Source organism: Populus alba, chromosome 1 (genome assembly GCF_005239225.2).
Source record: "Populus alba chromosome 1, ASM523922v2, whole genome shotgun sequence".
Lineage (NCBI taxonomy): Eukaryota > Viridiplantae > Streptophyta > Magnoliopsida > Malpighiales > Salicaceae > Populus > Populus alba.
This window is the reverse complement of record NC_133284.1, coordinates 7,483,379-7,625,808: the sequence shown is the minus strand read 5'-3', so window position 1 is coordinate 7,625,808 and position 142,430 is coordinate 7,483,379. Positions and strand designations below refer to the sequence as shown.

Below are 142,430 nucleotides of genomic sequence, written 5' to 3'. Positions count from 1 at the left end.
AAAATCATCTTCAATATTAACCTCTTTTCCCTTAATAGGCTCCTCTATAGCGCAAGGCATGGCTGAAGCAGCTGAGGCTCTCCATTTTACATATCCTTCGCTCACACTTGGATCTCTCAAACCTTCTATTTCCACCAACACTAGATGCTTCCAATCTTGTTTGATGATCTCCAAAACTTCTTTTGCCATGGGATCTTTGAACAGACCAAAGAATTGAGCAATTCCCATAGTTCTGGGAACAAACTGTATGCCCCCGAATTGTCTTACCACTAAAGTCGGAGCATAACTCACATAACCCGTAATCCCCACCAATGGTACCCAATGCCTTTGTCCACAACTCATTAGGACCTTCGTTGTTGTTACCCATGGTGCTCTCCATTTAAAAATCGCTATTAGGTAATCCTTCCAATTTATCAACCCAACCCTGGTTGTCTAGATCTCCCCATTCTTCTTCTTCCACAATCTTTAGGGGTTTTTGAGTGAACCACCAAAAATTATTGAAAACAGGTTTCTTTGTTTCGATATGGCTCACCATCCAAATATACAACAGTTGCGTGCAGCATCTCATTGCTCCTTTTCCAGCTTTTCTACAATGGTTAAGTGTCAAAAATGTTTCGGCTAAGATAGCAACCACTGGATTGATCTGTGTGTTCTCATACTCCACATAAGCAGCGGCGGCCTCCAAGCTTACTAAACCAGTCTGACTTGGGAACAACACAAGGCCAAATATACCTAAGGCAATCAATCTCTCTTTTTCTACTTCTGACTCCTTTTCCAACTCTAGCATCCTCCATTTCAAACCGGTGCCATTCTTTTCCAGAAACTTTTCCAAGTTGGAGATTCTGAGCAGTTTTGACAGCTCAGGGATGATCTTGTCGGATCTCAAAGGAGAATAAATCCGATACAGGTCATTCAGAAACTCGGTCAACAAACCATATTCCTCAATCGTGGGGCACAAGTCCACGCTTCCAAAGGAGAAACATCGGTATTCTGGATCCCAAAAATGAACTAAGGCTCGCACAGCTGGGCTTAAAACTTCTACCTTTGCGATTTCCATCAAACGTCCGTATTTCCTAAAAAATGCATCTTTATCCACATTCTGAAAATGAGTCGTTAACTTGTTCACCTCATTCAATATGCAATTCAGGTTCTTGATTGGCGACATCTTCTTAGCATCGCTTCTAAGGCAGTCTCCTTCAATCAATTGTGACAGTTCAGAATTCTTTCCATACTCTATGGAAGGCTTGGTGATGGTCATTTCGTTCACAAATCCTGCAATTCAAAATGCATGGGGGTTAGTCTTGTTTCGATGCAAAAGATTTATATCGGAACATACACCCTAAGGATAGGTTCTAGTTCTTTTACGTGAGACATAGGGTAGGTTTATTACTAGGTCTCTAAAAGAGGGTCTCTTGCTGTTCCAGTGATCACCCTCGTAAAGGCGATATGGAGGTCCAGCAGATAGTGGGATGGCACGTGTACCAATCACTATCAGTCTAAACACTCAGCAAAGAGTTGGGGTTTACACAAACTTAAGCCTTGACTCAAGTCATAAGGCAAGCTGCTAGTCCCCCACTTAAACTTAGAGTTACATGTGTGTGCCCTCCAAAACATAATAATAATAATAAAGTGATGCATGACTATGGCATGTATTATAGAATGTAAAGATATATGCTAAAGCTTTTAAACAAAACATCATAAGAAACCAATAACATATAACATAAACAAACAAACAAAAACAAACAAATCAAGCTTAGTCCTAACATCCCCAGTGGAGTCGCCATTCTGTCACACCCCCGTACAAAAATTTATGAAGGCACGACATCGGCTGGCGATTTTCGTTGTGTTCTAAGGATTTGGTTCTTTGGAGTCGCCACCTAGTATTTGGTCACTAGGAACCCTAACTGGTCTTTCAGAAATTCTAAGGCAAGGGACTGGTTGCGTAAAGGGAAGGTACTAGCACCCCTAATACGCCCTACCTAAGGTAAGCTGCTTGGTGTTTGGTTTGCTCTATAGTCTATGGTGTTGGTGTTTTCTAATCCCGTCAACTCGTAAATCGCAAGGAAAAGAGAATAAAAGGAACGAAGAAAATTTCACAATTCCTAAAAAAATTACTTTTCACGGCTCGTAAACCGTGGAGAAAAAAAAAAATTTGAAATATCCTCGATTGCAGCCAAAGCTTCTTTCAAACATGTGCGTTGATTTATTACTCCCGATAATATTTTGGATGTTCGTCCTTTTAAGGATTTCTTCATCCAAACATTAGCGGTGAACAATAATCACAACTTCTCCTCCCAAAATAAGATTTTTATATTTTTTGGAATATTGGCCAATACCCTTTGGAGTTTTACAAACGGGTTGTAAAATCCACAAATGCAAAAAATGATTTTTGTGTTTAAGAAATCTATGCGAAAACACATTTTCAAAGCTTCCAATATATTTTTTTTTTTTTTAAAAAAAAAAAGAAGATTCAAAACATGCTAGTGTATTGGCCGTATGCATGAAAACAAAACATTTTTTTTTAAAACTCTTTTTTTTTTTTTATAACGAAAACAGGTGTTTTTTTAAATACTGAAATTATATCCCCATGTTATAAAAAAATCAATGTATATAAAACAACAATATATTTTTTTTTTACTTTTCAGAAAATTTTTTTTTTATTTTTTATATATTTTTTTAAAAAATATATATATATATACATCCACATGCATAATATAATAATATAACAAATATAATATAATATATTAATATACTAACTGGGCTGGGCCGGCCCAACTAAATGGGTCTGCCCCAGCCTGAAAGTCGTTGGGCCGAACTCGGCCCGAAAGGGATTGGGCCGAATTCGGCCCAAAAAAAAAAAAAACTACATGGGTCTGGGCCAACACCGGCCCAGACCGCCGGGTTGGGCCAGAATCCTTCTGGCCCGCCCCACATATCTCTGGGCCAGAAACCATCTGGCCCAGAGAAGAAAAAAAATTACAGCACGGGGGGAATTATTTTCCCCCCGCGCGCCTCCTGCATGCAGAACGATTCTGCATGCAGGAGGCCAACCGGACTCAGCTTCAGAAGAAAAAAAAAAATGCACGGGGAAAAGGATAGTGTACCTGGCGCAGTGGAGGCGACAGCTTACTGGTGGGGCTGCGGTGGAGGCGGTGGCAGCGGCTTAGCTCACGGTGGTTTCCAAGTAAACCGGCGGCGTCCTCCTGCTTTTTGCTTGGTTTTCTCTTCTAAATTTCCCCAGCTTCCAACTTTTCAATCTTCTCTTGTTTCTTTGGATTCTCGTTGGCTCTCTCTCTCCTCGGTTGGGTGTTTCTCTCTCTTCCTCTCTCTCTTCGTTTTTGTTTTCTTTCCGGTTCCCCCCTTTTTGTTTTGTTTTTTTTTTTTTTTTTTTTAATTCTGCTTCTTCTCTATTTATAGGCAATATCGGGGCATGCATGGGGGAACAAGGCGTGCTGGTCGGTCGGTCGGCAGGCGCCGCTGCCAAGGTGCTTCTCTCGGGTTCGGTGGCGCGGCGGGTGGTCGGCCATCGGCTTCGGCTTCGGGGGTCCCAAAGTGTGGGGCGTCGGGCCATGGCACGTGAGGAGAGAGGCGGGGACAAAAACCCCGGTTTTCCTCTCCTCTGCTACGCCTGCGGGGGGAAGAAGAAGAGAAACAGTGCCGTTCAAAACGGCACCGTTTGGTCTTTTTTTTTTTTTTTTTTTTTTTTTTTTTTTTTTAAAACGCATGAAACGGCGTCGTTTTGGAGAAAACGCGCCGTTTCAATTAAATTTGGCGCCAGAAATGCGCCAACGTCCACATCAGTCCCCCAATTATTTTTGTTCCTTTCAATTGCGTCCCTGACAGTTTCGGTCTTGTCCGCCAAGTTGGCCGCCTTTTCCACTTTGGTCCTTGGCCTCTAAATTATGCAATTTAGCCCTCAATTGATCAATAAACTTCCAATTTCTTCAATTAGGCCCCTCAATCAACTCCAAACAGCCCCCCTATCTTTGCGCCTTTTCCAAATTGGTCCCTGGTTTCGGATTTTCACAATTAAACCCCTAATTGGCCATTAAACTTCAATATTTATGCAATTAAGCCCCCTGATTTGACTTAATAAATTCCTAAAAATCATAATTTGGCCCCAGAACTTTAATTTCTTCAATTTTAAAGCCCAAATTGACTTAAAAAATCAATTTTCTTGCAATCAAATCCCCTATAAATCCAATAAAAAATCAATTAAACCCATAAACATCCAAATTTGGGCTTCTCTCCTCAAAAATTCAAAATTTTCTTCTCAATAGGGTTCTCATCCTTCAAGAATATTTTGTCAAAAATCCAATCTTTGTATCTTTATACTCCTTGACCAATTTTCTGACCATTTTCCGAGCGCTTCTGCCTCTTGTCATTTTTCTAACCTTCTTTGGCTATTTATTTTATTTTATTTTTTTACGGGGACCCAAAAATGGGTTACAACAGATATAATATTGTAATAACCTTTACCGACATAATTTTCCATCCATATATTCATTAATTACTAAAACCAACAAAAAACATTTAGTATATATATATATATCAAGGGAATGAAAAATAGTATTATAATAGAATTCAAAAAGTTAAATTATACCGTCATATCACAAGATAAAACAAATTATTATTATTATTATTATTTTCAAAAATCATAAAAGAAAGCATATTAATATTGCACACGTTGGATTCACCTTGTAAGTGCCATAACCATATTTTATTGGCTCTTTTTATCGAAATAATGACATTGTATGAATCAAATTTCACAACTCAGTGTTTAGAAAAGTAATTTTTTTATATGTTCTGGATCGTTTTGATGTGCTGATCTAAAAAGTTATTTTAAAAAGAATAAAAAACATCATTTTAATGTATTTTGGCACAAAAACACTTTGAAAAACAACTACAATTACACTCCCAAACAGACATTAAGTTAGTAGCATATTTAGAAAGCAGGCGTGTCAATTTGATCAATACAACCATTACCAGAATTTTAAGATTTATCAATGGAATTTTTTGTCAGTATCTATATTTATAATTTGTCAGTATAAAATTTATTGATGGGCTCACAGATAAAAATAATCCGTTGGAAAAACTCTTGTTGGTAATTTGTGGTTTGTCAGTGATAATTTTATAGATGGATTTACTAATAGAAAATTAAAGCGCTCTAATTTTTTTTTTTACCTGGTTCATTTCATCAATATTTCCATCGATGAATATAATATATCACCAACAAAATATCATATGTCATTCCATCGGGTGAAATTTTTTGCCCATTGGTATTTCTTAATTTTGATGAATTTGACATATAATCGTCAAACAGATCATCTATTTCAGTCGGTGAGTAGATAGTGATAGTGATATTTGCAGTAATTCATTTCCAACTATATAGAATATACCAATGGACGAAGTCTATCGGTAAACCCTGTTTAGTAATAATTAAAAAATATTTTTTTCAAAAAAAATATATTAACAAAAATAAAAATAAACTAAATTAATACAAACATCAAATATTTATTACAAATTTAAATATTTATATATTCAATATAATTAATCTAAAATAAAGGCGCTGAAGGAGGAGGAGGAGAAGGAGGAGGAGGAGACGAGTCTTTGTCGGGGCTGTTGGATGAATAAGAGGGATTATATGTACCACCCATCTGCGATTCATTTTTATTACCAATCGGTGGAGTTCAGCTATCTCAGCACTGAGTCGTTCATAATCAGCAGCAAAATGGGTCGTTCGGGCTTGAACTTATTAGTCTAAAATCACCTTAAAACTCTAAAGCTTGAGTGCTCGAACCCAATTAGGAGCATCCAATGGTTGAAATATTGTGGCCATTCGCAAGTCTTTGGTCATAGTGTTTGAGAGACCGTATATATAATATCTATTGAGTCTACCAGATGATAGCTCCCAACCACAAATCCGAATCGAGATTTGGATTGATTGAAGGATCGTCACCGTATCTCTCTTTCAACCGGGTGTTATATGTGTCTTGGAAAAAAAAAAATCAGAAAATCATACATTCATACAACAAATTTTTATGGAAAAAACCTTTAAAATAAGTAAACACCCAAATAAAATGTATATACCACAAAAATATGTAATAACAATTAAAATTTTAAAATTGAGTTCAAATAAACAATTTTGACAATTTTGCTTGCTAAAAGTGGAGAATTCTTAATAAAATTTAAATCATAATAGAAATGCAAACAAACTAAATGTTGGAACAATGAAATTTGTAGTGAGAGTTTGATTTGTGATAAAATAGAAGGGGTTGTGTTGTTTGATACAGAGAGAAATGAAGAAAGAAAAAGAAATAAGAAAGGGAAAGAGAAGGGTCGCTTGTCAGGTTATATGATTTGACAACTAGATTAATTTAGCTTAGGACATGCATTATATTGTTAACCAAAAATGAATATTAGTAAGTGTAGCTCAAAATCCAGCGATATCATTAAAGAGATAACTGTTGTATATTAAGTAAATTGAGAATTTAAAGCAATGATTACTAAACTCTTGCAGATCAATATATGATTAATTAAATGAAGAACTTACTTTAGCTTTAGCGAGCGCATGCAAATTTCATGTCCTTTTACAATGACAAGAAAGAGATTAAAAACATCAAAATGGTCCAATTAAATCCATTTTTTTTATATAAAAATAACCATATATGGTGGGTAAATCAATCTTAGGTGGCCCCCGTTAAACTAACTCATAATGAAGCTCTCAATGGCAAAATCTTTTGAGTTAATGGATACAATAATTGTATATTAGTCAACTGTGGGGTTTCCTAGCATTTGGTCAATGAATATGCTTCAAGAACACACTAATTACATCTCCCACTAACCCTAAAAACATAGTTGATAATTTTGCAAAACGTCTTCGGAATACAAAAACCGTGTTTACTTTTATTGCTTTACATAAAGATCACCAGGCACTCCTACGTTTGTTGCTCTGTTATTTTGACGAAAACAAGTAATTTTACAGTGTTTAGAAAGTAACTGATAGTATTATTAATAGCATTTTATTATTTACTTTTTAAACTTTTAATTTTTTTAAAAATAGATTCAATTCAAAAAAATAAAATTAAATGGAGATCATATTCTTGTTATTCTTGGTGGGTCATGAATTTCTTCTTTTTTTTTTTTTTTCTCTTTATATTTTTTTTAATGTAAGTTCAAGAAATAACGAATACAATGTTACTAGTTATTCCCTGAATTCATATGAAATTAATTTGCAGATTTGCGACAGCTCTTCAATGGCTGTAATTTTATTTTTTCTCAAAAAATAGAGGTCTCTTCAATTAGATTTTTCTTTCTTAAAAGCTGACGGTTGGATAATTACACAAGAAGAAAACTGAACATTACTAGATAATCTTATTGGAAAAAATAACTGACACACTGCACACACGAGAAATTTCTTTTTAAAATCTTCCATTAGATTGAATGAAAAAAAAAAATCCAATGTACATCTCGATTAACAATTTTATTATATCACAATTTAAGATAATAATAAAATATTATTTTAATATATTTTCAAATAAAAAATATTTTAAAACAACCTTTAACACAATCCTAAATATACTAATACTAAAAAAATAATATTGATTGTTCCTGGAAATAAATTCAGGAGACAAAAACCAACTGGTAGATAGGTGAGTTACTCGGGTTACATGTGTATTATTGTGAGCCTATCAGCTCCAACCAAGGCTCCTCTACATGGAATCGATCTTCATGTGTGTGTGTGTGTGTGTGTGTGTATTACACAAATAACATGCTCAAGATAAGCTTGGAGATTATGTCTTATTTGAGGACAGAGCCAAGAAAGCATCCAAGTGTATGCATAGATAGACGTGTCCAATCAAAACTCGAAGAGCCCAACCTAATCTTCACCAATCATAGATACGAATAATGCGTTTATTTTAAATCTAAAAGTTATTTTTACCTAAAAGAACATGAGCATGGTGCTAAAATGTTGACACAACGATATCCTATCCACATCAAGACAGAACATACATGCAATTATACAAACAAGTTTGGGATTTAAGGTCTGTGAGATGGGGTACGACTTTCTTACACGCTGTATACTATATATTTTCTACTACTTGTATTGCTTAATTAGCCTTTCCAAGCATTATTCCCCCCTCCATTTACTTACTTATTTATCCATTATTCAGCCATGAAATAATCTTTGAAAAACACCCAATTTCATCGATATATTTTTGAAGAGGTGATGAAAGATCTTAATTGGATGTATATATTTTCAAGCTCCCCGCCATGGGAGGGATCTGTGTTCATTAGATTCATGGGTCCAGCGCTGGCTGCCACAGGATCAATGAATTTGATTAAGCCAAGGTGGTTCTTTTTTAATGAAGTGCTGGAAAGCAGTAAACGGTCTTGCATTTCCAATTGTAGATGGTTGCCTGTTTCTTGACAGCATTTTCATAATTTCCTAACTAACTCATGTTGTCTCCAATATTATGATCTCAATGGACGTGATCATTAGGATTTGATATGATTGTTTTCACACAACCAAGATCAGTAAACCAATCTACAGGTGACGGCTGGCTGCTAAAGTCAATCCAGGTTACCTATGTGAAGAAATTTAATGAATTTTACCTTTCTCCCTGCTGAAATTGTATAAACTCTACTGCCATATTTGGATTTTTATATATAATTTACTCACGCGCACCAGCTAATTTTACCGTTTCAAGTTAAAAATTTATATTTTTAAATAAAATTATAAGATATAATTTATATTATTTTTTAATATATTTCTTAAATTAAAATTATTTAAACTTGAAACTTGCATAAATACATATTATACTGTGCTTAACTTTTATAAAATAAATAAAAATGAAGAAATTCGAACTCATGATTGTTTAATCATTAAGGTTCTGATACCATGTTGAAGAATTATCCCAATCTCAAAACTTAAATTTTAAATAAAGTTTTAAAATATAATTTATATTATTTTTATAGTAATATAATGATATTTATACCTTTTTGATATCATTTTGTTTTCAAAGTGCATTGATTTTAGTTGTTTTGTTCTAAAGATTGTGTTTGATTGATAATTGCTTTGTTTTGAAACTGAAACGTATATCTTTCTTGAAAGAAATTATTTTACTTTTGAATCAAATTACTACATCCTTTACTTCAAACCAAAAACTTTAAACCAAAAACGCAACGGCTTATTGCGATCTATAGAATATTTGTGTCCGAAATAAAAAATTCGTAAAAGCATTACTTATTATACTCTTACCTAAGATTTAAATTCTAATTATTAACGAGGAAGCGCATCATACAGAAAAATTAGATAGCTTCTCACTCGATCATAAAGATAATAGATGTATGGATTAGCTTGCTAATTATGATCATGGCTAGAGCATTGGAATTCGTTCTTCCAACAGTCCACCTCTTTACTGCTAGCTAATATGGCAGGGTTTGCTTTATCTGGAATAAGCTCCTTTTCTTTTCAGGATATATCACCGATCAATAATAATAATAATAAATATTAAAAAATTATCTCAATTTAAAAACTTAAAATTTATATTATTTAATACTTATTTTTATCAAATAAAATAAAAATAGTAAAATTTAAATTCATAACCGCTTGATTAACACGGTTTTAATATGATATTAAAAATCTATCTCAACTGAAAAGATTTAAATCGTGAGGTAAAACTTTAAAATATAGTTTATATAATTATTTATAATATATGAAGTTTAGCTTTTTAATTTAAAATTTTATAATTTAAAAGCCCCATATTTATAACCACCATTCCTTTTATCTTAGAGCAAAACATATCAAGCTCGTCGTCAAGATTTTGAAATGCAAATTTAGTCCAAAGTATAGCGAACCCAGAGGCTAGGTAGCCGTGACAAAGAGATATTAATTTAAAGAAGAGAAAAAACATAAAGTTCACAAGAACTAATTAATTGGTCTTAATTTGATGTCAAAAAAACATGGAATCACTTTATTACCCGACAGTGTTACTTTATAACCCATTGTTCAAATGTCTTGTATAATTTCAAGGCCATGTCTTAAACATCATTAATCTAAGTCCACTAACTCTCACCATCCAAGAATGCAATTGGATGATAGAACAATTGCTCTCCTCGGCATCCTTTGCAAGAACAAAAAAAAAAAAACAATTCACCTAGGCAGGTGAATTAGGTGAAGCAATTATTCTATCATGGAAGAATAAATCTACAACCCGCCGTTCAGAGACAACTCAAGTAGTGTTTTTTTGGTCAACAAAATGCAAGTATTGCATAATGGTGATGATGTCTAATAGGTATGGTACCTTGATGCATAGTCATTTAGTCAACCCATACAGGGACATCCTTTCTACCGTTGGAAGGGGAAAAAAGAGAATCTCTTTCGGTTGGTATAAAGAAAAGGAGAGGCGGCAACAAGAATTTCAATTTTTTAGAAACAATAAAAGGCATGAAATTCAAAGCAAAGAGGGTCCCCGACATGGAAGAAATGGTGCCTTTTCTTTTCCTTTTCCAAAACCCCTTTCACCGATGTATATAATTCCCATATAAATTAACTTCTAAATATTAACAATATTATCAAAACTGATATGTGAATATATAAATACTTTATTATCAAATTATAAAATGAGCAAACTGCTATAATTACTCGCCAAATCTATATATATATATAAAAAGAAGCTAGAATTATCTCCATCAAAAACAAAATACGTAAACAAGGTCTCTCCACAGAGGTGGGAACATGCAATCGCCATTTCAAGCAAATTTGTAAGCAATTTGACTGGCCCACCTAACAAAGCTGCAAGATCGAGGACTATACTAGGCTAGCTTTTTCTTTGTTAAGGAAAATAAAAGCCAGCTGAAGGATGCTTAAAGTCTCTGATGGAAACAAAATAGTATAATTACAGCACGTTATTATACAGCATGTCGTGAGGAAAAAAAAAACCCTATTCTATAGTGTATGATCATCGTGTAACATGAGTGAAAAACTTCTCAGAGCTACGAAATTTTCAAACTTCCTTTTTATGTGTTCATGTCGGGCTGCTAGTCCAACAAGCACTGCATGATATGAAACGAGAGGGTAATAGCTCTTATTAGGGTTTAGGATCTGTATCGAAAAGAACTATTGAGTTTCTTGATTGTAGGAATATTCTTAATTTTAACCTAACTCCAAAGCCAGTATCTTATTAAATCCATGCTAAGACATGGTCGAGTTTAATTAATTAATGATTTAATTAATCCAACCAAAGTCCTCCTTAACAATTTTTTTTTTAATTAATGTTAATGTCCAGAATAACTTGCGTGTACCTCAACTAATCCCACAGGTTTTGAAATTAATGACCATGTAAACCTCCAATAACCCTGTAGAAACTATAAAACTAGTGATTATTAAGGAATAAATTTAAGGTCTGACTAGTTGAATTATCCCATAGAATTCTTCCCTCACACCTCTTGCATGTTACATGTGCTAGATAATTAAGGGCAAGTGGCCAGTTCATAGTCTTTTTTCATTTTCTAGTGAAGTGGCGAGATTTCTTATAGAATCCAAATTAAACTTTATCTGTTCAGATCGATTAAAGGCAATCCATCAGCACTAAAATTAAAGAATCAGTGAAAAAATCTTACCTTTTAAGGACCACTCTTATATTTAAACTCTAATGATTAAAAGAGTATGTCTTCTAATTATTATACTAACACTTCATCGTTAAAATCTAACATTTACAAGAGTCATAACACCCATATGAATTGGTCAATGATAGTTGAAGCCTCGCTTTTTCTTGAAACCTTGCGAGAAATTGACAGGTTAAAATTAATTTAGAGGTCAAAACTAAGTTAATATTTACAACCCTATTAAAAATTTCAAATTTTCTTCACCTAAATTATGTCAAAATCATATGGTCTAGCTAGGACCTAGCTAGGTAAATTTAAGATCTAAATCTAGCTAGAGTGACATAAACGGCTGCATCTGTTCAAGAAAATGCTATGAGTAGGTTAACTATACGATTCCGTTTCTGTCAAGCTGTTCATAAACTAAGGTTTCGGAACATGGTATCAAGTGTTATAATGAGCTATAACTATGCTCCGGCGGTGCCCAACAACCTAGAAATTTCAACTGTTTGTCCATGCATTACAGTGATTTTACCGGTGAATATTCCTGTGGTGAGTTTTCACCGTTTTGTACCAAACCGGTTCATTATCCAAAACACTAATCCTCCTATGAATATTATTATGTCCCAAGACATATATTACTATTTATTATAATAATTTAAGTACTATTTTGACTCTTGTCATTTTATTTGTAGCCTTTGCTTCGGGATAACATATTAAAGGATTAGCTTAGGCTGATTTCCATTTTTTTTTATTTGTTTTGCTTTTTTATTTATAGTATCATTTTAATTTCATGTTCTAGGTTATGTGTTTGATTTGTTCACTTAGATTAATTGTTGGATTCGTTAAAGGCTTTTTTTTTATTATTATTTTATTTTGATAAGTTTTTAAAATTTATATTTTTAAATTAGCCTGTAATAAACTTCTTGAGGAGACTCGAATTCAATGATTTTATAAGTTGCAAGCTTTTTGAGATATGATCATATTTAGGATGTTTATTTGAATTTACTTGGTTTTTATAAATGTTTTCAATTTCATTACCTATTACTTTTTTTAATCTATCATTTTTTTATATTAAAAAGAAGATTATTCAGCCCGACGGACAAGCAACATATTTAGCGTGAACTAAAATGATTTATAACTGGATGTTGCAGTGCACTCTCGTATATTTAATAATATTGTAATATAATTGGTTTGATCAACATGAATCGGTACGTATACATAACAATTTCTCTTCTCTTGGTCAAATGATAGACAGACTTGGATTACTGAAACAGCTGCACATGATTAGTGTCATTGGGATTAATAAACTATAACACTATGAACTAGAGGTTGTGTGCTTTGGGTTGCCGTTCTCTATCTAGCTCTATAAATATTAAGCCGTGTGTGTGTGTGTGTGTCTATATATATATATATATAACTCGGAGACGAAGGAGGAGGTCATTCATTGTCATCCATACCGAGGTAACAAAAATTGAACATGGAGAAATATAAAATAGAAATGTTAGAAAAATGAAACAGACAGATAAAAAGTTATGTTGGCATGTTCTTGCCTTCTGTCTTCGAGGATAAGGATGATCATGACAGGCCTAGTATAATAATTGTTACTGCAAAATCAATTTCACATCTACAATAACATAGAATCATAGAGCCGATTCCATTGCCGGCACAAAATTACTAATAATAGAGCAGTCAACAGTGAATTGCTGTTGATGCAAATCTAATCAGTGATTCTTCACACTTTTCTCTCGAAATATAGTATGAGCGAGATGTGATCTTATTGCCCCTTTTCTTCTTATTAAAAGAAAGAAATAATAGTGAAGTATTGTCACCAAGATTTTCCCTTGATTGATTTGAATTGTAAGATTCTGCCTGGAGCTTGGCATGAACAAAATCACAGATATGATGTAATGACATTGACCTTGGAGATATATATATGTTATTAATAAAAGCACCTCCCTCTAGCAATTAATCCAAAGTCACAAGGCCATGTTTGTTGATCAATAATACGAATTAAGAATACTTTTCAAAAGCAGAAATTAAGCTTCATTGGTGGAATTGCTTTACCATCTGAGAAAATTGACATCTTCTTGATTTAGGTGATCTCATGGAGGGGATAAAGTCTTATGGGAGGATAACATCATTGGGACTGAGTACCTTGATGCTTAAGCAACTTAATCTTCTTTAGGTTCAATGACCATTATCCACTAATTAAAAGTGATTAGTGTGTGTGTTTATTCATTTTTAAATCGACACCATGTTATAATCTTGAACAAGGTTACGATACGATAAGATTCGCTCTCGCATGCCTTGTAGACCTCACTTTTTAACCCATTAATTGTCCATGAGTAGCATCATGACCACTTGTTTTTTTTTTTTTAATCCTGGTATCGAATAACACCAAGGTTTTTTATGAATTTTATTCAAGCCATTGCAGCTGTTTCAAGAGCTCTGTTATTTTCTACCTGCTCTGTTATTTTCTCCGTATAAATGGAAGCTTGTGGGTGTAAGTTGTGGGATAATCGACGAGGAAAAGAAAAGAAAAAAGTGGTATATGATTCGGATGGTGAAGGGGGACAATGTGGTGTCTCTTTAATCATTTCTTTTGGCCCTAAACCTACCTTTTTTGAATGGCACATATTTATGATCTTCTCTTTGGAGGTTGCAAAGCATGGGGGTTATTTTGATAAAGGGCATGGAGAGCTTTGACTTTGGTGGGAAGAAATTAATTTTTTCTACTGGCTTTAGTGGCAGTGGACTCACTCTCTTCCATATGGAGACTCCACAAGAGAGGCTCTCCACTATCTTTAACTCGTTGAAGCAAAGCATGTTGAATTGCGTTAGGAAATAGTTTCTTAACTAAGAACTGCTTTTCAGGTGAAGCAATCTATTGGGTTAGGAATCAGGATATCAAATAAGGCTTGTTGTATAATAAAAGGCATGTGTGAAGTGCACTTGAGACCATAAAAGCCTTTTTTAATCATTTATTTATTAGACATTGAAAAAAATAAAAATAAAAATAAAAAACTGTGCTGTACGTGAAAGGGGAAATGGACATCTCCTTTCAAGATCTTTAAAGAACAAGGGGGTCCCCATGGCCCCTTATTGCCATGCGTTTGTTGGTACAAAGAAACAAGCACGACCGCCATGAAAATCATGCTGTGGCCACAGCAGGAGGAGTGAGGAAATGACTAATGCCCACATCCTCAAAAAGGCTGTTTGATCTATTTCAGTGGTTTCTTCCATCACATCCCCACCTCTGTCCCCTCCCACCCCAAGAATCCCATGAATCCCATCATGAATTTTCAGCTCATCAAGACATGCAGCTCAAGAATGGCATGCATGTTCATTTATACTTCTACAGCATGCTTAAAACGCAAAACTCTTCCCCTTGTCCCCTTTCACACCAGAACTTGGACCCCAATTGGCTTACCCTGTACAAGCCAGCAGCTTTGAGCTAGTTCAGGACTTCCCTGGTTACTTGGCAGTTCTGTTGTGTTTTGTGTTCGCTTTCAGCCAAATGCTCTATACTTGTCTATATGTGGGCTTATAATCCAATAGAATCACATCTCGGATCAACGGTACGTGAAAAGATTCGTTGCGCCAGGAATCTCGGACAAATGACTTGTAAAATAAGTATTTTGGCTTGAAAACAAGAAGCAGGTAGAAGATTGGATTTCAAAATTGGGCTGATCAACATATCAATAAACAACAATCTCTAGGAAATACATATGACTCTTTTGACTGCTTTAGGTATAGATATTTCCAAGTTTGCATACAGGCTCCAAACCGGAGGGTAGGAAGACTAGCTTGTGGCAAAAAATATGATACAGTTTTACATTTTGAACCCAGCCTCAGCAAAAACGGCTGACACAAATCGGTGAAGTCCAGTTTGCCAACTGTGATTGCCTTCAATAGGCTGACACAAAGTCATAATCTCTGTTTCTTCTGTTTGGTTGCCTCTTCACCTGGTCTACAAACAAATGGATTAACGGGGAGATTAGCAGATGTATCAGAAATGACGAGCAGACAGTAGAGCATTATTCCTGCCATTGAGTTAATAACAACAAATTACAGCAAGGAACCAGCAATCAATCAGTTCACCAATTATTCGAACTGGTATCCAGAAAAGCCTTTTCACATATTCAACAAGCAGGAAACTAATCCTTGCCCAGGATGGATTTTGCAATCTAGAAACATTAAGTGACAATTACTAAATAGCTTGTATGGTCGTGGTTGGATATGTTTTCAAGGATGTCGAATTTGGTTGTAAAGGAAGCGATAACATGGCTGCAAAAACACCATAGTTTGCCAAAGAAATGCAAACTTCACTTCTAATTTTAACCTCAAATCAGCTGGAACCAATATCAGTTCACAAAGCAGAAATAAAAAACGAGAATAGCTCTCAGTGACTAAATAACTCCTCAAGCATTGTCTCTAAGCTAATGAGCAGAGTACCAAATTGAACCAGATGCTGATCAGTCATTAGATGTAGTTTTGGATGCAAGTTCTTGCCGTGGCAGGGAAAAAGGCATCAAGAAAGACAGAAAGAACATCAATACTTCAACAAATATCAGATACTACATCTAGAATGATAATATCTCGCACAAAATCATAAGTTGTTTTCTTTATGCATCACAAGCTTGCCAATGAAGGTAGGCAAATTAATTAATTAACAATAATTCTAGAATTATCAGTAAGGTCCAAACACCCATAAAAAATATATATCTTATCTTAACAGAAATTCATTAACAACTGCACTCTGAGATTCTTCATACCTTTCGGTTGGTCTCTTTCTTTCATCAATACCAATACAAGCCTTTAGCTCTTCCATGCTGGAATCTTCCCCAGGATTACCTTTTAATAGATTGCAACACTCAGGGAATACAACAAGCTTAGTCAAGCCTTGAACTTGTGATAAATCTTTGAACTTTCCTTTCAGATATTCCATCAAAAAGAGCCCTGGATATAGCTCAGAGAAAATACAAGACTTTCTTAGCCACTACAAGAGTTGAGAACTTCACAGAATTAATTCAATTCTACAAGGAAGCTACATTCAACAAGTGAAAGGATGCAGACATTCTGTTATAATATTCCGCATGTAAGGACATCTTTTATTGTTGGAGCTGCCAAAGAAGGATTCAAACAAATGATCAAGAGCATGCCACAATTACAGTTTCAGGATTTGAACTGTGCAGTTGCTTGGCAGCCTGAAAAATTTGTCACTGCTCCACACAATGACCATTTTTTATCATGCTCAATTACCCTTCATTCTTAATCATATCAAACACCTAAAATAAAGCAGAGAGATCAAATTTTTATAGGAATCTGGACATCATGTTTGCAGTCACAAACTTACAGAGACAAGCACTCTATGATCCTTAAAGGGCTAGAAGACTCAGTGGATTCTCAACTACAAGTCCACGATTTAGAGCATGCAGTAGAGGTCATATTTGGGTTTGGTATATCACTGCAAAATCAAATTCCGCATAAGATAATAATGTGGCTACCAAATTAATCTTACAATACTTTACTACAGTTCCAATGTCATTCACCATTAAGAACAAGTCAAAAAGAGTACAAACCCTAATATGAAGAATCCTGGAGACCAAATCAATCCAATTTCAACAAGGAGAGAAAAAAAGGACAGCCTAATACGAAACAAATACGAGCAATGCATGTATCACACACACGATTGAAATGCAACAATCACAAGAGGCATATATATATATATATATATATGTATATATATATATATATATATGACGAGGAACAGGCTCCGAATTAAAAGTTTCAACAGTTCACTCTAACTCCATATCTATTTACAATCGTTAAGAATTAAATGACAATTAAAGAGGGGGGGGGGGAACAGAAAAAGATACCAATGGCTCGAAGCGTGGGCAAATCGAAATTCTTGGCGAGTTCATCATGACCGAGTACTTTGGCGCGATGGAGAATTAGTGATTTTAACCTAATTAGCATATCCTTCAAACACAAATTAAAAAAATAAACTATTTAGTTCATCAAGAATCATAAGAAGAAGAAGAAGGAAATAGAAGAGAAAACTCATGTTTAACTTACAAGCTCAGATGCCGATAGGTTACAGAGCCAGCGTATGACTTCGGGACTGTTATTCCCCAAAATGTCTTGTCTGTTATCCATGTGAGAGAGAGCTTGAGAATCTTTAGCACCGTATGCAGCCGCAGGTGGAGGAGATGACGGTGGCGGTTGTGTTTTGAGGTTGCGAGAAAAACCTAATAAGCTGGGATGACAGGAAACGGTTACAGACTTGCAGTCCGTTAGATTAGAATTTGTTTTTTCTTTTCTTTTTGTTTTTTTTACCCAAGTGTCTAAAACATTAGGGATTCAATTGATAAAATCTTTTTCTTTAGGACTCAATCAAGAATCGATATATATAGCGTAGGTACTATATTGAGGTTTTTTTCTTTTTCCTTTACATTTAACTTCCACGTGTTCCTCTTTTGTCGGAGGATCTACAATAATGATATTTAACAAATACTTGCTAAATCATTGTATCACCTTTATAAAACATTATTTATTAAATAATATATATATATTTTTTATTATCCAATAACTCAATATTTTTTTATTAGTTTTTTTTTAATTTAATACTTCACTATTATGTTATTTTTAAAATTATTTTTCATATTTTTAAAATTATTGTTTTCCTATTAAATATTTATTGGTCTAACGAATTTAGTTTTTTTCTTCTTTCTATTTCAATTTTTAACATTAAATTTATTGAAAGTGAATATTCATAATTTTTTTAGATTTTCTTTTAATGAATTTATCCCTATTTTATAACCTATATCATGAGTTTAACATGTTAACCTTAGTTGAATAAGGGTTTTTTTTTTACCACCTTTTCTATTTAATTTTTTTTTTTTTTGATTTCATCATTTAATATTGGATTGATTGAAAATTAAAATTCATAAATTTTTTTATTTAAATCTTATGACCCAGGTCACAGGTTTGATAAATTGACCTAGGTTGATTAAGTTAATGTTTTTGTATCTCTTTTTTTAATTAAATATTGTTTTTATTCCACCCTTCAACAACTCAATCTTCTTCTTCTTATTTTATTTAGGTTTTTTTTCAATTTAGAATATCATTGTTTTAATATATATTTTATTTTATAAAAAACATTAAATTAATGTTGTTTTTAAATTAAAAAAAATCAAACTAGGCTTTTGTTGACCGAGTTCTGATTACACCCATCAGGTTGGCTAGGTAATACTAAATCAGCTCTCACCAAATAAACAATTACCATATTAACATGTAAAGCTTGGCTAGATTTAGAATGTGTTTAAGAGTATAATAATGTTTGCTTTTTCACTTGAAAATATATTAAAATAATATTTTTTTTTTTTTTTTTAATTAGTATATTAAAATGATCTGAAAACACCAAAAATAAATATATTAATTTGAAATAAAAAAAAAAATATATTTTTTAATTTTTTTCAAAAAATTCTTTAAAAAAACACAAAAATAAAGAGGACATTTAAATCACTATTGAAATGTTTTCCGTAGTTTTTTTAAACTCGACACGATGATCGACTTCGCTCAAGACCTAGATCACGGGTTTTGATTGAGTCACTCGGGTGGTCAACCTCAATTTTTTTTATAAATCAAAATGACGTCGTTTTAAAAAAAATAATCAATGAATTGCAAGTAGATTTTTAACCGGGTCAACTCATCAGGTCAATAAAGTTTTTAACTACTTTTTTTTTTTTTTTTTTAAAAAAATTAGTCTGGTTCCAACTTCGAGTCAATAAAATTTCAAATTGACCTCTCAGCCTGATCAGGTTTTGAAAATATAAAACTATGATTATTTTCCGGTAGAGCAGGCAATCAACTTGCTAGTTATATTATTATTAGTTTTGTATACGGCAGCAATCTAGTTAGCATGATTGCACACGAGGACCATGTGTGATCACAAATTGGAAATACTGAGGGTTGGCAATACCCAAAATTGTGGTACAATGGTCAATGTGATCAAAATCTGAAACTTAGAGAACCATATACATAGTTCGCCCAATCCAAGCATTTAGAATAAACGGATATACTAACGTCAATTTGTCATTGAGGTATCGAGAGGTGTGAACCTAGCTTACAAGGTAAATCTATGCATGAATTATAAATTTTTTTAAAAGAAGAACAAAAAGAAAACATTCTTCAGCCAACTTAAGAAAATAATGGACTGCTTGTCCATGATTTATAGAAAGGAGTGTTTGTCACAGACTTATAGATTGATATCCTCTTCAGGCTCAACCCTTCTTTGAATGACCGAATTCTTGCATCGACTCTTGCTGTAAATCCAACCTGAGTGCTCCTCTGCGAGTTTCGTTGTTCTCGCAGCCACATCTGATTTTCTGTAACATCTTTCTTGCAGTGTTTCATTTCTTGGATTATGTGATCGTCCATCGGATATAGCAGTCTTTGAAAGGCAATGTGTGTGAAGTATGGAAGCAATGCAACAACTATAACAAGAAATGTAGCAATCCAGTACTTAGGTGCTGATCCGATCGATTCTGTGATGATGTTGAATCCTCGTTGAGAGTAGTCGGGAGGGAGCGCGCCGAATGCGATGGCGAAAATGTACCATAACAGGATGCTGCCCCAGATGAAAAGATGTTGGATCCAAGTGAAGTGAGTGATGATGAGAGCAATTTGGCAGTTGACAGTCCATATTATACATGTGTACATAATGACACCAAAATGTGTGATGTCTGCTACATTTCCTTCTTGTCTGAATGCATCTGGAGAGAATATGTATATGTTTGCAAGGAAGACGACTGAGGCAGCAACTGTGCCATTCAGTATCCAACCAACAATGCGGCTCCAAGAAAAAATGATGTTCCTCTGCCCTTGTCTGTAAAGGGATGGAAACTGTTTCATTTGACAGAAAATGTAAATGCATTAGAAGTCTTCCTTCCCTCTTGTTTATAGGGAAATGCAGGTTCTCTTGCTTGAGCATTACCTGGAGGCATACATCTGACGAAACGTCCTGCTCAAAGACTCCAAGTGATATAACTGGCAATGATGTCAAAAGGACATTGAACATTACCATATACCAATCATCATATAAGGAATCTCCAGAGAAATTTGTGAATATTTCGTAGTAGAATAGGGTGAGGCCGAAAGCAATGTTCTTGTATACAAAGTATAGAACCTGTAGCAGGAGGATGGAAATTTGAGTCCCAAGGAAGAGATGCAGCCTTAACATGTAGATAGTAGATTAACATATGGTAGAAATGGAAACTCACCATCTTAGAGATTCTCTTGTAACACCAATGCCCATGGATTATCAGTAATCTCTCCAGAAATCGGAACTGAGGCAATGAGAAGTCACTAGCCATGACTGCCTGCAATCAATAACGGAGATATGAAACTTAATATTGGGCTTAAAATGACAAAAGAGGATGCGAGAAAGGTTTTCCTGCAATGAAGTGCGAGGCTTACTTGCATCCCTTCCATTCCACTGATTCCAACTCCAATATCAGCTTCTTGAATCATGCCAACATCATTTGCTCCATCCCCAATTGCCAAGGTTGTCTTACCAGTATACTCCTTCACCAATCGAGTAATCTGGATATGCCAATGTCTGTGAGCAACTAATATTTCGAAGATGCACGTCATTGAAGTTCATCGAAAGATGTTTAAGAAATCTGAAGGATTTCTTATTCGAACCAGTTGGAGGAACAATTAATAGAACTTGTTCAGTAAAAAGAAAAAATAAAACTAGAAACAAAGTGGACTTGAGTCAAATCTTGTTTGTAGTGCATCCGAACTGTGTCAATTCCACATACATCAGTGATCAGTGTATGCAAAAGATGCAAAACCTACCAAAGCTTTCTCTTTTGGAGATACTCGGCAGCATATAACAGAAGCACAATTAACAGCCAACTGCAAGAACTGGTCCCTCACATCAGATTTCAAAGCAATTTCAAGAGCTCTTCCATCCACTACCAAAGAAAAGGGTGAATATTTTTTGCTTTCTTGGCACATCACTTGGTATGAACTTTCAATCTGGTGCAAAATCTCCTCTTTCATAGCCTGAAAAAATAGGAGAATGCAATCTATTACTAGCTAAGAAAATCTGTAATTACCAATCAAATTCACAGTAAGAAAACAACAATCCATCATTAAGTGTATTTGGGGTTTGCGTAACCATTCTGTTATCTTTTCCACTAACTCATCAGTTTTCAGATGGTGCACTAATGACGTCACTCTTTGAAATTGTCACCTTCAGTTGGTTTTTGGACTCGGTTTCTTTGCTCAAACATACATGGAACTGTTTCATGTCCTGCCGAAGCAAGCTGCAAGAAAATCTGCAGAACAGAAGAGAAAACAGGAAGAAAAAAAAGCGCTTTAGTAAGGCAGTCCACATTTCTTTTCTTTTCCTATTGGGCTTGTATCTTTCAAGAAAAGTTCACAAATCACAAACCTTACCCGATGTTTATTGCAGTTTCCTTCTTGTCACCAGTGAGCAGCCATATTTTCATCCCTGCTTGAGCAAGTTTATCTATGCATTCTATAACCTGATGCCATAAGTCAAGAAAGATGCCTCAGTTCCATAAAACAGACTCTCTACTTTCAATCCCAAACATGCATGTACTCGCTCAGAAAGAGAGAGGCTAACCCCTTTCTGTAACTTGTCTTCAACAGCAGCAACTCCTAATAAAATTAGTTCTTTTTCTATCATTTCAGTTGCATGCTCCAGTAATTCTTCTCTTTCAGGACCTACTGTAGTCTTTGCCTGCATAAATATTGAGTTCCACTGTTCGTACTCAGCCAGCTCAAGTACTCGGTAAGCAAATGCTAGAGTCCGAAATCCATCTTCTGCATAATTTGAAAGGTGTGAGGTCGTTGCTTCTTGGTATGCCCCACCATTATCTGCAAGCCTATCGAAGATGATGCTGGAAAAAAAAATGTTGAAAAATGAGAACAGAATGACTGAAGTGGAATTCATTCACTGTTGTACAGACCTGGATTCAAATATTGGAATGAGTGAGTGGGCGACTTACCTATCTGCCCCTTTGCAGAGAAGATAGATTTTACCATCTTCATCTCTTACTATTACAGACATTCTTTTACGAGAACTACTGAACTCCAACAAATTCAACAGCTTGTACTCCCTGAACATAAACCACGACGTTAGCATAACGCTTTTTGACTAAGGGGGGGTGTTTGGGGGTGGGCATACCTCTTCACCTGCTTCCCGGAGGAAGGATCATGCTCTTTGAGGGTCATTAGGGATTGTGTCCGCTGGAAAAATTGGAATCCAAATTCTTGTGAAGCAATCAAAAAAGCAACTTCTTCTGGGGACTCTGCTTCATATTTAAGCTTATCAGTTTGGCCATCTTCAACGGGTATACCTGTGTGACATAGAGCCATGACTCTGAAGAACATTGTCATATCAAACAAGTCAGACCTGTAAATCCACTGGTTGTTCATTAACCTGTCATCCCTGAAGTTGAAACCCTTGATGACCTTGATAACTGATTCTTTCCTCACATCAGAGAGTCTTGAGTTTCTAGCATTCAAATTATCTGCATTTTCTTGACCCCTAAGAATAGCCTGTTGAGTGATAATATCAGCCACGGAAAACTCAGACATTTCAAGGCTCTGACTTGTTGTATCAGATTGGTCGATACTAGATCGATATGCATCAATGCCAGTATTCATTCGCTTTGAAGCAGCAATATCAACTTCATTTATGTTACCCCCATACGAAATTCCAGCAATCGAGCATTTCCTGAACTCCATCTGATTACAAGTCAAAGTTCCTGTTTTATCTGACAGAATGATTTCTACTTGACCAAGTTCTTCATTCAAATTTGAAGTTCGAGCCTGGACAGACTTACAGGTTGCCTCATCATACATTTTTTTATCCTTGTCAATGAACTTAGCTTGTAGAACCTTGACAATTTCAATGGAGACATACAGAGAAATGGGAATCAAGTAACCATACAATATTAGAGCCCTTATGAACTGAAGAAAACCTGATTTTAAAGGATTTGATGGATCGAAGAGTGGATCAGAATCTTCCAAACTAAGGTACCACCATTGACTCATATCAGATTTTATGACCACAGCAGACCCGATGGAAGTTATTAGTGAGATCAGAAGAAGCATAGAGAAAAGAAGGTAGATGACTTTATCCATCTTTTTCTCAAGCCTGCTTCGTTTAGATGGTGACATGGTGGAATTCCTTACTACTTTCGTATCATGCCCGCTAAAGATCACTGCTCCATAAACATAATCAGTGTTTCGAAGCTTTGAATCTCTTAAAAGTATTTGAGAAGGGCTCAAGGGGTATACTTTATTCTCAAACTCTAAATTCCCCACAAAGGTGTAAAGGCTTGGATTGGGATCCTCGCAACGGGTGGTGGCTTTGAATTCACTGAATTTTGCATCCTCATTCAAATCAAGTGTGACCTCTAAACATCTCTTGATTTTCAGATTCGTTTCTCCATCAAGGTTCATAGTCTCCACATAACAAACACCATCTTCATAGCTGGACGATAGCAAGAGAAGATCGCTCGAAAAGTATTCATCCTTGTTAACCTTAACAACATCTCCTACAGAAATCTCTCTCCATAATTTATCCACAAATAAGCCATTTCCTGCATGAGCCTTCACTGTTCGAGTGTTCACATTCAAGTCCTGCACAGAATTAATGGTAACATAACCATAGCAAGAAAATCCATCTAAATTTCACTTTAAAGTAAAAATATAATCAAATTCTGATATGTAAAGATGATGGAAAATAAAGTGAATAATTAATAATTAATGGGTGGTAAAAGTTTTCAAATGATATGAGGAGAAAAATCAGAATTCATGTTATGTTTTGCAAGAAGTTACCTGCAAAAACCTATACCAATCCTCAACAGCCTCTTTGAGCATGCTGATCCCCACCACAAATACCAACGGAGCAATCAAACTTACAGGTTTAACAGGAGCCAAAGAAGTGATGGACAACGCTGCTGTCAAAAGAAAATACAAATTGGCAACTCTGCGGAACTGCTCGAAAAGTGCTTTGGGTAGAAAAGTGACAGCAGTGTACTTTTTTGTGGATACCGAGTTGTTTGTGTACTTGTAAGGTTTTCTCTTGTGCACTTGAGGTTCATTGCAGAAAACCACCCGAGAAAATCCTGGCTGTCCGATGAGCTCCTGAGCAGAATCAGGATCGGATGTGTGTGGTCGAAAGCACGAAAATGAATACAGTTTGCTCCATCTTATCTTCCCCTTTGTTCTCCTAGATGATCCGTGCATCGTTCTCACCACACAAATTTCTGTTAATTCAGTATGATATTGAAAAACAAGGAAAAAAAAAAAACCTTCAACGATAAGAAATCGTAACTTGCTCTATCATTTCACCAAAACCAGAATTTTCAAGACGAACCCTGATGATTTTAATAGCTGAGTGAGTGTAGTTTGTCTTCATCTACCTCGGATAGAACTCAACATAAAACAGTGGGTGCCAAAAACAGCCCCCATCATTTTGGAAAGGTCAACCTTTTAAAATAATTCCTTTCTTTGTTTATTGAGATTCTTCATTTTCTCAATTCTCAACCTTTCACCATCACTAATCTTTTCTCAGAAAGAAAAAAACAATGCTATATTTGTACTTTCTTGGAGCATGCAGGCCTTTGACTGGGTGAAACTCACACATGCTTCAGAACTCTCTCATCTGAACATAACAAATGCCAACTTCTTTATGCACACCTTCGAAATTTCCAAAATGGATCAACACTAGGTGAAAATACCAAGAAAAACACATGGTTACTGCAAATTTAAGCTAGTCTCTTTATCAGAAATGATATGCTAGTTAATTTAATATCACTCTGCACTGCCTCTAGATCTGCGAGACAAATCTTGTAAACTTTCCTTCGAATCTGAGATATTAAATTAACGTACACATGTCTATGTTCATCTTATCATCCATCACCTACTAAAAAATTCATAAATCCCCACTTTTCATGGTTGCTGCATTATTAAACAAAACTTTAACATTGTAGTCAACGGCGCCGGAGGTAGAAGAATGACACAAATAGCATGTACTGCCACTATTGTTTGGGCTCTGATTACAATATGATACGTGAACATCAACCAGAAGATGTAGAAGAATCTGATGCAGAATTAAGAAAATCAGTAGAACAGATGGGGTTTTTAATGCAATTAGAATATAATTTGATAGCCGGCTACACTTGCCGGCTACGAAATGGATTCCATTCGGACTAAGATTAGAGAATAGAATAAACTTGGCTTCTATGCTCCCTTTCCTGGATATACAATGTTCAGCACGAGTATCTTGAACCGTCCCTTTTTTTGTCCTAATTTTTTTTGTTTGATCTCAAGGAAACTCCATATGCTTCAAGCATCATCCAACGTAATTACACAACAACCAGGTGCCTACCGCCAGACACAATAGTTTTCTCTAGTGAACCAAGCATTATACTATCTAGGAGCACAATGATACAGCTACACACAAGAATTTCATCCCATCAAAAGTGCATGTTTTTTTTTCAGAAACTTCAGACCTACCAATGCTGTGCTACTAACAGTATCTTTAATCTCAAATGATCTTCAACTGCTTTATGTCAGAAGTTGATACTAGTCGATAAGAACCAAAGTCTATGAACTTTATGCTTCTAATATGCTCATATGATCCTCAAGAGAAGCTTGTAACCAATCTCCTTCACAAAATGGCTGACCTCTAAATCAAAAGAATGGTTTTACTGCAGAGAACATTTCCATTCATATTGGATATTTATCAATTACATCAGAGCAAAGAAAAAATATAAGTAAATGTTCAAATTACCAAAAAAAAATATGCATTTTCATGTTTAATTTGACTTGCAATATCAAGTGCCTTATAATACATCACCAGCAAATTTCATCCCATGCCCTGCATTGTTGTATAGGTACTATTTTAGCTGCCCAAGATTCGATCTGAGATTGAAGGAAGGTACCGAGTCCAGACATTGCCATCACTGTATTTCGAGGCAGCACCACTGATGGATTCAATGCAACTAGTCTTGGGCCCATCGTAGTAGATAATCATGCTGTTGTTAACTTCAGATGATGTGATATCCTTGACCAACCAAGAAGAAGAAAGCTTGAGATATCTGTTGTAAAGTGCTAACGCAACTGCTAGATTTTTCTGATCAATCCTGCAAATAACACAAGACAGGAAAAAAGACAAGTGGAAAGAGATGAGCTATTCCATAAGAAAATATATGTTCTCCAGCAATCAGAATCTAATGAAACAGTATGAGGCCAGGTGATAACAAAGAGCGAAAAAACTACAGCATTTTGGTCCTGCCTAAATGGCCATGCTGCTTTCAAAATTGAAACTTAAGGGTGCATCAACACTCCATAGAATGTTAAAGCTAATCCTGAATTACTTTTGTATTGCTATTGTTCTACCCCAAACACTAGGCAAAATGATGAAATAATAACAAATCAATGAACATTCAATTTCCTGCTGTTAAAACACACTGCTCCAAAAATCAAGCCCATAGAATTATATTCCGAGTCACTAGTCTTATAAACAGACAATTGTCAACTGGTACCATGTCGGATTCCTAATTGAAGAAAAGAAAATCAGAAATAGAGGAGAATATGAAACCTTTCTCTCAAATTCAAAACTTTGCTCCACCATAAGACGGTCTCAACAATATCTTTGTCTAATTTCCTCGCATTAATCACAAGCACACTTAAGTCTGGCAAACAAGTATCCTTTGCATAAGGTGTCTCTGATACCCAAGGCTTTGAACCTGATCTCTGAATAGCATCCAACACATCTGAATTCACATAAGTTTTTAATCTCTGAGAGCAGTCTTCGGCACTTGCTATAGCATAATTGTTCAAGTCAACTCCAATGAGTTCTTCAACTCTAGCCTGCAATACAAGTAAAGGAACTTGATGACACTGCTCTTTCGGGAGAAACATCGACTGGAGAAATGGTCTTTTGCCACATATAGATATCATGAATTATCCTATGACCGAGAAAAGTATATACTTTGATGCCACTTGCCTAAGATAGTATTAAAACAAGTTCAGTTTTTTCTACAGCTTCATTTTTGCTTATTGCTAATTTCAAAAGAATTCCCCATTTCATCCAAAGATAAACAAAACAGGAAAAAACTACTATAAACACCAGCAATACAGAAAAAGAAAGGCGATTGTTAAACATAGAGAACTAACCTTCATAATTACATTCGCTGAAACGTATATGAATTTGCTCAAGAACTGGTGCACAGTTGGTATGATAAACGGTACTATTTCCTCGTAATTGGGTTCAGCATATTGTTCATCAGAAAAGGCAATCCTCACAATTTCTTTAACCTCTTCCTGCCTACATTATTTCATAACAACATCAATATAAACAAACAGATTACGTGCTCCCCAAAAGTATTATTTAATATGAAAACATAATAGTAATAGAGTTACCCGTGAATTTCAAGTTTTGAATGTGGAAACAAGACCTTCAACTTATAGAAAGGCACTTTGTCTTCATCCCCTCCAGGGATAAAAAAATGAAAAGAAACCAGTTCTGGACAGCTGGTCATCAACAACAAGAAATGAGAAATGAGAAAAAAGTTTAACAAAATAGAACAAGCTTTCTACAACAAATCCAAACTCCAACAACAAAGAATAACAAGCAATTGAATAAACCAATGAAAAGACAAAACAATAACTCTAATACACAATATCCAATTTAAATTACAGGTACAAAAAATAAACATGCAGAAGGATCTATCATCTAATGCTGAAGATTTGAAACCAAGTAGCTAGCTTTGATCCTTTTTTCAACAAAACTATACAAGGATGGGTTCAAACAAACCTTGAGCTAGACAGAGTTGAATTTGCCAGTACTGCAAGAACTCTAAGGTCTAAACAATCCATCCATGACACAACATGCACCATTCCATCATCTCCACCTCCATCGCCATTTCTTGCACCCAACTCTCTTAACTATAACCATAAAAACAGAACTATTAGCCACGAGTGTATACAATACAACATTAATCTTGACTACAAAAACACCATAAAGTTTCGAGCTTGAACAAAAAAAGTGCATAGAATGAACTTAACTGGAGAAGAAGGATTAGAATGGAGAGGAACCCAATTTCTGGAAGGGTCAAATGGGTCTCGAGAATGAGTGGCAGGTAGTAACTGAAGCAAACTAAGGAGTATAAACAGTCCAAAAGCTAGAAACTGCAATATGGGTCTTGGATTTGGAGCCGGAGCTAGACCCGGATTAAGGGGTCCGGCAATTATTGGGTTGTCTGGCGTTCGAGATGATCTTCTCTGAGTTGCAGAATATGCTGATGGTAAGTACGAGGAAGCCATCGACTCTTCTTTTTTTCTTTTGTCCTTGGTGTTCACTTGTAATATGCTTGGTGGCATGTACGAGGGAGGCATTTACTCCTTTTTTTTTGTTCCCTTGTTCTTGTCTGATGTGAGTGAGTTATCATGTAGTTATTTTCAAGGATGACGACTTGTCGTTTGAGGACTTCAGGAGAGATTGAAGAACCTGATTTGAATAATGACTCGGTTAAGTTATTGAACCAGTGGGTTACTGGTCAATGCCAAAGGCCATTGTGACATTTTATACATATATCTTACTACATGTAAAGTATAATAATAATAATAATAATAACAAAAGAATCAATGAAGTATAAAGTATCTTTTTTTTCAGGAGGAAGTATCAGGTTCAAGCTACACATTTTTTTTTTTTTTTTTTTTTTTAAGTTGGGTTTGGCCGTAAATTCTAGGTCCTTTACTTATCTAATCTTTAATGTTATGTGATGGAGTATTTTATCGGCTCAAAGCCCATTTTTCTTACAACGAGCGAGCCCTGGAAAAGATCCAGACATGGAAAAGATCCAGACGCTTTTATTAATTTATATGGCTCCAGGCATCTGGCGTAGAGCCATAATAGTATATTAACTAGTTATATGCCCCGCGCGATGCCGCGGGTCAATTATTTTTTGCATTTCAAAAATAGTCAGGATCTAAAAATGCTAGGTTTTTTTGCAAAATTTTACCCAAGAGTCTTAGGTTTGGTTGCAACGTCTAATCCAAGAGTAATATTTATAATATTAACAATAACATTAAACTTGGATTAACCCTTAGCATAAAAGTGTTTGGACTACAATACCAAACCCAATAGCATTGGACGCGGGTTTAACTGCAAGGCCGTGTCATAAAAATGTGATAATTAAATAGATTAGTTAAAAAAAAAACAAAAAAAAAAAACCAACAGGAAGAAAAAAACTAATGAAGAAAAAGAAAAAAAAATATGAATTAATTGGGTTAACCCTTCAAACCAGGTTAACCCGTCATACCTTGAATTCGCATCGTGAAAGTTTGATAATTAAAAATGAAAAAACAAATTAATGGGTTAACCCAGAATTAACCGGGCTAACTCGTTAAACCAGGTTAACCTGTCAAACCCGGAATCCGTGTCATGAAAGTTTGATAACTAAATAGAAAAAAATTTAACATCAACAATTTAAATTAAATGAAAAAAATTAATTTAAAATAAAAAAAAATGAGCACAAAAAATAAATTTCAGGTTAACTCGTCAAACCAAGTTAACTTGTTAAACCCTGGATCGGTGTCATGAATGTCTAGTAACTAAATAAAAAAAAAAGTGAACATTAACAAACTTAACTAAATGAAAAAAATTAATTAAAAAAGAAAAAATCAAAAACTAATCCGGGTTAACTTGTCAAACCATGTTAACCCGTTAAATTCAGAATTTGTATCATGTAAGTCTGATAACTAAATAAAAAAAAAAATTAACATTAACAAACTAAATTAAATAAAAAATTTATGAAAATAAAAATAAATAAAAAAATTAACGGGGTCAACCCATAATTAACTGGGTTCTCCCGTGAAACCAGGTTAACCCGTGAAACTCGGGATATATGTCATGAAAGTCTAATAACTAAATAGAAAGAAATTTAACATTAACAAACTAAACTAAACGAAAAAAAATTAATTAAAAAGAAAAAAAGAAAAAAAAGCAATTCTATTTTAACTTGTCAAACCAAGTTAACCCGTTAAATCCGGTAAAACGTATAATGAAAATCTGACAACTAAACAAAAAAAATTAAACATTAATAAACTAAATTAAACAAAAAATTTTGTTAAAAAAAAACAAAGGAAGTAGCAAAAAAAATCCCAAAAAACATAAAAAAAAAACAGCTAAAAAAACTAAGACAACTTAAAAAAAAAAAACGCCTAAGGAATCAGTGTTTTACTGTGGAAATGAAAAAATTAATTAAAAAGAAAAACCAGAAAAAAAATTCTAAGTTAACCCGTTAAATTTGGAATGCGTTTTATAAAAGTTTGAGATAGAAAAAAATTTAACATTAACAAAAAATTTTTAAAAAAATATCCATTAAAAATAACAAAGAAAAAATAAAGAAAAAGAAAAGCAAACAGTAAAAAAAAAAAAAAATCTAAATTAATTGGGTTAACCCTCAAACCAAGTTAACCCGCCAAACCTGAGATTCACGTCATGAAAGTTTAATAACTGCATATAAAAAAAAATTAACAGGTTAACCCATAATTAATTTGGTTAACTCATGAAACCAGGTTAACCTATAATTAATTTTTATAAAATAAATTAAACAAAAAAATTAATTAAAAAGAAAAATCAGAAAAAAATCTGGGTTAACCTGTTAAACACAGAATGCATGTTATAAAAGTTTGAGATATAAAAAATTTAACATTAACAAAAATTTTTTTTTAAAAAAACAAAGAAAAAATAAAGAAAAAGAAACTTAAAAAAAAAAAGGGACAGCTCAGAAAAAAAAAATGAAGAAAAAAAAACGTCAAAAAAAAAAAAAAAAAAAAAAGGTTGCTTTACAGGGACAGTGTTTTACTGTGGACTGCACAGTGCAGTCCACAGTAAAACACTGATCCCTTTTAGCTATATATCAATAGCATCTACTTCGCTGCGGTTCAGACCATAGTTATTAAATCCGGTCTGAGAATTGATCCGGTTAAAGGTCCTGGATTTTATGGGTCAACCTGAGTTAACTCGGATCAACCTGAAAAAATTAAAAAATATATATATTAAAGTTTGAATATTTATATGAAAAAATTACAAAAAAATTCATGTGAATATAAATTATAAATGTTATAAATAATAAAATTTAAAAAATATTTTAATTTTTTTATTTTATATTAAAAAATAATATGTTTATTTTTTTTAATTAAAAAGAAAAAAAAATTAAAAGCCGCCCCCTATCTCTACCAAAAAAAATTTCACAACCCTAAATTTTCTCTATCTCTACCAAAAATAAAAACAAGCCGCCCCCCCTGCTTGGGATTTTCTCTCCCAAAACCAGTAAAGTTTTCCTTTTCACTTGGCAAAGCAACTGCCACAGAGACCCAGCCACAACCTCCCTCGTCCCTCTCTCAATCATCCCCCTGCCTTGACCAAAACTAAAGAGCCCCTCCCTTTTTTTCCCAGCCACCTATTGGCCAAACCAAGAGACCCAGCTCTTCAATGGTGATTTGCTTGTTTTTGCATTATTCTTAAAGTTTTCCTTTTCACTTGGCAAAGCAACTGCCACAGAGACCCAGCCACAACCTCCCTCGTCCCTCTCTCAATCATCCCCCTGCCTTGACCAAAACTAAAGAGCCCCTCCCTTTTTTTCCCAGCCACCTATTGGCCAAACCAAGAGACCCAGCTCTTCAATGGTGATTTGCTTGCAAACATCAGCTCATTATAGAGAAGATGAAGAAAGAAGAAGAGAAGCCGAATCACAGAAACCACATTTAAAGAAGAACCGGGTCTCTCCCGGGTCGCCCGGGTCATGGGTCGACCCGCCGGTTCGCCCGGGTTTTTCCGGGTTGTTGCACCTGCCGGTCTTTTAACAAACCCGAACCGGTCCATCCACCGGGTCGACCGGATCCCGGGTGGCGGGCCGGCCCGGGTTTAATAACTATGGTTCAGACCAAGGTTGTTAAAATTGCGATTTAACTCATGCTAAATCGCTTGTAAAACTCGAAAATGGGTAAAATTGGATCAAAATCAAGTAAAATCGTTAAAATCATGTAAAATCGCCACCGATTTAACGATTTTGCCAGCAGGAATAAAAATGCCATATATCTGCCAGGTGTCGACTGCCTATTCGCTTTAACAAAGCAAATGCAATGTTTCTCTTCAGTCTTGGCATTTCAGTTCATCATGAACCAAAAAAATCCCTAACTTGAAATCCCAAAATTCTACCAGCCGTCCCTAAACTGAGGATTCCTCAGCGATTCAGTCTCTATCTCTTTGTCTCAGCTGTCCGCAATTCAAGTATTTCACGGTCACCGTCCACTGGTTTGCCATTGGCTCTGTAGATCTTGGCATCGCTGGTTTTTCTGATCCTTACCCCCACGCTGTACACAGATTCTTACACGACGAAGACAAACAATTTGCAACAACAACAAGATTCACCAAGCCACGAAGAGCAATTTGTTGAAGCAGAGTCGTCACAGTCATCACAAGGTTCAGGTATAATACCATGACCTCATTCTCTTCCTCTGTTAGATTTCCAACCACTTCGACCTCTTGATGTTAACACGGGAGAGAATAAAAACCTTGGCAGGAGCGGTGAGCAATGAAATGAATGGTCCCTTGCTAACCCTGTACAAGTATGCCCATAATGGAGACTGGGATGCCATAAAAATCTATCTTAGCCATTACCCAAATGCAAGAAGGGCCATGATTAAACCCTATGGTGGAACGGCCCTTCATGTAGCAGCTTTTTCTGGACATCTGAGAGTTGAGGAGGAGTCGGTGAAGTTGATGTCAGTAGAAGAATTGGAAATACAAGATAATCAAGGCAACACAGGTCTTTCTAGTGCTGCCTTTGTTGGAAAAAGAAAGATGGCAGAATGTTTGGTGAGAAAGAACAAACACTTGGTTACCTTTGTAAATGCACAAAAAAAGATCCCGCTGGTTCAGGCATGTATAAGCAACTGTAAGGATATGGCTCTTTATCTATACTCTGTTACTCCATTTGAATTTCTTTGTCAAGGCAATGGCCACCATGGATCTTATTTCCTACAATGTGCTATTGGTGCTCAAATGCTCGGTAAGAGGTTTTACCCCTTGATTACTTATCTTTGTTCTTTTCTCTTTTTTATTCATGCTCTGTTCGTAAGACTTCCCTTTCCTTATATTTCCCCTGGTAAATTATTATTCATTTCCTGTAATTTAATAAAACTAAATCTGTTTATGACTTAAAAAATTAATAAATTGAGAATGGTCAATGTTGGTTAATTTTTTTAATATATTTTAAAATTCCTTATGATTTTACGATACGTTTTTACGATACGAGTTTGGTTTGCATGTTTCGTGTCGCGATTTTAACAACCTTGGTTCAAACTACTACTTTTTTTAATTTAAAAATTATTAAAAGTATAAATTATTTTTAATTTATATGGCTCCAGGCATCTGGCGTAGAGCCAGTATATTAGCATCTACTTCGCTGCGGTTCAGACTACTGCTTTTTTAAAATTTAATCAATCGGTTCCGTCTTGAAATATATGGATTCTATTCCTTGTCTTACTCCAGTTTTTAATTAAATTATATAAAAATTAATTTAAAATAAATAAATTAATTTAATGGGTTTAAAAACAAGTTCGGGTAAAAGCATAATATAAATTTTTTTAAAAATAATAAATGTTTTAAAAAATATTGAGACGATGTCAGATTGGATCGACCTCGATCACCCTGCAATCTAAATCATGAACTTCAATAAGTTTGATAACTTTGTTGTTTTTGTAAATTATTTTTATTTTCCAACCAATTCAATATTAAAAAAGAGTTAAATAAAAAAAACAGTTATAAAAATTTGAAGGATAAAAAAAATATATCAGATTTGATGAATAAACCCGACAAACCAGTGAATCAGGTAACCCGGGTCAATATGTCAAACCTGCAAACCAAGTAATGGACTCCATTGGGATTAATAATTTTTTTTTTCTAAACTATTTTTTATTTAATTATAGAATAATAAAAAAATAGACGATCACAAAATCAAGCTTCAATCTAATACAGAGACTTCTTTTTTAAAATTATGATAACCTTAACGAAAGTGAAATAAAACAAATTATAAAACTCAATTCTCAATTATCTCAATATCAAAGGATGAAATAAAAAAACTGAGTTAAAAAAAAAAAAAAGAATTAAACTCGTCAAACCTGCGAACAGGCTCATGGACTTTCTAAAATTTAATAACTTCTTTTTTTAAAACTATATTTTTAATCATATGATAAAAAAATAGATAATCACATAATTGAGTTCAATTTTTTAAAAAAAAATACCCTGCTAAATCCGCAAATTAGGACAATCAGGGTTACCTTACCAAACTCGCAAACGATGTCATTGACACTACAAAGTTTAATACTTACTTTTTTCTTAATTAGTTTTTATATAATTAAACATTTTTTAAAAATAGACCATATCACGATGCTAGAATATTTTTCTAATATTAACCCAATACTGAGATATTTGTTTTGATATTGTAATAACCATATAAATAGCAAACTAAAATAAATTATCAACTTTAAATCTCAATAAATATAAGGACTAAATTAAAAAAAAAATCAATAATAAAAAAAATTCAAAATGCAAAAAAATAATAATTACAAAACACTACATATTATTATTGTAATCCACAAATAGTAATCCACAATGTTCTTGAGTGTGAGGAAATAATATTTTTTCCATATCTTTTAGCTTTATATTTAACTAATAATGTGATCAGCGCTCTGCTGCGAGTCATATATTTTTATTTTCTATAAAATAAATTATATGTACAAGTTTTTTTGATGTATTTTTGTAGCTGGAAATATTTTTTTAATTGTAAATAAAAAAATTTACGCATATATGTAATGAAATAAATTAAGAATTATGTATGCCAATAAATTTTTTTTAAAAAAACTAATTAATAATAACTAAAAATAAAAATGAAAAAATCAAGAGACAAGTGTAGATTAAAATACATACCCGGTTGTGTTTGCTAAATTTTGTTAATTAAAATAGTTTTTTTATTCAATCAAACGATAATAAAAATAAACATACATATTAAATTATATGAGTAAAATAAAAGGAAAAAATATATTATACATGGCTGGACATATTAAAAATATTATTTGAAAAAATATATATTTTAATTAATAAAAAATTAGCAAACATAATTTAATATGCGTGTTTATTTTTATTATCATTTGATTGAATAAAAAAATTATTTTAATTAACAAAAAAATTAGCAAACAGGGGTGTTCCATTATATTTGGAGTGGACTACTGCCAGTATTCTTATTCAAAGTTCAATCTCTAAGAGTGATGAAAAAAATGATTCAGCTGCGGGTGAACAAGATGCCAAGAGGGTGATACTGGAGCAAAGTTTGGAAGAAATATCCGAAATGGATATTGATCCTGATAGAATTGAGGTTAGACACATATCATCTCTCCTCTGCATTTATTTCCTTATCTTTTTTTTCTTTTTTCTTTTTTGAATTTATAGATATAGTAAATCGATCTCCTTCAATTTTGGAACTATACTACTGCAAGGTTGTGAATTATATGATACCAAAAAAGATTGTGGATCATAAGAGATTGATTTTATTGCTAATTTTTTGGTTTGTTGTCTGTTTTGCTACAGTCGCGATCTTTGTTTGTCAAGAACCTGAACCTCAAGACTGCTGATGAAATTTTGAAAAAGCACTTCTGTGTCAGGGTAATAATCTAGATCATTGTAACCTTAACTGTGTTGTATGTTCTGTATCGCTCTTATGTTGGATTTCATTTCATTCGTTTCTCATGCAGATAAAGAAGCACATGAAAAAAGGGAAGAATGTTTCAATGGGTTTGGCTTTATAGAGTTTGATTCTGTGGAAACAGCTACAAATATATATCTGCAGAGATCTACAAGTAATTACAAATCCAGACCTTGTGTATAGTTGTTGAAATCTGCTGCTGTTTTTGCTCACCTTCATTTTTCCAGTCTTTTGTTCAGGGAACTGTTTTGGATGGCCATGCTCTTATTTTACAACTTTGCCATGCCCAGAAGGATGAACATGCAGTGGAAGGATAGGAGTTCCACAAAACTACTTGTGAGAGATGTAGCTTTTGAGGCAAAAGAGAAAGATCTCAGACAGCTATTTAGCCCATTTGGACAGGTGATTATTTTGTTTCAGAACGTTTCTAAACCATGCTTATTATCCAAACGTTTATAACCAATTAATGCTCTGTTTTTGAGGTTCTGGAGAGAGCAAAGGAAGGTGAGAGCTCGGAAGAATTACGGGCTCGCATGGCTGGCAGCACAATTTACCGAGGAGCAAAATGGATTCCAGAATCCAGCCAAGTTGTCCAAAAAGAGGAAGGACGTCACAAACTTGGACGAAGAAAGCATGAAGTTCCGGAGAATAACAGATTAGTGCTTTAAGCAAATATTTTCTTGTATTATGGAGCAGAGAAGAACCGGGTTTGTCAATGGTTTTAGGTTTTAGATTTACCTTTATCTTAGCTGGCCCAGTTTTGCTTTGTTAGGAGCTGATTTTTGTTTACTACTGTTTTGTCAAAGCAGATGAGTGACTGAATTTTCCTTCCTATCCCCTTTTTTATTTTTTTATTTTGTAAAGTAACTTGATAGTGCCTCAGTCAGGAAGATTTAATTTAATTTTCATGGACGAGGACTCTTTAGCTTCTTTCAGGCCCGCAGCCGCAGCCGCAGCCGCAGACACAACGCAGACGCACATGATGAGTCTGTTTGGTATTGTGGTTGCTTTTGTGGTTGTGGTTTAAAAAAAATAGTTTAATAAAAAGTGCTTTTTGTGAGGTTCGTTTAATAAATAGTTTAAAATTTGATGTGTTTGGTTAAAATTGCGGTTAAAATTGTGGTTGGTTACTATATTTTTTGTATGGGGTTTGATTGTAAAATTACTTTTAAAAAAAATATATCTATATATTTATAATAGATACTATTTTACTTTATTATAAGAACAATCAATTATTTACCTCTTGTGTTTGGTGCACACAATAATCTTGCCCTTGTCTTTTTAACTTAGACAGATTGGCATCAAAATTAATATAATTTTTGTTAATTAGCTCAAACTAATAATGGTACTAGAAAGGATAAAATTGCATCTTTTGAGGATATATAATGAGACCAAGGAAAAGCTCTCATGGCATACTTCCTTTTTCTCTTCAACATCCCGGTGATGGGCATTTGAAAGCTCCCAATCTGCTCCTTTTCGTGTTGCTCATTTGGTTCATTATTGCCTCTGTTTGAGACGAGAGAAGGGAACAGAGGGGAAGGAAAAATTTGGGAAATGGGAGTCTAGATCAATGGCAATAATTTAGGAATAGAGAGGAAGGGAGCAGAGGAGACGAGCTAACAGGAATTTGGTGCAGGTAGAAGCCTCGTTTGACAGAAGAAAGGATAGAAGAAGGGGTTGATAAAGTTTTGTGTTAATTAATTACAGTGTCGGTGAAAGAGAGAAGAACACGGAAAAGCAATGGTAAATTGCTTTTCAAAAACTGAGGTCCAACCTCAGTTTTTGAGTGGAACCCATATAAATAAAACTGTGGTTTAACTTAACCAAACGTTTCAATATTGCTTTTACTTTAATCCGCAGCCGCAGCCGCAGTGCCAAACGGGCACGATATCCGGTCTCTTTTTAATGTGGCACAAGGAAGATATGTGATTTACAACATCCGTGTAATTTCCATGAATCAACCTCCTTGCAAGTAGACCTCAACTTCTAGGTTTTCGGCAAGTTTAACATTCCAGTACAATTGTGTTTTTTAAAAAATTTAGTTTAATTTGTTTTTTATATTTTTGGATTATTTTGATATGTTAATATTAAAATAAAATTTAAAAAATAAAAAAATATATTATTTTAATATATTTTAAAGCAAAATACTTTTAAAATAATTTTTATCATACTCCTAAATAAGTCTTTCATCTATGGCAATTAATGATTTGCAAGTCTAATGCTTCTACGGGGGAATGAATGAAGGTGAAAAGATGAGGATCATTGTTCTTAAACAACTTGGACATGGTCATTAGGTTTGATTTCACCACAAGTAACTAAATAGCTATTAAACGATTCTTTCTAAATGGAGGAATATTTATGTAATAAGATTATGTGCATTCGCTTGACAAAAATAAAGACATTGTTGATGTTATGAAGTCTAGTCTTTGTATTAATTTTAATCAAACCATGATGAGGATCTATTTTGATTTCTCTATCGGTAGTATCATACCAATAGTATTTGAATAAAAAAAACTATATTAAGCTTGCTATGATATTGTAATTCAATTACATCTTCTAACTTTCCATAATAATCAACTTCAAACTCATTAGAAGTTGATCCCTCAACACAAACTCCATTATTATATGTCTTATACCTTGACTATATTTTTCAGTATGAAAAACATATCCATTAATGAAATGTCTGTTGTAGCACTTAACCTTTCTTTAAGAACCAAAACATAATACATTTAAACAACCACTGACATTCCCTTCCAATTAATAAACCTAGTATAAGATTACAATCATTAATAGTTAAAGAGAAAAGTTTGATGAAATTAAATATTATAAGATATAAGAATTATTAGGTAATGCTTACATGTGTTCTGAACTACGTGGAAAATTATTCATTTTGTAATTAGAAAATCTAATATTCAATCAGATGTGAATTTTGAGAAAGTAAAAATTGATGATGTTACCTAAAAGAAAATTTTCAATCTATTAGTTTATAAGGGTACAAGAGAAAAACTATTTAAAAATAACAACATGCTAATATTGTACTTCCTGAATAAAATGTCTCGATTCATCGTAGTTAAATAACATATAATTATGTTTATGTTTGGATTCGATTTTTGTCAAGTATCTTTCTCTTACTATATTTTTTGGTAAATGTCATCTAGGATGGGAAAATAGTGACAAATTCTCATTTGAATGCACTTTTCCAGTGTCATTGTGTCTTGAAATGCGGTTGATTATTGTTCTCAAGTGAGACTCAAAATAATATGAGATAAATGTTGAGATCTTTTCAATAATATAAGTTTCACATATCAAAACATCAACATGTGTCCTTTTTAAACCTTTTTTTAGGTTGAACAAGTATTTGCATGCAATTAAATAAATAGTTTTATTTTTTTAAAAAAAAAGATAATAGAATTGTAATTATAATACATGTACAATCCATAACTTCTCGAATGAATACATCCATCTGTACTGGACAAGGCCTCAAAATTTTACCTCAAATGATAAATATATGGTTAAATGCCCAATTAAGTAAAAAAAAAAATATCATTTTAAGTTTGTAGATTGTCTAGATGATATTTGTTTGAAGCTTCTTCATATGTTGGGTATATAACTTATTAGAGCATATATCTCTAAAAAAAATAATTGATCTTCGTGAGTGCATCTCATACCCCTTTTAGTAATAAATGTCGGTAAACAAGTGGAATGAGTGTTTGCATAAATATGTGGTAGTCATAACTCTTCATTCTATATAATTTGTCATCCTTTAAATTCACCAATCTGAATATGTTCAAAGCATATCAATCAAGAAAATACAAACTTTTAAGTCATTAGTAGATAAGCAATTGTGTATAATTGTCGGAGGTGAAGCTGGATTTAGGCTTTGCGATCTGTGACCCATCATAAATCAACTTCATATTTTTATAGTGATAAAAAAAGGTATATCCAAAGCTTTAGTTTGTCCTTTGTCTTCCTTTTTACATTTATCGCCATGTTAAAAATATTTTTAAACATATTCTTTTTATAGAAGATACATCATAACAATATCTTAATCGAGAAACTTTTTATTTTTACACTCCTTACATAGACATCTAATACCACCTGCACTAATATTTTTTGAATTAGATAGTGCGTAATTAATAAAACCCTCAACTCTATTAAAGTAATCCATCTTGTACGATCGTTCAGGTGAAACTAGATACATCCAAGAATGATTATCCATCACTTATATGAAACCTATATAGACTATTAATGACAACATGTATTAATTAATAATGTAAACTAAATAAATTATCGGTACCCAACTAATTAATGATCATTGATTTAACTCAAAATTATTCAATTTATTTTAATAGCACCCTAAATCATTATTAAGTTTTTATAAAAATTCAAATCCCTCCAAATTTGCTAAAAAACTTTTACTTAACAATAAAATTGAAAAAAATTTAAAGCGTGCCCATTAAATAAACCATTATTTAGTTCATTATAAAACACTTAAGTTACAAAATCAAACTCAATTTCATCAAATGAAAAATAAATATAATTTTTTAAAATCTCAAATAAACCCTAACATGTGCAAATCATACATTCATATAACAAATTTCTATGAGAAAAAGCTATAAAAAGAGTAAACATCTAAACAAATTGCATATACTTCATCAAAATGCCAAAAAGTCAACTTTTAAAAATAGGTTATTACAAAAATTAGATAGTTTTTCTTACTTGATGAAGCAAATCATAAGAAAAAAATGAACTAGAAGAGGGATATTGTTAGATTGAGTATTGGGGTAGCTAAATTTGTGATGATGAGAGCTTGATTTGTGACAAAATAAGAGAATGTTATGTGATGTTTTTCTATAGTGTTAAAAAGGAAAAAGAAGAATAAGAAGAAATAAGAAAAGGGAAGAGGGAGGTCATCTATTAGGCTATAACTTAATATTATCGATGGGAAATAGCAACATGCATGTTTCCTCGATAATTCTATATGTAATAATAAAACATCATTTTTCCTTTTTTTATTTTTTTTCATTCTTTCATTTCCAACTATAATTCCTTTTGTAATCATTGATGAACAATTTTCATTTATGAATACCAAGAAAAAAAGCAAGGTAATATTCTGTTGGTAAATATCACTATAATTTACCGACGATATTTTCATTTGTATTTGATAATTTTCTGGTAGTGTAACTCTAATTTTTTCATAGTAGGTGGTAGGAGTGTTAAAAAAAAAATTTATCTATAATATTTACATTATCTGACTCAACCTAACCTATTAAAGTCAATTAATGTGAATATTCTGTATAGTAGTCGTAAAAACCACTCTAAGAAATAGACATTATGAGTCAGGTGGTGAGTCAAGATTTTTTAAATCTGATCAATCCAATCTAATTTGTATATCATGTACAAAATACTTATTACAAATACTCTTTTTCTTCCTCACTCACCACCTTACACCAATTATTTTAAATGCCAAAACTTATATAACTTTGAAGCTTAGAGTGTGTTTGGTATTACGGTAGCTGTTGTGGTTGTGGTTTAAAAAAAGTTATTTTATAAAAAGTACTTATAGTTGAGGTTGGTTTGAAAAAATAGGTGTTTGGTTAAAACTGTGATTGAAATTGAGGTTGAAGAAAAAGTAGTTTAATGTGTTTAGTTAAGAATGCTTTTGAAATTGAGGTTATAAAATAATTTTTTAAAAATATATTAATATTGATGGTTTTAAATTTAAATATTGTAAAATTAATTACTCCTATTACATCATGAAAAAAATAATACTTTATATAAAATATTTTTTATTATTCCATTAAACTATTTATAATTCCATTACGTACAAAATTCATCCGATAAGAACTACAGTTTTAATAATTTTTTGAGCGTGTAATAAAATTAGATAAAATATTATTAGATATAAAATTGATATTACTGTGCGAGTGAATTTAATTCACTCTATATTAGTTTTTCGAGAAAAAAATATTGTTCACATCGCGAATGAATTTAATTCTTTAAACTAGTTTTTTTAAAAAAAAAATTAATACAATTAACACACTTAAAAAAAAAAAAAAAACCTGCGAACAGTGCAAGTGAATTGCACTGTTCACGTGAATAGTGCAGTGAATTGCACTGTTTGTTATTTTTTATCCGCTACAGTGCATGCAAAGCAGGTTTTCGACGTTTCGTAGCTTTTCCTTTTCCAGTGTTTTAAACGCAAAAATCACGTGACCCCCATGCACAGTAAACCGATTTTTTTAATTACCAAACAGCTGAAGATTGCGTTTTAAATAAAATGCAGCCGCAGCCGCGTAGACAAACGCCCTCTTAGTTTTTATGTTGCTATTTTTGTTCATTCCAATCCCTTATAGATTCCTAGCATGGTATTCTCTGCTTTTGGGAAATTCGTGACTCTTGTCCCTCATTTCTTGAGTAGCATAATAGGATTGGATAAGTCTTTTATGAAGTGATTTATATAGCTGTTGCTGGATATACTTAGATGATCTAGTTCATAATTATCTTAGCATAAGTTATTGTTGATGGAGCTTACTCCTTGTCCTGGTGCTCGATCGTTTCTGAATAATTCGTGCTTCAGACACATGAATCTTTTTAGTTGTTAGGTTCTTTCCAGTTGTGAATATTCCTCCCAGCATGAACCTCTTTCGAGTTTCACAGCTCATGAAAATTAATAATATAATTAAGTTTAATTTATAAATATCTATAATATGCACATAAAATTAATCCGATCTATGTATTTAACATGCTTGAATGTAAAATAATTTGAATGAATCAAAATTTAAATATATAAAATATTAAAAATTAAATTAAATAGAATTGTAAATGAAAATCCAATTCAACCCGTGATAGTGGGGTACAAGTCCTGGTTTAGAAAAGTAGCAATGAGGGTGTGGCGGGGAATTAAGAAAACGCAAGTGAAATTACACGTGTAGAATAGTTGCATAAAACAAGAAGCCTCATACAATCACACCATCTAGTGAGTAACTATTCGTTATTTGAATTCCATGCCACCCATCCCCTTCACGTTTAGACGGAGTACTTTTCTTTACTAGAGAAAAAGATACCGGCAAAATCATCTGCCCTCCATTTATTAAAGACAATATATCTCTGAAGGATCAAGTGCAAACTCAACCATTGGTCTAAGCTCATCCCAGTTCTCATCTCCAAAAAGTTCGTCTCCATTTTGATTCAAGAAGCTTAGATATGATGCTGTAAATGGATCTTGATTCGTTAAGCTCATCTGGGCTGCAAACGACTGGTTATTATTTCCATAGAAATGATCACTGGTAGCTTGGCTTTCAATCACCTTGTTATCAGCTGAAACTTCGAAGCTTTGATCGTTATGTCTACGATTGTCTGATTCACAAGGGCTAGCACTTGAATCAGTGCTAACGCACCGTTGTTTTGAAGAGAGGTATTTTTTGTTAAAGGGAGCTTCTCTCTGGAATATTCGACAAAGTGTCCAAACTTCCTGAAACATTAAAAAACAGAAATAAAAACTATCAAAAACCGAATGGACTCAGCATCCCAAGTTTTCAGTTAAAAAAAAGAAAAAGAAAATACAAGAATGGACGAATCTTACAGCTTCGTGAACATCACAGTCGTCAGGATTGGTGAGGCTAGCAGTATTTTCACAAGCAGGGAGGCGAAATTCGTGCATCATCCAGTCTGTTTTCGTGCCTTTTCCAGCACTTCCTCGGTAATAAACTAAAGATTTTTTCAGACCAATGCAGTAATGGATTTTCCCAACAGAATATATTGGCTTGTCTATGCCTGTAGCTTTCCAAAAACCAGATCTTGTGACCCTATTAGGTCTGATGCTGTTCTTGTACTTTCTTCCTCTTCTACAGAAGAAGTACCACTCCCTTTCTCCAGCACTACAACTTGCTTCTTCTGTACCCAAAAAAAAAAGGCAATAAATAAAATTGATAAAGGAAATTTTCTTGCAGTTTAGTGACATGAATTTCTTGTCTTCTGCAACACCTGTACAGAATGGTATGGTAAACCTGAGAGAGTTAAGAACAACTTAATTAAAGAATTTTTTTCCCCTTATAATTCGTCCTAGTTTTATATAGTAGATTTTATGAAAATCTCTGAGATAAAAAAAGCAGATTATAGCTCTACTAATTACTTTGAAGGTGTTTAGATAACATTTTTGTATTTCATGCACATAGTCATAATTAACTACATATATTAACATTATAACATATTTGAATCGATGAACAAAGGAGTAATAGTGCAAGAGCATGCATACTTGGAAGATCCCATGGCTCATATTTGTAGACATCAACGTGTTTGATGAGGTCAATCCTGATAGGCTTCTTCTCTACTTTCTTTTTAAGATAAAATCCTACAAGTTCTTCGTCGGTTGGATGGAATCGAAACCCTGGGAGCAGGATGTCATCATCTTCTTCAAAGTCTTTTGAACTAGCGCTGAACCTATCCAGCTCCATTTCCCTTCCTCTCAATGTTTACTTCATTATTTGATGATGTTTGTGATGTAACCTTCTTATACACTTTGAGGAGAGGATTTGGTCAATGTCCTTGGCTGTGACAGCTAAAGAATGCAATTATTTAATATTTATGATTTTGAATTTTTTTTCAACATAATTTAATTCTTTTGTCTCTATATAGGGATTTTTAAATTAGAGAAAGGACGACGAACATATCTTGATGTGATCGTTTTGAAAAATCTATGCAAACAAGAAGGGATTGTTTGACAAAATGGGCTTTCGTTTTACACATCAATCTGTTTATAGATATCGGAATGGTAACGAGTATAACAAGTAAAGTTAATTAATCGCTTGAAAATCAACTTTCTTGTATTAAATTAATCAAGTTTCTTTCCATTCGGTTTTTACTTTTTAGACGCCAACACATTTAATTATGAGATTAACCCTGCATGATAAATGATATAGAAAATTTTAAAATTATTAACAATCGTGATTACATTAAAAAATTTAAATTCAAAATCCGTTAATTATTAATTACAGCATTTAAACAATACTAACTACCAATTAACTAGCCCCTTAATGAATGTGATAATTAATTAAGCGCGTCTGTTTACTTTTCTGTGAAAATAACTAATAAAAATATTACATCGGAGATCATTTATGAAATTCAAGGTTTATCTCAATAAATAGTTATATAAACTTTGTTGGTTTGTGTGTATAATCTATTATATATATAATACGGGAAGAGATATTTATAGCGATATACTGGTGAGTGTATAGCCACATGGACATTAGGATTCCAAATTAATCTTTGATTCAAGAGAAGAAGACAGGGGCGGAGCCAGGGGTGGCAAGCACGGCCCAGGTCTGTAAAACATTTTAAAATTTTCTATTATTTAATATTTTTAATTTAAATAAATTAAACTTTTTAATAATATATATTATTATATATATTTTGATCTCCCCTGTAAAATACATCTCGCTCCACCCCTGGAAGAAGACATCGTCATCATGTCATCATTATGAATGTATCATCGTCAAATTTTAAAATTGAAGAATAAGAAAAAAGATATTGAAATGTATATAAATTGATAAATCATAAAATGAGTATTGAATGCTAATTAAAAAATAAAATAAAATAAAAAATCTTTCTTCTAAGAAAAAAAAAGAAAGATAGATGCACATAATCATCATATTTTATCATGTCTATCTTTTTGTGTTTTATACGCATTCTTTTATTTATCTTTGAAGTTAATTTTAGTTGTTAAGTGCGTTATTTAATTTGAGATCTCAAAAAAGTACTCAAATCTCAATTTATACCCAAACTTAAATTTTAATGGAACGTGAGGAGTGAACAATTTTAAAACCTATCAATTTGTTGTATAATATTATAGAGTGCTCTCATTCCACGAGTCAATGTAAATGATAGGATTCTTTACCGATTTTCTTCTATACTAAAACAACCGACAATTTTGAGAATTTTTTTTTATAGTTTCATTGTTTATATTGTTTATATAAATAATAAAGATTTTTTTAAAAAAAAAACATGCCCTTTATTTTTATTTTTATTTTTCCATTTCTCCTGTTTTTTTTTAATTTTATTATTTTATTTTTAATTTCATATATCATCAGATTTCATGAAATACAAGGTTTATCTCAATAAATAATTATATAAACTTTGTTGGTTTGTGTGTATCTATTATATAATAGGGGATGAAATATTTATAGCGATATATTGGTGAGTGTACCCACATGGCCATTAGGATTCCAAATTAATCTTTGATTCAAGAGAAGAAGACAACGTTGTCATTATGAATGTTATCGTAAAATTTTATAATTGAAGAATAAAAAAAATATCTACATTTAATAAAATAAATTAAAAAGTATATAAATTGATAAATCATAAAATAAGTATTGAATGCTAATTAAAAACTAAAATGAAAAGTTTTTCTTACACTAAAAAATAAAAGATAAATGCACCATGACTGTCTTTTTGTTTTATATGATTTCTTTTATTTATCTTTGAAGTTAATTTTAGTTGTTTAGTGAATTATTGGATTTGAGATCTCAAAAAACTCAAATTTCAACTTATTCTTACCTAAAACATTCTAAAAATATTAATACCAAATTAACTCTATAATACCTTATAATTTGTTTAAATTTGAAAATTAAATCGAATATAAAAAACTCATATGTCTTGATCTAGTTTTTACTAACATGTTTGAAGGAAAAAATTATCTTCATCAAACTTTCATCTATAATACAAACTTATAAATACCAAGATCATATTCTTTTTAATTGTAATATGGCCAACCAAATCATTTCTCTCTCGTCTCTTTTTTGTATTGACTTTCTCTTATTTCTCAACATTGTAAGATTAAAAATGTGATAAAAATAAAATTAGAAACCAAAAAAACCCTAAAACAATAGAGACTAAATAAAGCATAATAAAAACTTCATGGGATCAAATTGAAGTTTATCATGCCTTTTGAATAGTAAAAATTAATGAGAAAGTCCTTGTTTTTTTAGGTGTTAATTTTGGCCCTAGTTCTTTCATTTTTTTTCATTTAATTATTACCTAAAGTTCAATTTTTAATTTATTGAAATATTCTATGAAATATTGGATACCAGAGAGCATGAAAATTAAAAACACATTTTAAGATCTAAAACCATGTCAACCTAACTTGAGAAATAATAAAGTTCAATGATCAAAGTGTAATAAAATAATATTTTAAAGACCTAAAAAGAGAACAAGTGGCAATAAATAATGACATGAATAATGGAACTTGAGGGTGAACAATTTTAAAACCTATTTATTGTATAATATTATAGAGTACTCTCATCCCACATGTCAATGTAAATGATAGATTCTTTACTAATTTTCTTCTGGACTAAAACAACAGCTGAGAATGAGAATTTTTACTCATTTTTTTTTTTATCATTTTCAATTCATCCCCTTTATTTTTTTTCATTTCTCTTGTTTTTTTAATTTTAATTTCATTATTTTATTTTTAATTGTATATATCATCATTTTTTTTAACAATCGTTAGAGTTAATTTTGAACTAGCCAAATCGATTAGATTATATCAAGAGCAACCTCTACATGATTTAATTTTAAACTCGGGCTAAGTAAGGAATTATGTTAATAGGTTTTTTTCCTTATCAATTTTTTTTTTCTCAATTTCATAATCAAACCTTTTTTTACTAGTAGAGAAGGTTACGTACATTTAAACCGATCAAGTCGACTAGGTCATGGTAGAGTAACTCTCACATAATTTAATTTTAATCCAAGTTAGATAAGAAGTTGATTCAGAAGGGTTTTTTTTTTATGTCAATCTCTTTCTATTTTGTCTCTCAATTTTATCTTTAAATTTTTTTTATTAGTTAATAGGGTTATCTTTAAACTAATCAAGTTGATCATATCACAATAAAACAACTCTTGTACTTATTAATATCAAATTTAAAATATACAAGAAGTCATATCAAAATATTTCAAAACTTATTCCTTAAACTAAGTTTAGTACAAATTTCAAATAATTATCTAGAAAAAACTAGTTAAACCTATATATTAATCCACATGCACATGGTTGATGATAAAATTTTCAAGTCTGTGATTCAAAAGTAACCCAATATATTTTTCTATCATATTCCATTCAAAAACATAGGGCTCGTCGGCAGCCTCAATAATCAGAACTTCTTACAAAGGAAACATTAAAAAATGCTAGTAGCATAAGTTTAGCTTGATTCTTTCACGTTTTTGGCTGCTTGAAGCACAGCTTGATCTGGCATGTTTCCATTTTCATCCCTTTTAATTTGTTTGGTTACACATTTAATATTTTCCCTGTGATGTGCATTCACTAAAGGACAAGAAACTGGACCATGGGCATGGCAAATGATAGGTTGGGGAGTTTTCTTCACTCACGGAATCTTGTATAATTATATATTGATGCAAAAAAAAAAAAAAAAAAAACTAACTTTAGCAATTCCTTGATGGCTTCTAAAATGCTTTTATTTAAAAAAACAAAACTTAACCAGTTCGAAAAATAAACAAGAAGCCGTCTTCTACCAATATGCCTTTTGGCCCCACTAATTAAAATATGGTTTCTGTAGCATGCCTGTATTGTGACAATTATTTCAAAGTGTTGGGCGATATTTTTAGTCCTCATCGGCAACTATTTTCTACAAATATTCGTTTTATGTGTATCTATTGGTTATGTCAAGGGCGGAGTAATTAAGGTAAGGAAAAAATAGATGGAATATTGAGCGACGGCCGGATAACTGGAGTTTCTCCTCCCAAGGATGGAGGAGAGGCCACGCTCTTTCTAGTCCACCTGTACGTGCCAGATATGAACAGTCTGACGAGTTAGGACGGGCAGAGTCGAAAAGAAAAATAGTAAGAGAGAGAACGAGTTAAACAGAGACAGCACAATTCTTTTCAACAGTACGAAACTACGCATCACATGTCCAAGATTCATATTGAATTTTATGACCTCCAACTCCAAGGGTTTTGTTCGATTTTGTACGGCAGTATTTTAATTGGCTGGGAAAGAAAGTTGATTTTGAGTAAGAACATCGATGGGTCTTTCTTGTGTGAAAAAACATACATGTGGCAGGAGAACTAATTAACTAACCTTTTAGTTTACCACCGTTCTTGTTTATTTTTGTATTTTAAAAATATTTTTATTTTAAATTAATATTTAATTAGTATTTTTAAATTATTTTGATATATTAATATTAAAAATAATTTTAAAAAATAAAACAATACTATTTTAATATATTTTTAAATGAACAACTATAATCACCATTCAAACAGATATGTTTGAAAAAGCTTGAAATTGAAGCAGGTCTCAATACAGGAAGGTTACATGCAATTCTCCTGAAAATGAGAGAGATGTTTGAATTGAATGAGCATGAGTTCTTACAACTGAGGGCCCAAGTAATTTGATTTATTAATTAACATATAGTAAGAGAAACTAAAATTATCAAAATATATATTTGACTTAAAGCATCCAGCATATAGAGGCACGGATATTTATTGCTTTTCTTAAGGGAAGTACATTGGAAAGATGTACAATATTGTTCATAGGGTACTGCAAGACTAATATTGGCCTTAATTTGGGGAAATCTGGGCAAAAATCCACTCTTACATGTGAGCAAAATCCATCGCAAAATCCATGGATATCACCTAGGGTTCCCAATTATCACATACATGCATGTGAAACTTTCTAATTAACAAGAGCGAAGAGGAAAAGGTCAAGAATTATTTTCTTTTAACAAAGTCAAAGTCGTGGGATTATTTAATGTTTTCCAAAAATATATTTCAGGACTATAATTATAAAATCGCTTTCCATTAAATTCTTGGTCGTCCTATACCATCACCGATGATGTGTTCTTCGAGGAAGTTTTGCAGAAGCATTATTATCAGGATGAATAAAATAAAATAACGAGGAAAATGTACGGAGAATAAACAAAGTTTCTTTGAAAAAAATATTTGGCACTAAGCTCGTAATAAGATTCCACAATGAACCGTCCTCACCCTCTGGTTATAGAGAAATTGAAGAATGGAAAATATATTTTTTCCATTACAAAACAAATTAAACATTTTAATTAAAGCCAGTTAATGTAATCTTTGACCAGATAAAATAAAGAGATGCACTTGAGGTCTTGGCCCAGCGGTTGAAGGGACTTGTTTCCTTCCTCTGCATCCTGGGTTCAAATCTCAGTGTGCACACCTATCACCCCCGCGGTGCCTTACATGCTCACTAGGTTTGCAGGATATTCAGTGAGCCGTGGGATTAGTCGTGGTACGCGTAAGTTGGCCCGAACACCCACTTAAATCAAAAAAAAAAAAAAAAAGATGCACCCTCACCTAATTTAATTGAGATAGTTAACCTCTTGTTTGCTTTGTCTATTCTTAGGTTATTGATCGGTCAGTTCAATCATTTATTTATTTAGGTTGCGTTTAAAACATGATTAATTTGGTGCTAACATATTTTAATAGGATAAATCATTTTTCTTCCCCTGTTAAAGATGTTTCCAAGGATATCGTGTAAAATATTTTCTTGTAGTTTCTCATAAAATAATTTACAAAAAAGTTAGTTAATATAAAATATTTTACAATTAATTTTTAAATTTAATTTCTTTACTGAAAAATATTATCAATTCATGAAATTCCATAAAATATTTTATAAATAATAATCTAATTACATTATCATCCAAAATTTTTAACTACCATCTCCATCTTGTAACCAATCACCTTACCACAATCTAATTACATAATCTAATAATCTAATTACATAATCTAATAATCTAATCACCTTACCACAATCACAATCTCTTCTATAACAATTACCGTCATCTCACTACCAACTTCTTTACCATCATCACTATGTCACCGTCTCTTTTTCCTTCACCACCTCCTCTATGACCAGTCCCACCTCGCCACCATCATTTCCTCATTTACCACCGTCTCACAATCATCGCCGCCCCTTTAATTTCTGGCTGGATTCGATGTACAGGGTCATTGACAAACACTACGGATGGAGGCAAATTTTCCAAACCATGGCAGCGATTATTTAGTTTGACATTCAACAATGGTGTCGAAGCCCTGTCAACATTATTGGAACAACATTGTTCATTCTAACAAACTCGAGGCCTCTGGATCCCGTCTTTGGACGGTAGTGGCCGTCAATCTTCATGACAGAAAAAGGTCAACATTTCCCGTTTCATGGTGCTGTGAGTGTTCAGTTTAGATCTCAGAGAGAAAGGGCCCATTTAAGATTGTAAGGCAGGAGTCATTTATGTCGAAGGTGGGGTGGAATTAGCCCTGTCAAAGACATGCCCACACCTCAAGTACATGTATATATTGATGATTGTCAACTACAGGCCTCCAGAGTCTCTTCGGTGTGTTTGGTATTCAGGTTATTATTGTAGTTATAATTTTAAAAAAATAGTTTTATAAAAAATACTTTTAGTTGATGTTGGTTTGGAAAAATATATGTTTGGTTAAAACTGTGGTTGAAATTAAGATTGAATAAAAAGTAGTTTAATGTGTTTGGTAAAAAAATACTTTTCAAATTGAGGTTATAAAATAATTAATATATATATATATATATTAATGATTTTTAATTTAAATATTGTAGATTTAACCATTGTTATTATATCATGAAATAAATAATATTGATATCAAATATTTTTTATTATTCCATTAAATTATGTGCAATGTCATACTATAGGACATTTACTTTAGTATTTTTTTTTGTCTTCAATTCTTTTTATTGCTTACTCCAGTTAACTTCCATAGTGTGTGTTTGGGAGTGTGGTTGCTGTTGCTTTTCAAAATATTTTTTATTTAGAAAAGCATGCCAATAATATATTTTTGATTTTTTAAAAATTATTTTTGAGATCAGCACATCAAAATAATTTGAAAACATCAAAAACATATTAATTCAAAGTAAAAAAAAATTTTAATTTTTTTAGAAGCGCCTTTGAAAAGCACTCCAAACACCAATAACTTCTTGGTTCAAGTACTTTTATTGAAGGGGAAGAACAGGTAATTGAAAACTATTAATAACTGAAACCACAAAAGGATAATGAAGATGTCCCAAGTGTGCATGCCAATCCTCCACGCTGACTTTTTCACTAATGAATGCTTGTGCTCCTTGGCATAGTGACTGCAAGGCAACCCCAGGAAGTCTGTATAGTCCATCCTCTGTCGGTCCTCGGAGCAAAGGTTTCTGTGTTTCTCGCCAAGGTTTCTCTGTTTCTCGTCCTTCACAACAAAATGGTTAGAATGGAATATTTGAAAGAAACAATTATTATCTTTTGTAAATTTATTGACAGATAGTGACTGTATTTGCATACGAGGGACGTGTAGAATATGATTAAGTTTGAACTTCTGAGAATTGGAATTTAAGCTAGCCTGTCCAACATGTTTAATTGATAACTAAGCCATTTCCATTACCAACTAGAATCTTGTCTTTACCTTTGTACTCTTCAGAAATTTTCAGGGTAGCCAAGTCTGGAGCCATGCGGCGAGATGTAGCAGTGTCTGGGAACCTGTCTGAAAGGCTTGCTGGACTGTTTGACAGTCATATTTGTAGTTGGTGTGCCAGTGTTCTTCTCATAAAGATTTCGACACCACTTTGCAGAGTGGTTTCGCAAACCACATTTTTGAAATTGTGTTTTAAAGAAACTCCTGTTTCCTCTGTCCTTGCTGCTGATTAGAGGAGTTGTTATTCCTCTTATGGTTACCATTATTGATGTAATGAAAGGTTTAGTGACTTGTCGTGTTGACAGTAGCAGTGATCAAGCGTAATATTTCCCTTACAGCTCATGGAAAGAGAGGTGATCGTTTCTCGCAGAGACATCAGCAATAATGGGATGATATTCAGTGGGAAGTAATCTGAATATATTTGCATTAAATTCAGCCTTACCAAGAGGAGTTCCAGCTGCTGCTAATTCATTAGAGATCAATTTAGCTTCCTTGAGAAACTGGGCCATAATTTTGTCTGCAAAGGCGAGCTCTTGTAGAGCTAGGTGGATTTGCACTTGTCTAGCACTGGAACCCGAACCAAAAGCATGAAGAAGAGCTTGTTGATCTCTCTGAAACCAATTGTTGAAAATTTTCAAGGGTCATTTTGATGGAGAATTGCTTATCCATTCTGTAATGCATGGGTGAAAACATATACAAGGAGTCCTAAAACTTTTCTAATCTCCTAAAACTTTGCTCGTATATGATTAAGTTTGAACTTCTGATATTGTATTGAAATTGCTAGCTAATCTCCAAAAAATTTAGCTAACATGGTCTCCTTAAACTCGGCTAATTAAATAAGCGCTGAATTCTTGTGATATACAGTTGTTGTACAACTGGTATACAACAAACAAGCTTGAGATTTTTTTTCATTGTATCAGAAAATTATAAGAACAATAAATTAAAAAAATAAGATCAACCTCACCATCCATGAAAAATAAATAAATAAACAGTATTACAAACATTTACTAATCAAACTTGCACCACCCAGAACATAGTAGCCACAAAACCAAGAAAAGCCATCACAATACATGTCACGACCCGAATCCCGGATCCGTGACCGGCAACGTAGGAGCGGTGTCGAAAGGACACCTCACCTACGCTAAGCCTCAGAACGGACATATCAAAAGAACAATTTGTTCAAAAAAAATACGCAGCGGCTCATAATATTCAGAAATATTATATTATTCAAATACTGATGAAACCGAAAGATAGTTATTAAAACAAAAATAATAATTCATAATACTCATTACATTGTCAAAATCCAAATTTAATTAAAACAAGGTAACAGTGGAGCGTCTAAGACATCAAAAACAAAACTGAAAGGAAAACCTCGCGAACAAGCAAGGCATACCGACCAGAACTGAAGAAGCGGAAACACTCAACAAAGGCCCAGAAACTAAGAACCTGAAATAATATTAAAAATGAGAGGTGAGTTCAACCAACTCAGTGAGGGAATAACATTTAATATACATTTTAGATATTTCAGATATTAATAAGTTGTAAGATGATTTATCTTAATATACATATACATATACATATACATATACATATACATATACTTACTAAACATATTATCATAACGTAACATATAGTTATCATAACGTAACATATTATTATAACGTAGTGGATTACATGTCAGAGATCAGATGACACCCGAAGGTGACCAGATGACACCCGAAGGTGACCAGATGACACCCGTCGGTGACCACTGTGGGATGATCAATCGCCACAGGCTGATGCCTCTCTCACCAGCTAGGTAACAGAATACTATGTGCACACAGGCTAACTATTCTCCGTTAGCATGGAGTACTGACAAGTCCCATATCAAGGCATAACAAATATTCACATAATCATCAAAGAAACGTATATCATATCAAATAGAATTTACTTTAACAGATTGCGAGTGAAAATTCAATAATAAATTAGTACTCGGAAAATAAAGCAACATATATAAATATTCAAGAAATTTACTAGTTGTACTTATTGTATACTCAACATACATATTTATTTATATTATATGCATATTAAAGATTATTCCACTCACCCGGAAAATACTGAACTAAAGGAATGTCAGACAAAAGACCCGAAAATCCGATTAAGGATCGTTAGGAGAACCTACAATAAATATATGCAATATACTCAAAAACAAATCAAACAAAAGATACCAATGCATAAAATAAACTGGGCTTAATCTCCCAAGTTTAGGGACTAAAATGATAATTTTCCAAAACAGGGACCAAAACGTAATTTTACCAACATTTTGAGGACCGAACTGTAAATATATAACCATACTGAAATTTATCCATAATTCGTCCTTATCTTTGTCCAGAATCTTGAATTATGCCCCAAGGTCCAAAATGTGATTTTTATCAAAATATTAGGGGTCAAATCGTAATTTGTCAACTTGGAGGACCAAACTGAAAATATCAATTATACTGGAATTTTGCCTTTAAATCATCCTCAGTTCTGTTCAGAACCTCAATTTATGTCCCAGGGACCAATCTGTAAAATTTCCAAAGTTTGGGGACTAAACTGCAATTTCTGCAAATTGAGGGACCAAACTGAATTTTCGTCATCTTCAACCTCAAACCCAGAATTTCAACAGATCACCTACTGTTATCCCCTGATTTCTAACATAATTTCACCATTTAAACAAAATCATAACTCAAAATCATTATCCTTCAATTTAATCTCTCTAAATCAACTAATTAATCAAATACCCATAATAATCAACTCCTAACCTTCAAATTAATTCATCAATTAACTCAACATACAAACTTCAAAACTCTACAATTAATCAAAACCGAAATTTAACATATTATACACTTAAAACCATAAATCTTACCTTTTTACTTATTTCCTCTATTTCTCTTCTCCTTCCTTTCCTTCTCTCCTTTCTTTTCTTCTTCTTCCTCTTTCCCTTATCTCTCCCGTAGCTCTCTTTCTCTCAAAATCAGATCATTCTTTTTTTTTTCTTCTTCTTATTTATATTTATCAACTATTAGTCAATTACCACACTACCCCTCAATCATTTATACCCTCTCTTTAAGCCTCCAAGGGCTTTGTTGCCTTTTCTCATTCCTTTTAATACAAAACATCACAATCTCCCCACCTTATAAAAGTTTCGTCCTCGAAACTTAATAGAAAAGATTGAATGACATCAAGACAAGATAGATCCTAAGCTCCACATATTACGAGGGTTTTAACAAAAACAAATAGATTACGAGGTTTTAATAAAACCATGCTCTGATACCACCTTTGTCACGACCCGAATCCCGGATCCGTGACCGGCAACGTAGGAGCGGTGTCGAAAGGACACCTCACCTACGCTAAGCCTCAGAACGGACATATCAAAAGAACAATTTGTTCAAAAAAAATACGCAGCGGCTCATAATATTCAGAAATATTATATTATTCAAATACTGATGAAACCGAAAGATAGTTATTAAAACAAAAAATAATAATTCATAATACTCATTACATTGTCAAAATCCAAATTTAATTAAAACAAGGTAACAGTGGAGCGTCTAAGACATCAAAAACAAAACTGAAAGGAAAAACCTCGCGAACAAGCAAGGCATACCGACCAGAACTGAAGAAGCGGAAACACTCAACAAAGGCCCAGAAACTAAGAACCTGAAATAATATTAAAAATGAGAGGTGAGTTCAACCAACTCAGTGAGGGAATAACATTTAATATACATTTTAGATATTTCAGATATTAATAAGTTGTAAGATGATTTATCTTAATATACATATACATATACATATACATATACATATACATATACTTACTAAACATATTATCATAACGTAACATATAGTTATCATAACGTAACATATTATTATAACGTAGTGGATTACATGTCAGAGATCAGATGACACCCGAAGGTGACCAGATGACACCCGAAGGTGACCAGATGACACCCGTCGGTGACCACTGTGGGATGATCAATCGCCACAGGCTGATGCCTCTCTCACCAGCTAGGTAACAGAATACTATGTGCACACAGGCTAACTATTCTCCGTTAGCATGGAGTACTGACAAGTCCCATATCAAGGCATAACAAATATTCACATAATCATCAAAGAAACGTATATCATATCAATAGAATTTACTTTAACAGATTGCGAGTGAAAATTCAATAATAAATTAGTACTCGGAAAATAAAGCAACATATTATAAATATTCAAGAAATTTACTAGTTGTACTTATTGTATACTCAACATACATATTTATTTATATTATATGCATATTAAAGATTATTCCACTCACCCGGAAAATACTGAACTAAAGGAATGTCAGACAAAAGACCCGAAAATCCGATTAAGGATCGTTAGGAGAACCTACAATAAATATATGCAATATACTCAAAAACAAATCAAACAAAAGATACCAATGCATAAAATAAACTGGGCTTAATCTCCCAAGTTTAGGGACTAAAATGATAATTTTCCAAAACAGGGACCAAAACGTAATTTTACCAACATTTTGAGGACCGAACTGTAAATATATAACCATACTGAAATTTATCCATAATTCGTCCTTATCTTTGTCCAGAATCTTGAATTATGCCCAAGGTCCAAAATGTGATTTTATCAAAATATTAGGGGTCAAATCGTAATTTGTCAACTTGGAGGACCAAACTGAAAATATCAATTATACTGGAATTTTGCCTTTAAATCATCCTCAGTTCTGTTCAGAACCTCAATTTATGTCCCAGGGACCAATCTGTAAAATTTCCAAAGTTTGGGGGACTAAACTGCAATTTCTGCAAATTGAGGGACCAAACTGAATTTTCGTCATCTTCAACCTCAAACCCAGAATTTCAACAGATCACCTACTGTTATCCCTGATTTCTAACATAATTTCACCATTTAAACAAAATCATAACTCAAAATCATTATCCTTCAATTTAATCTCTCTAAATCAACTAATTAATCAAATACCCATAATAATCAACTCCTAACCTTCAAATTAATTCATCAATTAACTCAACATACAAACTTCAAAACTCTACAATTAATCAAAACCGAAATTTAACATATTATACACTTAAAACCATAAATCTTACCTTTTTACTTATTTCCTCTATTTCTCTTCTCCTTCCTTTCCTTCTCTCCTTTCTTTTCTTCTTCTTCCTCTTTCCCTTATCTCTCCGTAGCTCTCTTTCTCTCAAAATCAGATCATTCTTTTTTTTTTCTTCTTCTTATTTATATTTATCAACTATTAGTCAATTACCACACTACCCCTCAATCATTTATACCCTCTCTTTAAGCCTCCAAGGGCTTTGTTGCCTTTTCTCATTCCTTTTAATACAAAACATCACAATCTCCCCACCTTATAAAAGTTTCGTCCTCGAAACTTAATAGAAAAGATTGAATGACATCAAGACAAGATAGATCCTAAGCTCCACATATTACGAGGGTTTTAACAAAAACAAATAGATTACGAGGTTTTAATAAAACCATGCTCTGATACCACCTTTGTCACGACCCGAATCCCGGATCCGTGACCGGCAACGTAGGAGCGGTGTCGAAAGGACACCTCACCTACGCTAAGCCTCAGAACGGACATATCAAAAGAACAATTTGTTCAAAAAAAATACGCAGCGGCTCATAATATTCAGAAATATTATATTATTCAAATACTGATGAAACCGAAAGATAGTTATTAAAACAAAAATAATAATTCATAATACTCATTACATTGTCAAAATCCAAATTTAATTAAAACAAGGTAACAGTGGAGCGTCTAAGACATCAAAAACAAAACTGAAAGGAAAACCTCGCGAACAAGCAAGGCATACCGACCAGAACTGAAGAAGCGGAAACACTCAACAAAGGCCCAGAAACTAAGAACCTGAAATAATATTAAAAATGAGAGGTGAGTTCAACCAACTCAGTGAGGGAATAACATTTAATATACATTTTAGATATTTCAGATATTAATAAGTTGTAAGATGATTTATCTTAATATACATATACATATACATATACAATATACATATACATATACTTACTAAACATATTATCATAACGTAACATATAGTTATCATAACGTAACATATTATTATAACGTAGTGGATTACATGTCAGAGATCAGATGACACCGAAGGTGACCAGATGACACCCGAAGGTGACCAGATGACACCCGTCGGTGACCACTGTGGGATGATCAATCGCCACAGGCTGATGCCTCTCTCACCAGCTAGGTAACAGAATACTATGTGCACACAGGCTAACTATTCTCCGTTAGCATGGAGTACTGACAAGTCCCATATCAAGGCATAACAAATATTCACATAATCATCAAAGAAACGTATATCATATCAAATAGAATTTACTTTAACAGATTGCGAGTGAAAATTCAATAATAAATTAGTACTCGGAAAAATAAAGCAACATATATAAATATTCAAGAAATTTACTAGTTGTACTTATTTGTATACTCAACATACATATTTATTTATATTATATGCATATTAAAGATTATTCCACTCACCCGGAAAATACTGAACTAAAGGAATGTCAGACAAAAGACCCGAAAATCCGATTAAGGATCGTTAGGAGAACCTACAATAAATATATGCAATATACTCAAAAACAAATCAAACAAAAGATACCAATGCATAAAATAAACTGGGCTTAATCTCCCAAGTTTAGGGACTAAAATGATAATTTTCCAAAACAGGGACCAAAACGTAATTTTACCAACATTTTGAGGACCGAACTGTAAATATATAACCATACTGAAATTTATCCATAATTCGTCCTTATCTTTGTCCAGAATCTTGAATTATGCCCCAAGGTCCAAAATGTGATTTTATCAAAATATTAGGGGTCAAATCGTAATTTGTCAACTTGGAGGACCAAACTGAAAATATCAATTATACTGGAATTTTGCCTTTAAATCATCCTCAGTTCTGTTCAGAACCTCAATTTATGTCCCAGGGACCAATCTGTAAAATTTCCAAAGTTTGGGGACTAAACTGCAATTTCTGCAAATTGAGGGACCAAACTGAATTTTCGTCATCTTCAACCTCAAACCCAGAATTTCAACAGATCACCTACTGTTATCCCCTGATTTCTAACATAATTTCACCATTTAAACAAAATCATAACTCAAAATCATTATCCTTCAATTTAATCTCTCTAAATCAACTAATTAATCAAATACCCATAATAATCAACTCCTAACCTTCAAATTAATTCATCAATTAACTCAACATACAAACTTCAAAACTCTACAATTAATCAAAACCGAAATTTAACATATTATACACTTAAAACCATAAATCTTACCTTTTTACTTATTTCCTCTATTTCTCTTCTCCTTCCTTTCCTTCTCTCCTTTCTTTTCTTCTTCTTCCTCTTTCCCTTATCTCTCCCGTAGCTCTCTTTCTCTCAAAATCAGATCATTCTTTTTTTTTTCTTCTTCTTATTTATATTTATCAACTATTAGTCAATTACCACACTACCCCTCAATCATTTATACCCTCTCTTTAAGCCTCCAAGGGCTTTGTTGCCTTTTCTCATTCCTTTTAATACAAAACATCACAATACAATCCCTTCCCCCATAGACAGACCCTGCTGAAGTTGGAATAGCTGAGGCAGGATTGTTGCTCTTAGAAGAAGGTTGTGTAAGAGTACCCCCTGCTGGCTGTGCTTGTGGCGCCCCAATCGGTGGATTTGCGTGGTTGTCTTCTACATTTACCTGAAGCTTCATTCCTCCTAGACAATGTAACTGGTTACCACAAACAAAGTATCTCGTCCCAGGTTCTGTCAAAGGCACGGTTGTGTTCCCATTTGTGAATTTTCTTGCAGCATTAGTGGTGTTGCAGCTGTCGAAATCTTCTTTCTTCACCTCCTCAAGACTGTGGGATGATGAGTATTGAAACACTGCAACGATTGACAGAGAAAAAGAGAGAGAGAGAGAGAGAGAGAGAGATCAGTCCTGTTGCCATTCAATTTTTTTTTTCTAGTGATTGAAACAATAAATTATGACCATAACGTAAAAGTACTTACATAGAAGATCCCCAACGACAAATTTCTTGCCCTGTGCCCATGTATCAAGGTCAGTACTTATGTCCCAGCCAGAGTTATCACCTACCATGTAAGTTGCTGCATTGCATGTTATTGCTAGGCCAAGAACAACCAGAGAAATGACCAAAACCAGCTTACCCATTGAAACGCGAATAGTGATGGCAAACACGAGAAGAAGATGATTAGGCACAGCTTGTATATATATATGTGAAGGTTGATTAAGATTAGATGACCTAACTTCAAGTTTGCGATACTTGTGTTTGTTTCGTGGTTTTTTTTTATTGAGTTTATTTTATACAACATGGTTTGTTTGAAAAATCGAGAAGAGATTCGAGACATTCTTGTTTCGAACATCAATTCATCATGAAAGGAGCGTTTTCCTTCATCTAGATCATATTAAAGCATCGGTCCAAAGTGCGGTCTCCACCTATCAAAAACAGGGTAAATTACTTTTTTAGGTGGTCCTCCAAGTTTTTTATTTTGGTCATCTTAATCCCTTTAATAAAGTTTTGGGCACAGTAACCCTTATACTTTCAATTCATTGCTGTTTCTGTCCTTCATACAAATTATGGTCATTATATGGATGTCATGTGTTTCCTCAGATATTCTTATAAGTGAAAATGAGGACATGAAAGAACACAAATGGAAAGTATATATAAGGGTTGCTGAGCTGAAATTCGTAGTGGAGGGGTTAAAATGACTGAAATGTAAGAATTGAGGGACTACATGTGTAGTTTAACCTCCATAACATCCACTAATTTAACATTTTTGTCACGTTGTAGATGGATTGGAGCAAGATGTGGACAGTATAGTTTATCAGCCGAAGTGGGTGGTCGAACCATCGTCCTCTATTGTGTCGGAAGTTCTATTCATTTTCTTTATAGTTGGTGAGGTGGGTGAGGAGAAAAGGTTAAGGAAGTTGAACCCCCTTCCAACTCCAAATTAATTCTTAGTTTTTGACTTGAGAGCAATTTTACTGATTTCCATGTCCACTTATAGCAAATCAAATAACGAATGATTGCTTGTAGAACAGGTGATGGGAGCTGATTAGGATTTGCACAATTTGGATTATTTTAGGGAATGGCTACTAGGATGCACCAAACCGTTGGACCAACTTCATAAAGCCGAAAGAAATTACATGAGAGCTAAAGGCTGCAGCTTTTCAACACATCCGAATGGTTTAGATGCACGTTCTTGCATGCGAATATGCACAGTACTGTACGCACACCGGTCTAACCCTTATTTTCAAGAATATGGAGGAAATAATCAAAACGAAATATATAAATCCGTCTGAAGACAACATGCTCTGGGTCAATTCTGGACATCAGTCGTGCACAGACATGCTGATAGAATTTATCAGTCTCTAGGAAAAGTACATGAATTGCTCACTGAATGCGATTAATGCTTTTTAAGTACTAGTCTTTTTCATGATCATGATGTAGGCAAAACTGGATGGTGTCTTTCAAAATTTGTTGGCTCAAAACGAACTTTTCCTGGGTATCCAGAGCAGCCATGGAGCTAGGGCCTGGCTGCTTGCAAGAAAGATATGTGTATTAAACAAGGCCTTCGCAAGTGTGTGATTGAATCAAGGTGGTCATAATTAGGATGCTCTATCCACATCTGAAAAACAACGGGCCTCAATACCAGCAGTTTTGAGGAGGCGACAATGCAAGTGGGCTTGTGGCTTAACACATGTTCAACAGAGAGACCCCCTTTAGCCTAGTTGGTTTTAAAGGTGCGTTAATTGCTTGCCAAGTTCAATTCAATCAACTGGCTACATAAATCCACAACTTCCCATGACTTTCCTGCAAAAATTTCACTTTGTTTTCTAGCTTTTATCAATCGCTGGATGGGATAGAGAACAGATGATTTTTCCCAGTTTTGACATATTGTCTACATTAGAATAGCAGGAAAACGTAGCAGCTTTTACTCTTCAAACTGGTCTGCTTGTCCAAAGTACTAACAAACTTACTTTTGACACTCAAAACTCTCCATTATAAACCCCATTCTTGGATACTCTACCAAACCGTCAAGTTTTTATTTCACCTGCTTATCGTTCTACTCATATTTTGGTACTATTTTGAGCCTTTTTTGAGGCATTTTTTGGTTGAGGTTTTGAGATGGAAAAAAAGGATAGCTCAAGTTCGTTTACAATTGGCAACAGTGCGCAAGAGAGAAGCTGGCCATACGTGCCAGATTGTTATGTAATTCCATCTTCAAATCGTCCGAGCTTGACTCCAGAGACTGCCAGTGTGCCTGTTATTGATTTTTCTAGGTTGAGGCAGGATGCTACACAGAGGGCTAATGCCATTAAAGAAATTGGAAATGCTTGTCACCAAGTGGGATACTTTCAAGTAAGTATCGCAATATTTTACACAAGCTAGCCTTTTCAAGTTATATATAATGGCTGTTCAACATGTACAAGTAATGGGATATATATCAATCTCTATTGCTTGGACTAGCGTAACAAGCTTACAGCATAAATTTAAGGAACTCGACAGCATTCATTTTTTACTTTATTTTCTGCTTCCATATTGATCACACAGATTGTCAACCATGGAATTTGCCAATCAATATTGGATGGAGCACTTTCTGTGGCGTCGGATTTTTTCAAATTACCTGCCGAAGAGAAGGTGAAGTTCATGTCTAATGATGTAAAGAAACCAGTGAGGTACGGGACGAGCCTCAAAGATGGAGATGACAAATTCCAGTTTTGGAGGGTTTTCCTCAAGCATTATGCACATCCTTTATCTGACTGGATTCATCTATGGCCAAAAAATCCACCTCATTACAGGTAGTTATTTTTATCTTAAGTTGTTTTTTTCTTCTCATTCTCAAGGCCATAAAGGCAAGACTTGATATTTATATGCAAGCAACAGACACTTTTTTACTTGAGTACGTAGATCAAATCAATCACGCACGGTCAATAATAATATTGGGATTTCGTATACCAGATCATATGCCTTGTATGAATCCAATCCGTATAATAATAATAATCATAATGTTCTGCTTACAATTTCCGATTTTTCTCCCTTGCTTTTGCAAGAATAGATACCACTAGACTAAATAAATAGTTCAATAATCCCAAGTTGTCATTTTAATTTACTATATGCCAATTATATTAATTGTCTCAGCAAAACAATGCAAATGGAACGCATCTTATAACTTATGAATCTCATTAATTCGGGGTCCAATTGCATGAATCTCTGTTTGTCTTTTCTTAAGAAATTCCTAGATTTCTCCTTCAGTAGAGGACAAATCTTATTCAATATGTGACGCATAATCACAAATGCCTGCATCTTTTGAATTAGACATACTGAATTCACCCCCCCCCCCCAAATAAATAAATAAAATAGACATGCTAAATCTGCATAATCCCTTTATGAAAATGTCATGAAATGGCCCAGTATAAAATGTCCTAACTTCTTAGGCAACATTTTTGCACTTCAGGGAAAACATGGGGAAATATTGCAAAGAAGTGATGAAACTAGCCTTGGAGGTAATGGGAGCCATCAATGAGAGCCTTGGGCTAGGTCCAAGTTACTTGAGCAACCAGATGGAGGATGGAATGCAAGTCACGGCAGTTAATTGCTACCCTCCATGCCCAAACCCTGAACTCACACTTGGATTGCCGCCGCATTCGGACTACACTTGCTTAAGCATTGTCCTCCAGAACTCGGCTGGCCTTGAAGTCATAGACAAAAGAGATGGCAAGTGGAAGCTAATCCCGGACGTTCATGGTGCTCTTCAGGTCCACATAGGGGACCATCTTGAGGTACTAAGCAATGGCTTGTACAAAAGTGTTGTGCATAGGGCCATACTGAATTCTGAAAGGACTAGAATCTCAATCGCTAGCCTACATAGTATGGGTATGGATGAGAAAATGGGGACTGCAGAGGAGCTTGTGGATGGTCAACATCCTAAGAAATATAAAGACAGCAGCTTCAGAGATTTCCTGGATTTTCTATGCAAGAATGACATCGCAGAAGGAAAGAACTTCATCGATAAACTAAAGATCAAGGCCTAGATGCAACTTCTCTCTCTACAGTGTGTTAAGTAGCAAATGAAATAGCTATTTTACTTGGCTTGTTGTCAGGATTATGTATTAGTTCTTGGTGATCATAGTTTATTTTAGCAGTTTGGTCCTTCTGGTTTAGAGTCAACCGTGCTGGTTTGGTCTTCTGCCCTTTTTCCATGTTTCTCTGTTATTACCCACCCAGGTCTAGTGGGTTTATAGAGTTGGGGCTTTGGCCTTCTCTACTCTTAATTTTCATTAGATGATAGATTAAGATGAGATGTAATGACAAGTTTGGATAGTTTTCTTAAGAATAAATGATGAGATAATTTGATGATTTTCTCAAAAAAGAAGTCCGTCCTTGAACACATTTCCTTGTATTTAATGACGAGGTTGTAATAATAACTAACAAAGACTAATTCACCTAACAAACCCTCTTACACAGAAAAAGAGGACAGCCAAAAAAACAGATTCCCCCTAATCCAAGCCGTTTTCCTTGAATTCATCAACGAACCATCATAAAAAATACACTTCCATTTTTGTCCATATATATATATATATATATATAATCCTTTCTCCTTCTTCTTCATTCCGTTTTTTCTTTCTTTCTTGTCATTGTTCTTGCCAAACAAACACAAAAAATGCATAGATCAGCAAGCTGGAACCGGGTTGCGGACGACGATTACTTCAAGCACAGGATGGCTGATCAGTACTATATGCACTCGTCGCCCAATGAGGGAACTCCAGGGATGAGAATGTCATCGTCCATGGAATTGAATCAGCTGCCAGCCTATGATCCAATGGTGGAATTGGCGATGAAGGAGAAGTCACGTGCGAAGTTTGCAGAAAATGCTGTCCATGTTATTCCATTCGTGCTGCTTCTTTGTGGCCTTGTTTTATGGTTCTTTTCCAATCCAGGTAATAAAAGGGTTTAGAGCATGACAGACATGATCCAAATGACTGTTTATTAAGTTGTATGGCCAATGAGTTTATAGTTTGATTGATATGATCAGTTCCTTCTTATTGATATCATTGGATGAATCTTGCTCTCGTAGAATTCGTCTCTCATGGATTTTTAATTTCTTTTTACATTTTCTGCAGACGTAAATGTGGGAGTTAGAAATATGGATTCCATAGCTGCGAGGATTGAAGGATTGACAATTGAAGGAGACATTGATACTGATAGTGACGGTACGCAAACAGGGTTTCTACCACTCGATCAAGGAGATTCGGACATGCCAAAACAAACAAAACATCACCAAAGTCCCAGAAAACTGATCAAAACTGATCTTCATTTTCTTTAGCAGTGCAATTCTTAGAATAGGATGTTGTTTTATTTCTTGAACTTCCATCCATCTTGAGTTTTTATTTATTTTCCAATGTCTGTTATGACACTAAATTGATGAACTCGGTACGTATGCATAATAATGTTCTGATGAAAAATTACTTTCGATGTATGCACACATTTTTATATTGAGATTACCTGGCTACTTGTTTTGAAGATTTTGATATTCTAGACATGGAAATAATTCCTGCTGGGTTTTTTTTTTTTTCTTTTTTTCCTTTTAATTTGCATGTGGGAACATGATCGAGGGCCTTTGCAAGTATGCAAATCTTGCGAATGTTGATTAAAGTTTCGTGCTTTCTTTATTGAGAATGAAAGAAGATGCCCGGTTCTAAATGCTATTGCAGTGTATCCGCATGTTCCTCCTATTTTGTGCAGTTGAATAGATTCCTCCAAATTTGGAGTTAATTTCACCAAATTTGTTAAATCTAAAAATTGCGATCAGTCCACCAAAATTGGGATCTACGAATTTCCTCCACCGTTTGATCGGTGCCCAGTGGTAGAAGGAATTCGGAATCCCAATTTCAATGGATGCATCATTGTCTTCAACCTAATATTAATAATACTATATATCTTCATTGTTATTTGGTTTTACTGTTAAAAATATCCTGAGATCAAATTTTCTATGCCAAGTACACAACCCATACATTTATTAAATAAACTGGATCAAAAATTATTTCTAACGTAAAAAAATGATGAGTGTAACCTTTTTTAAAAAACCAAGAAAATTTTTATAAAAACACCATCCTTTCACCCTTTTTCAAAAATATTTATTTGGATAATAATGTTTTGAATTGAGTTGAATTAACTCAAGTTAATATATATATATATATATATATATATATAATTTACAACTTAGATTAAGAGTTGAATCTTATATTTAATTATACATTACTAAAAAACAATATTTGCAAGAAAGTGATTTAATAAAAAATAAGAAAAAAATCACTATAGTTTGAATTAAAGAACATCTTCTAATGTTATAAAAGAATGTTATGATCTTATTTGATGAAAAAAACTAGAAATTTAATGGTATTCAACAAAATAATATCCCAAACATAATCTTAATTAATTTATATTAATGAATTTCAATTTAAATTGGAGAAAAATAATTAAAGCAAGAAAAAAAAAAAGATCAAATGTGTGGACTTGCATAACATCAGGCTGAGCTCCTAGGTTTTTTCCTTTTGGTTTAAGGGGTGGATGACATATATCATGTGCTTTTTAAAAAAAAAAGAAAATATATAAATAAATAATATGTCATTTACTTGATAAGATTACAACCATTGTAGAGGTAAACTGAAAATAAAATTAGTGTTATTTGAAATTAAAAAATTATTTTTCAACTTATTTTCATCAAATAATACATAAAATACTTTTAGAACCTTAATAAACCAATTCCTTAATATAAAACACTTCTAAATTGGTCTAAAAATACAAAAACAAAATTGTAAAAAAATCTTCCTCAACCTTGATTTTTTTTTTTTTTTTGACAAATTGAAGGGTAAAAACAGCTTAATGAAAATACTCTTATCAAGTAGAATTCATTAACACAATAACCAGAGTTGAGCATTTTCAGTTCGGTCTGGTTTTGGACTAAAATAAACAACCAAACTGAAATTAATTTTTTTCAAGTTTTTAAACCAAACCGAAAACCAGTTCAAGCTGATCAATATTAGTTTGGTTTGATTTAGTTCGTTAGTTTTTCCTTTGAAACAGGTTCAAACCAAAATTATTCTAATTTTTAGCTATTGCTTCTCAATCTTAATCTGTAAGTTTCGTTGTTGGATCAAAGAAATTTCATAACTTTTCATATATGATAAAATGAAAGGGGTGAGATTCCATGCAAGAAAAGGCTTAACTTAAAAACGCAAAAATTGAAACATTCAAGTTGTCTAATTGATTATAGATTATAGAGTAACAAGAGAAAGGAACCGGTCCCCATAGCTTATAAAAAAATGTCAAATTACTTTGACTTGAATGGCACACCAAGTATGACCCTTCATGGGAAAGACTAACACAATGTTTAACATTTAGAGTTGGACTAGAATGGGAGCACATGTCCAAATCAAGCCTAAATCTTGGTTTGAAGAAGGAGGATGCAAATATGAGATAGACGCGAGACACATAGAGTATAGAGAAAGGGCTAGCCACTTTTATCTCAGAGGATAATGATTTAGGTTTAGGGTTAGAAAACATATTTTATTTGAATATGTTTTTTTTTCAAGTGCTACTTGAACCGGTTTGGTCGGTTCAGACTTTAAAGACTAAAATGAAACAAAATTATTTTGTGATTTTCTAATCAGTTAATTTGATTTTTTTTCTTGATTTAATTTTTTTTGTTAATTTTTTTTATTTTCTCAATTTAATTAATTATTTGAATTTTTTTTCTCACCCCTAACAACTTTTTCAGTTATAAAATGTGGTCAACCACAATTTTCTCTCTTTTCTCCCTTATGTAGTAACTTTCTCTCTCATCTTTTTCCTACCAAAAACAAAATCAAGTTTTGTAACAAAAATTATTTCAAAATTAAAAGACCAAAAACAAAGTCAATGTAGAATATAGGGATTAAAGATAACTTTTCTACATACAATTGAGATAAATCACCTTAGTTTCTTTTTCTCGGTTTGGTTCTTGGTCTTTTAATTGTGTCATAATTAATGTTATAAATGAAAAAAAAAAAACACTTATTTAAATCAATCAGCCCACAATCAAACTCTAAAACCTTATTGCAACCTTTACATCTCAAGAAAATGCAAAAACTAGAAACTGTCAATCGAAAAAACACATAAACATAAAATAAAAGGAAGAAATGAAGAAAAATATTTGGTAATCAAAATGAAAAAAAATCACTATTATAGTTTACGATGATTTGTGAGAGGTGCTATAATGCACATGCACTATTTAAAAAACCCAAACAATTTAGTTTTTCTTAATAAATCAAAAGAAAAAAAAAAAAAAAAGCTTTTTTTCAAACTTGATTTACTTTTTCCAGCAAGAAAAATAGTAAACAATAGCTTAATAAAACTCATCTCATCAAATAGAACTCACCTACACTAAAATCAACTTTTTTTATTGTCGAAACATGGTAAATTGATAACTTTCTCTTTTCTTTAATGTTTTTCAATGGCTTTCTCTCTCTTTCTCAATCCACATACTAAAATATAAATAAAATAAATTTTTATATCAAAAACTAAAAGGACCTCAAACAAAGCTAGAACAAAATTTAGGGACGACTAAGTTAGCTTTTCCAAATGAATTTGAGATAGGGCACCCTAGTGTTTTTTATTTCTCATGTTAGTTCTTATGTTTGTTAATTGTATCTTAATGCTTCAAATTAAAACAATAAATAATTAAATTTACTAGCATTCAATCTCTAAAATTTTATCAAAATCTTCACATCTTAATAAAATATAAAGGATAAAAACCTCAACTGAAAAAACAAAGAACACATAATACTAGAATAAAATAAAATAAAATAAAATAAAAAGTTTGATGAAAAAAATAAAATAAAAATCATTATTATAATCCACAACAATAATGTGTAAGAGTCGCTACAATGTAATTCTACAGTTCAAAAACCCCCAAAACTCGGGCATTTTTCAGAAAAGCCGAATCAATTTTGTGCTTGTAATTGGGCTCAAATCAGTTACTGTTTATAAAGCTAGGTTTGAACTGTAAAAGCTAACTATGTACGACAGGCCTTGCTTGTAACTGTACCAAGGAAAAAAACAATATGTGGGTCAAGGTCCAATATGATTTGACAAACAAAATATATTTTGAGTTATGACACTATAGTTTATTTTCATAGAGATTGGACACAATATTATGAGCTGAAAATTATTACTTTATATTTAATTTATTTAACAAAATCATCTAGTGAATTAAATTATAAAAAATCAAATTAAAAAGAAATGATCTAATAAATAAAAAGTAAAATCTTATTGAATATAATCAAAATAGAAAAAAATGAAGAGCATGCAGCTATCTAACAAGTCGAATTCAATTTGTTTCAAAAAAAAAAAAATGAAGGCAAAAAAATTGTGATCATAGATGTTCCTGGTTTTGCACTCTGCCAACATGAAGTTGACCCAAAAATCATATGAAGCCATGACTTGGAGACTCATGTAAAACTCGAAATTTGTCTAAAGTTTCTTCCTTTTGACATCCCCTCAAGCTACATTCAAGATGTTTAAAGCAATGCCACTCTGTTAACATGAAGCTGAGCCAAAAAGCATAGCAAGCCATGACTCGGAGACTCATGTAAAGCTCAAAATTTGTCTGAAGTTTCTTCCTTTTGACGTCCCCTCAAAGCTGCATTCAAGATGTTTATAGCAATGCCACTCTGCCAACATGAATCTGAGCCAAAAATCATAGGAAGCCATGACTCGGAGACTCATGTAAAGCTCAAAATTTGTCTAAAGTTTCTTCCTTTTGACGTCTCCATAAGCAGCTGCATTCAAGATGTTGAAAGCGATGCCGTTCTGTGACCAAGGTCATCACAGTACAAGTGTGCTTAATGTCTCTTGGGCTTTGTAAGTTTTGGGTTGTTCCCTTTCTAGTATTGAAGTTTAATGGTCCATATATTAGTAATCAGTCTGCCACCTCGGGCTGGTCCTATGTTATATTAACTATTTAAAGCCCCCAAGCTGCCGGTCCCATATATATTTATATGCATATATAAAAAAACACTTCTTGGTTTTCCATTTTTATCGTCGCTCATAACTCTCTTTCTCCTAGTTTTTACATTTGCCTGTCAGATTTCAGATTCGTTGCTCTCCAGACCGGTTCAATTCCCGGTCGAATTTACTAACAGCCATGACACCTGAATAGTAAGTTACAAAGATCTCGACTTTTTTTTGAAACTTTTCGTATAAAGAATTGGATTTTGTTGGGATATGTGAATATTTTAGGGAGTTAATTGGATCTGTAGTAATAAGGGTGATTCATTGGTTCTGGTTTGTGGGTTTTGTGTGTGCTTCAGTTTTATGATATGGGTTGTAATTAAATTGAATAATTTTGTTTTGGTGGCAGTGATTATTTGTTTAAGCTTTTGCTGATTGGGGATTCTGGTGTTGGCAAATCCTGTCTGCTTTTGAGATTTGCTGTAAGATTAAATTTTTTTGGCCTGTTGTCTTCTCTTTTTGCTGATTGCCGTCATTGCAAGCTCATTAGATTGTGAAGGTTTGATGCGTTGAATTTGCTTTTTTAATCTTTTCAATGCAGGATGATTCGTATCTGGAAAGTTACATCAGCACAATTGGAGTTGACTTCGTAAGATTCTAGAGAGTTGTTGACTTGCGCTAGTGTTGGTTTGATTTGAGAATGCGACTGATAAATTTGATTTTCTGTTCTGCAGAAAATTCGCACTGTGGAGCAAGATGGAAAAACCATTAAACTTCAAATTGTAAGATGCTCTTTTCATATTCTTAGATATTGTTTGTTTAGTATTCAGGGGAAACTTATTACGGTGAACACCTTAAGTTTTAATAGGGTAGCTCCCAATAACATCATTTTGAGAATTGTTCGAGACTTATTTTATGTTTGTCTCCTGTTTCTATTATACTAACTTTTTTGTGTCTTTAACTCCTCGTGCGTCTGGTATAATGAATAGTATTGCGATCCTCTGATTTTCAAATTTTAGTTGTATTTGTGACTTGATTGCTTTGATCTACTACCCGATATCATGTGGGTATTAAAACCCTTTAAAAAAAATTATGGCAAACCAAACACCCATTGACCCATTTTTTTTTATATGACCTGATTGGGTTGATCCAAAAATTTTTGTTCAACCATAAACCGAACAAAAAATTATGGTTTGATCTGAAAACAACCCAAAAACAAAACAAAAGCCAAAAAACAAATTAAACACCCAAAAAACACAAACTAAAAAACTCTTGAACAAAACAAATCAAACACACAAAAAAGATGAACACCAAGAACATCGAACATGAACCCTGCAACATGGGTTCCAAAATGACCAGAATTGGTCGAAATGAAGGCACATACATGTTGGAAATCATGCAAAGACCAATAATCTAGTATCCATTTACTTTGATTATCACTAAAGCATCATGATTTTTTTCAAAATGGATTTCTGCTCAAAATCAAAACCCTAGGATTAAAACCTATAAAAAAACATGTTATTGATGCAAATAAACACTAGATTATCTACTAATTATGCATAACGAAGGTGTTTGCGCAAAGAAATGGTCCAAATCTAGGGGTTAAGGCAATGTTCTTTAAAAAAACACGAAGAACATACCCAGAAAACCTAGAAAATCTCTAGCAAAGGCAGCCACTGTCAAGCCCAGAAAATGGAATTTTTGGCTTCTAAAGCATGCTTTTTTATCCCAACAAGTCATAATATCATACACAAACATGTTTGAACCAAGAAATTTACAAAAAAAAAAATATCGAAGCATCAAAATCAAACATGAGATACCAAATCAAAAAAGCTATCAACTTAAAATAAAATATATGTTCATGCAACATGGATTCAAAATTAGTTTAATGAACTCGTTTTGTGCATGAACAAGTCTAACAAACCCAGTTTAAACACTCTTACTTTAACATGCATAGCCTAAGCTAAACAAAAACTAAAACAATATTGTATATCGAAAACAAACTTAAACAAAAACTTTAATGTATCAAAAACATCGAAATAACTTCATTAAATAAATATCACAACAACAAAGAGGTGAATGTAACATCATTTGTTAAACATTCTAAACCTCTTTTCTATGCTTGTAAACATTAATATAAAACAAAACAAATAAAAAAACACCTTAAGTAGGCCACAAAGGCTTGCTTTTGGATAAGATGATATAGCTAGAATAGCTACTGTCTCTCTTTTCTTTTATTTGGAAAGTTTTGCCTCTCACAAACTTGCTAAGATTAAGAAACTTGAGAAAATTTTGTGTTAGCCTCTCAAACCTTCACATTTAGCTTCCCTGTCAATAATTTTTTTTCTTTTTCCTCCCTTTTTGCCCATCAAACTTCAATATTTATGCAATTAAGGCCCTAATTTGACTAAATTAACTCTTTAAAAATTATAATTCAACCCCTAGACTCTAATTTCTTCTAATTAATGCTTAAATTGACTTCAAAAAATCAAATTTTCTTGCAATTAATTCCTCAATAAATTCAATTAGACCTTAAAAAATTTAAATTGAGTCCTTCAACATCCAATTTTGAATTTCCTTCCTCAAATTGAATTTTTCTTTGCCAATAGAGCCTTAATCCCTTGAAAATACACTATCAAATTTCCTAATCTTGTACAAGTCTTAATCAGTTTTTGGTAATTTTCTGGGTGTTCTGGTATATTCTTCTTATTGATATATTTTGTATTTTCTTCCAACATTTTTTCAATTTTTTTTGTATTTTTTAATTTTTTTCTGATTTTTTGTTTATGTGGGTGGCCAAAAACGGATAATAACAATGCTCATGTCAAATTTTCTTCTGTTTGCTGGTGATGTCTGCCTTGTGTCGTTTTCCAGTGGGACACTGCAGGGCAAGAGCGGTTCAGGACAATCACTAGCAGCTACTACCGTGGGGCACATGGCATTATAGTGAGTTTTGCATTCATTTATATTTTTGGCATTTTACCTCTTGTATCCCTAAATTTGTTTTTGTTAATGCTGCATAATGTCGCAGATAGTTTATGATGTGACGGACCAAGAGAGTTTCAACAATGTTAAGCAATGGTTAAATGAAATTGATCGATATGCAAGTGAAAATGTTAACAAGCTTCTGGTTGGGAACAAGTCCGACCTCACTGCCAACAAAGTTGTTTCATATGAAACAGCTAAGGTAAAACTGATCTCCCATGCTATCATCTATCGCCATAGCTGCTTCTGAACTACTGATTACTAAAGTATGCTTGTTTTCCTACTGTTTATCTGGCTTTCAAAAGGCATTTGCAGATGAAATTGGTATTCCCTTCATGGAAACAAGTGCAAAAAATGCCATCAATGTGGAGCAAGCCTTTATGGCCATGGCTGCTGACATCAAGAACAGGTACCTTTTTAAATGAATTGGTGATATGTATATATATTTGTGAAATACTAGAACATAGATTTAAAGTGAGAAGATGCACAGAGAAAAAGTGGTTTGTTGAGCGGTAAAGAAACAAGTACGTTTCTTAGCAGTTTCCTTCCTCATAATTTCCTCTACTTCCACAGGATGGCAAGTCAACCTGCAGCGAACAATGCAAGGCCACCCACTGTGCAGATACGTGGACAGCCTGTTAACCAGAACACTGGCTGCTGCTCTTCCTAGTTTGCATGGTTTCTCAGTTGTCCTTGAACAGCAGGCTACCCCCGTTTTAAACTATTCAAAAATGTGCTTTCTCAGTTGTTCCATAAGAAATTCAACAAAGTTCCTTATTGTTACTAGTCTTGATTCTATTTGTTAAATGGCTTGTACAAAAGATGCGTGGCATGCAGGTACTAAATGTTACTGTTATATTCTTTCTTCCACGGACTACCCCAAGTTTTTGAAGCACAAACTTCTTTTCAATTATTTTCAATTAGCCGAACAATTTCCGTTGTTAATTTGAAATCTCTTGAGGCAAATTTCATGCTTCCTAGAGTACACATGCAATCTTTGCTTGTGTGTTTGGTATTATAGTATAATTTGTTTTTTAGAAGTATTTTTTGTGATTTTTTTTCAGATTTTGTTTTTGTATTTTTAATATCAATACATCAAAATACAAAAAAAATACAAAATATTGATGTCTTAATCCTTCACAGACTCTTGCAAGTTTGTCCAGCATATTACAATTTAGGCAAACCTTGGATTTATCTAGGAGTCTTTCTGCACTCTTATGATTGATACAGCCCTCGCATTGAACTTAACTATGCAATATTTGATAGTGTGACGCCACCCTCCAAGTTTCAGATTTTACTTTTATTTGCCTTTTATTGTGGTTTGGTTTAAGGGTTATTATTATTATTTTCTAGGTGACAGTTATCACGTGGTTTACAAAATTACCCCAAGTGGAACATAATTTTTTTGTTGTAAAATGCCATAAAAGAAACGACATAAATCCTTTTATTTTATCGTTCCTTTTCTTTTAGAAACGTGTTGTTGACACGACCTATTTATCCATTTACACAACTTTTTTTTCAAAAAATTCAAATGATAAAATCTACGTTTTTTTAATTAATATTTAATAAATTCATTAGGTCTTTATTTATTTATTTTTATGAGAAGATATGAGTTGAAGTGCCCGTTTGGCACTGCGGTGCAACCGGTTTTTTGAAAATTTTCAATTTTTTTTTTGCTAAAATTAAATGTGGTTTGTACTTTTTGAATCGTTTTGATGTGCTGATATCAAAAATGATTTTTAAAAAATAAAAAAACATTATTGTCATGCTTTTTGGCACGAAAAGCTATTTGAAAAGCAACCGCCACCACACTCCCAAACACCCTCGAACCCACTCTACAACCAACGATATTATTTCTAATCTATCTCCTTGCCAATAACAAATAAAATACATAAACATTGAGTAATTAAATTAAATGATCTTTTTTATAAAGTCTCTTGATCTTTGATCAAGTAAACAAACAAAAATTCAAAATGCCAAATCTTGATATTTCAAAACTAATTAATATAAAATCCTAAATCTACACCATATGTTCCAAGACTAAAAAACATGAACAAATCTCAAAATTCAAAGCCCACATGAATTCAACACTAAAGAGTGTGTGTGTGTTTTGTGCAAAGAATTTATGCTTTATAGGTTTGTGATGGATCAATATTTATTGTTTTTTTATTTATATGGGATTGTCTTTCATAAGCATGGCCAAAAAGAGGGCTATGACCCACCATTTCTAGGCATAGCCAAGCATTAAGCCTAGATGTGCAAAGTTCTAGTGAGTTGCCAGACTCATAATTTTCATGCTCGGTTAATCATTAAGTTTAGGGTGTATGGGTTTGGTAAGCTGTCAAACCTACCATCTATAAGCTTAGTCAAGCGCTGAACCCAGACATACGTGGGTCTGATGAGCTGCCAGACTCACCATCTTCCAAAGTCTATGAGTCTGATAATCTACCAGATTCACCAATACTAGTCATATACTTTCTTTAACTCCAAAAGAATCTCAAGCTCCCTAATAAGGCTGTAGGTCAAAGATATTTTATCATGATGAGCTAGATATATTTTTGTCCTAACAAGACAAGGATATCTTATCCTAATACGTAAGAGATTTTTTTATTTTGACAAGACAAAGATATTTTGCTAATACGTCAACCATTTCCCCTAGCATAAGGGAAAAGACCCCAAAAGCTATAAAAAAAGAAAAGATAATCTCCATGCTAATTCAGTTTTCTTCTCTCTATTTTACAATGGTAGATCTATCCTAAAAAATCATTTTCTCAAAAGTATAATTGATCTTCCTCTGAACTAACATTAATTTAATTGTTGAAGAGTTCCTAAATATATAAAAAATGACATTTTACAGGTAACAAGCATAATCTACTAGCCACTTTGCCAAGGAATGATGAATAGATCGATTGCTAGAACTAGGACATTAACAATATTATCTCAAGCCTCAACTTGGCCTTCAAACCCATGAGATATAAATAGACCTAATCAACGGCGTCATTTGTGGGAATTTCTAAAAAGCCATCGATAATAGATAGTCATTTTGCCAAGGAAGGATAAATAGATTATTAGAATCATGACATTAACAATATTATTAGTGGTGTCATTTAAAAGCCAGGCCATTATCATTCATAATTATAATTGGATTTAGAGCCTCGAGGTTTTGAAAGATTTTAAATAGGTACCAACAAAATAATGGTTCAAACCATGTAACTTCGAGAGTTATTACAAACCAAGGGCTTTATTGCCATTATCATCCCTAATGAATATCAAAGTTGGTAGAGTGAAGCTTGACATGAAATGAAATCAAGGGAAGGAAGCTCGAGCCTTTGAAGGAATGTTGTGTTAATGTTTATAGGTTATGGTGGTTAGATTTGTAGAGCTTATGAGGCGGCTATCGAATGTTTTCATGGAGATGAGAGGGTTGTTATAATTTGTTTTGAAAAAAAGAATATAAAAATGAGTTGAGAACTACTGTTGGGTTTTAATTTCTCTTAAAATTACCGATGGAATTTCTGTCAATTGACATGTTAGCAATGCCAAAAAAAATATTACATCGTTTTTTCTGTTTAAAATTACCAATATAGATTTTTTTATTGTGGTTTCAGTTGGTAAACCACAACAAAAAAATATTACATAAATGTCTCTGTTGCTTTTATTCAATTTGTTATGAACCCATTAACATCAAAATTGGCTTTTTATGGTCAAAGTATGGCGGTTGAAAACTCTTTCTCCTCTTCATATACTAACGTCTTCTCCACTCTCAACATAAAAAAAAAAAAAAGGTTTTGGAATTGAAACATTAACACTTAAAATCATATAGGGATCAATAAATATGTAAAAATTAAAAACTTTAGAAATCAAATTAAACTTTTCCACACTATAGGAACACTTAAAATCACATTGTTCTTTATAATAAAAAACACTAATGAAAAGAACCAGAATTTTTCTTAAAACAATATTGAGTTGGCGACACATTAGATCAACCCGAATAAATTTAGGTTAACCCACTAAACCCATAACTTAGATCATGAACTTCACTGAGTTTAATAACTTCATTTTTTTTTTCTTGAAATGATTTTCATTCAATTAAATGATAAAAATATAGACGCTTGCAAAACTGAGTACCAACACAATACCGAGATATTTTTATGAGACCATAATAACCCTATAAAAAATAAATTGAAATAAATCATGAAACTTAATTCTCAGTAATTATGTTTTTTTTTCTAGAATAATCTATTATTTAATAATATGATAAAAAAAATGCTCAAAAAATCAAGCACCAGCCCAATGCTGGCATATTTTTCAAAGATTATGGTAACTCTATAGAAAGTAAATTGAAATAAATCATGAAAACCAATTCATAATAATTACATCTTTTTTAGAATCAATTTTTATTTAATAATATGGTACACCATTTTTATTTAATAATATGATAGAAAAAAATAAACGACCGTAAAAATGAGCATCAATCCAATATTGTGATGTTTTTCTGAGACTATAATAATCTTGTTGAAAGGACACCACAATAAATAACAAAATTTAATTTTCAATAAACCCAATATTGAAATATGAAAATGATAAAAAAAAATTAAAAAGAAAAGAAAAAAAAACACATTACTATTCTAATGAACAATAACATGTGAGGATAGTAACAATGATTTTTCCTCAATTAATTCTTGTTAATAATAATAATAATAATAAATCAAAAAAGGGTAAATAATTGGTAAAAAAAATCTATAATTCAAAACTTTTTTAATGCACAGTAACTGAAGTATATAAAATCTAGTTCTGGACTTCCACGTACTGCTGATTAATGCAGGGAACTTTGAAGCTAAATTTCTTCATGTAACACTAATGGCACCAGATGCCGGGGGTGATAAATTTGCTCCTTGGGGGGATTTAGGGGGTTGTCCAATTTTAAGCTCAAGAGGGTCTTCCATTTTTGCTAATGAAGTTGAAGCACCTTGTGGAGAAAAGCTCTGAGGAAATGAACTTGGTGAAGGGATACCGGATGGTTGATGGGCAATACAAGGTGCGCAACCAGCCAGGCTTGCAGGGCTGTTAAGCATGTAAGGATGGTAGGCCCTTGGATAGTTCATCATGGAGACAAAGGGTGCTGCTTTACTAGCCGGAAAGCTCCGCCGTCCATTGGCAAGGACTCGTTGCTGTAAGAAGATAGGTGATGATCAGAATTATTTATTGGAGAAAAAATTAAAAAAAAAAAAGAAAAAGAAAATGGTACTTTGTAATTACAGAATTGAAGTAATGTTGGTTTACTAATTCCAGGAAATATTTGCTTTTATCTATCTAGATGCCAAAAACATATAATTAACATGTGAAGAACATATCTGGCTTGTAAACTAGAAAGTTTAGGGTTTCAGACTAGGATGAACATATCTGAAAGATGCAAAGGAGCAGGCCAGGGGATAATAGGATGAATGTTTGTGTACCTTAAATAAAAGAGGCAGCTCGGTTCTGAAGAGAAATGTTTTCAATTAATGCCGTCAAAGTTCACAAAAATATGTATCAAGAGCCAAACTTTTTCTTACCATGCAAGGATTGTAGTTTGAAACGCCAGTACCGGCTAAGACATGAGTAGGACTCATGACCTGGGGATTATGCAAGCAAAGCAAAGGAAATTGGTTGATGAGGTGTAAAGGGCTGATAGCCTGTGAAGATGAAGAAAAACACATGATTAGTGAGTTCTATACAGTTAATGATATATAAAGTTGCTTGCTGAAGGTGGAACTTACTTGTGATGGGATATCCTCGCCAGCTTTCCCCAATGGTGAAGCTGAAGAGGTGCTAGCCTGTTTGATTGCAACAAGCCATTACACCTAATTTCACTTGTTCAAACAAGTAACTTTTGAGCGAATAAACTTGAAAAGCAAGCTAGAACTACCTGTGATGAGCTCCCACACGTCTTAATTAAAGGCAGTTTCGGAGCATCCTGATGAGAAGCCAGATCCTGCTGTAATAATTAAGATCATCAAAGTCCAGTAAATTATCACGGGGAAAGAGAAATCGCTATATATTGTTGTGGATGCTATAAGAGACATACAGTTCCTTTGAAGGTCATGTCAAAGAGGCTTGATCTACGTTTCTTCTTCTCATTTGAAGCCTGCTGTCTCAGAAAATACTTCTGTGCATGACTTGCAACCTGACTTGGGGTCCTAGTAATCACAAATTTCTTCGAAATGCCTCTCCAATCGCCCTTGCCAAGATTGCTTAGACCAGATAAAAACGTTCTATGCTCCTCCTCGGTCCATGGCTTGCCTGGAAATGATACGAGAGGTTAATCAAACACACAAATAATTAAATCCATGATCCATTGTCCAGACCTCGCTTCCAATGGTCCTTGAAAATGATATACGTTAAACCAAACACACACCATATCTATCTTTCAGATATTTCGTGTCACCCATGCCCAGATCTGGTTGATATATATCAACATGAAATAAAAATCAATAAAACAAACCAACAACTTAGCTTCCATTTGTCTATGGATATTCTTTTCTAAATAGAATATATGAGCGTTATCTGCAGACATGATCGGTGACGGAAAGAATAAAAAAAACCCGGTGGCGATGGAAACAGACGCAACATAAACGAGTAGAATCCTGACAATACATTAACCCTAGAAGATATACAATAAAACAATAACAAGTGCGATTATCCCATGACATAACCATAAACCACTGCGATAATTGAAATCTTTTATGAAAAGAAACCTCAAGCGATTGTCATCGCATGCCATAGCTATTATCGATGATGATCGACTGGAAGGCATTCGGTACGTATTCCCATATGCTATTGCCGTCCAGGGTACGGGAATTGCCGGCGCGGTGAACATCGAGATTGTTATTAGCATTTAGTAACAAAGAGATGAATGATGAGATGTAATAAATGGATCACACGTACCTTTCTTCCTTGTATACGCTGTTCTGCCTCTCTTAAAACCGATAACGCCGTCGGAACTATAGCCAGGGTCGACATGATGTGCACCGTAAATGTCATCTAAGGACGCTATGTTATCTAAGCTAGCACTTCCTTTAATTGTTTGCTCACGTTTTTCAATGCTAACTCCAAACAATTTGATACAATCCTTAGTACATGTTCTTGAGTTATGGCCATTTTGGCCACAATGGGAGCACTTTCTTGCTGCCTCTTTTACCATTTTCGTCTAGAGAGAGATGCGCGATTATAACCTAGAAGCAAATTACTCATAGCCTGCCGAATGAGGCTGAGCCTATATTTATAGGTCCGGGTTCCCTTACTATGGCAACACGTATCCTATTTATATTTTTGCCAATTTTATTAGGAAAATCTGGTCATTTTCTGTGAATAGGTCACATCACATCAGGAAAAACCAACCAAGTCAAACACTTAAATAATCCATTCTACATGTTACTTAAAATTAAAAGGGTTGAGATGTTATGAGATGTTTTCGGATGAAATATCGACCATTAGATCTTAATTATTTATATCCTAATTATGCTTAACGCAATAACAAAGTCACTTTCCTGATTAAATAGCTGTTTTATTTGGATTATAAAACCAGACTCTATAAACCCGGCTACATATCTAATATTTTTGTTATCCATATATATATATATATATATATATATATATATATATATATATATATATATATATATTGCGTGTTTCACTGAGAAAAAGGGAATTAAGGGAGAGACAAAAGACAAGTTTGGATGGGTAATTAACTTTCTTTTATTGTTAGTTTGACAGATAGAATCTAATCAAACACAGCCTGGATTTATTTATGTTCAATGTTTATATGGAGGGGTAACCTTGGGTGTTTCTCAAACCTTAAAGTTGCAATGACATTCCTGAATTTGTTGATGTGTTACAATGTGATCCTTCAGAGATTTTGAAACCGAAACTACCCCGGCATTGCAGAACGGTTTCTTTTAAAAAAAAAAATAGTGAAAACAGAAATGAAACATTTAAGAAATTATGTATAAAAACCAAATGCAACTGTATGCTTAGTTAGAACCCCATAAATTGTTAGCTAATTATATCCCTCACTATATATCATGCATGCTTTTATAATGCTAGTTGGAGGATTTAATAGTGACATCTATAATTAGCAAAAACTCTCTTTTGGAATATCAGATGTCAAAGCAATGACAGATAATGCTGATCTCTCAAGTAATGGGATATTGTCAAAAAAATGCCATATGACTATTCCATACCTGTCCAATAATCACAAAATAATTACATTATTAAATAAGTAGCTATTTGTTTAGTTAATAACTATGCAAATATATAAAAGCATGGTAATCTTACAATTATATATATATATATATATATATATATATATATATATATATATATATATTGTCTTAGCATGCAAACTAACACAAATATTGAAATTATACTTAAACAAAACTATTTTAGAGTACTTACTTGATGGAATCCTTAGAATATATACAATCTAAAACTTTGTTGTTGTCAAATATCAATCATTGTGTTTTATTTGGATTATAAAACCAAACTCTATAAACCCAGCTACGTATCTAATATTTTTGTTATCCATATATATATATATTGCGTGTTTCACTGAGAAAAAGGGAATTAAGGGAGAGATAAAAGACAAGTTCGGGTGGGCAATTAACTTTCTTTTGTTGTTAGTTTGACAGATAGAATCTAATCAAACACAACCTGAATTTATTTATGTTCAATGTTTATATGGAGGGGTAACCTTGGGTGTTTCTCAAACCTTAAAGTTGCAATGACATCCCTGAATTTGTTGATGTATTACAATGTGATCCTTTGGAGATTTTGAAACCGAAACTACCCCGGCATTGCAGAACGATTTCTTTTTTAAAAAAAAAATAGTGAAAACAGAAATGAAACATTTAAGAAATTATGTATAAAAAACAAAATGCAACTGTATGCTTAGTTAGAACCCCATAAATTGTTAGCTAATTATATCCCCCACTATATATCATGAATGCTTTTATAATGCTAGTTGGAGGATTTAATAGTGACATCTATAATTAGCAAAAACTCTCTTTTGGAATATCAGATGTCAAAGCAATGACAAATAATGTTGATCTCTCAAGTAATGGGATATTGTCAAAAAAATGCCATATGACTATTCCATACTTGTCCAATAATCACAAAATAATTACCTTATTAAATAAGTAGCTATTTGTTTAGTTCATAACTATGCAAATATATAAAAGCATGGTAATCTTACAATCATATATATATATATATATATATATATATATATATATATATATATATATATTGTCTTAGCATGTAAACTAACACAAATATTGAAATTATACTTAAACAAAACCATTTTAGAGTACTTACTTGATGGAATCCTTAGAATATATACAATCTAAAACTTTGTTGTTGTCAAATATCAATCATTGTCTTTAAGGCTTTATTGCTTCTCACTTGGTGTAAAATGACTAACTTCAACAAGCCTCACTTGATTCCAACAAGTCCTATTTGTTTAGGCGCACACATAAATAAGGTCCAATGAACTCAAAAATATTGTACTTGATATCTCTATATAAAAACCAAACATAAGCTTTAGAATAAAAAAGAAAGGGTAGAAGAACAAATCTAAAAAAAAAAACCAACAACAAAGAGAGAGAAAAAACTTAAGAAATTAATTTTATATAACTTTTCACCTATCCAAGACACCTATTTATAGAACAAGGGAATCAAAACATTAATTTCTCATAATTCATTTATTAATTATAATGAATGTTCATTTTATGAAACACATTCATGAATGTTTATAGTTCATGAAAAATATTCATAAATGTTTATAGCTCATGAATTACTCATAATTACACCCATTATTATCATATAATTAATGTATTGGTTCATGTACTAAGATATTTTAGGAACTAAAAGAAATTACTTATCAAACAAGGACTTAATAGCAAAATATTTTTCATTAATCAAACTCAAACTCAAACTCATTAGTCAACAAGTCCACAACCCGATCCATAAAAATATTTTGGTTTGAAAAATTTTGTTATCCAAAGGTTATTGGAGAATAATTTCTCATTCACCTTTAATTGGTTTTTAAAAACATGTTAGTATTTCATGTTAAAGTACTTATATTGGATTACAAAATCCAAAGTGGTTTTAACCCCAAATGTGAGTAGACCTCACATTTATTTTGGCCTTAAAAATGACCCTTTACATGTTTCATAAAGCTAATTATGAATGGAAACAGTCTGACAGTATAAAGACTCAAAGAATTCATAAAGAGATACTAATTTGGTAGATCATCACTTCAAAAGAGGTATTATTTAGCTTTTAACCTGTCTTAGATTGCTAAATAATAAACATGATGTTTCGAACTATTCATCTTTTTGTGTAAACCAAGATAATAGTACTCATATATCTCCTTACCTAAAGTTTCATTTGGATCTCATAGTTGTGTTAATTTTGGACCTAAACAACTCCTAGTTTTATGGGTGCTTCAATGAATTTAACCTTTTAAAAATTTTTAAAGAAATTATCAAATTTCTCACTTATATAGATGATCTTTCATTAAGAGTATTCTACTATACTCCACTTGGTATACCAAGATATAAAAATCATTAAGAGTATAATTAACTCTTTTTTTCATGTTACAGCTAGCACCACTTTCAAGTGCTACTAAGAATGTTATATGACTTAGTTTTTTATTTGAGCCTAGATATTAGGATCTTCAGTCATTTAGGTATGATTACCATCATTACACTTAATGAATTATATACAAACTCTCTTGATAAATCTTTGGTTAGCAGATCTGTAATATTTTTCATTGACTTTACATAGCTAATGAAAATAATTCCATTGAAAAAAAAGTGTTTAATGATATTATGTGTATGAAGTACGTATATGTTTAGACTTACTATTATACATATTATTATTTTTTCATTCCAATTGTAAACTAATTGTTGCAATTGATACAAATTGTTGGTGTTGATTATGGCCAACGTGGAATATCCTTTAAGAAATCCTAAAGTAATTCGGCTTACTTTAAAATTTTATCAAGAACAATAAACTTTGATTCTTTCATGGATCTTGCAATACATATATGCTTATAAAGTTTATGTGACATAGTTTCTCTATCAAGTGTAAAGACATATCCACTAGTGGATTTTGAATCCTTAGTATTTGATATCTTATTGGTATCATTATACCCTTCTAGTATTATTGGGTAACCATCCTATAATTCAAAGTGTACCTAAAATATGTAAGTACCCATTTAATTGCTACCCACTGATCTGTACTCAGATTACTAATAATTCTACTTAGTTTACTAATCGAGGAAGCAATGTTAGACCTTGTGTAATTCATAACATACATTAGATTTTTGATTATCTGAGAATATTATGATTAGTTAATCCTCATGCCTTTATTTTTAAACATGTGGAAACTTATGTCCATTGATGTTTTCATAATATTATTGTTACCTTTAGAAAATCTATCAATAACTTTCTCAGCATAGTAAGATTAGAGAAATATCAATCCATCAGATTTTCTAGAAATTATAATTTTTAGTATGACATTTACAAAACTCAAATCTTTAATGTCTAACTTATTTGTTAATATTTTCTTGGTAGACTTGATCATATAGTCATTACTGCATAAAAATAAACATATCGCTCACATAGAAATATATAATAGCATAACTTTTATCTATATTTTTGACATAAACATAATTATCAACTTCATTGATTTTAAACTTATTTGCCAGCAAAACTTTATCAAACTTTTTATGTTATTGTTTAAATATTATTTCAAATCATATAATGATTTTATAAGCATATAGATTTTTTTTGTCCAACTGAGCAACAAAATATTTTCTTAACACTGTCAGATCCCTATATATAAGCATAAAAAGCAAATAACTAAGGCTAATTCTAAATCAATGTAATGTTATATAACCAAATAAAAAAAGAAGAGAATTGAGAGACTAAAATAAAAAAAAAAATATTGTGCGATAATGATCTCTCTCATATTATACGTCTAATCTTCTTCCTTTTAAATTCTTAATTCTTGTATATGTATATGTGACTACCCAAGAGGCTGTTTGCATAGAATCTCGCGGTAAAAGATTTTTGTATATATAAAAAACGAAAAGCTAATCATATTATTGGGTTTAGTTTTCGAGTTCTCTAAGCTAAGTTTCTCTTATGAAATTTTAAGTGGCCATCAAAGCCAATACAAACCATACTTTATCGCAGTGTCCTGGAGAATTCGAACCTAAATGATAAAAAAAGTATAATATTATTTAATTTGTAAAAAAAAAAAAAAACCACTGAAAGTTGGGTTAAGATTGATATCAAAGTGAACTGATATGAATATATATCCATAAAAGTAGAGTTGTGTCATATACGAATGTGATTTGGATACAAAATACTTAAATGATTTTAAAATATATGTAAGTAGTAGCATTTTAAAATTATTGATTTAGCAATTGAAAATAATTCTAAAGTAAATATTGAGACTTAAATTAAGAAAACTTTGAATCAGAGTTTTAAATTCAACTATTATAACGTTAATTAAGTAAGTTTGTTTGTTTGTTTTATATATATATATATATATATATATATATATATATATATATATATATATATATATATATATATATAAGTTAAGGATATCATTGAAATAGTTTTCAATTCCTACGCAACTAAATTTTTTTTCTCCAATCAAATTTTGAGTGAAACATAAAAAACCTGCTATAATAGAGATTTATTAATTTAAATGTTACGCGCTCCGCTACTCGAGTCAAAATGTTTTTCAACGTGAAGAAAATGTTTCAAGTGATAAGGAATTATTTTATATTATTATTTTAATTTTAAAATCTTTTGATTCGATTTAACTTATTGTTTAGCCCACGTTTAGCATTAAATTATGTAAATATTATTTAAACATGACTAAATTAACTTATAGATCAAAAGATAATATGGACAATCGGTAAAAAAATAAAATTTGATTTAAAAAAATTTAAAAATAAATTTTTTAAAATATTAAAACGATAACATATTAAACAACTCTAAACTTTACAACTTAGCTCGTTAAATCTGTAATCCGGGTGATGGACTTTACTAGGTTTAAAAACTTTTTTTTAAAACTAATTTTTACTTAATTGTATGATATAAAAAAGATAGTAAAACAATCAAGCACAAAACCAAAATATTTATTTAAAATTGTAATACACCTTATAAAAAGTAAATTTAAACATTTATGAAGACAAATTTAAAATCAAATAAATGTTAAAGGATGAAATTAAAAAAAAGAAGATAAGAAGATAAAAATTCAAAAATAAAAAATAAAAATAAAAACCACTTCCTTAACTATTTATATGAACAATGAAGGAGCTGCATGCACCCTGATGTTTTAGAGTTGTAACAACTTGTATGCTCACTCTACGTTGTTGCTGGGGGACCTAATTTTTTTTAAATGTAAACAAAATATATAGAATCAAGAAAATTCTTTGACATTATCATTATCCCAAAATATACAGTTGTTTTAAAAAAAAAATTTCATGAAAATAAATTATTCTATTAACATATATCTTGTTTATCTTAATCAACAAAATATTTTAACTAGAATCATTGTTTATATTCTTTTAAAACATTTAATGATTTTCAAAACAAGTTAACAAAAAATATCAAATAGTCTATATTTTGTGTGATTGAAAGAAACACCGATCTTGATTGAATTTTATGAACAATTTATTATTATTATTATTTTCATATTTGAAACATAATAATTGATTTTTTCTTATTAAAATTCAACTAAAATGTATAATAATATGTAAGATTCATGTCAAAATTAAAGAGTAAGTGAATTTGATAAGTTTTTTTTTTCAAAGTGCCAAAAAGAGAAAAAAAGAAAAAGATATCATAGGGTTTGAGTAAGCTCCTAGCCCACCACTAGCAAGGCAGGCTCACGAGGGTTTGGAGGCCAAACTTGTGCGCCTGTTCTTAATTTTTTATTTTTTTTGTTATTTATCTTTTATTTTTTAAAAAACCTAACATATGACATGTTAAAATTTAAAAAATAAATGTGCTCCAACACTCAAATCCACGATCTACATCAATGCCACACGACCTGCATCATTGCCACACGCACATCAATCAAATGAGCCACACATACAATTGTTATAAATCAATATACTATTGTTTACATGAACAATAAAACACCTTTTAAAACTTTAGAAAAAAAAAGGAGCTTACATCTCAATTTGAAAAATAAATGCACCCTAATCAAATAAATCACAATATAGAATTGGTATAGATTAATTAAAAAAGACACTAATTGTTTTTAGTGTTTTAGGTTAAAAGTTATTTTTATCATCTTGTTTTAGATTTCAAACACGATAATATACAAAAAAAATCATAATATAATTTAATATGTATCAAAATATTATTAAAAGTTATTTATTTAAAACTAATATGAAAGTTTATTAACCTTCATAAAAGCATTTTATACTTGTACATAAGGTATGAAATACAAATCCAATTATATATAGAAATATAAGTAATACATCTATGATTTTAAGATAATTATTTTTAAAAAATATTTGGTAATACAGTTAAAATTATGTTTTATAAAAATTTAAATTATTTATAAAAAAAATTAATTATTTATATTTTTAGATTATTTTAATATGTTAATATTAAAAAAAAATTACAAAATAAAAAAAAATATTAAAAAAAAAAAAAAACACTTTATACAAGAATCACTACGGGACTTTGCAAACGGAAAAAACGCTTACACATAAAAATCTTGTTTTTCTCCTTCCCTAGATTCCATCCCTGACCTGTCTTCTTCACATAAACTCACTCTCGCTGCACCGTCCAATTCTAAGTTAAACAAAAAAATTCCTGTCCGGTCCATTCAATCGTACGAGAAAACTCTGTTCAGGTTTGGATTGGATTTGTTTTTTCAATAGTTAGATTCCACCATTTTAAATTAATAACTTCTATTCAGCTCTAGTTGCAGGTTTCTTTTGTGTCTCCTGCAAAACCTAGCTCGAATGTTAAATTTAGTAGTAGCTGCTATGAAACTACGAAATGTTGAATTAGCGTAGCTGAAGAATGCCGGGGATTCCTTTAGTCACTCGTGAAACTTCCTCGTATGTTGTTTGTTATAATTAATTCGTCATTTTTCTTTTTTAAAATTTTTTTTATTCGGTGAAGTTCTTAAATTTTTATTGTTATTGGAAGGTATAGTCGAAGCACATTAGATCAGATGTGCCGTGAAGATGCACGTGGTGGTGCTGTTTTGCATTTAACTGAAGAAGAAGAAATTGCTGCCGAAGAAAGTCTTTCGATTTATTGCAAGCCTGTTGAGCTTTATAATATTCTTCAGCGTCGCTCGATTGGAAATGTAATTTAATTTACATTTTAGCTTCGTTTTTTTTTTTTAAATTAATTTGTTATTCGTTTTGTGTTTGATTGAATATTCCTTTCCTTTTGTTTACGAGGTAGCCGTCATTTTTGCAAAGATGTTTGCTGTATAAAATACAGGCCAAGAATAAAAGAAGGTAATGTTGTTCCATTCTAATGTTCTTAAGTTTTGGAGTGATTAGCAGTAGTGAATTAGTATTGTTGAAACTTTTGTATTTGGAGTATTGGTGTGTGGATTTATTTATATGTACTGTAGTTGGTTGTTTGGGACTTCAAGGATACGGACCAGGTTATAGTTGTTTAAGGATGCTGGCTTATTTTTGTTGATTAAATTTTGAGGATGTAAACAAGTTTTGAGGTGCTAACTATGTCTCTTTTGATTGGAACATGTAGAATACAAATGACGATTTCCATGCTTGTGACACTAAATGGAGTTGTACAATCGCATAATATATTTCCCTTGTATGTTTTGTTGGCAAGGCTTGTCTCCAACATTGGGGTTTTAGAGGTAAGAATGCATCTGTTTCTTTTTCCTAGCCAGATTGACATATACTAAAGCTATTGGAGGTAGTATTATGTTGTCATTACCTATTCTTAATGATCTATCTTTGCTTTTTGTATCCCACAATGAAGTATTCTGAAGTATATCGCTTTAGTCAACCATGTGTTTTGACCGGCTTTGCTGGAGTTGAGGGTAGTACTCAAGTACAAGCGCATTTTGTTCTCCCTGAGATGAATAAACTAGCATCAGAGGTCAAATCTGGCTCACTGCATGTCTTGCTTGTCAGCTTTGGTATGCATTCATACGTTTTGATTAATACTTGAGATTATCTGCCACATAATTTTTTTTATCTCTATTATGTTTGGCAGCTGGGGCCCAAAGTTCTATGCATGGAATCGATTTAACCAAGGGTCATTTGGGTATGGAATTTTTCCATGTGAGATATGCATTGGTTCCTTAACTACTTCATAAATGATGTCATGTGGAAAGTGTTGCTAATGCATGCTATGGTACTTGCTGGTAATTGGTCTATTTGTAATTTTTCATTGCCAAGAAATTACTAAAGATGTTGTTTTCAAGGTTCAATTTTTTGTTTTCTATTTTGCATGGAGAAAAGAAGCAATAAACCAAACAATGTGATGACAACATGTTATGTCAAACAACTCATTGTTGCAAGTGAATTTGGCCTTATTAAAGGGGTTCTAATTGCCTTTTCCTTTTGTTTAATGGTTGTTTATTTGTATTTTCAAATCCAGCTTTATATTTAAATATTGCTTGTACATGGCAGAAAATGTTGGAGGATGCTGTCTATTGGGGAAGATACCATTAGACTCGCTGTGTAATTTCTGGGAGAAGTCACCAAATTTGGGTTTGGGACAAAGAGCGGAGGTGACATCTCCTGTTGACATGAATGCTTGTTTCTTGAAGGTAAAGCACTGATAGCTTCTGGATAACTATTTATTTCTCATCTTTTACTTGAACCCATGATGTTATAATAAGGACACTAAATGCTAACTGACTCCACATTAATACCCATCATAGAGGCTGGAACCTGATTCATCGTAGTAAACAAATGCCTTCACAATGTAGGCTAATCATTGCATAAAGTAAAATGTCTTTGGTTAAGTGAGATTATTTTGACTTGATGGCATTATTCAAAGAACTGAATTAGTCATGGGTCTAATGATCACTACATCACTCAGACCAGCCACGTGGTGTTAGTTCTTTGTCCTCTGCCAAATTGTCTGTGTAAAGAAGCTTCTGCTCACTCCTGGTATTCCTGCATGCTTTCATGAAGTTTGACATAGACCTGCAGACTTGCCATTTGCCATGGCCCATGCTGTTCTGTAGAAATGCTGTATACATTCTGTTGTATGATTTAATAGCGATGGTTGAAAGCTGACATTGGCACCTTCATAAGCAGCCTCATGACTGGGAACATTATAATGAATAATTTAACTGTGAGAATTATTTGTTTTTTGCAGTCTGATCATCAGGGTTTCATAAGATTACATTTGTATTCGGAAATTTAAGAGTGCTCTTTTGTGTTTCTTCTTGCAGTTGAATTGTTTGACCGAGGACAACTGTGTTTTAATTCAAATTCCATTTAATTCTGAAACTGTGGTTTGTTCTGCTCTCAAAGGTCTTCTAGTTGGACAAAATCAAATTCATTTATCACATCTTCTGCTAGATGTTTCTTTGCTGACAGAAGTAAGCCATTTTTATTGTTTGTGTTTTCCAAAGAATACATCACAGCTGCAAGTCAACATTTCTGCAGAAGAGGTTGGAGCTAAGGAAAAATCTTCATACACATGTAGTGACATGTCTTCATCCTCGTCTCATGTTATCCGGTAATCTCTTATACATCCAAGCAGCAAACACTTGTCAATTATTATTTTTGTTCTTTATTGCTTTGCACCTGATCTGGGAATTCTTTTGTTTTCCTAAATGAGTATGATAAAGCATTTTGACTCCTTGTATTATGTAGGTTGAGGGTGGGAAATGTCATTTTCAACTATAGATACTATAATAATAAATTGCAAAAAACTGAAGGTAATATTAATCTTCTTCTTCTTCTTCTTCTTCTTCTTTTGTTACAATGCATTTAAATGTGACATGGGTTCACAATTTGATTTAGATGGAAGAACTTATAACTTCTTCCATCTTGAACAAGACAGATTATGTTGTTTGAACTTTCAATCCCTTGATAGTGAATATTTTCATCAATTGTTATTGATGGGTGTCTGCAACTTTTAAGTCTTTTCCTTGCCTTCTGGTTCTTTCTATTAGCATGATCTGCAAGGTCCTTTTCCTCGTCTTTTATGATGTGTTGGATGTCTGACTTGCAGTAACTGAAGACTTTTCCTGCCCATTTTGCTTGGTAAAATGTGCAAGCTTCAAGGTTGGAAGTTTTCCTGATATCCTTTTGTTCCTTGTGATGAAAACAAAATGATAATTGTCTTTTCTTCAAGCTAAGTTTTTATGTTGAGTTTCATACATACATACACATATATATATATATATATATATTTTTTTTTTTTTTGCTCCTTAGGGTCTGAGATATCACTTGCCCTCGTCACATGACCTCTTCAACTTTGAATTTTGGGTTGGTAAACTACAGGAATCTCGGGTGAATGTTTTTCTTTACATATTTTGTACCACAATGACTTCTGATTTATGTCTTGCAGATAACTCAAGAATTTCAAGCTGTTAATATATCTGTGAACACTGATATTTGGAGATCCAAGGTTAGGGTGTTTCCTCCATTTATAAATTCTTCATGACACTTTATTTGTTTTGATTTTTAAATATTAATCCCACACTGCCATCACAACAGTTCATATTTGATTTTTTGCTTGTCCTATATATGTTATTTATTCAAGTTACAAAGTCAACAAACATTTACTATATGCAGTTGTTCTTTTCGCTCCTAAGATGCGCTTTCCATGTTAAATAAAACTAAACAACAAAGTAAGGGTAATATTGCTTGTTTAACAGCAAAATTAAGAGTACAAGACATACTGCATTGCTTTGTTTACAGTTATTGTGTGCTTTGGAATATTGTTTAGTTTATTGTCTCGTAAACATATAAATATCAGGAATTTTATGATTTGCTGGAAGGTGATTCTCATGATGCTTAATAGAATGACGTGTTAAACAAAACACTAAAACTAAAAGAGAACACGCATGTACATATTGCTTGCTTTGTTTACATTACCTTGAGAGCTTTAGAGTAGTTGTAAATGAGCACATAAATATTGGGAATTATATGAATTGCTGGATGATAGGTGGGTTCCTGAGTTTATCACTTTTAGCACTGATTGAAAAAAGGAATGCTGTCATTATTGAATTTCTTCCATATACCTACACGGTCAAGAAAAAACTATGGGAAAAATCAAGTGGTCTATGTGAACTGATAAATATACAATTTGGGGAAAATGTTTGGCATCCATGCAAAGTATAAAGTATAAGATATATCCTATTTATTGTTCTTGGAATTCATATGCCAATTTGTTTTATTCAGATTGTTGCAGATGGTATTGATCCAAAACAACAGACCTTCTTTTGGTAAGTCTTGGATTTGTCTTGCTTGAACTAATAAATTTATTCATCTTCTGTCACTTTTGTTGATATTTTACAATACCATGGACTGCAATGGGTTTGGCCATGTTTACCCATAGTTCAAAGAAACCAAAGCGCAAAAAACCCAAGAACCTTATTCCAAATGCAAAGAATGCACATGACAAGACTCTGAGCAGGCAATGGGGAGCCGGTGAGCTTCTTGACAAGATTGGTGGTATGTGCTTTCTACTTGTTCCCATGATCCACGTATGATGGATGGCATCCTTGTAACAAAATCTATGGGAATTTTTAGAGAATGGTTTGATGCATAATCTACTAGATTTTCAATTCTTTTTTCTCGTGATTAGGAATAATGATGAACAAGAAATGCATAAAAATGACAGCTCCCAACACCTGGCCCAGGCAGAAAAAAATTGTTTTCTGTTCTTCTTTACTTAAAAAATTGTCACATCCCTTTCTTCCATAAAAGACAACATTTCAAAGCATTATTCTTTGGGCCAAAACCACAATTTTTGAAAGCATAAGGTTGGCATAATAAAACAGAGCCATTTGATTCATTGAAGGACTTCATTATCAATTTTTTTTCCCTGCTGCAAGACTTTGGTTTCAGAAGTAAATGAAAGAATAAGTGGCATTTCTTGCATGCTTGTCAGAGTGATGCAAGAAAATTGATAATGAAGCACCTACTAATTGGTTGGTCTATTGTAATGAAACTATGAGATATGTCCAACATATTTATCAAATGCGTTGCAATGTAATTATGGTGCCTAATTTTACAAATCAGTTTTCTTTGTAGTGGGTTCATATGCTTGCTTACTTCTTCTTATTTTATGTTTGTTAGTTGAGAATCATTATTCTGATGTCTCAGGTGGGAAGGATTTGCCAGCAACTAGCATGTGTGGCACAGAGTATGGAGAACACAATCTTTCGAGATTTTATGTTTCAGGGGTATCAGGGTCTGCAGCACAAGCATATCCTGATGCTGAATGTGTTGAAATGGTACCTGGAAATAATCTTGCACCCCCTGCCATGCTACAGTTCGCAAAGACTAGAAAATTATCAATTGAAAGGTCTGACATGAGAAAGTAGGTCTTGATCCATCTCTATTTTTTTAGCTGATCTTTTTTTAAAACAAAAATTCTATAGGCAATTAAAAAATGCGTGACTTGTAATTTGTCAGGCCTGGTCAACAAGGATGAAGTGTTGCATGTTCTATTTATCTACTATACGTGTTAGGTTGTGAGGCTCAAGTTCAAATGTTTTTGAGTTAATGTATCCATGAAGTAGCCTACTAACTTGTCGAAAATGCGATAATTATCAGATTATTAAGGCCTGGAATTCCAATTACGTGGAGTATTGTTGCTGGTTGTAATAGTTCTATATGTTGCAGCTCTAACATTGCTTATTGTTTAGTAATATGCAGTGTGAAATACTTTTTTTTTTAATCTGAGTTAGTCACTTTATTCATTGTTGCTTCAAGCTTATAATTTCAGATTGGTAAATATTTTTCAAAGCTTGAATATGGGTTTAATCTTAATATTTTCTTTTTTGCAGCCGTACACTCCTTCACAAACGACAATTTTTTCACTCACATAGAGCTCAGGTGAGTAATGACTGTCTTTCAATAAATGATTCCAGTTTATCATTTCCTTTCCTCGTAATATGTGGAAATTGTTGATTCAATTCACTGTTAGTCTTCTTTTTGAATTACGTTTCTGGCATTTATTATTTGAAGGTCGCATGTCATGGAAAACCATACTTTAGTGAGAGTGAGCATACTGCATATACATGTATTTGTGTGTTAATGCATGTGACACCTATGAAGATTCCAGGCCTGCACTTGTATTAGAAGGAGAATTTATTTAAAATCTCTAGTTCTAAATCAGTTAAGACGTACATTGTCATGGTGGTATAAAATCATTAAAATGAAGTGGTTTATCTTGATGCGGATGATTAAAAATAGAGGTGGATTCTTAGGGAATCATAAAAATCTGACAGCTTTTTTTAATTTGTTTTTTAAAAAATGTGAAGCTTGCTGCTGTATGCTTTTTATGAATATCAATATCATGCATGTTTGAGTTTGTCACAAGTGTGTATGATGTTCTGTTTGCAACTCCCAGATTAGTTTTCTTTTGAAGCCCTCACCAACTCCAACAGGACTAGTTTTTATAATGTCACAAGTTTGTGTATGATGCTTTGTTTGCAACTCACAAATTAGTTTTTTTTTTTTGCCGAAGCCCTCACTGACTCCAATGGGACTAGTTTTTATAATTTAATTTCAACTCTCCATTCAAAAAAAAAAAAAAAATCTATGAATTAATTGGATTCTGTGGACATAAATTTTTGAAATTGATGTTGTTTTTGTTTTTTAAGTCAATGGAAACTGAGCAAGTTATGTCAGATCGGGATAGTGAGGATGAAGTTGATGATGATGTTGCGGATTTTGAAGACCGAAGGGTATGTTTAATGATCACATTGCCTAATTCTTCTAGTTTGCTACTCTATGATGCCATTTTGAATCATGTTTGTGCTTACTTTATACATGTTACCTTTCTCCATTGGATTGATTTTCTGAGCTAAAGTCAGTCCCTTTTAAGTAGTCACATTGTAGAGCTTTAGTCAGCATGCTAGTAAAATAATTTGGTTAGCCATCAATAAGATGGTCCCTAATAGGTGTGCTTGATATGGTTATTTAGCCTTTGAAACAACATAATAAGATAAGATTGCAACTACATAAATATAAATACTTATTTGCTCATATTCATTTAAAAAGTTTATATTTATGTACTCGTAATCATTTAAAAATATTTTTTTTACGAAATAAATAGTTAAATGGCCATTAACAATTTTTTTCTCTAAGATAAGAAGGTTTCATTTGTAAATATCACAGTTATGGTGAAATTAGCTAAATAATGAAATAATAAGATAGAGAATTACAGTACAATAAGTAAATATACATACAGTACAACAAGTGGTATTGTTTTCTTTTTCAAGGTAATAATACTTATTGAATTGTAATTGCGCTATAGCATTTGCATGTAGCACAATTTTGGAGCAATTAGTTTAACGTACAAAATGATGAAATAATTGTAATGCCTTAAAGCAACCATTGAAAAAGCCATCAGTAATATTCTATCATGGTGCAGATGCTTGATGATTTTGTAGATGTGACTAAAGATGAGAAGCAAATGATGCACTTATGGAACTCATTTGTGAGGAAGCAGCGGTAATCTTCACTTTACACATGCTTTGGATTGTTTATTTTGTTTCTCATAAAGATCTTTGTACTGAGAATCATATTGAATTATTGTTGTCATGGATATCTATAGTTTCGAAACTAACTATGATGCCTGCTGCATGAGTTTCACATAAATATAAAGTTTGTGGCTGTTGGGTGCATATTGTCTTGTTTTGAACTTATTAGCTTTACATGCTGGCAGGGTGCTTGCAGATGGACATATCCCATGGGCATGTGAGGCCTTCACAAGATTGCATGGACACGACCTTTTCCTAACCCCAGCTCTGATGTGGTAACTCTTCTACTAATTTTAATTTTGAGGTCATAATATTCCACAGTAGTTGTTTCTTTTCTTCCTGTTCAGCTTCTGCTCTTATTTGTACTTACAAGCAGATCATGTTGTATTTAGAGCGCTTGGGGATATTTTCTCATGTTTCACTGTCTTTCAGAGTCAACAATTTTAAATAATCACTTGTTCTCATGGGATTGACAGGTGTTGGAGATTATTTATGATCAAACTGTGGAATCATGGTCTACTTGATGCACGTACGATGAACTTGTGTAATATGATTCTCGAACAATACCAAAAGCAGGACTTGGATCCTATGAAAAACTAGAGACACGTGGTGTTTTTGCATGGACAAGGAGGAATAAAATTTGCTTTCCCATCTATTAATTTGTTCTTGCATTTAACTGCGGGGCTCAATTGCATACCTTGCCTTTTGTCTCTGTTATTTCGTATAATGTTCCTGTTGATCAAGTGTTTGGGAGGGTGGTGGCTTGTGCGGTTTCTCCCAAACTCCCTCTTATCAATGTTTAATTTAAAAATTGAACTGGGGTTATGCTTATGGACCCCATGATAAAGCTGATCAACTCAAAGATGCTTAACACGTGAAAAAGCTGGTCATGAGGTAAATCAAACAATGTAATTGTGGTTGCTTGTTACCGTTGAGATTCTTGGACAAAACTGGTCTCCCCATCAAAGCACGACGAGACACCGCAACCCATCTCTCCTTCAATTGTTTTTTGCTGCATCTTCTCCTCCAACCTTGCATAAGCCACCACTTTCCCTGCAGATTTGATGCAGATCTGATTTTCTTGTTTGCTGATCTACAAATCCTTTAAAATTTGGTAGCAAAAGGTGGGAGAATCCGATTGAGCCATCATCATCCCAGACCCACTCTATACTTCTGGTAATTTTTTTATTCCTTAATTTTCAAAAGCTTGCGTATTTTGTATTGTTTGTTTTTTAACATGTTCATTTATATAGGCTTCATGCTTTATTTTTGGGGGTAGAAGTCTAAGAAATTGTAGGTTTTTCTTTTCTGCTGGGGTTATTTCCTTGCACCTGTTCTGCATGTGCAATGAAGTGTTAAGGATTGCTAAGAATCAATTTTGATTTCATGGGATTAGACTCAAAATCGGAATTGGACTGCCTTTCATATATAGTTTTTTATTTTGTTATTCTATTATCAGCTAATGTGGATCATTCAGTTAGAAACTTAAAGGTAAAATTTGTTCTGTTTTATATTGCCTAGGAAAGTTTGAGTGGCAATTCTTGCTGGTTATTTTTTGAGCATTGAAATTGATGGCAATGCTTTGATCATGAAATTGAGTAATATGAGAGGTTCAGAAAATAACAATGTCCTATTCATGGTCTTCACAACTTTGTCGCCGTTTTTTTTTTTGGTTTAGGGGTGGGTGGGGGGTGGGATTGGCAGTAGAGGAGGTTGTTACGTACCTGGATGCCAGAATTGGGTGCGCTAGAGGAAAAGAAGAAATTAATGTTTTGAACATTAATGATAGCATGAGCTAAAATTAATAAATTAAAAACTAAAAGTTTCAATTTTTTATAGAAATGAAATTCTAGCTTAGAGTTAGAAATAGTTTTAGTACAAAATTGTATTTAACCAGGCATATTTATGATGAAGGCCAAAAAGTTTAAATCAATTTATAAATATAATGCCAAATAGAACATAAGTTTAGTGACCACACGGACACCTTTTTTAAATAATAAGGAATCTACCTAATTTTCCATTTAAGGACTTCAATTTAGAAAGCGATTTGATCGAGCCCTTGGATAATATGTGAAATTCAATTTTCAAGAGATTTACATAGATTTACTTTTAATTTTATAGCTGGTGTGCAAATTCCAAGTCTATCTCTACACACACACACACACAAGAATATTGGTTCGCGCTCCATAATCGGTGAGTATAAAGAATATATTAAGTGTCTTGGGTTTGATGATAATGCTAGACATAATGCTATTGGATCTAGCTCCAAAGAGAGGTTTAATATTCTTGGGTCTAGCAGTCAATAAATCCAAAAGCTATTGGGTTTGGCTAGACAGCAAAACTCAATGCTAAGAGGAAAAAAAAAATTAACCCAACCCAACTTTAAATAAAACAAAATTATCATCACCTAGTTTTTATACAATATAAAAAAAAATTCAATCAGTTTATTTTCTTTTTATTGTGAAAAAAAATAAAAGAGAAAAGCCAGCAAGACCCAATACTATTAAGTTCTAATGGTAGCAGAACCTAATCCTAAGAAGAAAAATAATTCAACCTAACCTCAAATGAAAAAAATTATCATCACCTAACTTTTATATAATATAAAAAAAAATCTTATTAATGTATTTTTTCTTTACTGAATGGAAAAAAATAAGAGAAAAAAAATTGAAGATATTTGGGTCTGGCTAAAAGCCGGATCTAATAATCTTAGGTCCGGCAACGAACCAGACCATATAGCGTTGGGTTTCACTGCCAAGCCAGACCCAGCACCTGTTGGGAGCAATGGTAGCCAGACTCAACACCTATTGGCATAGAAAACATAAAAAACAATGCCCTCAATAACATTTTTTAATTGAAAAACAACAAAGACAATGCTTCCATGGTGCTATAATGTCGTTCACAGTACAAACACTCTATATCTATAATATGGTCCATGGTGCAATGAGTCTATATTCACAGTCCAAACACAATAATTTTCTCACACATAGCATAATGTCACTTTTACTTTGTTTAGAATTTGCTAGAATAAGATTTCAATCTATTTCTAATACTCTATCAAGACGACATCTATTGACCATAAATTTGGTCAACGGTAAAAGAATTGCTATTACATTTGTATATTTGATGTTCCAAGCAAAACAACACAAAGCATCTACATGATCTCTTGTAAATTATCAAAATTATATTAATTTAAACAAACAATTACAATAAATTGCACACAATAGAAGCACATAGTTCCTATATTAACAAAAACTAAATGAGGAGGGAAAAACATTATTCATTGTGAGAGGATTTATAATAATCATTTTATATTTTCAAAAAAAAAAAAAGAATAAAAACAATGAACTAAATACTAGGAGTAATATTTTATTATTATTTTATATATATCTGACAAATAGGCTTTGTAAAATTTTAATTTGGAACTTAGATTTTTTTTTTTTTGTTAAGTAGGAGCAATTTTTATTTCATAAATATACCATTTATGGTTAGGTTTTTTTTTTTTTAGAGGGTTTTGGATTATTATTGGTCAAGTAGCTCTTAGTTTAAGTTAGTATAAGTTACAGATTTGATAAGTTGACCAGAATTAATTTGAAATATTTTATTCATTTCTTTACTTTTGATTTTTTATTTTAATCTACTTGGTCAATAAAATTAAATCAAAATAATTCTCATATAATTTAATTTAAAATACATAATAAAAAAAGAGTTGAACATAGAGTTTTCATGTTTCAACAATTACATGGAAGAGAAAAGTTTGTTAATATATTTGTCATTTGGTTAGCTAACAAGAAAGAAACTCTTACCAAAGCAAGACACATGGTACACTATGGGGATCCAATTCTTAACACGCGTAGTAGAGAATCTCATTCTCCAGCTAGTTTCCGATGCTTTGCTCCTTTTCAGCAACACGTGTGGATAGTCATGCAATATATTGCAATTTGCCGCATTTCACTAGGCACCTTTTCATTTCTGCTTACGTTTTTAAAACAGGAGGGGTGCTAAATTCTCGAGAAATTTTATGGTGCAATCGGGAAGCACTAATTATTTCTTGCACTTGTTCACAGTGGGTTTTCTTTAATATTAGCTCATTAATTTATTGCAATAAAACTATTGCAGAATGGCTGGCTGGCTAATTTAGTTGGCATTTTGTTGGGAAATTAATACTATCTAGATTTTAAACATTGGTATTGTTGAATTAGAGAAGAGGAAAATGGCAAGATAATGAAAAAGGTTCGAAAGCACAGAAAACTTTCTTCGAGGGGGTTTATATGCATGCTAATGGATCTGAAATTAACCTGTTCTCTTTTCTCTCTGTTTTGTTTTTTATTTTTCTGAAAAGGACACCGGCCCTCTTGCAAGAAAATTTTAATTAACAGAAGGACATGTGGTTCTTGAATCTAGCAAAATAGTCATCAGCTCGAGCTAACAAATGTCTGACAGAGGGTGACTAAACAGGTCACAAATTTGGTCAGTTCAAGCGTAACTCGTGATGGTTAGCTTTTAACTCAAGAAAGAGTAGTTCACTTCAATATTGCTCTATAAATACAGCCTTACTCCTCACTCTTCTTCATTGCTATATTTGAAACCCCCATCTCTTTAACTGTCTCTCTCTGATCATCCATATGGATTTTCTACTTGTTTCTCTTCTCTTCCACATTTTCTTCCCTAGGTTTTATAATTAGATCAATCCTATTAGTTATCATGTTTATTTAGAGTATGAAGAAATTCAAGTTAAAAATATCCACTTCTGACTTAATTTTGTCTGATTTTTTCTCTTGAATTCTCCTTTTTCTTACATGCCACTCTATACTTGTAAACATATTTCTAAATTAATTATTTTCTCATGAACTTTCACTTGTATATTTTAATCCATGTATAGTTTATGGTTTGAAAACCCTAGAAGCTAGCCCTTGCACTTGCATGCAGTTTGTAAAATCACTAGCATTTCCTTAAAACATCAAGAAAATGTTGAAAGGAGTGAATCCAAATCGTCTCATAAATTTTTATAATTCAGGTGAAAATCCAATTTCAGTGCTGAAACTAACTCCAGCCCGATATGATAGCATTGATGATGAATTTTTCAGCACCGATGAATTCCGAATGTATGCTTACAAGATCAAGAAATGCACTAGAACCCGCAGCCACGACTGGACGGAGTGCCCCTACGCCCACCGCAGCGAGAAGGCGACACGTCGGGACCCAAGAGAGGTGCCCTACACGGCCATTGCATGCCCAGAATTTCGCAATGGACAATGCCTTAAAGGTGATGAATGCGAATTTGCTCATGGAGTTTTCGAGTATTGGCTTCATCCTTCACGTTACCGAACACGTGCATGCAATGCAGGACGTTTTTGCCACCGTAAGGTTTGCTTTTTTGCTCACGCACCTGAGCAACTCAGGTCTCAGAACAAATATACGTGTCCTCTTGTGTACAGGGCACGAATGAATGGTCATGAGAATGGGATCTTTGGTTTTGGATCGAGCAGGGAAGATGGTGCCACGTCACAACCAATGTCGGGGTCCCCTATGGCGATCAGGATGGATGGTGGGAGTTATTTTGATGGGGTTTCAGATTTCTTGAATAGTTTCAGAAACTCAAAGATTGCTGATGAAAACGATCATGATCAAGAAATCAGGGGTCTTAAGAGAAGCGGGATATTCAGTGAATTGGATATGGAATTGCCACACATTGATTGGATTTCAGAGCTGGTGAAGTGATGTGACTGTTGATGAATCGAAGAGAGAGGGTTAAGTGATATTTGCCAAGATTCGAATGTATGCTCAGAGTAATTAAATAAGGTATCATCTTGTGGGTAAAATGATACCCGCAATAAAGTGAGTGATTGGAATAGTATTTCCTCTCTTCTTCTTGCCCTAATTTCCTTTGGCCATTTTCCACCGGTGATTTAATGTTTTTCTTTTAGAGTGTAAAATGTGAGGGTAGCTAATGTCAATCACTGTCAAGTGTCAACTGTTTGGTTTCTCATTTGAGACGTGTACTCCTTGTCATGTTAAGAAATCAAAAATTACATGTTTTTATCCATCTTCACCGAATAAATTATCGGTTATATAATTAATACATATATAAAGCTAAACTGTTTTATTGCGGATTGTGATAAGTGCAATCCACACTAAAATATTGATTTGCCTTTCAAAAACTAAAGCATTTAATATACACACGGGGTAAATTTGTATTTTCACATTTTATTGTCTAGTGTAAATACACTTATACCCTTAAAAAAAAAACAGCACAGCTTGCTTAACTAAGGAGGGGGTTTCGTGATTTTTATATTTTTTTTGTATAATGTAATTACCGCACCGCCTTTAAGATTAACATTTTTTCCCCCCAAGGTCAAGGGGTAATTCCTTTTTTTTTTTACCTTGGTTTTATTGTAATTATTGCATGGGATCAAGGGCCGGCTTTTTGGTCTTTCAATAAATAAAAAAATGGCTGCCATGTGCAGGAGGGGGGAGCCTGCGACTTTTAGGTGATATGTGCAGCGTCTCTAGGAGGTCATTAGTTGCCTTCCGAGACAGCGTGTGAAGTATCATGCCACCCTTTGCACAATTGGGTTAGTGCGTGTCAGTATCCGTTGCATGGTGAAGCTTCGATGATAATTTTTTTCCTTCCCCTATTTTCTCTCTCCTCCACCTTAGAAGGTGTAGTGACCTAGCAAAATTGTATAATGGTCCTCAATCTTTTAATTGTATTGAGTTTGATTTATTTGTTTTTTAATTTCATCCCTTGACATTTAATTTTTTAAATTTTTTTATCAAATTTAATTCTTATTCTTTTTAGTACTATTTATTTTGATTTTAATTTTTTTTCTAATTGGATTTTATTTTTCGATTTAATCTCTAATCATTTGATTATTATTTTTTATTTGATTCTTATTTTTATGATTACAAATCCTTTTATTTTGAGTTATTTTCTTAATTAATTGTTTTCTGGTAATTTCATCTCTCATTATTAATTTCATTGAATTTTCATATCATATTTGATGCTTATTTTTTTTTTATCATGCTTTTAAAACCCGGTCAAAGAGTCAACCCTCTTCATGTCCCAGATCACGGGTTAAGTCGAATGATTTGGGTTACCGGGATTAATCGGATTTTTTTATTGTGCAAGAAGTAAAAATTAATGATGTTATTTTGATATCAAAAAATAATCAATTGATTTTGACATGATTTTTCATTAGCTAATCGCTTGATTTTTTATTTTACTAAAAAATAAAAAAAATATATATTATTTTAATAAGAAAAAGTAATGAAATAAAAATTCAATTATGACCCTCTTTCTTTTAAAAAATAATGGTTTTATTTTATTTTTTTATCCTTTTCTTGATTTTTTTTTCTTTCAATGTTGTCTCTCAAAATTTTATTTCATTTTTTTTTTAATTTAGTCCTTTTTTTTTAATTTCTCTTTTTATCATTTTTAATTTTTTTTTCTTTCAACCTTATCCATCGGCATTTTATTTCATTTGTTTTTTTATCTAGTTTTTGTTCTTATTAGTTATTTATTTTTCTTTTCAATTAAATCCCTCATTATTTTCTTTAATTAGTTTTTTATATTAGATTTGGTATTCATTATTTTGATTACTATTTTTTTTTATTTTATGATGGTTAGTAATTTTGTTCAAGGTTTTTTTTATCTTCTATATGGTCATCTTGGTCTCATGACCAGAGTTGTTGGTTTTGAAGATTAGCTCAACCTAACACTGTTTTATTATTATTATGTCTTTTGATATTATATTATTGAGTCTTGAACTTTTTATTTTATTTTTTTTTGGGTTATTTTGAATTATAAATTTGTTAAATTAACTTGAATTTATTTTGAGTATGACCGTTGTAATATCATTTTATATGTTAGAAGAAAATTGACTTACCCGTATGCCCAAAAAAAAAAAAAAAAATTGATACAGTACTAAGCCCCGTATGTCAAAATGTTTAACAGCTAGATCTTATATATATATATAATTACCAAATTATATTGGGAGTCTTTTTCAAATGCCCTCGTTCAGAATTTTTTTTCCAATGAATTGGAGGAAATTATATATAAAAAGCTTGGCCTGCAGATAAGTGAGACGCTTTAATTATTTGTCATCCAAATGGCATGCTTGCCCATTTTCGTAAAAGATAAAACAAAACTACAAAACGCTATTTCATATTCGTTAGTTTTTTTTAAATTATAATATAACGAATAAATACTATTACTTTTACTGTGTAGGCCATGCATGCATTGGCATGTGACTATTTTCTTAAATCACGATTCCGAATAAAGTAGTTCAATTCTACAATTCCTTAAAAAAATAAATTATTGAATATAACTTTAAATTACTTTTTAACATCCATTCAAAAAAAACTGTTTAGATTTAGATTCATTATCATTTTATATTTAATTTTTAACTTAATTATGAAGAATGCGGAAAATAATATAAAAGTTTAATTTATTAAATAAAATTAAAAATAATAATTTGATATATTCTTCCTTTCGGTAATAAAAAATCGAGTCGCAGCTCATACAAATTCATCATGCTTGTACCGTATAACAACCTCCTACGTGCCTTTTTTCTTATATAAAAAAATAACAGAAGATGTTTCATAATTCGTAAATAACATGTTAATTATAACAATCCTTCAAAATTATGGCTTATATAGCCGGAGAGGAAACACAAAATATTTAAATAAACTTTGATGAGAAGGCAAATATCACACCCAATTGCTTGTCTGCCAGCGCTTAATTCCATGACAACAAGTTCCAACAAAACACCTCTCGGACCGAAAATATATGTTGTCTTCAACGAAAGAACTTCTTATCACCGATCCTTGAGATAACATATGGTTAGACCAAGGCCCAAGCCATGTGATCGGGTTGTCAAGCTGTCTGGTTTAGTGGTTCAGTCAAGGCTCAAACCCAAGTGACATGACAGCCACACTGCTCGGTCTAGTGGTTGGACCGAGACCCACACCAAGCTCGATCAATAGATGGAGATAATTTTTCAATCCCGTGTACATTTTCATTAATTGTTGGAAAATGAGAAGGTACGGGATTGACGTGCTCTCATATTAAATTTAAAGAATCAGACCATATTGTTTTAATATATCATAACATTTTTTAAAAAATAAAAAACAGCTTAATTTCTTACCGTATGAAAATAATTTAATTTCTCGCATCATTTCATATCAATGGTCATGTTATTGAACCCGAAGGTAAGAGTTCCAAATGCTAGTATTCTATTGATTTGCTAGGGATATCTTCTGCATTAAAGACACTAATAGAAAGGAAAATATAAAGGGTAAATTTAGTACAGTAAATTAAAACCAAAATACCATAGAAATTAAGAAATAAGAACATTTATTTCATAGACTCAAAAATTACCAAGACACAAGCACACAGCAAATAATTTAAGATGGACACAATTAAAAGACTCATTAACAAGAAGCAAATGACAACGACACTAAAAATTAAAGAGTACAGCCCAATATATATTTAACTCCAGCTCCTACACAAACTCACATCGATCCTTCATTGCAATCTCCACCTTGTACTTCTTTGAAGATTATCACCATTCTTTTCATGAAAGAAGGTATAAGAGAGATCATCACATGCGAGTCTTTTCAAGAAATGACTTGATGCCCAAACTGCTCAGCCCTGTCTTTCATTTCCCTTGCCTTACCAGCCAACTTCAAGCGTGCCTGTTCCAGCTGGTCTGCCCCTGGAGGATGCCTCCCAGTAACATACCTAATTCCACAGGTCAATTTCAAAACATTACGTGACAGTACCTTTTATTTGTTATTATTTTTAACATGGCCCCGAGAAAGAAAGAAAAACTGTACGTACCCATAGATCCATGACATGGCAGTAATTCCCGCCACGCCAAAGCCACCAGAGGCCAAGAACCCCATAAGCAAGAGAGAAACTGTCATCACAGCGGGAACAATAACTGGACTGAATATGACCAGCAATGGAGTGGCTATGGTCAACAGAATGACCGTGGCAGTAAGGGTCAAGCCGGAGAGAACTAAGAGAGATCCACCAGCAGTGAGAGCAGTGGTTGCCTTGACTATTTGCTGGGACGTCGGATGTTTCCCTGCTTGCTGTGATTGATGAAGCTCAGCCATTGATGCAGGATCCAACGATATTGTCTACAATTCAAATAGAATTTTACCAAGAGATTACTTTGAATATTGTAAATGGCTGTGAACCGTGAGATTTCCTTGTGTGCGAGGGTGGAGTTTTAAAGAGAGAAGGCCAATAAGGTGGGTCCCAAAGGGTAGGCACGTGCCAAAGAGACACGAGGCACGTGTTGAGGAGATTGGCACGCAAGGGTTGCATGCAACCCGAAAGGTTTAGTTTTAGGACACGTTGGTTTTTGTTTTCCTTGACGTTGTTTTAAGTGAAATGAAAATGAAACAAAACGACGGACAGCTTTGGGAGGCCTCGAGGAATCCAGAACCACGCATAGAATAATTATCAACTGTGCATGAACATAGCTGCGTGAATAGTTTTTCAAATAATTTACCTCTAGATATTTTTGTGCGACTTTCCTTCAAGATTATTGCATCACTAGGTTTATAATTGATCTTTTATACTACAAATTCATATATTTATGATAAAATTTATTTTTAATACCAGTATGTCAAAATAATAAAAAAACTAAATTTAAAAAAATAATAATAAACAATATTTTAGCATCACTGCAAAACATAAAATATTTGACAGACCCATACTCTTCCAACCTACCCACAAAAATCAGGAGGCATTGGACCTGTAAGCGTGCTATCCTTCAGCCCAAGTGGCTTATGGACCGTCGCTGCTATTAACTTTGAGGCTTCGAGCTGGTTTCTCTTCGGGCTAACACTTTTATGGTCCTATTCGGGAATACAATAAAATAAACCCGGCTATTATAGCCTGCGGCGTATGAAAATGGCGCAAGTTTTGGATATGATTTTTCTTGGGTAGTTACTAAAATCATCCAGTAATTTGATGAAGAAATCTTTTTTTTTCTAGAAAGAAAAGGGCCTAGGCCGAAACGAAGACAAGCTTCTAGAGTACAGAATTTAGGTTTTTTTTAAAAAAAAAATTAATCTAAAATCCTATTGTTTTTTTTTTTCAACTAAATTTTTTTAATATTATACTTTGCAACTAGGTCAAAAGCAAATTTGAAAATCAATAAAATAACAATAATGCCTCCATTTAATAATATATTAACACATGAAAGATAATCACTACCATATAACTCATTTTCTGTTTGTGCTAACCTTTTTCTCCTTTCTCACGCTTACAACTTCCCTTAAAAAATTACTCATATATTCATAGACAACCAACCTTGTTTTCTCCAAACCCATATCCCATGACAATAATTGTTCTCTCTCAAAAGTCAAAACAGTAGACTCAGCCACAACCCATCAAAACCTTTGACCTCCATAACCGTCACAAGTCCCGATTATAAATTTCACTAAAAATCACCCAAAAGTCGTAGCTTTTCTTTTCATTGAAATCACTATCTCAAAACTAGAATCCACCCAAATCGTTCTATAACATAAATCAGAGAAGAATAGACTAAGTTCACTGGAGAAACATGACACAAAAAAGAGAGGAAAAAAGTTAATTATAATGTTTATTTATTCAGCTGATAAACATCATAACTATGCGATAGCATGATCAAATTAGTTGTGAAAATAGAAAATTTCCTCCTAAAAATTTACTTATATATTCACAGTCAACCAACCTCGTCTTCTCAAAACCTATAGCTCGTAACAATAAATGTTTTCTTTCATGACAATAAACTCAGCCACAGCCCAACAAAATGTTTGACCTTCACAACCACCACAAGCCTCGAACATAAATTTCACTAAAAGCCCTAGCTTTTCTTTTCATCGAAATCTCTATCTCAAGACAGAATCCATCCAAACTATTCCACAACATAAAACACACATACGTAATTAATTGTTTGTGCAAATATGAAGTATATTGATAAGGTCTTTTAAATGTGAAAATAAATTTAAAGTCTTAAATTATTGAATAAAATAAGAGTTTGAAACTATTATGTCCAGGATGATTGGATAGTAATTTTATATTTCATGACGATAACTTGGTACTAAAATATAAAAAAAATCTCTACTGAAATTTTTATAGAATAATAAGTTTTTACCCTAATTTTAAATTGAATTATGATATTCTTATTTGTAATTATAAGTATAAAGAGTGGAGATCGTTATAATTATAACCATTGTTTTGGAAAAGAATGAACTTAGTGTAGGAAAGTTCCTTATTTGTTAGAAGCTGATGTGGAAAGCACAAATAAGCTCATGTGGGATTTTTTAAAACAAATCTCAGGGCATATTTTTATAATAAAACAATGCTGTATACCGTTTTATTAGATAAATAGATGAAAATAGAGGACAAGATTTTAGAGGTCTTAGTTTTAATTCAGGTAGATTTCTTATGTGATGCCATTTGTTTGAAAACAATTATTCTTTAATCTATTTCTGCTTAATAAAATAATTACTTGATCTCATGTTTTCCGAAACAATTATTCTTTAATCTATATCTTTTTATATAAAAAACACTTTGCTATAATCTCAAATGAACTAAAACGATGTTCAGTAAAGTTTCGGAAACCAGTTGAAAACAAAGCTTGTTTAATATTGTGATTGCGATTATTTTTTAAATAACTTTTCATGCTAAAATACATGTAAATGATATTTTTTTTTATTTTTTAAAAATTATTTTTAATATTACCACATCAAAATGATTCAAAAATAATAAAAATATATTATTTTCAGCAAATAACACAGGCAAATATTACGATGATCACGCGTGTAAAAAAGGCATTTTTTGACCAATCGTGCGATTTGGATTTCTGTTTGCAACTAGCACATTGAGCTCAGACAAAACATGCACATCCCCGCACCAAGGCAATGCGTAATTGAATTATCCTCGGGCAAGGCATGCACATTCCGACACCAATTAGTTTCTGGATTTCTCTTGCTAGAGAAAAAAACAAAACTTTTCATAGTAGTTCAGACCAAGTATAACGCTGAAGTGGAAATAACGTTTTCACGCAGCAGCAAGTCCAGGAGCAACGCTTTCATGTCATAGCGGTTTCCCCCACAAAAAAAAACATGTACGTAACCTATCAACAAGGCAGGTGAATCTAACCTCGATCCATCAACAAGGTAGCTCCCAGTAAGTCAAGGTACAGCAGTTTTAACTATTAAAACCACTGCATCTGTGTCGGCCGTGATTAGAAGCAACCATATGGCCTATTATCATCCACCCCCAGGTCAAATCTCTGATGAAAACAAGGCTCCACGTAATGAAAGAGAAAGGACTAAGAAAAAGGGCAAAGAGACCTTTCTATTATGATTAACTTGAGAGACCATGCATTGCAGCTACCTTCCATCTCAATTCATATTGATTATGATACCAGTTACACTAATTAAAAGTTATAGAATGGTATAGAAGAACAAAGATTAACCAATTTTTTAGTCTGATGATGATCATGTTTTCAACAATCAGAAGCTCCAACCCTATCACGCGGGATCAGGCGCAGTTCAGAACCATGTTTAAGGAAGACATTGACTAGCACGTCAAAGTCACGTGAAACAAATATCAAAATACTTAAAAAACAATGCGGCGGAGTGCACAAATCACTACTAAAATTATATCATCATCAACAGATACTTCCTATCGCCTGGAGCTAGCAAATGAAAAGGGAAATTGCATTCATGCATTGTTAATGCACCTATGCTATAGTGATAATATCCTAAACAGAAATCTTATCACTTGTTATGGGGCATGATAATAGAAGCTACTGTGTAATCTGGTGAAAATGGGCAAGGTTAATGCTAAATGATTAGCAGCGCCTTGCTCATAAAGCCAGCGGTTACTGGCAGTGGCATACTTCTCTTTCAAATTATAACGCTGAAAATGGCAACCGGAAAATGGAGATAGGACACGAGGCACGAATGCAACTTAATAATATAATGATCAATCAGCACAGATGCGAATATAACAAATACTTGAAGAGACAACATAAAAATAAAAATAAAAATAAAAAAAACACGGACAACACAGCTCAAATGTAAAGGGAGCATGGCATACCTGCACTTTGCTGAGGATTGATTCCTACTCCATCTACACACAGAAGTAAAACAAGAAGTATGATGTAAGAAATAGTGAAAGACACGAGGGAAACAGTGATTAGAATGGCCTAAACCACATGTTCCTAGGCATAATAAAGATAAATGCTGGCTATTCATTTATGAAACCAAATAGGATTTTTCTGTCCCGTTGATTTGAGATGGCTAATCTCTTCATAATACCACTGTCAATTTTAGTTATGAAGTCCCAAATCTCAGAGACAAGGCAACCATAAATCAGGAGCAATTTGTTACAGAAATATCAAGTGTTTGCTTGCGTCTAAATCAGTTGAAAATCATCAATTACCATACCAATAAATTTCTGGTTTTATGAATAGGAAAAAGAGAAGCAGAAATCAAAACTTTTTTTTTTCTGCACACAACAACAAATCAAAATCGAAGACAAATACAGACCAAAATACAACAACAGCAGAACTGCTGCACGAGCAACCTCAGGGACTAGAAACAGTGAAAAAAAGTTAAGCGAAACAACAGTTAACAGGGACTGAACAAATAGTTCAGATATGATCAATTTCCAAGCTCAAATTGGTATTCAGACATACCAAATGTAATCTAAGATGAGACACTGGTTCAACCATCTCAGTTGAGTGCAAAATCATCAAGAGAGCAGCCTTCCACATTTGGAAAGGAAAAACCACTAGATGTTTAGTTATCCCACAGTCACATAGAATTTGGCAACTTTTCTCAATAAAAAAAACACGGTTGAACCAGAATATTGTAAACCAACTGAAACCCTCCATTCTCTGTTCGCACATCTATTTTTCATTAGCTTTTTCAGAACATGTTGCCCCGAATTCAAGTTTCTTACAATTCTAAAAGAATAGATGCTTTCTGGTACAAAATTCACAGAAATGTTAAAAGTACTGGTAGGCAATGAGTTTTCCAGTGCCAAACAAAATGAGATGACACATTCGTCAAAACAATCAATTTTTTCAAGAAAATCTCGAATCCCAGGGACAAGGCAACTATCAAGCAGGAGAATTTTGTTACAGAAATCTCAAGTGCTTGCTTGCGTCTAAATCAGTTGTTGAAAATCATCCACTACCATCCCAATAAAAAAGTTCTGGTTTTATGTATGGAAAAAGGAGAAGCAGAAATTGAGTCATTATTTATCTCACACGCCGCCAAATCAAAGTCCAAGACAACCACAGATCCAAATAGAATTCCAGCAGAACTGATGCAGGGGCATCCAATAATCCTCTGGGTCTACCAACAATGCAAAAAAGATTTGAGTTTTCCATCATGTAAACAAGACTCAATCTTTCAAGGGACCGCATTGCAAAAAAACAGTTTAGCCGGGACTGAACAAATAGTTCACATGAGTTCATTTTCCAAGCTCAAATTGGTGTTCAAAAAATACCAAATGTAATCTATGATGAGACACTGGTTCAACCATCTCAGTTGAGTGCAAAAGCATCAAGAGAGCAGCCTTCCACTTTTGAAAAGGAAAAGCCACTAGATGTTTAGTTATCCCACAGTCACATAGAATTTAGCAGCTTTTCTCAATCAAAAGAGCAGGGTTGAACCATAATATTTTAAACCGGCTGAAACCCTCCATTCTCTGCTCGCCCATCTATTTTTCATGAGCTTTTTCAGAACATGTTGTCCCGAATTCAAGTTTCTTTCAATTCTAAAACAAGAGATGCTTTCCGGTACAAAATTCACAGAAACGTTAAAAGTACTGCAAGGGCGATGAGTTTTCAAGTCACAGAAAAAGCTTTTACTTTAAAAAAACAAGAGATCACTTTTCAAATACAAGACGCGAAAAACTCATGCTACCCGTTTACCAATTCTAAATTTCAGAGCTTGAGAGCATACACATGCCAAACAAATTGAGATGACGCAATCGTCAAAATAATCAATTTTTTCAAGGAATTCTCGAATCGCAGGGACAAGGCAACTATAAAGCAGGCGAATTTTTTTACAGAAATCTCAAGTGCTTGCTTGCATCTAAATCAGTTGTTGAAAATCATCCAATACCATCCCAAATAAAAAAGTTCTGGTTTTATGTTTGGAAAAAGGAGAAGCAGAAATTGAATAAAAACGAGAAGCAGAAATTGAATAATTTTTTTCTCACACGCCGCCAAATCAAAGTCCAAGACAACCACAGACCCAAATAGAATTCCAGCAGAACTGATGAAGGGGCATCCAATAATCCTCTGGGTCTACCAACAATGCAAAAAAGATTTGAGTTTTCCATCATGTAAACAAGGCTCAATCTTTCAAGGGACCGCATTGCAAAAAAACAGTTTAGCCAGGACTGAACAAATAGTTCACATGAGTTCATTTTCCAAGCTCAAATTGGTATTCAAAAAATACCAAATGCCACTAGATGAGACACTGGTTCAACCATCTCAGTTGAGTGCAAAAGCATCAAGAGAGCAGCCTTCCACATTTGAAAAGGAAAAGCCACAAGATGTTTAGTTATCCCAGTCACATAGAATTTAGCAGCTTTTCTCAATCAAAAGAGCAGGGTTGAACCAGAATATTTTAAACCGACTAAAACCCTCCATTCTCTGTTCACCCATCTATTTTTCATGAGCTTTTTCAGAACATGTTGTCCCGAATTCAAGTTTCTTTCAATTCTAAAACAAGAGATGCTTTCCGGTACAAAATTCAAAGAAAAGTTAAAATTACTGCAAGGGTGATGAGTTTTCCAGTCACAAAAAAAGCTTTTACTTTGAAAAAACAAGAGATCACTTTTCAAATACAAGACGCAAAAAACTCATGCTACCCGTTTACCAACTCTAAATTTCAGAGCTTGAGAGGGTACAAGTGCCAAAAAAAATGAGATGACGCAATCGTCAAAACAATCAATTTTTTCAAGGAAATCTCGAATCCCAGGGACAAGGCAACTATGAAGCAGGAGAATTTTGTTACAGAAATCTCAAGTGCTTGCTTGCGTCTAAATCAGTTGTTGAAAATCATCCAATACCATCCCAATAAAAAAGTTCTGGTTTTATGTTTGGAAAAAGGAGAAGCAGAAATTGAATCATAATTTTTCTCACACGCCGCCAAATTAAAATCCAAGACAAGCACAGACCCAGATAGAATTCCAGCAGAACTGATGCAGGTGCATCCAATAATCCTCTGGGTCTACCAACAATGCAAAAAAGATTTGAGTTTTCCATCATGTAAACAAGACTCAATCTTTCAAGGGACCGCATTGCAAAAAAACAGTTTAGCCGGGACTGAACAAATAGTTCACATGAGTTCATTTTCCAAGCTCAAATTGGTATTCAAAAAATACCAAATGCCACTAGATGAGTCACTGGTTCAACCATCTCAGTTGAGTGCAAATGCATCAAGAGAGCAGCCTTCCACTTTTGAAAAGGAAAAGCCACTAGATGTTTAGATATCCCAGTCACATAGAATTTAGCAGCTTTTCTCAATCAAAAGAGCAGGGTTGAACCAGAATATTTTAAACCGACTAAAACCCTCCATTCTCTGTTCACCCATCTATTTTTCATGAGCTTTTTCAGAACATGTTGTCCCGAATTCAAGTTTCTTTCAATTCTAAAACAAGAGATGCTTTCCGGTACAAAATTCAAAGAAAAGTTAAAATTACTGCAAGGGTGATGAGTTTTCCAGTCACAAAAAAAGCTTTTACTTTAAAAAAAACAAGAGATCACTTTTCAAATACAAGACGCAAAAAACTCATGCTACCCGTTTACCAACTCTAAATTTCAGAGCTTGAGAGGGTACAAGTGCCCAAAAAAATGAGATGACGCAATCGTCAAAACAATCAATTTTTTCAAGGAAATCTCGAATCCCAGGGACAAGGCAACTATGAAGCAGGAGAATTTTGTTAAAGAAATCTCAATTGCTTGCTTGCGTCTAAATCAGTTGTTGAAAATCATCCAATACCATCCCAATAAAAAAGTTCTGGTTTTATGTTTGGAAAAAGGAGAAGCAGAAATTGAATCATAATTTTTCTCACACGCCGCCAAATTAAAATCCAAGACAAGCACAGACCCAGATAGAATTCCAGCAGAACTGATGCAGGGGCATCCAATAATCCTCTGGGTCTACCAACAATGCAAAAAAGATTTGAGTTTTCCATCATGTAAACAAGGCTCAATCTTTCAAGGGACCGCAGTGCAAAAAAACAGTTTAGCCGGGACTGAACAAATAGTTCACATGAGTTCATTTTCCAAGCTCAAATTGGTATTCAAAAAATACCAAATGCCACTAGATGAGACACTGGTTCAACCATCTCAGTTGAGTGCAAATGCATCAAGAGAGCAGCCTTCCACTTTTGAAAAGGAAAAGCCACTAGATGTTTAGTTATCCCAGTCACATAGAATTTAGCAGCTTTTCTCAATCAAAAGAGCAGGGTTGAACCAGAATATTTTAAACCGACTAAAACCCTCCATTCTCTGTTCACCCATCTATTTTTCATGAGCTTTTTCAGAACATGTTGTCCCGAATTCAAGTTTCTTTCAATTCTAAAACAAGAGATGCTTTCCGGTACAAAATTCAAAGAAAAGTTAAAATTACTGCAAGGGTGATGAGTTTTCCAGTCACAAAAAAAGCTTTTACTTTAAAAAAACAAGAGATCACTTTTCAAATACAAGACGCAAAAAACTCATGCTACCCGTTTACCAACTCTAAATTTCAGAGCTTGAGAGGGTACAAGTGCCCAAAAAAATGAGATGACGCAATCGTCAAAACAATCAATTTTTTCAAGGAAATCTCGAATCCCAGGGACAAGGCAACTATGAAGCAGGAGAATTTTGTTACAGAAATCTCAATTGCTTGCTTGCGTCTAAATCAGTTGTTGAAAATCATCCAATACCATCCCAATAAAAAAGTTCTGGTTTTATGTTTGGAAAAAGGAGAAGCAGAAATTGAATCATAATTTTTCTCACACGCCGCCAAATTAAAATCCAAGACAAGCACAGACCCAGATAGAATTCCAGCAGAACTGATGCAGGTGCATCCAATAATCCTCTGGGTCTACCAACAATGCAAAAAAGATTTGAGTTTTCCATCATGTAAACAAGACTCAATCTTTCAAGGGACCGCATTGCAAAAAAACAGTTTAGCCGGGACTGAACAAATAGTTCACATGAGTTCATTTTCCAAGCTCAAATTGGTATTCAAAAAATACCAAATGCCACTAGATGAGACACTGGTTCAACCATCTCAGTTGAGTGCAAATGCATCAAGAGAGCAGCCTTCCACTTTTGAAAAGGAAAAGCCACTAGATGTTTAGATATCCCAGTCACATAGAATTTAGCAGCTTTTCTCAATCAAAAGAGCAGGGTTGAACCAGAATATTTTAAACCGACTAAAACCCTCCATTCTCTGTTCACCCATCTATTTTTTCATGAGCTTTTTCAGAACATGTTGTCCCGAATTCAAGTTTCTTTCAATTCTAAAACAAGAGATGCTTTCCGGTACAAAATTCAAAGAAAAGTTAAAATTACTGCAAGGGTGATGAGTTTTCCAGTCACAAAAAAAGCTTTTACTTTAAAAAAAACAAGAGATCACTTTTCAAATACAAGACGCAAAAAACTCATGCTACCCGTTTACCAACTCTAAATTTCAGAGCTTGAGAGGGTACAAGTGCCCAAAAAAATGAGATGACGCAATCGTCAAAACAATCAATTTTTTCAAGGAAATCTCGAATCCCAGGGACAAGGCAACTATGAAGCAGGAGAATTTTGTTAAAGAAATCTCAATTGCTTGCTTGCGTCTAAATCAGTTGTTGAAAATCATCCAATACCATCCCAATAAAAAAGTTCTGGTTTTATGTTTGGAAAAAGGAGAAGCAGAAATTGAATCATAATTTTTCTCACACGCCGCCAAATTAAAATCCAAGACAAGCACAGACCCAGATAGAATTCCAGCAGAACTGATGCAGGGGCATCCAATAATCCTCTGGGTCTACCAACAATGCAAAAAAGATTTGAGTTTTCCATCATGTAAACAAGGCTCAATCTTTCAAGGGACCGCATTGCAAAAAAACAGTTTAGCCGGGACTGAACAAATAGTTCACATGAGTTCATTTTCCAAGCTCAAATTGGTATTCAAAAAATACCAAATGCCACTAGATGAGACACTGGTTCAACCATCTCAGTTGAGTGCAAATGCATCAAGAGAGCAGCCTTCCACTTTTGAAAAGGAAAAGCCACTAGATGTTTAGATATCCCAGTCACATAGAATTTAGCAGCTTTTCTCAATCAAAAGAGCAGGGTTGAACCAGAATATTTTAAACCGACTAAAACCCTCCATTCTCTGTTCACCCATCTATTTTTCATGAGCTTTTTCAGAACATGTTGTCCCGAATTCAAGTTTCTTTCAATTCTAAAACAAGAGATGCTTTCCGGTACAAAATTCAAAGAAAAGTTAAAATTACTGCAAGGGTGATGAGTTTTCCAGTCACAAAAAAAGCTTTTACTTTAAAAAAACAAGAGATCACTTTTCAAAAACAAGACGCAAAAAACTCATGCTACCCGTTTACCAACTCTAAATTTCAGAGCTTGAGAGGGTACAAGTGCCCAAAAAAATGAGATGACGCAATCGTCAAAACAATCAATTTTTTCAAGGAAATCTCGAATCCCAGGGACAAGGCAACTATGAAGCAGGAGAATTTTGTTACAGAAATCTCAAGTGCTTGCTTGCGTCTAAATCAGTTGTTGAAAATCATCCAATACCATCCCAATAAAAAAGTTCTGGTTTTATGTTTGGAAAAAGGAGAAGCAGAAATTGAATCATAATTTTTCTCACACGCCGCCAAATTAAAATCCAAGACAAGCACAGACCCAGATAGAATTCCAGCAGAACTGCTGCAGGGGCATCCAATAATCCTCTGGGTCTACCAACAATGCAAAAAAGATTTGAGTTTTCCATCATGTAAACAAGGCTCAATCTTTCAAGGGACCGCATTGCAAAAAAACAGTTTAGCCAGGACTGAACAAATAGTTCACATGAGTTCATTTTCCAAGCTCAAATTGGTATTCAAAAAATACCAAATGTAATCTATGATGAGACACTGGTTCAACCATCTCAGTTGAGTGCAAAAGCATCAAGAGAGCAGCCTTCCACTTTTGAAAAGGAAAAGCCACTAGATGTTTAGTTATCCCACAGTCACATAGAATTTATCAGCTTTTCTCAATCAAAAGAGCAGGGTTGAACCATAATATTTTAAACCAACTGAAACCCTCCATTCTCTGTTCACCCATCTATTTTTCATGAGCTTTTTCAGAACATGTTGTCCCGAATTCAAGTTTCTTTCAATTCTAAAACAAGAGATGCTTTCAGGTACAAAACTCACTGAAAAGTTAAAAGTACTGCAAGGGCGATGAGTTTTCCAGTCACAAAAAAAGCTTTTACTTTGAAAAAACAAGAGATCACTTTTCAAATACAAGACACGAAAAACCCATGCTACCCGTTTACCAACTCTAAATTTCAGAGTTTGAGAGGGTACAAGTGCCAAAAAAAATGAGATGACGCAATCGTCAAAACAATCAATTTTTTCATGGAAATCTCGAATCCCAGGGACAAGGCAACTATGAAGCAGGAGAATTTTGTTACAGAAATCTCAAGTGCTTGCTTGCGTCTAAATCAGTTGTTGAAAATCATCCAATACCATCCCAATAAAAAAGTTCTGGTTTTATGTTTGGAAAAAGGAGAAGCGGAAATTGAATAAAAAGGAGAAGCAGAAATTGAATCATGATTTTTCTCACACGCCGCCAAATTAAAATCCAAGACAAGCACAGACCCAGATAGAATTCCAGCAGAACTGCTGCAGGGGCATCCAATAATCCTCTGGGTCTACCAACAATGCAAAAAAGATTTGAGTTTTCCATCATGTAAACAAGACTCAATCTTTCAAGGGACCGCATTGCGAAAAAACAGTTTAGCCGGGACTGAACAAATAGTTCACATGAGATCATTTTCCAAGCTCAAATCGGTATTCAAAAAATACCAAATGTAAGTGCGATGAGTTTTCAAGTCACAAAAAAACCTCTTACTTTAAAAAAACAAGAGATCACTTTTCAAATACAAGACGCAAACAGCTCATGGTAGAATGGATTAAAAGTTAAACACAGTTCACAGTGTGATAATTTTGAAAGGTCAAATTGGTGGTCATGGAAACTGAAACTGCATGTGATCAATGATATAACATGGGTTCAGGCATCCAGCTAATAGAATATGCTCCATTAGATGCCACAATTCATAACCTTATGTTTGCATAAGGTTAAATTCACAATTATTCTACGCTCGAACACGACTAAGACCATTTGGTTTCAACACTATCTTAGAAGATCTCATTAAATTATTTTAAACGACCTCAATATTTTGCTGCTCTCATATTTACATAAGCACTTTCTCATTACATGTAACAAAAAAGAAAAGAAAGTCATGAAACGATGTTTTTTTCTTAATTTATCGGAGGCATGTATATATTGATAATAAATAATAAGGGAATGCTAAATTATAAATTGTTCTAAACAATAAGAACAAAAAACACAGAGTGAGAGAATTACCGTTGGTAATGATAGCGCTGGTTTGGGGAGGAACTTTGAATTCCTCGGCAGCGAATTTGAGAACGGCCGTGAAAGGGGCTGCTTCCGGTACGCTAAATCTGAAATTTCAAAAATTAACAGATTGAATTAAAAGAGATAAACCACAATTAACATGAAAGGGGAAATAAAAGAAATTGAAAGAAATTAACGAACACGTTGAAAGGGAGCTTTGGATCGGAGGTGAGCGTCACTTTGAACGACACTTTTCCACCACCACCTGCAGCAGCACCGCCACTCGCCATTTTTCTTCTCTGTTGGGATTTTGGAAACGGACCAGGGAGAGATCTGACCGCGTTATATAGACGCCCTGCTTATGTTGGACGCGTTTTGCGTAGCCTTAACGCAGCACTGAGAAATGTAAGAAGGATGGGCCGTACTTTAGCGCTGCCTCAGCTTATATTTAGTGGGCTGGGTTTAAGTACGGCCCATTATGTCTACGGTCCAGTTCTCTTTCGGCTCAGGGTACGTTGTTTGGGAATTTCGATTAGGTTTTAAAAAACAGAGCTTAATTGTTGATTGTCAATTGTGAATTTTTTTAGTTAAAGGGAGTTAAATTAATTATAAGGAAATAAAGGGATTTAATTATTAAAAAAAAAATACTGAAAGGAGTTGAGATTTATTGAGGGTCTTGGGGATAGAGGTGCGGTCAGTTTTTTTTTATGAAACCACATAAAAAGGATGTATTTTTTTTTTTGTGAGGTATAGTTTATGTTTTGAGATGGTTGTACCTTTTTAAAAAATCAACCAGTTTGTGACTTTTTCACTGTTCATTTCTGCAGGTTTAATAATTGAAGGAAGATTTTTAATTTTAGTAATGACTATAGAAATGGAAACAAAGGAAAACAAATAATATTTGACTTTGTTTTTTCTGGACAGTGAAAATGAAAAAAAATCATAATGGTTGGGGAAAAATAAAATTTATACAAGATGTTAAAAAACAACTCATTTATAATATTTATATTATTTAAGTTGAATTAAATCAACCCATCAAAATAAAATAATATAGATATTATAAATGATAGCAAGTAGAATAAGCTAGTAAATAATTATCACAAGCTAGGTGACAAATTGAGGTATTTGAGACTTGATCAATTCAACCCAACTCATATGTTAGTATGTCAACTAATCATTTATTTTTATTTTATTTAAAAATAACTTTTCTCTAAAGTTTTAACTAGTAAGCTTTATATTGGATTTCTTTAATATAACAAAAAAAAATTATCTATTTATTAGAAAGAAAATAGAGATAATTATAATTTGATAGCGATACAAGGTATTAAATTATACCTGACATCAAAAACTACAATTTATATTGTAAGTTTGTATATCAATAAAGATTTATATAAATCAGTAGTATAAATCAAACTTATGAATTTATATAATATCCATGTAAAAATCAATTTGTTAAAAACAAAAAAAGACCATATTTATAATTTATAAAATATTAAACTTAAGTTAAATACTGTTATATATTCAAACCCCATCCAGCTATATTCATTAATGCCCATCAATTTTACCTTTAATATGTCCAAAGAGTGGAAATTGTTTTTTTAAAACATCAACTCGGAGCAATTGCTACCCCACTTAAATAATGGGGTAAAATAAATCTAAGGTGTCTCACGTTTTGAAAATTAGATATATTGGCCCCTCGTATATATATATTTGCTGAAAATACACTGGGTGTAGATAAATAATAAAACAACTAAAAATCAAGGTTTTTTCAATGTGCTATCATACAAATCACATTGCAATTAAGTTTTTTTTTCAATTAAGTTATTCAATTCAAATTTATCCTTTTTTTTTTTTTTCTTGATTAATTTGTAAAAGTTGTATTTATTTTCAATTTAATCCTCAATTGTAATTTGTCATATATAATATTTTTCAATTTAGTTATTCTTCTTTTAATTTCTAAGTTTTTTCTTGGCTCTTTTGTCAAGATTTTGGTTGTTTTTAATCTCACCCTTCAACCCAAGTTTGTTGTGTTTTGTTTTTTTTTTTTTTCTAATTTAGTCCTCATATTTTTATTTATTTTCATCTTTTTATTAATTTATTTTTCAATTTAACCCTCCAATCAAAGGATTGTTCTTTCCCTCTAATTTTTTTTTTAATTTTCACCTTCAGTTTTTTTTAATTGATATTTTTTTAGATCATTTTGTGTAATTGTTTTTTTCAATTTCATCTTTTGATATTTAATTTGTTGAGAATTGAACTTCTAATTTTTCTCGTGTATAATCCTTCCAGTTTAATGATTTGTGTTACGAGTTTTAAAGGTCATGTATGGTATAATTTTCAAACCTGATCTAAGGCAAGTCTCAGGTCTCATATTAGATAGGTTGACTTGGATTAACTCAAATCATTTTAATTTTTTTATATATATATAAACATGTAGAAATGACATCATTTTAACAAAAAAAATTTAAAAATATCAATAGATTTTAACCGAGTTTTTCTATAGCTAATTAGGTTAAAGATAAACAAGGTGTTTTTATTGGATCATACCATATCAATTTTCCTCTTCTTCTTTCTCTTCTTTTTTTTAAATTTTTTTTTATGAGTTGATCATGAGTGAGAAGTGAACACCAATAAATACTCATGAACATGATACTCCCTCTACAAAAAAAGTAATTATCCCCCTCCTCAGATAATTGTCAGTGCTGATAATGTGGATTAGAAAAATTATACCAATGTGATTACCTGAGGGCTATCCATTAATAAAAGTAGCCGATCATTGTTATCTTGAAAGTGTTCTATTAGTACTCGACACTTACGATTGGCCTAACCCTTTTGCCTTGTTAAATATCAACAATTAAAAATGGAAGGCAAGCATGAAGCATGCAACCAAAGTCATCTACAGAGGTCAATCCTTGAGAGGTGGAAGAAGAAGGAGCCATTCATTGAAAATTTATGTTGCTGGCTCAAAAACCTCGCGCAATGATGCTTGGAAGTTTGTGCGCACAAGAGAAATTTTATTTAGGCCCGTTTGTCCAAACTGATTTTAAAATTATTTTTGGTTTGATATAAAAAAAAGTTGATTAATGAAAAAATAATTTATTTAAAAAATTTTGGTTTGGTTTATAAGAAATGTTTTCCTTTTATTTTTGGTGAAATTTTTTTTTTAAAAGGAATGAAAAATTTAAAAATACCATGTTTTTACTAATTTTATCAAATTTAGTCATTATATTTTTAATCACTATACATTTTTGTTTTGAATTTATTTTTTTTTAATTTCATCCCTTAGAATTTGATTTTTATATCAATTTTAATTTTTATTTTTATGATTATTTTTTTTCTCTTATTATGTTTTTAATTGAAATTTTTTATCTATCAGATTTGGTCTTAGTTTTTTTATTGTTATTTATTTTATTTGAAATAATTTATGAGATTTTAATTATTATTTTTTTAATTTCATCATCTTTCAACTCTTTAATTTCTTTATTATTTTTATTTTTATTTATTTTATTTGAGATAATTTATGAAATTAGATTTAATTTTTTTAATTTCATTCTCATTCAACCTTTTAATTTGTAAGATTGTTTCTTGTTTATTTAATAAACTTGAAACAAAATATTAATAAGTTATTTTCAACTCATTTTTCATGACATAGCAAAACACTGGAAAATATTTTTCAATTTATTTTTCATGATACTACCAAACATCAGAAAATAATTTATTTTTTAAAAATTTATTTTCCAAAATAACTACTTTCTAAAAAGAAATTCTTTTTTAATAGAGATATCATAGACATAGAATCTTCAACAACCTACTGTTAATTAATGGCTCTCCTTGCTCTAGAAACTATGACTAAAATGTGAATCGATTTTCTTATCTTCTTTAACTAGGGGAAACTATTTCGATTTCCCACCAAACTAATGAACAGTGCTTTGATTTTCTTCCCCATATTTATAATGATTAAAACAAGTGGTTTTGTAATTTTGTTTCTCATGGATAGAACGAAAATTATGGCAGAGAGAAATTTCAAACAAATGAAGAAGAAAGGAGCATAAGAGAAATAGAAACAAAACAAAGGTGAGGTGTTATATGATGTATATTTCAAGTTTTCACATTGGAATTCAACGGAGTGAAGGGAGATTTCAATGTGGTAAACGAATATTTTGAAAAATTCTCAGCTGTTTATCACGTTTTGTTTGATTAGGAGCAAGACAAGCTAGGCTTGGAAGATTTGAATGCCTTTCATACGGTTCTCTTCATAGCTTTTCTTGAGACAACGTGTCCATTTATGCACTAGGGGTCAAAAAGAAGAAAGTTACCCCGAATATTTGTGATCTAATAGTTTATTTGAAGATTTTTAAATTTTTTATACTTTAAATTAATATTTTTTATTGTTTTAATCTTTTTGGTATGCTAATATTAAAAAAATATATATAAAAAATATTATTTTAATACATTTTCAAACTAAAAACACTTTGAAAAACAAACTTTATCATACTCTTAAACAGGCTTTCATATTTAAAAAAAATCAAGCATCTCAATCTTTAATTCCAAAAAGTCATCCTGTTTTTTATTTTCCAAAAAATAGAACAAGAACAGGTTAATTGGATAATTTCGTAACTCTCTAATTAAATTAATTAAAAAAAATTAAAATATTTAGTGAACTTATTATAGAGTAAGATACAATTCTTTGAAATATTCCTTCTCATACTTTATATCGGTCATATTAATTGATTTTTATGTACTGCAATCACTAAAATGATTATATATCTCCCCACACTTAAAGCACTTACCCACTATTAAATATAGTAATGTCTTGTCTAGCAAAAGATGTTTATAATATTTAGATCATTTTTCAAGTCTGAACTTCATACTTTTAAATTTCTTTCAATTAAACCCTTAATTTCATTAAATTAACCTTATAAAGTCTCAATTATATCTTTTATCTTCCAATCTATTCTTTTATACCATATTTTAAACTTATTTGGAATGGGTCAACATAACCCTAAAAAATCCACTGAGAGTGAGTGGTGGCTCATGGTCTAAATTTCAAAGATAATGAAAAAATGAGTTCAAAAACCTAATTTAATATTCACCATCTCCTTGGATCCACTACCTGCGTTGTAGAAGTGAGGATAGGGCTTTAAGGCTACACCCTAATCCCAAATCACTTTAAAAAAAAAAACCTATTTTAAGTTTAGAAAAACAATTGGAATGGCCCAATATGTATATCATCACACATTTAGAACATAGAACCAACTTACCTTAGGTAGAATATTTCATAGAGATACATCTTCGCTTTAGTATAACCAACTCCTTACTTAAGAATATCTAAAAACTAGTTAATGTTCCTAGTTATCATGAACTAGGTGGTGACTTCTTATTCATTATTTAATTTTCTAGATTTTCATAATTTCATTGTGATGTCGGGTGTAAAAAAATGACAACTCCATTTTTAGATAACTAGGAACATTAATATGACCATTAGGGCTAAACTCTATGTGTTTGATTAGTTGATGAATGTATCTTTCTTAATTTTGTTTGTTTATTTATTTTATTTTTATTTTTTGCTTATCTTTTTTTTATTCCATTATTTTTTGTATGTATGCATGCATGTTTTTATTTTATTTTTATTTTTATTGGATATGGACTTACACTAGCACACATACTACAAAATACTTTTATTTTGCACACACATTGTTTAAGGCTATAATTAAGAAATTAATGGTGTCGTAGTGCTTATTGATTCAGGCAACACTCAATGAAACCATTAGACTATCGTTAAGAGTCTACTTTATTGAGACTAGAAAATCAGTAAGGCTTTGTCTTAGTCAATTATTTTTTTCTTTGAAGGCCTCAATTTAGCCTATTAAGCTTTGTTAATCGAGCATTGAGATACCCTTTTGAGTTCAATTAGTTAGTTAGTTATTCCATGCACATAATAGCTAGAACATTTTCCTAGGTTGTCTCCTTGTAATATCATTATGGCACATGTGTGGTGTCGAGATGATCATCCTTTCGTATCGAGATCGTTGGAAATGATGTGGGTGGAAAGGACAAGGAATTGTTGTCCTTTATCAATATAAAAAAGAGAATGAGAGTAACTACCTAATATTTTGGTTACTAGAAACCATAACTTGTCTTAGAGTTTAAATAAGGGGATTGATTGCATAAAGAAAATGTATTAGCACCTCTAATACACCACAACTGAGATAGGTTGCATTATTTATTTGTCTAGCATAAACTAAGAAAATATTGTGTTTTCTAACCATTGGTCTATCTAAAGTTTAATAATATCCTTTCTCCGCAAAAAAAATCCTTATCTGAGCAAGTTAAAAACTTAACTGTTCCTATGCCAACATAAAAAATAAAATAAATTATCTTTTATTTAATATAAGGAATATGTATTACATAAAATTTTATAATCTCGTATATTAAAAGAAATAACACAAAATTTTGTTTTGGTATTTTTGAAATATAAACCAAAATCCTTTAGAATTTTACAAACTTGTTATAAAATCCATGCAATATTTTTAAAAAAACATGTAAAGATATTTTATATTTTCTTTTTAAAAGATGCTCAAATAATTTTAGAATTTAAGCCATATGCAAGAAAAAGATTTTATTGTTTTTTATTTTTATTTTTTAGGCTTTGTTTGGAAATTTTTTTTTTTCTTGTAATAAAAACTACCCAAAACAAACCAAATGAATGTTTGTCAAACACACCCTTTAACCTATAAAGCCCTTATAAAAAATGACCAAAGAGTGTTTTAGGGCAATACCCTCTAGTTCACCTTTCAAATCGTATAATGAATTGTACCTATCGATGAAGTTATATTAGAGGTGACTATATTATTTTAAAAATAAAATAAAAATATTTTATTGTTATTTTATTTACTTTTTGTTACTTGGCTTTATAAATAAATTTATTTTATTTTATTTTTATGCTATGTTAAACTTGCTTCTTTGTGATTTTTACATAACATATTTTTTTTATAATATATTGTGAGTTGATTTGTAGTGGATATACATGGCTCTAAAAAGTCTATTAAAAGTGAATGAAGGCTTATAATTTAAATTTTTAAATTTAAAACATAGTGAGAAAATAGATTAAGAAGCCTAGTTTAACATTTATCATCATCTTGGATCCAACACTCACTAGCTTGGGGAAAGTGAGGTTTGTTCTTGAAGGCTAAGCACTAATCCCAAATAAATTTTTAAGAAAACCCATTTTTAATTTAGACAAAAAAATTATAATGGTCCAATAAATATAGCATAACAAGTTTATAATGCAGTCATTTGCAACTGTGTATTTGCTTTTATTTATATGTTAGGAAAATAATTATTTTTGGCAATGTTTTCAACTATTTCACTTGTGTACTTGCATCTACATCAAAAATACAAAAAACCATTCCATTAAGGGGAAAAAAAAACTCAGTGTATTCACATTCAGAACATTAACCATTCCTATTTCCTCTAACTAGCCAATAATTGCTCGCCAACTGGCATTAACCCCTTACGGTGTCCGACCTGAAAAACATTATATCCCACCCCCCTCTCCAACTCATCTCCCTCATCCACCAACATTTTCCTCATCTTAGCCGAGCCAGTATCCACAGCCGTCAGACCTGTATCTGGCTGTCGACGCTTGGCAGTGATCCTAACCGGATCCGGCTCATTAGACCCAATCTTATGTGGAAAATTAAGGAGAGCCTTTGAGCCACGCATTCTATAAGCCGCTCTATCATAAGCCAAAGCCGCTTCCTTTGCCGTCTCGTAAGTCCCAAGCCACACTCTCGCGCCATTCTTAGCTGGGTCCCTTGTCTCAGCCGCAAACTTCCCCCACGGCCTTTGCCTCACTCCTCTATAATGTCTTCCCTTAGCCACCACCTTCTTGGTAACAACAGCTTCCATATTCAAGCTAGATTCTTGAACCAATTTAATGGGCTCGGCTTCCAGATCCAGCTCATCTTTCGGCTCGGCTTTAACAACACTAGTTGTTATTGTCGTGGTAGTGGTGGTCGAAGAAGTAGTGGTAGTTGAAGTGCTCAGATCTAACGGAGACCATCCACAACAAACAGCATCTCTGAGGAAATTGTAAATGACCATATCTTCAGAATCATCAACCCTTAATGGCAAGTCACCCCATGTCTCGTTTAAGCAAGAAATAAGAGAATTAAAGCTTGTACTTCTATGTTGATGATGATGGGACAGAGCACTAAACTCACACGATGAGCTAATCTCGTTCATTCTTCTTCTTCTTCTTCCTCTCTCTCTCTCTCTCTCTCTCTCTCTCTCTCTGTGACTCAATCAAGGTAGAAGGTGTATATGTTTTGTGGGGTTAGTTTTTGGAATATAGAAATTGCAAATTTTCTCTGTTTTGATGGGATAAGAAGAGAAAAATGAAAGAATGACAGAATCCAATTGAAAGAATGACAGAATCCAATTGAGATGAAGTTGGGGGTGTTGTGCGTGTGTGTGTGTGTGTGTGCCTGCCTGCCTGTCTGTCCATATATATACATATAGCCACATATAATAGTTGGGGATATAGAGGGAGAGACATGCTGGACGGAGAAGTAGGTGCTGATATTTTTAACATTTATATTTAAATATTTTTTATTGCTAGTGCCAATGTGACAATTCCCTTTTTCTTTGTTTTGTGTTTTTTTTATGAAATTTCAATGCACAAGTGGGCAAATTGAGAAGGGTTGTTGTCCCGTAGTTGATAATGTGGGGGTGTGATTTCACCAGCTTATGTCATTCATTCGCCACTACCCATGAGCTGAGGGAGAGCATCTTCCAAAATAATATCTGTGCGTGACGTGGAGGTGGTAGTGTCCATATAAAGAAATGAGCTTCACAGGGAAGAACAGAGAAATTGTTGAAGAAAAAGCAAGAGTTAAAATTTATAATTCCAGGATTTAAAATAATTTAGTTTTGTTGTCCAAAATTGGCCAAAAATATGATGGTCATTAGAATAAAAAAATAAAACTTGGACTGGCTACTCCTTCATCGGTGGGTTTTGTTTGATTGATGGATTTGTTAGGACATCTTGTAACAACTATTGTGTCGGTCCGTTAACATGCATACATCTGGATTAGGAAAGCTAATCACAAGCATGGTTATAAATCTTGAATGACGGGTTGGTTTAGGATAAGGTTTGAGTTACATATTAAATTTATTATTTTGAATTAATTAAAAAAATAAAAAAATATTATTTTTATAAATAAAATATTAATTAATCAATGATCAAGTTTTGATCGAGTTAGATTCAAATTAATCAAATTATTAAATTAATCTGAATTTTTAACAGTTATTTAGTTTTGTGTTTCTTTTTAACTGAGATTCATTCAAATTCTGGAATGAGTGATATTTAGATCAACGACACGATAAGGTGAATTTAAGTTTTATAACCATGATGATGAAGAATTGAAAAACTAAAAGCTTAAATAGGAGAATAAGAATCTAGAACATAAGCATGTGCCAAGTTTCTGTAATTTACAACTTGCAGAAAATTAAATCCTAAATATCAATTTATTTATTTTAATCGTTGGTGATTACTTTTATATTATCAAATAAAGCAAAGCAAGTGCCCGATGGTGTCCATTTCTTGTCATTGAGGATTATAGTTTATACATGAATAAAATACATATGGCAGAATTAATTAGGTGTAGTTTTAGTTAATTTCATTGAATGATTGGGAGTGTAATTTAAGTTTTAAATATATCAATATAATTTAATATTTTTTAAATAAGATATATTTTTAAAACACTGCTTCAATCCCACAAACAAACAGTCACCAGGGCTGCAATCTAGTGCATGGTAGGGGGTGTCTCTTGCGTATTTCCAACTCCTAAACTAGATTCAAGAGGCAGAACAGAACCTCGTCCCCTTCCCCCGATTATTATATTCAAGAGGCGACATCGTTACAAAGCACTTGAAGACTTGAAAGCATGCGTTAAGATAATGCACTGGCAGGCACGCACACACACATATATATTATAATGATTTGAAAAAATAAAAAAAAAATAATTTTAAATAAAAACTTAAATATTTTTTTTTAAAAAAAAAAAAAAAATACTGTTTGAACAGAATTCCAGAACACCTAGGAAGAATCTTATCATACTATTTGGCTGCACATACGATTATTTGTCGTTCATCTGGTACAATTGGCAACTTGATTCTATCTAAAAAAAGAATGTACCTTGTAAAAGCCATTAAATAAGAAGCCATGGGGCAGTGCATGAAAGGGACGTTGTACGGATGCACCAGCCCTTGCCATGATTCCATGACGTGATGAGGATAAGGGCAACGAAACGAGGCCAATCCTAAATTGCAACCGACAACTACAGGGTACTATGTCGCTATCCTAAACGGAAAATTTCGTTCCACATGTTTTCTTGTGGCTGTCATTAACAATGGCAAATATTTTCTAATTACTATATTTTCCTGGTTTTTAATTAATTATTATTATAGTTTTTATATTTAGGATATTTTCCTTCTATTTAAATAATTTTTTTTCTATAATATGGATTTTTTCTTCTATTTAAATAATGATTTTTTTTTTCCAATGGAAGATGATTGGATTAATTTTTTTTGTAAATATATGATAGCCTTCTCTATAATTAAAGGTGTACTCCGAGGACTTAAAAATTATAATTTCTTTCTTTATAATTTAGGGTTGTAAAACTTTAAGGATTTAGAAATTATAGTTTTTACTCACACTATATATCATGTTAATTGATGATGTTGTGTGTATTTTATTAGTGTTCTGAGATAAATAAAAAATAAAAAATAAAATTGTGCTTAGTTGAAAAAATGAAAATGAAAATAGAAAATACTTTGGTCTCTTAAATATTTATAGAATGAATTTTTATAATTTTAAAATGTAAATTTTTAAAATATATATTATTTTTATCCCCAATAATTTCATTTCTTTTTTTATACTGAAAATTAACCAAACCCTTTTCACTATATTTAAAACCCTTTTAAAATGCAAACTACATGGAAAATCAAAATATAAAAAATATGATTGTTTTTACATCCAACCAAATAGCAAAGTTAAGATTGTTTAGAAATACACTTATGGTTATTTTTTAAAGTGTTTTTCATACTAAAATATATTAAAATAGTATTTTTTTTATTTTTTTAAAAATTATTTTTAAAATCAAAGCATTAAAACAATTCAAAATACAAAAATAAATTAATTTTTAGTAAAAATAAAAAAAATTAAATTTTTATAAATTGTGGTTTATACCGTGTTTTCAAATGTTATAATCAAAGCCAATATAATTTGGTGATGATTGTATATGGTTTTCTTCCATGGAACAAGTTATGATAAAAATGGCTATCTAATTGTATAACTCAAAACCTATCAATTCGGGAAAAAAGGGAAAAAGAAAAAAAAGTCAAGATCACGGTCATAGAACATAACAGATAAGTGCATTCCAAAATAACCTTAAATCTCAACCGTCGTTAAATACTGAAAAATGAGAATAAATTTGTTTAAAATATATATATGTATGGTAGATTCAATGGCGTGATTTATTTCCATGTATATCTATAACATGACCCAAAAAAAAAACCATAAAGAATAAGCCCTGTCGGCTCTAGAGGGCCTATCGTAGAACAGGACACCCAAAATCTTGAAATTCTAAGTCATGTCGTTAAAGTGGCAATAGATATTTTCAGCAATGGATATTTCTGGCTGGTTGTATGATATGCTGGATGGTATTGATTACACTAGATAAAACCTGGATTCGACAAATAATTATTATATTTTATGTTTGATGTGTCTTAATCTGGATTAAACATGACAATTTATCATATTTTATGCTTGTAGATATTAATCTGATGTTTGACGGGTCTATTATAACATATATTTGAATCCAAAAATTTAATTGATTTTGTTTATAATATAATGAATAAATATTTTTTTTAGAAAATCATTATTAGCATTTATTTAAATATTGTTTTATTTTAAACAAAATCCATAAATTTTTTTTATGTTAATTAACACATTATTTTTATACTTAACTAGCTAATAACGATTTATAATTAAAAATTGTGGAAATCAAATTCTCACTATTTTATGTTATTTTTTCTTGTTAATCAATATATTTATCTTTTTATGAGTTAATTTGTATTGCTATTAAAAAAAATGTTAACATAAATTCAAAAACCCAATAATTAATCCGCGCCAATTCAAACTCCAGGAAAGTTTAATTAAATCAAGAAATTAAAAAAAAAACTTACCTAGGAGAAACAAACAAAATACAAATTCCCTCTTTCAAATCACGTTCAGGTTCGCGATTCAATTCCTCAACAGACCCACTAATAATATTAACCTAATCAAAACGCAAGGTATTGCAAACCCATAATTCATTAATCCACCATTCTAAAACGACGAGGGCATTACATATATGTAAGAGAGAGATTGAAAATTAATGAACTGTCGCAACTATTTGGAAAAGATTTTAAAGTTCAGGTTTCTGGAGATGAAATGGAAGAATTGGGAATGTGTTAGGTTTGGGATTCTTTTTTTTTTTTTTTTTTTTTTTTCGATTTTAACTCAACGAGGGAGGGATAGTTTGATAGATTTTGGCCAGTGATTTGAATATATTTTTAGAAAAATATATTTAAACGAAGAATATATATTATATAGTCGTTCTATAAATAACAATACTTGCGCTCAAGAAATCTATCGTAGTTGATTTTTCTCACAAAATAAAAATTGATTGTTGTTCTATCCAATCCATCTTAATCCAGTAATACCGAAAACTCCCTTAGGTTTAAATATTAGTCGTCCTCAAGAAATCTAGCTGGGAGGGTTGGTTTTGGTGTTCAAAAGTTTTACCCATATTATGCATCTTTATCGTCAAGACTCAAGACCGATCGAAAAGAAAAGGTCTCGAGCTGTAAAGTACTGAGACTCTCGGGGGTTCCATGCATGGATCAGTATATAATAATAATTCAGATTTGAAAAAACACAAAAAAAACAATATTTAGTTCCAAGTTGCAAGCTTCTCGTTGAAATGTCAAGCAAGAAAAGTAGTGAGACCAAACACGTGCTATATAGATAGAGCCAGATGCAATTAATCTTCAATTATTCAAACGGCTGAAGTTGAAGAGTATGATACAATAATATGGTCATGGTGTTTGCCTCCTATTTTTTCTCTGCTCACTGTTTTGGTCTCTATATACGTGCACAGCACCGTGTATTTTTATATTTTAAAAAATATTTTTAAAACATTTTAATTTTAAATTAATATCTTTTAAAGATTTTTAGATTCGTTAATATCAAAAATAATTTTTAAAAAATAAAAAAATATTATTTAATATATTTCTAAATAAAAATACTTTAAAAACCACCAATTACCCTAATATCAAAACACCACTGTGCCTTGAGTTGCTGAGCGCCGCAAAGTTTGAAGTTAAACTCAGCTGCTGCATTCAATTCAATAAGTGAAGGCAACTCCCAGAATGTTCATGTGATCATGTCATTTTGACTCCAGTCATTAGTTAGCTACTTTGTTTCTCATATTACCATCATGATATGAGTTTATGTGGAGGTTATGAAAAACAAAATCTTGAATTCGCAAATTTGGATGTAAATTATTTCTTTTGGAATATGTTGATGAGATTAATTTTTAATGGGATAATTCTAAAACAAATGACGCCCCCTTTTAATGTGATTTACAGATATGTAAAAAAACTTGTAATTTTAATTAATTATAAGATTTCGGCCATGCCATGGGCTTCATCAAAGTTGAATATTGGGTGGGCTGAAAAGACAAACTGGGCCTTTGAATGACAGCTGAGCGCCATACCACACGCCTCCACAATGTCAACCCCGTCGCTATCAAACGTCGTCTCTTGCGTTAAGCAACCGTATTCCTACCGGCTTTATAATTAAATAGAAGGATCGGAGGGCCGTTGTCAATGGCTAATAGAACCAGTGTCAGCCCAGACAAATAATAAAAGCATATATTGAGAGAAAAACACCATCATTAATCTATAAAAGAGAGTGCGTGTGTGTGTGAGAGCGCGTGTCCAAGTTCAGTGTCTAAATCACGAGGGTCCACGCCATGGCCACAATTCAAGACCAGCTTGCCGGCAAGTTGGTAGGGTTGGGACGGGCAAGTGGATGATGGCAGCTTCATCCAAGGCAAGCTCGTTTGCTTGGCGTTGATGAAATAAACAACGAAGAAATTGTTGAAAAGCTCTGCTCTCTGCAGGAAAGTCAACATTCAAACCACATGGTTTTTGAATCTGGTCTTGAGAGTCTCGGTTTTGATCAACGTACGTTTTCAATTTTCCGGTGCCGTTTTCAATGTGAATATGCGAAATCTTTGCCTTGAAAGCATCAATATTCTTTTGTTTTTCTTTTTCTTTTTCTTTGCCATGGTTGGTTTTTGGTTTTTAGCTTTTTTTTATGACGAGGCCGCACTGGAAGGAATATGGGTTAGGGGTTATTAGGTCATCGATCTGGAATAATGAACTGCTGACATGTGTACTCTAAGAACAGACAAGCCCGAACTGGAAGGATCCAAGAAGGTCGAATGAGGTAATCCACAGAGAAATATAGCAAAAAACATTATACCATTTGTGAGGAAACTTGGTGGCGTATTCCGTGACACATAGAAAACGTTAAATCTGCTATTTTTGGAGACGAAGTTTTGAGAGCATGGTAGTAATATTTTTTAAAAATATTTTTTGTTTTAAAATATATTAAAAATAATTGTTTTTATAAAAAAGTATGTTAACATTTATTTTTTAAAGTATTTTTTATTTTTAAATATAATAAAATAATTTTTTAAAAAAATATTTTTTAACATTAATATATCAAAATGATCCAAAAAATAAAATAAATATTAAATAAAATATTTAATTTTTAAAAATATATTTTTAAAACTCGGAAAAATCAATTCTTGACATTTTTCTCTTGGCCGTGAAGTTAAAAGATTAAAAAAACTCCCTTTTCAGCTACAAGACTTTTCGTGCTCTTCCAATGATTTGATCACAGCACTTGTCAAAGTTAATTTATTTTCTTCAAATACAAGATTGAAGCAATTTTGAAACATTGTCGTCAAAGAGTCAATAAGTTGAACTTTAAAAAATTTCTTTTCCATTTTTTTTTAAAGAAAAAGGGATTCTTGCAGCTTACGTACGCGTCCATGATCAATGAACGACAAGTCTATCCATGATCTACTGATCCTGAGATTTCAATTAATTCAATTAATTAACCAATCCTACCCACCAAGTCTTCAAAACCATAGAATATTCTTATAATCAACTCTCACGTGACAATAAACTTTTCTTTTTTATTTTATTTTATCTTAGCTGATGTTATTATGTTCAACGATCCAAAAATGTCAATGGGACTTGGAGAACATTAATCGCACATATATATATATCATCCTATATATATATATATATTGGCATGTAATGAGTTTATTTGTTATATTATTTGGTATTAAAGATGTTATCAGAATAAATTTTTCTAATTTATATATAAATGACTCGTACCAAAAAAGATTTTTTTTGAAAAATAGTTTAGAAACATTTTATTCTCTAAAATTTGATCAAAATAAGATTTAATTTTTAACATGATATATAAAATTTATTTATTTGTAGGAGAACATTAATTTATTTGTTAGAGCAAAAAATTTTAAAAAAACACGAGTAAGATTTTAATTTATTTGCTGAGTTGCAAGGGGAAAACATGATCAAATCTTTTCAACAAATTAAATATTGGAGTTATTCTATTGTATTGGGCACAATTTGATTGTTACATAAATAATGAAGACTAGTGCTTCTTCCTAACTCTTCATTACATAAAGGGAAAGTTACCCTATCCAAGCTATCATTGTGAGGGTAAAAAAGGCAGAATTAATGCAGTACTGAACCTCATCGGTAAGGCCAAACCAATCTTATCGTTTTATGAGTTGTGGTCCGAAGCATCCAGGAAACAGAGTAGTTCATAAAAAGGCATGGACCGCCACCGCCACCGTTAAATACTATAAGATTGGTAGAAGGTTTTAGAAAACAACACATGTTAAAAAAAATAATAAAGTTTGAATATAATTATGGTTGAAAATAGCAGCTGAACAGAACCGTATTGAAAATAACTATTGTTTCAAAACTCTTATTTCTATTTATTTAATTAATATGTATTAAAAATTAATGTAAAATTTTAAAAAAAATCTAATAATTAAGAAATGAGATTCAAATTTCAATGGTTAGGAAAGAATGTGCTATCAAGAATATACTAGAGCTTTGTTTTAGATACAAGACAATTCTAATCATCACTTGAAAAACCATAAAACATAGTCATAATTTGTTATGGATTTTATTCCGAGTTAATTTAGGGTTAATTAAGATCTCATTTGGTGTTTTTTCAAGGTGTAACTAGAATTATCCCATCAATATCTTTCTAAAAATATAAAGGTGTCAAAAGCGAAATCCTAGTGTGTTTTTAATATTGACCCATTCTTTCTTTTCTTCTTTTTTCTTTTTATATTTCTTTCTCGTGCCACATTACATTTTTTTTTTCTTAGCTGTTAGATTTGGAATTTCATCTTTTAGCCAATAGATCTTTATAATATTTTGGATTGATTTTTATTTAAGTTAATTAATTTACAAAATAAAAATGTCTTTGAAACATGTTAAACAACCGCTATTTAAATAACAATTATATATATAAAAATATATATTCTGAAATATAATCACTATTTCAAATAAAAGTTATATATAAAAACAATATTCTCAAACAATATCTATTATTTAAAATAATAGTTATATACAAAAACATGTTATAAAATACAACCCCTATTCTAAATAACAGATTCAAATATATTATTTAAACCTGTGATGGTGTCCTGGAACTTTCAGCAAATTATTTTTCAAAACAAAATCCCAATTAGAGAGAATAATGTCCACTACAAGACAAGAGGGGCAGCCTAGACCCACTACTCCAAATTCCACTTTGGATTATAATTTATATGAATTATGATGCTTCCTCTTACTTCCCAGGAACCTCCTATGAAGCCCCCCTCTCTCTATCTTTCTTGCTTCTCAAATTTCTTCCCTTTATACACACACACACACACACACACACACACACACGCACACGCTCGTCACTCCCTCATTTCTACTCAAAATATTCAAACCTTCCCTTCTCTCCTCTTCTTTAAATTCCAATCTTGGTCTTACAACTTCACTCTCATCTTTTATTTCTCCTTTAAGAAGTAGCCGCTTAGAAAAGAAAAGAGGAGAAGCTACCCTTCTCTCAATCGTAATGGCATCTTTTGATGAAGCTTCAACATTGGAACTCATTAGGCAACACCTCTTGACTGACTTTGCTTCCATGGACAGCTTCATCTCCAATCTTGATGATCTTTGCAGCACTTCCACCACCAGTACTACTGATGACCACTACATCAAGACTGAATCAGCAGAGTTTGATCCCTTTGATCAACCACAATTCAGGCTGCAAACTCAATCTAGCATTGAATCCAAGCCTCAATATTCCTCACCAAAGTCTTCAACTTCTCTAAGCCAGAGAAAACCATCCATGATCAAGGACATAGCCATACCCCCACCAGCAACCTTGAACATGAACCCACAAGTAGCACAGCCAGTGGTGAACAAGACAGACTTGTCTAGTGAACAAGATAGGCATTACAGGGGTGTTAGGCGTAGGCCTTGGGGAAAATATGCAGCGGAGATCCGTGACCCTAACAAAAAAGGAGCTCGTTTATGGCTCGGAACATTTGATACTGCCATTGAAGCTGCAAAAGCTTATGATAGCGCTGCTTTCAGGTTACGAGGAAGCAAAGCGATCTTGAATTTCCCTCTTGAAGCTGGCAAGTCGAATTCTCAACAACCTGAACAATTCTTGGAAACTTCTTGCAAGAAAAGAAAGTTTGAAGGAATAAGGAGTAGCGTGGAAGGTACTAATTCTATCACTAATAAGGTGGTGAAGAGGGAGATTTCTTCACCGGAAAGTGAGGTCAAAGCGGTTGCTTCGGAACCATTAACGCCGTCAAGTTGGAAGGGGTTTTGGGATGGTGAAACCATGGGGATATTTAGCGTGCCACCATTATCGCCGTTATCTCCACATCCTTCATTTGGATATTCAAGGCTCATGGTTGTTTGAAGGAGAGAGGGTCGACATGGCGGTTAGGTGGTTGGTTTGTTGTTCGCTAACTTAGGAAACATCCGTTGGCCAAAAAGTGTCACAGATCACGTAGGGTTCTGGAGTCATAAACGCAACTATAGATTGCGTTTGTTGAAGATAAGTTTTGCAAGATTGTATTTGTTCTTTGATTGCATTTATTCAATGAAATGGACTTTTATTGGTAATTTTTTTTTACTTAAATCATATATATATATATATATATATATATATATATGCCAAAACTAATCCATATTAATCAAGTTTTAAGAAAGTCAATCACACTAAAAAATTACATACACAAGAGCCTCCTTCACCACCAACTCTCCATGGATTCATGGACCTTAATTAGCAATTTTCTGCACCACTTTTATGCTGGGGATATATTTCAATTGTTGGAAGAAATTTCTTGAAGCAGACTTGGAAGCTTAGGTGAATGTTGCCTAACCATCCTGCTGATGGGCTAATTGGGTATTATTATGGAAAATTACTCTCCCCTTTTTATAGTTTAGTTGTTTTTATAGTTTTCCTTTATTCTTTTAGAAAGTACAGATTAAAAATCTTTCTAATGTTGAAATTACAAAATTAAAACATTACTACAAAGTTCAAAATAAAAAACCTTTAACACTTCGAAGTTTGATTGAAAAATAATTAGCCAAAGTTTGTTAGTTTGAATTTAAATTGATTGGGGTTGTTGGGTTGAATTTTATGATGGTAATCATTGAGATTTTTAAAATTACTAAATTTTAATGGTGATTTTCATATGAGATTCAAGAGATTTTAGATTTTTAAGATTTTGTGCTCATTATCAATCGATTTTGGATGACTGGTTTATCATTCGTGTGTTTATGCTATATTATTATAGGGATAATTTTTTTTTCTATCTTGTTTTAAATTTTAAATTTACTCATAATAAACTGTAATTTATAAAATTATAAAGCAAAGTGTAATTGTGATTAAATTATAGGAAGGTCAATTTAATTCTTCTTCATTCATCATCATTCAACCCATGTTCCTTAAGAAGTTGTTATACATGGCAAAAGTAAGTATTAGCTAAGAGAGAATTTTTATCTACCATATAAATGACTAGTGTTTCTATTAATGTGTGTCTTTCATGTGCTTCTTTACAACCTCTTCTTCCTCCTTTTTTTGAAATATCAAAACACAACTAAGCTCCGATAAAACGTTGATTAAAAAGTATCTTTTTGAAGATCTTACTAGAGAAAAGCACGATAAGAAGGTGAATTGAGAAGTTACTAAAAGCAGATCACTTTCTTCTCTATATGTTTCTAAAGTACAACTTCTATAGCTCAACTGGTAGCTCATGAACACCAAACTTCAAGGGCATTTTTTCTTTTACATGCACATCATCTCCTTGTCCTTCCTAATTTGAGGCTTTAGAATAACCATAGATGTAGAGTTTCTTTTCCTTGTTTTAACCTATTTTTGTAAGGATTTCACAAGTAGATGAATGGAGTTAATTGGAACTTAAAAAGGGATAATTTTGAAAAATTAATTTAATTGTTATTATGGATAATTGTTTGAAAGACTTGGTTAAATTGAGTAATTACCATAGAAAGTAAAAAAGGAATAGGCTAATTAACACAACAACAAAAAAGATTTAGCGAAATGACACTTTGAAATGTTGTAATTTATAACCGTGACATTTAATTCATGTTCACGGTTCAGAAATGTGACATGTAATTTATGTCACGTTTCTAAACCGTGATTATTAATTGATGTGGCATTTCATAATCTTAATATCAATTAAATTTTAGTAGCTTCCTAGCCATTCCATAAAAATCCAACAACAAAATCCTCCTACATCTAAATCTAACAAAAAATGGTTCTTATGAGATTTATTATTTATTTTGTTAATCTTATATTTAACTTAGTTAATGATTTTAGAGAGTAAAAAAATTTTCAATTTTAACAAAAATTTTGGTGCAAAGTTTTTCTATTTAGAAACTATGACCCAAAATTTTATCTCGTTTAAAAAATACCTAAAAAGAACCATAATGACCAAATACAATAAATTTTCACATTTTATAATCATAAGTGACCTCAAGAATGCAAATAAATAAACATATATAAATGCAAGACAATTATGAAATATTTATATAATATAATATTTTAATAATTGAAATATCAAAATATGTCAACATAACACATCTATTTAACTATGTTTATGTTGTCTATTAGATAAATTCCGGACTCATTCAATAGCACGACTGCATATTGTTTCTACCTGAGTAGCCTCATTTTCTGCCACGCGCGCATCCTCAAAAGTTAACTTTTTTCTAAGGTTATCAAGTTTATTGCAATAAATATTGAACCATCAAGATGCACAGTTGTATCTTTCATGTTCTTCATCAATATTATAAAGCATAGTTGTAGCATCTCTATCTTCCTGTAGAAACAAGCCAACTTAATATTAATAAAATATTAATATTAAATTATAAGATCAATAAATAAAACACATTCTTTAACACATAATAATTCTAAGAAAATTTAATTACCTATAATATTTTGAATATTTTAGACATACTGCATGCAATTAGATGGAGAAACTTACTCAGGAATCAAATGTAATGAATTAATTTGTAATATCATATACCATATCATATATTCCTTTTTTATAATTATAAACATCTCATTTTTCTGCTTTTCATTATAATACATAAGCTTTGTAACACAACTTAATTCGTCATAATCATCATTTTCACCCTGAGAGAGAAAGGATGGACATTGTCATGAATACTGTATCCCGACCAAAATTGCAACAGTAACAGCCTTCAAATCATCACAACCCCCCTACGGCACCACCATGACCTCCTCAGCCACTTTAGAAGCTTCCAACGTGCGTAGAGTCCTCATTACAACAGTTCATAACCAACCTCCATCCTTCATCTCCTCTGCACTTTGAGCAACAGTGAAAAATCTTCCTTAGCAGTATCTAATGTCATCTTCTCCGCACCTTGGGCAAGCAACAGCAGGAGCAGCAACTCTCTCCTAACTCTCATTCCTCCATTAAAGCAGCTGTAGTGAGCCTCCTGCACTAGCAACATCTCCTTCCTGATCCAGCACTCAAGGCCAGCCACCCTTCCAGCAGCAGTACCCTAAGCTCCTTCCATCCAGAAGCAACAAGAAGCACCAAATTAATTAACCCTTACTAAAAGAATTAGCCTCCGTCTCTCTACCACCACAATAAGCAGCAATCGGCCACCACTTTCAAACTCACCCTCACCGACGACTTCACCCCCAAGCATCGTCCATTTCTTCTTCTCCACGCTGACAACCTTACATCAATCAAGAAACATTCATATCTTTTTCTCCATCCATGACAGTCCAGTACCTGTTCACAGCATCAACCTCACCTTCTTTATTCTAGTAAAAGAGCACAACGCCAGCATTGGTTAGGAACAGCAGCTGAAATTTTCAGCTATGAACGATAGCTTTATCTTTGTCGTGAACTACCTCTCTTGTTTCAGCTAGAAGTAGTAGCAGACAATCTCTTCGCACAACAAATCTGTGCAGTAACAGTCCAAGATTCAACAGCCTCATTTCTCTAGTTTTCTCCATTGAAGAACAGCCACAGCACCAATGTCGGTTGTGAGCAGCAACTAAAGTTTTCATCCAAGAAAAACAGTTTTATCTTCAACCATGGGTGGTCGTTTAGTTCAAACCATGAGAAGCAACACTTTGACCCAACCGTGAACAGTATCAGAGATATTAAATTCCAACATCCTTGGCTCTCCTTGGTCTTCATTGAAGGAGAAGATTGGTGTGGATATTGAACTTGGTTTGTGATCATGAGAAGTTTGAGTTGAAGGTATGGTTGTTGAATGGTTGGGTTAGATTTTGGAACCATGAGTTTTTGCTGAAATTTACTTGGTTTGATTTGTGTGAAGTTTAATACGATTTGGTTTTGAATTTGTTTGTCTAAAAAGGGTATTTTTAACTTGTTAGTTACAAGAGGGTGTTTGTTGAATTTAGTTGTGAAAATATGAGACGGAAATGTTTTGCCAAACTAGGCCTTGGTTGAATTTTTAAATTTCTGTCATCTTGTCATTAATTTTGAACTCCTCATTTTTTTATATTTTTAATATTTAATATTTAAAATTATTAACCTACATATAAAAACACATTTTCCAGTATTAAATAAATCTTATTTCTTCCAATGAAAAATAACAAACATATTTCTTTTCAAAAATACAATTTAATTTAAATTGTATATGATAAGTCTCTAAAAAATAGATTATATTTGCATATTTTAGCATATTAAAAAAATCTTAAAATAATATTTTTTTTATTTTTACATATATTTTTAGATTTAATAACCAGTTTATTAAAATCATGAAAACTTGGTTTATATTTTAAAACTACCAAAAATTTTATTTTGTTTGTCTCAATATCAAGGATTAAGAAATTTATACATAAATGTATTTCCTAATATTAAAAAAGAAAAAAAAAAGAAAATATATATTTTGACTCTGAAATGGCTAGGACTTTAACCTGATAATATTACTTCTTACCGATGAGGACTTTTGTTAAACCTTAGACAGACAAACAACTAGAAAACACAATAATATCTTAGTTTATATCAAACAAACAAAAAATATAATTTACCTTAGGTAATGTGTAACATGAATGATATGTCCTCCTTATACACAATTGGTCCCCTTATCATGACTTTGAGATCAGTTAGGGTTTCTAGTAACTAGAATACTAGGTGATGACTCATTCCTTTTTTTATTGATAAAAGACAAGAATTTCTTATTCTTTTTCTATCACAAAAAAAATCCCTACTCGGAGAGAATGATTGTCACGACGCCGTACACATGCGACATGGCTCAACCATCTAAAAAAAATCAATAGGACCACTAATGTCCAT

The 142,430-nt window shown here is 32.5% G+C and overlaps 14 protein-coding genes and 2 long non-coding RNA genes across 28 annotated transcripts; 7 read left to right on the top strand and 9 right to left on the bottom strand.

Moving 5' to 3' along the window:
* Window positions 1-15,268: 15,268 nt before the first annotated feature.
* Window positions 15,269-17,937, bottom strand: LOC118036799 (uncharacterized). Of its 2 annotated transcripts, none has more exons than XM_035042634.2 (4): window positions 17,689-17,937; window positions 17,490-17,592; window positions 16,386-16,569; window positions 15,269-15,575 (listed from the first exon to the last, which is right to left on the bottom strand). In XM_035042634.2, the coding sequence occupies exons 1-4, from the start codon at window positions 17,767-17,769 to the stop codon at window positions 15,572-15,574; spliced, it is 372 nt and encodes a 123-aa protein (XP_034898525.1). In that variant the 5' UTR covers window positions 17,770-17,937; the 3' UTR covers window positions 15,269-15,571. The 2 variants fall into 2 exon arrangements, with proteins under 2 accessions (XP_034898525.1, XP_034898524.1); XM_035042633.2 differs by having other exon boundaries at window positions 15,269-15,580; window positions 17,689-17,932.
* Window positions 17,938-19,693: 1,756 nt separating this feature from the next.
* LOC118036804 (probable phospholipid-transporting ATPase 4) lies at window positions 19,694-25,893 on the bottom strand. The gene is made up of 11 exons (XM_035042643.2): window positions 24,496-25,893; window positions 22,835-24,297; window positions 22,656-22,766; window positions 22,271-22,547; window positions 22,081-22,169; window positions 21,875-21,959; window positions 21,475-21,684; window positions 21,091-21,216; window positions 20,895-20,993; window positions 20,609-20,800; window positions 19,694-20,517 (listed from the first exon to the last, which is right to left on the bottom strand). Exons 1-11 carry the CDS (start codon window positions 24,904-24,906, stop codon window positions 19,813-19,815), a joined length of 3,768 nt encoding a protein of 1,255 aa, XP_034898534.1. The 5' UTR covers window positions 24,907-25,893; the 3' UTR covers window positions 19,694-19,812.
* A 474-nt stretch (window positions 25,894-26,367) lies between these two features.
* On the bottom strand, window positions 26,368-29,101 carry LOC118036795 (probable galacturonosyltransferase-like 4). Its single transcript, XM_035042626.2, has 6 exons — window positions 28,735-29,101; window positions 28,484-28,614; window positions 28,090-28,200; window positions 27,844-27,994; window positions 27,266-27,537; window positions 26,368-26,807 (listed from the first exon to the last, which is right to left on the bottom strand). The coding sequence occupies exons 1-6, from the start codon at window positions 29,062-29,064 to the stop codon at window positions 26,567-26,569; spliced, it is 1,236 nt and encodes a 411-aa protein (XP_034898517.1). The 5' UTR covers window positions 29,065-29,101; the 3' UTR covers window positions 26,368-26,566.
* A 3,745-nt stretch (window positions 29,102-32,846) lies between these two features.
* LOC118036772 (uncharacterized) lies at window positions 32,847-33,772 on the top strand. Its single transcript, XR_004685442.2, has 2 exons — window positions 32,847-33,163; window positions 33,258-33,772. It is a non-coding gene; the product is annotated as an uncharacterized lncRNA (long non-coding RNA).
* A 9,462-nt stretch (window positions 33,773-43,234) lies between these two features.
* Window positions 43,235-44,934, bottom strand: LOC118036801 (transcription factor JUNGBRUNNEN 1-like). 2 transcript variants are annotated; one of them, XM_035042637.2, is made up of 3 exons: window positions 44,695-44,934; window positions 44,023-44,330; window positions 43,235-43,911 (listed from the first exon to the last, which is right to left on the bottom strand). In XM_035042637.2, exons 1-3 carry the CDS (start codon window positions 44,891-44,893, stop codon window positions 43,531-43,533), a joined length of 888 nt encoding a protein of 295 aa, XP_034898528.1. In that variant the 5' UTR covers window positions 44,894-44,934; the 3' UTR covers window positions 43,235-43,530. The 2 variants fall into 2 exon arrangements, with proteins under 2 accessions (XP_034898528.1, XP_034898527.1); XM_035042636.2 differs by having other exon boundaries at window positions 44,023-44,333; window positions 44,695-44,932.
* A 7,715-nt stretch (window positions 44,935-52,649) lies between these two features.
* Window positions 52,650-60,420, bottom strand: LOC140955136 (uncharacterized). The gene is made up of 8 exons (XR_012168908.1): window positions 60,234-60,420; window positions 59,434-59,504; window positions 58,004-58,791; window positions 57,205-57,275; window positions 56,516-56,564; window positions 54,973-55,043; window positions 52,878-54,332; window positions 52,650-52,664 (listed from the first exon to the last, which is right to left on the bottom strand). It is a non-coding gene; the product is annotated as an uncharacterized lncRNA (long non-coding RNA).
* A 1,918-nt stretch (window positions 60,421-62,338) lies between these two features.
* Window positions 62,339-65,493, top strand: LOC118036792 (flavanone 3-dioxygenase 3). Its single transcript, XM_035042622.2, has 3 exons — window positions 62,339-63,328; window positions 63,521-63,768; window positions 64,425-65,493. The coding sequence occupies exons 1-3, from the start codon at window positions 63,095-63,097 to the stop codon at window positions 64,999-65,001; spliced, it is 1,059 nt and encodes a 352-aa protein (XP_034898513.1). The 5' UTR covers window positions 62,339-63,094; the 3' UTR covers window positions 65,002-65,493.
* Window positions 65,494-65,643: 150 nt separating this feature from the next.
* On the top strand, window positions 65,644-66,437 carry LOC118036789 (uncharacterized). The gene is made up of 2 exons (XM_035042620.2): window positions 65,644-65,907; window positions 66,091-66,437. Exons 1-2 carry the CDS (start codon window positions 65,688-65,690, stop codon window positions 66,291-66,293), a joined length of 423 nt encoding a protein of 140 aa, XP_034898511.1. The 5' UTR covers window positions 65,644-65,687; the 3' UTR covers window positions 66,294-66,437.
* A 4,569-nt stretch (window positions 66,438-71,006) lies between these two features.
* LOC118036783 (GTP-binding protein YPTM2) lies at window positions 71,007-74,858 on the top strand. The gene is made up of 8 exons (XM_035042605.2): window positions 71,007-71,167; window positions 71,370-71,442; window positions 71,562-71,609; window positions 71,695-71,742; window positions 73,835-73,906; window positions 73,992-74,147; window positions 74,251-74,354; window positions 74,519-74,858. Exons 1-8 carry the CDS (start codon window positions 71,154-71,156, stop codon window positions 74,613-74,615), a joined length of 612 nt encoding a protein of 203 aa, XP_034898496.1. The 5' UTR covers window positions 71,007-71,153; the 3' UTR covers window positions 74,616-74,858.
* A 3,929-nt stretch (window positions 74,859-78,787) lies between these two features.
* Window positions 78,788-81,128, bottom strand: LOC118036808 (uncharacterized). Its single transcript, XM_035042645.2, has 6 exons — window positions 80,873-81,128; window positions 80,013-80,227; window positions 79,854-79,919; window positions 79,705-79,761; window positions 79,501-79,620; window positions 78,788-79,116 (listed from the first exon to the last, which is right to left on the bottom strand). The coding sequence occupies exons 1-6, from the start codon at window positions 81,126-81,128 to the stop codon at window positions 78,793-78,795; spliced, it is 1,038 nt and encodes a 345-aa protein (XP_034898536.1). The 3' UTR covers window positions 78,788-78,792.
* Window positions 81,129-88,707: 7,579 nt separating this feature from the next.
* LOC118036775 (polycomb group protein EMBRYONIC FLOWER 2) lies at window positions 88,708-97,358 on the top strand. Of its 9 annotated transcripts, XM_035042591.2 has the most exons (22): window positions 88,710-88,879; window positions 88,958-89,090; window positions 89,182-89,344; window positions 89,446-89,501; window positions 89,758-89,872; window positions 89,998-90,157; window positions 90,235-90,285; window positions 90,654-90,793; window positions 91,427-91,489; window positions 91,610-91,716; window positions 91,854-91,918; window positions 92,215-92,267; window positions 92,418-92,471; window positions 92,554-92,613; window positions 93,390-93,433; window positions 93,547-93,662; window positions 94,317-94,533; window positions 95,003-95,051; window positions 95,822-95,905; window positions 96,595-96,674; window positions 96,889-96,978; window positions 97,180-97,358. In XM_035042591.2, exons 2-22 carry the CDS (start codon window positions 89,053-89,055, stop codon window positions 97,301-97,303), a joined length of 1,929 nt encoding a protein of 642 aa, XP_034898482.1. In that variant the 5' UTR covers window positions 88,710-88,879; window positions 88,958-89,052; the 3' UTR covers window positions 97,304-97,358. The 9 variants fall into 9 exon arrangements, 8 of the variants coding, with proteins under 8 accessions (XP_073260937.1, XP_073260938.1, XP_073260936.1 ...); XR_012168041.1 differs by having other exon boundaries at window positions 88,708-88,879; window positions 91,427-91,716; window positions 96,900-96,978; XM_073404836.1 differs by having other exon boundaries at window positions 88,708-88,879; window positions 91,427-91,716; window positions 94,317-94,518.
* Window positions 97,359-101,668: 4,310 nt separating this feature from the next.
* On the top strand, window positions 101,669-102,421 carry LOC118036797 (zinc finger CCCH domain-containing protein 54). The gene has a single exon (XM_035042627.2). It carries the CDS (start codon window positions 101,669-101,671, stop codon window positions 102,419-102,421), a length of 753 nt encoding a protein of 250 aa, XP_034898518.1.
* A 3,593-nt stretch (window positions 102,422-106,014) lies between these two features.
* On the bottom strand, window positions 106,015-119,468 carry LOC118036763 (oleosin Cor a 13). Of its 3 annotated transcripts, none has more exons than XM_035042574.1 (4): window positions 119,371-119,468; window positions 110,814-110,846; window positions 106,545-106,849; window positions 106,015-106,445 (listed from the first exon to the last, which is right to left on the bottom strand). In XM_035042574.1, the coding sequence occupies exons 3-4, from the start codon at window positions 106,823-106,825 to the stop codon at window positions 106,322-106,324; spliced, it is 405 nt and encodes a 134-aa protein (XP_034898465.1). In that variant the 5' UTR covers window positions 106,826-106,849; window positions 110,814-110,846; window positions 119,371-119,468; the 3' UTR covers window positions 106,015-106,321. The 3 variants fall into 3 exon arrangements, with proteins under 3 accessions (XP_034898465.1, XP_073268854.1, XP_034898466.1); XM_073412753.1 differs by having other exon boundaries at window positions 110,814-110,837; window positions 119,371-119,456; XM_035042575.1 differs by lacking the exon at window positions 110,814-110,846 and having other exon boundaries at window positions 119,371-119,462.
* On the bottom strand, window positions 110,042-119,734 carry LOC118036764 (ubiquitin-fold modifier 1). The gene is made up of 4 exons (XM_035042576.2): window positions 119,563-119,734; window positions 119,371-119,468; window positions 110,814-110,846; window positions 110,042-110,291 (listed from the first exon to the last, which is right to left on the bottom strand). Exons 1-4 carry the CDS (start codon window positions 119,649-119,651, stop codon window positions 110,218-110,220), a joined length of 294 nt encoding a protein of 97 aa, XP_034898467.1. The 5' UTR covers window positions 119,652-119,734; the 3' UTR covers window positions 110,042-110,217.
* Window positions 119,735-126,746: 7,012 nt separating this feature from the next.
* On the bottom strand, window positions 126,747-127,924 carry LOC118036768 (ethylene-responsive transcription factor 2). Its single transcript, XM_035042580.2, has one exon. The coding sequence runs from the start codon at window positions 127,606-127,608 to the stop codon at window positions 126,835-126,837; it is 774 nt and encodes a 257-aa protein (XP_034898471.1). The 5' UTR covers window positions 127,609-127,924; the 3' UTR covers window positions 126,747-126,834.
* An 8,539-nt stretch (window positions 127,925-136,463) lies between these two features.
* Window positions 136,464-137,724, top strand: LOC118036767 (ethylene-responsive transcription factor ERF105-like). The gene has a single exon (XM_035042579.2). The coding sequence runs from the start codon at window positions 136,658-136,660 to the stop codon at window positions 137,516-137,518; it is 861 nt and encodes a 286-aa protein (XP_034898470.1). The 5' UTR covers window positions 136,464-136,657; the 3' UTR covers window positions 137,519-137,724.
* The last annotated feature ends 4,706 nt before the right edge of the window (window positions 137,725-142,430 follow it).

Excerpts from the sequence above, each read along its gene's own strand:
- LOC118036783 (XM_035042605.2), top strand. Across the intron at positions 71,610-71,694 it reads GCACAATTGGAGTTGACTTC|AAAATTCGCACTGTGGAGCA; the intron begins GTAAGATTCTAG and ends TCTGTTCTGCAG. Across the intron at positions 73,907-73,991 it reads GTGGGGCACATGGCATTATA|ATAGTTTATGATGTGACGGA; the intron begins GTGAGTTTTGCA and ends ATAATGTCGCAG.
- LOC118036795 (XM_035042626.2), bottom strand. The coding sequence starts at position 29,064 with ATGCCTCCCTCGTACATGCCACCAAGCATATTACAAGTGAACACCAAG. Across the intron at positions 28,615-28,734 it reads ATTCTAATCCTTCTTCTCCA|TTAAGAGAGTTGGGTGCAAG; the intron begins GTTAAGTTCATT and ends TTATGGTTATAG. Across the intron at positions 27,995-28,089 it reads TCAAAACTTGAAATTCACGG|GCAGGAAGAGGTTAAAGAAA; the intron begins GTAACTCTATTA and ends GAAATAATGTAG.
- LOC118036767 (XM_035042579.2), top strand. The coding sequence starts at position 136,658 with ATGGCATCTTTTGATGAAGCTTCAACATTGGAACTCATTAGGCAACAC.
- LOC118036808 (XM_035042645.2), bottom strand. The coding sequence starts at position 81,128 with ATGGTAAAAGAGGCAGCAAGAAAGTGCTCCCATTGTGGCCAAAATGGC. Across the intron at positions 80,228-80,872 it reads AGCGTATACAAGGAAGAAAG|GCAAGCCATGGACCGAGGAG; the intron begins GTACGTGTGATC and ends TATCATTTCCAG. Across the intron at positions 79,621-79,704 it reads GCGAGGATATCCCATCACAA|GCTATCAGCCCTTTACACCT; the intron begins GTAAGTTCCACC and ends TCATCTTCACAG.
- LOC118036799 (XM_035042633.2), bottom strand. The coding sequence starts at position 17,769 with ATGGATAACAGACAAGACATTTTGGGGAATAACAGTCCCGAAGTCATA. Across the intron at positions 17,593-17,688 it reads ACCTATCGGCATCTGAGCTT|GATATGCTAATTAGGTTAAA; the intron begins GTAAGTTAAACA and ends TTGTGTTTGAAG. Across the intron at positions 15,581-16,385 it reads AGAAAGAGACCAACCGAAAG|ACCAGGTGAAGAGGCAACCA; the intron begins GTATGAAGAATC and ends ATTTGTTTGTAG.
- LOC118036764 (XM_035042576.2), bottom strand. The coding sequence starts at position 119,651 with ATGGCGAGTGGCGGTGCTGCTGCAGGTGGTGGTGGAAAAGTGTCGTTC. Across the intron at positions 110,847-119,370 it reads CAGCGCTATCATTACCAACG|ATGGAGTAGGAATCAATCCT; the intron begins GTAATTCTCTCA and ends TTCTGTGTGTAG. Across the intron at positions 110,292-110,813 it reads CAATCCTCAGCAAAGTGCAG|TCAATGTCTTCCTTAAACAT; the intron begins GTATGCCATGCT and ends TTGACGTGCTAG.
- LOC118036768 (XM_035042580.2), bottom strand. The coding sequence starts at position 127,608 with ATGAACGAGATTAGCTCATCGTGTGAGTTTAGTGCTCTGTCCCATCAT.
- LOC118036789 (XM_035042620.2), top strand. The coding sequence starts at position 65,688 with ATGGCTGATCAGTACTATATGCACTCGTCGCCCAATGAGGGAACTCCA. Across the intron at positions 65,908-66,090 it reads ATGGTTCTTTTCCAATCCAG|ACGTAAATGTGGGAGTTAGA; the intron begins GTAATAAAAGGG and ends CATTTTCTGCAG.
- LOC118036801 (XM_035042636.2), bottom strand. The coding sequence starts at position 44,893 with ATGGAGCTGGATAGGTTCAGCGCTAGTTCAAAAGACTTTGAAGAAGAT. Across the intron at positions 44,334-44,694 it reads TGAGCCATGGGATCTTCCAA|AAGAAGCAAGTTGTAGTGCT; the intron begins GTATGCATGCTC and ends TTTTGGGTACAG. Across the intron at positions 43,912-44,022 it reads ACTGTGATGTTCACGAAGCT|GAAGTTTGGACACTTTGTCG; the intron begins GTAAGATTCGTC and ends TTAATGTTTCAG.
- LOC118036763 (XM_035042574.1), bottom strand. The coding sequence starts at position 106,825 with ATGGCTGAGCTTCATCAATCACAGCAAGCAGGGAAACATCCGACGTCC. Across the intron at positions 106,446-106,544 it reads GCCATGTCATGGATCTATGG|GTATGTTACTGGGAGGCATC; the intron begins GTACGTACAGTT and ends CTGTGGAATTAG.
- LOC118036792 (XM_035042622.2), top strand. The coding sequence starts at position 63,095 with ATGGAAAAAAAGGATAGCTCAAGTTCGTTTACAATTGGCAACAGTGCG. Across the intron at positions 63,329-63,520 it reads ACCAAGTGGGATACTTTCAA|ATTGTCAACCATGGAATTTG; the intron begins GTAAGTATCGCA and ends TTGATCACACAG. Across the intron at positions 63,769-64,424 it reads AAAAATCCACCTCATTACAG|GGAAAACATGGGGAAATATT; the intron begins GTAGTTATTTTT and ends TTTGCACTTCAG.
- LOC118036775 (XM_073404827.1), top strand. The coding sequence starts at position 89,053 with ATGCCGGGGATTCCTTTAGTCACTCGTGAAACTTCCTC. Across the intron at positions 92,472-92,553 it reads TCTTCAACTTTGAATTTTGG|ATAACTCAAGAATTTCAAGC; the intron begins GTTGGTAAACTA and ends TATGTCTTGCAG. Across the intron at positions 95,052-95,821 it reads TTCACTCACATAGAGCTCAG|TCAATGGAAACTGAGCAAGT; the intron begins GTGAGTAATGAC and ends TTGTTTTTTAAG.
- LOC118036804 (XM_035042643.2), bottom strand. The coding sequence starts at position 24,906 with ATGCACGGATCATCTAGGAGAACAAAGGGGAAGATAAGATGGAGCAAA. Across the intron at positions 20,801-20,894 it reads ACAAGAGAATCTCTAAGATG|GTTCTATACTTTGTATACAA; the intron begins GTGAGTTTCCAT and ends CTCCTGCTACAG. Across the intron at positions 20,518-20,608 it reads CGTCAGATGTATGCCTCCAG|TTTCCATCCCTTTACAGACA; the intron begins GTAATGCTCAAG and ends CAAATGAAACAG.
- LOC118036797 (XM_035042627.2), top strand. The coding sequence starts at position 101,669 with ATGTTGAAAGGAGTGAATCCAAATCGTCTCATAAATTTTTATAATTCA.